General features: G+C 41.6%; 1 protein-coding gene and 1 long non-coding RNA gene across 5 annotated transcripts; one reads left to right on the forward strand and one right to left on the reverse strand.

Annotated features, from left to right (window-relative positions):
• Nucleotides 1-14,057: 14,057 nt before the first annotated feature.
• On the forward strand, nt 14,058-85,049 carry Hycc1 (hyccin PI4KA lipid kinase complex subunit 1). Of its 4 annotated transcripts, none has more exons than XM_021662133.2 (11): nt 14,058-14,250; nt 42,709-42,787; nt 51,037-51,138; nt 56,518-56,697; nt 57,743-57,823; nt 58,379-58,494; nt 58,817-58,912; nt 62,047-62,163; nt 67,183-67,270; nt 67,746-67,905; nt 84,171-85,049. In XM_021662133.2, exons 2-11 carry the CDS (start codon nt 42,737-42,739, stop codon nt 84,743-84,745), a joined length of 1,566 nt encoding a protein of 521 aa, XP_021517808.1. In that variant the 5' UTR covers nt 14,058-14,250; nt 42,709-42,736; the 3' UTR covers nt 84,746-85,049. The 4 variants fall into 4 exon arrangements, with proteins under 4 accessions (XP_021517808.1, XP_060229853.1, XP_060229854.1 ...); XM_060373871.1 differs by lacking the exons at nt 14,058-14,250; nt 84,171-85,049 and adding exons at nt 14,668-15,020; nt 83,129-83,424; XM_060373872.1 differs by lacking the exons at nt 14,058-14,250; nt 84,171-85,049 and adding exons at nt 14,668-15,020; nt 68,210-70,887.
• A 32,883-nt stretch (nt 85,050-117,932) lies between these two features.
• LOC132649690 (uncharacterized) lies at nt 117,933-120,993 on the reverse strand. Its single transcript, XR_009588173.1, has 3 exons — nt 120,474-120,993; nt 119,734-119,812; nt 117,933-118,066 (listed from the first exon to the last, which is right to left on the reverse strand). It is a non-coding gene; the product is annotated as an uncharacterized LOC132649690 (long non-coding RNA).
• Nucleotides 120,994-123,299: the final 2,306 nt, after the last annotated feature.

Genomic DNA, 123,299 nt, shown 5'->3' on the forward strand with positions numbered 1-123,299 from the left:
TAAGAAACGTCAAGTTGTGTGTACACACACACACTGGGTGGCTATGGGGCGCTGCAGTTCATAGCTTTCCTTTTCAAGGGGAGCTTTTTGTGTCACTCAGAGTCCTGGTAGGAGACATAGTTCCCCACCTGATTGCATCAGTTGTAGGCTCAGAGGGTTAATGTGGCACGTGCACAATGTGCAATAACTAAATCAAGGGAATTAGCATAGCTATCATTAACATTATCATTTCATTCTAAACATTCGAAATCTAATTATCTTTAAATAAGCATATAAGCATATATTAAATAATCATATATATATATGTGTATCATTGAACATCAGAGCTTATTCCTCCCTGTATCCTGACTGTAACATTGTACCCCTGCAGTCCCCCACCCCCAGCATTTTCACATTTCTCTTATTGCTGTCTAGTAACCAATAACCAGCTCCAGTGCTCTCGAGGTCTGTGATATTAATTCATCACATTACACATATAAAGGAAATCAGGTGGCATTTGCCTTTCTGTGTTGTATTTATTTCGTGTACTATTATCCCAAGTTCATTTGTGTTATTGTAAGTGACAGGATGTTGTAACTTATAAAGGCTGAATGGCGCCTTGTGTGTGTGCATGCACTCTCTCTATTCTCTCTTGGACACAGTTTTAACCCATTCACTGGTGGATAGACATTTCATTAGATTCCACTGCTTTCCAACTTGTAGAGGTTAGGGCATAGTTCGGGGAGGGAGCTAGGATGTTAAGATGGCCAAGGGCAAGCAGTAGTTGGGGCTCTTCTGGTAGGCCAAGGTATCACGGGGAGGAAAGATGCTACCAGGGACGGCCTCATGGGAGCTGCCCTTGGAGATGCAGGACTCCGATGCAGGAAGGAGGCAGAGGACAAATACCATGATTCATTGTTCTCCTGTAATAAAACAGCACAGTCTGTAATTTTCAATGGACAGAAATTTACTGGCTCATATTAGTTGAGGCTGGGAAGTTCAATGTCAAGGCCGGACAGATTGGAGATTTGGGTCCCAAGGTAATGCCTAGAATGTGTTTTCACACAGCAGGAGTTGGAAGGGCAGCAAAGGCAAAAGAGTCTCACGACCTAATGACCTCCAAGGCCAACCTACCTCATTCCCGCCTCATTAGGAATTAGTTTTGAACAAATGAATTTTAAAAAGGACACAACATTTGCATCAAAGTACCTGCTCTTACTCCCTCTTCTGCAGGCCTCAGTTCTCTGCAAAGTTCTGTCGCTGGCCAAAGCCAGATGGAAATGAGAGCAAAGGAACCCAAGAGCCTTGCAGGAGCAGAGTGAGCATCTCTGAGAGGTCAAGGAGCTTCCCTAACGTTTTGCCACACTTCTAACCTCTCCAAGAAATTCTGAGCCAAACCCCTGACTGTCAACCGAGGAGCTGAGTCCAGTCCCCTCATTGTATAGATGAGAAAGCTTGGATGTTCACAGCATGAGAGATGTGTTCAAGGCCTCACTTGTGATGTCTTGACAGTTTATTCTGCTCCCTGACTTCGCCTTCAATCCTTCTAGGTCTCCTTATGTCCGTATTTGTCCTCAAAGTCCACTCTCCCGGATTCCCTGTTTCCCAGAGAAGAAAAAAACAGAGATAAAGATTTTTCCTCTTCAAGCAGACACATGCTCCTATCACTGGGTGATTTGTGTGAATCAAGGCCGCTTCCCCAGTTCCTGCCAACATGACAGCACACAAATCCCACAGAGATCACTTGGATATGATCTGGTTGTCTTCCTCCAAAAGTTTATGTGTTAATGTCTTTGTCCCCAAGTTAGTCCTTTTAAGGGGGACCAGGGTCATTATGGTGTTTGGCTTAGTAAGAGGAGCTTAGGTCATCATGCATGTGAGGCAATTCTGGCAGTTGTCATGAGACAGTTGTAAAAGGAACACAGCTGCATCATCCCTCCCATTGTCTTTGCTCCTGGTTTGACGCAAGTACTTGCTCCCACCTGCCCTTGTCATTGCTAGCTGTGCCAAGAGGCAGTGTTGCCAGGGGTCAGGTGCAGCATGAAAACTGGCGCAGTGCCATTTGTACTTCAAACTTCCAAATCTGTGAGCAAACGAACCCCAACTTCTGAAGTAGCCTGAGTCACGTATTCAATTTGGTGCTACAAATCTGACCAACACAAGCCTATCTATTACTTCTTGGTACAGCTGGCGACATTGGAAAAACTGGCTCACCATGAGCGATCAATATGATTCATCTAAGTGTTCCCAGATGTGCCGTATGGCAATTTGAATGGGTGCCTAAGGAAGCCAAAATGTTGGTTTTAGTAGGGCTGGTCCCAGCTCAGGCTGCCCAAGGGAAAAAAAGGATCTCTAGGTTGCAAGGCTGGCTGTAGGGGAAAGTGGGAAATGGATGACTTCTGTGGGGACTTCTTGCTCACCTCCTTCCAAGTTCCCTTTCTCCCTTTTTAGAACATCCCTTCCCCAGCCTGGAGCCATTATCCTGCCTCCTCACACATGATTCCATACTTCAGGCTGCCCTTGGCTTCCTGCTCAGTCAAGGTCTGCCTGTCCTCGTGATTCTCCTTTCAGTGAGATTTCAGCAGGGAACTCTACACAGAGGTGAGGTTAACTGTGGGCCTTTGCTTAGTGTGCAGGGACATACGGTCTCTTCCATTCTCGTTCCTAGCTGGTCTCATTTCCACACTGGCCTCATCTCAGACTGGTCGGTTGGTCTTAGATGGACTATTTATACACTATGCTCAGCCTTGTAATAGAAGCGGCATAGAGCGGCCCTGCTGTTATCACCTCTCTGTTGAGATGCCCTGGAATTCATGACAAGCCTCCCCTCGGTGTCTCCCCATCACCTCTACACAAAACTACTAGGTGGGATTCAAGGCCAAAGTAAACTGTGTTTACTGGGGGTAAGCCCTGTGTTACCGGGGGTTACCAGGGTTACCAGGGTTACCGGGGTCTGCTCTCACTGTCAAACAGCTTGTTCTGGCTGAATCATTGACAGCAAGGTCTTCCCGGGTCACTCTTATTCACAGTACCACCCAACACTTCAACTTTCTCTTGCCTATGAGACCCAACGTTATTGGTGACACCATTAATTGACATCCTGTTTTCGTGACTGACACCTCAGGTTTTGCTAACTGCTGTCATCTACGCTTTCAGAGCTGTAAGGTTTGAAAATCCATCTGTTTTTCACTCTCCGTACTCCACTCCATCCCTCCCCTGCTGCCTTCACCCTTGCTAGGGCATTCTTCTCTTGGAATCGCTTTCTACACAATGTCCATGATAACATACCATGGAGCTTAACCAGTGCTGACCAGGAGCGGCCACCCAGCTCAGAAAAAAAGTGCTCAGAGGCACTGAGTGTGGCAGGCATCAAACCCATGTGGGCTGTGACTCACCATTGGGACTTAGTAAATGATTGCTGCTTCTGAATCTAAATGTTGCCGGGCAGTGGTTGCCAATAAAACCGGCAGGCAGAGAGTACTTTAAAACAGCATAGCATGGAAAGGTAGAAATTAGTCATCAAGGAAATGCAAATTAAACCCGCAATGAGATGGTGCTACACACCCACCCAGATAGCTAGCATTTAAAAGACTGATACTTCAAATATTGGCAAGAATGTGGAACAACTGGAATTCTCATATTTCACTGTGGGTGTGTAAAAGGTATAGGTATAGCAATTTGGCAAAATCATGTAAAGGAGAGATTGTGCTGATCCTACACCCAGCGTTTCCACTCCTGGCTGTGAACTATGGGAGTGCATGTACTGTGTACCAGAGGCATGTACAGGAACGCTCCCAACAATGTTCTCTGTCATAGTCCCTTCCTCCACAACCAGAAACCACTCCAGTGTTCCTCAAGTGGCCCAACAAGCCAAAGCATATCATATAGGAAAACATCATGCAGCAATGAAAATGCATAAACTAGAACTACAAAAAACATAGGGAGTCTGTAAACACAATATTGAGAGATGAAGCCAGAGCCGAAAGTCTAAATTCCATATGATTCCACTTCATGGAATTTAACAGGCATAGTAAAGTGATCTGTGGAGGAGGGAGGGCGGGAATAGTGCTTGGGACTAGTGCAGAGTGTCCCTTCTGATAATATTGAGCTAATATATTTTTGGCCTTTTATTTTTATTTTTTAGATTTATTTTATGTATTTGAATGCTCTATCTGCATGTACACCTTAGTGTCAGAAGAGGGCAGCAGATCACATTGTAGGTGGTTCTGAGCCACCATGTGGGTGCTGGGAATTGAACTCAGGACCTCTGGAAGAGCAGCAGGTGCTCTTAGCCACTGAGCCATCTCTTCAGCCTAGTTTTTCAATTTTTTAATGTAGTCCCACTGCTTTCCCCAGGGCTTTGTTTTTTAACTTTTCAGCTGCCTGTAGTCTGTGGTAGCCTGAAAATAGTAAATGGGGGATTCTAGAAATAAGAAACTATAAGTTTTACCTTGGGGACCATTTTGAACAGCACAATCAAATCTCATGCTGATCTACTTGTTGCCACCCACAACAGAAAGCATGTTTGCCCAGCACCTGCCCATTTGTTCTAGTAGCTTTCTTCCTTAGACTCTGGACTGTTTCAGTATCGTAAGATTGTGTTCAAGCAACCTTCATTTCATTCAGTAACCCTCATTGTGCAAATGTAATGGCAATTTTATTACAGCATATTGCTATAATTATTCTTTCATTAGATTATTGTTGTTCATCTTTTCATTTGACTAATTTATAAGTTAGACTTTATCATAAGCATACAGGTACTGAGAGAGAAAAAAACCCATAGTATGTATAGGGTTTCATACAATGCCTATATATATCCAGGCATGGGGGAGGTATACATCCTCTATCAGGAAGCAGGGGATTACTGTATTTTAATTTTTAAGATGTTTTTGTTGTTTTTATGTGCGTGGGTGCTTTAATTGCTTGTTTGTCTGTGTAGCACATGCATGCAGTATCCCCAGAGGACAGAGGAGGGAGTCAGATCTCCCGGAACTTGAGTTACAGAAGGTTGTGAGCAGCCATGTGGGTGCTGGGAATCGAACCTGGGTCCTCTGAAAGAGCAGGCAGTGCTCTTGACCTCTACGCCATCTCTCTAGACCTTGCATTCCAGTTTTAAAAGGTCACAACGGCAGCACTAGTGGGGCTGTCCCAGCTCCACACAGCCTGCCTCACCTTGATGGTTTGCTTCAATAGTCTTGGCTTTTCTCAGCCTCAGGTCATCTCTTCCCGTCCATAGTCTCCAGAGCTCTTTAGCACCATCCTAATTGCAGATCTCTGTACTCCTCTTTGCCCTCCCCATTTTCTTTCCAATATTCATTCGTAAGGATAACCAGCGAATCTTTGTTAAGCTTTTGACAGCTGATAAATCTAATATACTGCAAAAACAAAATCCTTGAGTGACTTTAAGGCTTAGAGCTATGGTCTAGCCTACAGGGGCCGAGGTTTTGAGGATGGCACAGAGGAGCTAGCCAGATCATGTCTGTACTGGGGTAAGAAGAGAAAGTAAAAGATTATGTGCTTCGGCTATGCCAGCATAGAGGGCTGAAAGAGACTATGTGGTGCTCCCTAGGTCACTTCTACAGATGGAAAAAGAAATGGAAGCCAGCTTGTTGTAACTGAACACGTGGCGATGTTCTGCTCTGTTGTGGACACTTACTTGGCATAAATATTAGGGTGTGGTGGTGATGACCAAGCAGATGAGAGGGAAATTAAATCGCAGAAGTATTATTCACTCGGTGGACTCCCTTGACCTTTAGAAACCAGAAGCAGCGGGCTGCCGGAGCTGCAGGAGGGTGCTCCTCATCTTGCTCTCCCGTTCATTCCTCTCCGTGCAGCTGGACTTGTGGTCTCAGAGTCACCCACCCTGCTTGTGCTTGTCCGGTTGCTTTGGGAATAGCATAGAACTCATCAAGGCAACCAAAGACGTGTGTTCCCTGCTGGCTCTGCTCTCTAATGGAGGGCTCAACCCATGGGGAATGCTTTTTTGGAGATCTTCACAGTAACACACAACGAGACAGGAAACCGAACATGCTCGCAGTGCGTTGTTCTCATGAACAGTGAGTGGCGGGAAACGGGACACCTCACGTTTCCCAACGCTTCCCCTGTGCATGTGGAGGCAAGTGTGCAAATCTGAAAAGAAACCATAAACCAAACTAAGACAGGGGAAGAAGACTGCTACCATTTCATGTGCTCCTTTAATTTACATTTCTGAACTTCCTCTGTGGGCCACACATTTTACTATTGCAGGGGACCCAAAGATGACAAACCGCAGCTCAACTTCCTCTGGGCAGTCATTGTTCATCACATTTCGCAACGTGTTTTCTGTTCTCTGGGTTTCCATGTGGCAGTGCAAACTGACATACAGGTTCACAGTTCTACACTGAACCTTCTACAGTCAGGCCCTTTGCTTGTTTGCATCAATGAGAGCTTCCCTGTAGGATTCAGGAGTATCTTGGTTGGTTGGTTGGTTGGTTGGTTGGTTGGTTGGTTGGTTGTCGGCATCCTCCTCCCTTCTCTCCCTCCTTCTCCTCCTTCTTCTCTGAGACAAGGTTTCTCTGTGTATAACCCTGGCTGTCCTGGAACTTGTTCTGTTGGCTAGGCTGAACTCTTGAACTCACAGCGATCCTCATGCCTCTTCCTCTAGAGCGCTGGGATTAAAGGTGTGCACATCACACCTGGCAGGGGTACCTTTTAGAGAAGTTTGAATGATACATTGGTGGAGAGTGAAAAGGAGGAATGCTGACGTTCATTTAGGAAGAATTAACAACCAGCATTGTAGTCTGATTTTGCCTCTTCTTAAATAATTTGTACTTCCTCTTATTTGATTGTAAAACTTAACGACGAGGGCTGGGAAGATGGCTCAGTGGTTAAGAATGCATACTGCTCTGGCACTGAGTTCTAGTTCCCACACCCATAGGCGGCCCACAGCAACCTGTAACTCCAGCTTTGGGGCACCCACTGCCCCCAGGGGCACCTCCATACACATGCACATAGCCTCCCACAGACATGCACATACATGTAGACACATAATTAAGAATAAAAAAAAGACTTAATGTATTATAGGACATGTAGGAAAATGAAAGCACACAGAGAAGAAAACAAAGGTCATGATTTCTCCATGTTTATGCAATACTGGTCTGTTTTCTTGTTAAACTGCAACCTTGTCATTTATAAAGCTTCCTATCTCTCTAAGGTGATGAAGAAAATGTCTTTAACCAGATCAGAAATATTTTCAAATATATTATTTGTGAAAGAGACATGATAATCCTCTTCGAACAATAATTCTTCCTGAAGACATTGGCTAATGTGACGTCTTGGGAGATAACATGGGTATTTTCACTTTCAGTTACCTGAGAGAAGCAGTTAGCATTGGAGTCTCTGCCTTTTCTTTATGGCTTGCCAATAAGTGTGACCCAGGTTAGCTCCATTACTAAAAGATAAGAGGAGGCACTTTTCCCCTTCAAATTCCTGTAATGACGGTTTAATTTACGAGTGCTTGCTGCCCTGAAGTTTAACCCAGCAAATGCTCTGCCATTGAACTGCATCCTAGCACAGGTCTTTTCCCTTTAAGATTTGGAGTTCGTTCCCTTTTTTCCAGGGATATTATTTCTAGAAGAGTGTAAACCAAACTTGAAGGGTAAATTCTCTTCGCAAAATGAGATCCATCCAGCTTCTTTTGCTTTATCCACCTGAGGAGAGAGGAACACCCAGTTTCCCCTCCTTCACACCATGACACAGATCATTTTCACGATCCCCAGTGTCTGGGGCTTTTCTGCACCAGCAAAAAAGCTGGTGCAGAAAAAAAAAAGCCCTGCAGCAACTACCAGCTGAGCATCTCCCAATACACTTCACTCTGACTCTTTCTATCTGGAGATAGAATTTGATCCCAGATAACAGTAAAAAGTTTAGGCCTCCAAAATTTCTGATCATCAGACTTAATTTTGGAGTTCTCATAACCTCTTCTTTAGGCTTGACTAATTTGCTTTGAAAGCCTCACTGAACTCAGGGAAACAACATTAATATGACTATGCCTTCTAGCTTCCCAAGCACACAGATAAGCAGGTAGACACAGGGGCGCATGCTCGAGGACTGGAAGTGTCTCCAGGGCAGGAGCCTCTGTCCCTATGCTATCAGGTGCACCACCCTTCTGCGTGTGTGTGAGTTTCGACATCAGCAAGCCTCTGCATGTTCAGCTGTCCAGACTTCCCCAAAGCCTACCCTTTGGGGTTTTCAAGGGAATCTGTTGCATAAGCATGACTGAAGCATGGACAGTCACGTAGAAGTGTGATTGGACAGCAAGGCATGATCTAATGCTAACAGACTGAGTGGGGGAAACCCAGCAAAGCCTGTCTGTTCGGCTTCTTCTGGCTTCTCTGCGCAGCATTCTTTTCTCCTGCGTGTAGGAGAGCAAGCTTCTGAAATGAGGGGAGGGGTCTAAGGATCTGCTCTCGGTCAGGGAATGTGGCCAGCTCTAAGACTGAAAAGAGGGGAAGATTAAAGATCTCTTCTAGTTTGTATGGCCCACCTTTGGGAGAAAAGGGAGCAGGTGAAATGAAAGCCAGAAGAGGGTCAGAAGGATTTTGCTGAAGGCCGTGGCAGAGTCCTAGAGTACCCCAACAGTACAACAAGAGATTTTCCTTCTCCCTTATCCCTCTCACGTCATCTCAAAGCTGCTTTAGAAACCAAAGTCAAAAAGAGAAAAACCAGGGTTATGACAGTTATGAACCAGGAATGAGAACAAACCCCCAACTGTGTCTCATATCACAGCCCACAATTCTGGAAATCTTACTGGTTTCTACAGAAGCAAAAGACAGGATGAGTTGTGTTGAACGCTGTAGGTGATGGAGATGGGAATCTTACGGGAACAGCTGTAGCTGGCCCTCCCAGATGTGGATTGCAAACACGTGGGCGTGTGTGTAGAGTGATTCGATGCAGCTGTAGGAAAAAAGACTGTCTCGTTGTCCCGGGATAAAGGTTTTAGGTGCCCCCATCTTTGTGATGGTGACTTGCGTGGTCTCTGTCATCTACGCTCTCTGCTGCATCACTGTGTTTGTTAGCTTGTCCCTCTCCTGGCTTCCGAAGCCTTTACTCCCTGATGTTTTAGCTCTAGCCTCCACTGTGTGATTGATTTTTTTTTTTTTTCTTCTTCCAATTGTCAATCCAAGTTCTCAAAAGGTATAGCAGGTACATTGCTGCTGCTGTGCGGTGTTCCTATAGGGCCACCTCACAAGCTTTGCTGCCCTGGGCTATGTGTTCTATGAAGTGGGTCATATGGGACTCTGGTCCAGCATCGGAAACTGCAAAGCTCCTGAAAGACCGTTTAGGCACATTGGGATCTTAGATTGTAATATTGTAAAACTGTTGAAACAGAGCTTAGACATAATTTTTACCGTTTGTTTTTTTTTTTTGTTTTTGTTTGTTTGTTTGTTTGTTTTTTTGTTTGTTTGTTTGGTGATTTTAGACAGTCCTTCACGTTGTAGCCCCTGCTGACCTGGTACTCGCTGTGTAGGTTTTGAGTTGTGGCAGTTCTGCTTTAGCCCTGCCTCCCCCACCCCGTGCTAGGGTATAGCTAGCTGTGCACCACCGTGCTTAACTTTCCCACATTTTTCCAAATAAAATTCTTTCTTTTCATTAAAAAGTCAGGTTATTGTCTTGCTTGGTAGCAACTTTAATAGAAATACATTTTAGATAACTCTTAGAGTTGCTGGGATTTAGTATATCACAGGGAAGGTGTTCCACTGGCCTTCTCATAGACTTATTTCCAGTATGGTAAAGCCACCTTAACAGCTGATGTGGACTTGACCTCACAGACACAGAGACTTGCAAAGACGGGCAGGAAGGGCTTGGAATATGATGACTTTTCTAAAGCAGTTTAAAAGCATTTCCCCTTTAAGACAGAATGTTCTCCTAGGCTTTTCCCCCTCTGCTGTTTTGCTACTAAAATATAAATGGCTCTGTGTAGCAGCTGACTTATTATTAGACTCTTATTATTAGGAGTTAATGTGTACAAGTTGTGATAGAAAGTAGAGGGCAGACAGGAACGTGTTTCTTGGTTTGATTCTGACTTAGAGGAAGACTTATGCTGACTTTATATTAGTTTAGGACTGTAGAACAGGAAGCGAAGGCCGGCAGCAAAACATTTCCTGTCTTCCTGAAGGAAGAAAACAAATTTATTTAAAGTATACTTAGACTTCAGTGTCTCTCCAGTCAATCCATCCACACAGCCTGGATTTAGCCTTAGAAAAATGTTCCAATGTCATAGCTTTGGCCCCATCCCTGCTCCCCAGTTTTCTGATTGGGTGGTTGAACATTAGTGTTTTGGGGAAGCATCCTGAGTGGTTCCAGTGAGTAGGCAGAGAGAAGACAAAGAATAATGTCTTCCTGAACACTTGTGCTTGTACTCGGGGTACTCTGTCCACAGCCACAAGGCCAGGCTGCAGCCAGCCTTACTGCATCCAATGCCCTCCGAACGTTGCTTGTGCTGGCCACTTCCGTTATTTTTCCAGGCATGCCAAGAGTTTCCTTCCCAGACCTTTTTTCCTGATTCAGATTCCTACCATTTTTTTTTTCTTTCAAGTCCCAGTTCAGCTGATACCTCCTCCACGAAGCCTTCCCTCAACATCTTCGGCTAGAGGGCTCGCTCCTCTGCCGGAACAATGAATGAATTGTGTACTGCCTTGTGCCATCTCATTGACTGTTGCATCAAAAGGTTAACCATTAACTCAGCACATTTGTTACCCAGCTATCTGTGCTACCACAGGTTTCTAACAGTCAGTTGTGTGTGTGGCGAATCAAGTGGCTGTACAGTCTAGGAAGCTAACATTTCCTCCCCGATTCCATAGGTGGCGCTCAGGTCTTTGGCTATTGGAATCTTGCCTTGGTCCTGTCTTTCCTGCCACCCGGTGCTCTGGCTTTTGAAATCAGGCCAACACATCAGTGACCAACACGGCCAATGGCCAGGGAAACTGATTGTGTGAGCATCTTGTGCATATCTTGTTTATCTATTTTATGACTCAGTTGAGTCTTTGGAGTTCCTCCTCTCTCTGGACCTTCACTCCCCTCCCTATTCCCTAGGACATGAAAGCAGAATTTAACTTTACAGGCTTTGACTGTGTGTTCTCTACGAGGTCAGTGTGTAATACATTCTCAGGATCTTCCTGTCCCTGTGCCTTGGGGCTACACACTCCCCCTCAGCACATTCTATCCCAGGGTAACAGAAAAGATCACGCCATTCTCTGCCAGAAACTGGGCGGATCCGGTAAGATTCCCAGCAAAGGGAATAGACTCACGCTACTGTTTTTGAATTCTTTAGGGGAGAGGGTATAGGATGTCTCTGTGTAGCCCAGGTTCTACTGGAACTCACTGTGTAGACCGGGCTGGCCTTGATCTCAGAGATCTGCCTACCTCTAGCTCCTGAGCGCTGGGATTAAAGGCGTGTACCACCCTGCTTGGCTTGTGTTCCTACCCTCTATGTGAAGCGGCATTGTGTCAGCCATGTTATTTATTTTAAAGTGCTGTTGAGCTGGACATGGGAGTGGGCTTCTGGAGCAGAGGCAGGAGGCAAGATCAAGGCTACACGGAGACTATGTTTCATAAAAACCCCAAACAAATACGTCTACCCCACACTTATGATGGTTTTTCATTGCCCATAGAGTAAAATATAAACTCGAGTGGTCCAACCCAGGCTTTATTAAATTTTTATTAAAACTGGAGTTCCTGGTATGGCATAGTGGCTTACTGGTTAAAGGCACACAAGCTTGACCACCTGACTTTGATCTCTGCAGCTCACATAAAGATGGAAAGGGAGAAGCAGCTACATAAAAACAAAAGAACAAAAAACAACCATCTCCTCAGACATGCTACAGCACATGTACACCTATACTCTTCTCTCTCTCTCTCTTTCTCTCTCTCTCACCAATAAATGCCCAGTTCCCTAATCATGCCATTTCCCAAGTGCTCAACAGCCACATTTACTGAGTTGTTGCCATTTTGGATGATACAACAGAGACCACTTCCAACGCTGTAGATGTCACCGTGAATGGTGCTGGTGTAAATATGTTATAGCAGTCATATAGGCTTTTCATCGTTCTATCGCAGTGTTTGCTGTAGGCTAGTTTCTGACTTCTCATCTTTCGCCTGCCTCGCTCATTCCTGCATTCCCTGACCACTCTGCCCTTCCACAACTCTGACTTTGGACATGCTGCTCCCTTTCTGAAATGACCCTTGACTTAAAACTTTTTTTGGGATGGGATCCTGAACGTGGGGCCTAGCACATACTAGCAGATGCTCAATGGCTGAATTTTACCCTCTGCCCTTTAAAAAAAATTACATTGCTGGGCTCTTACTGAGTTGTCCAGGCTGGCCTCAAACTTGTGATCCTTCTGCCTCTCCTTCTCCAGTAGCTGAGAGCAGAGGCATGTGCCTTCATCTCAGATCGGCTCATCTTTTCAGATGCAGTGGAGACATCTCTGGAGTTTCTTCATTTTTCTTGCCTAGTATTCTTTCCTCCCATTGAACATGGTTCTGTTGGCTTTAACACCGTCTTTTATTGTTATTTCTTATATATCCAACTATGCCTTTAGAGGAATAATCCTGTTTTAGCAACGTGCTTAATAAAACCGAAAATGGTTTATTGATGCCTCTTTGATAATAAGTAACACATTATTTATGTGCTTGTAATCTCTTTGGCATGTTTTAAGAAGTTGCTTAGAGCCAAGTGATGGTGGTACATGTCTTTAATCCCAGCACTCAGGAGGCAGAAGCAAGTGGATCCCTGAGTTTGAGGCCAGCCTGGTCTACAGAGTGAGTTCTAGGACAGCCAGGACTACATAGAGAAACCCTGTCTCAAAAAAACAAAACAACAAAAAAAAGTTGCTTAGTGTTTTGGGAGAATGTTTTTCATATCTAGCCTTAAGTTAGAATGGCTTCCTGTCTTCCATGTTGTAGGTTTGCTCCCTGCCCCTCACCCCACACACACTTCTTCCAATTCAATCAGATTAGAGTCGAGAGAGGGGAGTTTGAGTTTGGAACATATGCAGTAGCTGGCTCACAGGGGTCAGTTTCCAGTCCTAATATATAATATGTAGGAGAAAAGTAGGTATGGAATATGAAAAATAACTTAAGGGAAAATGGGGAATATATTTGAAATTCTTTCTCAAGAAAAAGATGAATTTATTTAATGAGTATATATGTATACCTGAGTGTATGTATGTAGGGTCCGGTAAGTGAGCCAAGCTGCCCTGGAACTGGAGTGACAGGCAGCCGTGAGCCCTGATGTGGGTGTTGGGAACTGAACCCCATCATCTGGAAAATCAGTGAGTGCTTTTAAGCCCTGAGCCAATTCTCCATTCCCCTTTAGACCAGTAAGTATTTTTAAATTTGTGTGTATTTGTGTGTCTGTGTGTGTTATGTGCACATGTGTACGGATGACTGCAGAGGCCAGAAGATGGCATCTGGCCCACTGACACTCGAGTTAGAGATGGTTGTGAGTACCACCATCAACTTCCACGTGGGTGCAAGAGCAGTATTTTTAACCCCTAAGCCATCTCAAATCCCACGTTTGAAAATTTCAAAACTAAGGCCAAAAGCAATGATCATAACAAAAGGGAAGAAATTTCACTGCTCTTTCCCCAAAACGTACATCAGATCCTCCCTCTCAGAAGATCTGATCAAATTTTTGGTGTACTCTTGTGAAATGATTTAATTGAGTAATTAAATATCAGCCTTTTTTTTTCTGATTACGTTTTACAGCATCTGGTAATATTTCAATTCTTCTGAGAAGGCCATAAGCTCTAAAGGGCTTAGGGAGAGCCTGAGACCGTCACTGATCATCACCGCTTAGCGGCCACCACAAACCCCTACGGTCCCTCAGCTCGGCTGGGCGTTCCCGGATCACCGCCCTTCCCTCAGGCCACGCCCACCCAGGCCTCCCTCCCGCCTAAGTCCCGACAGCTGCGGATTCTCATTGGTGGAGAAGTTGTTCTGGTCCCACCCCCAGGGCCCAGCGATAGGCTGGCCCGGCGTGGGGCGGTGGTGGTTGGCTGCCTGGAGACGGGTCCCTGGCGGTGCCTGTCAGAGAGGCTGGCGGCGGCGGCGGCAGTCGGGGCTGGCTTGTCCGTCAGAGAGAGGAGGGAAGATGGCTCGCCCGGACCCGTGCTGCTAGGAGGCGAGGGGCGGGCGGCGCGGCTGCCGGCGGAGCGCGGGCGCCCGGTGGCCGTGGTGGCCGCGGTCGCGAGGCGAGGCGAGGCCGCGGTGGGTCCCGGAGCTGCTCTGGTGAGTCCCCCGCGAGCCGCGAGCCGGCCCCAGGGGCGCCGGGAGACCGAGAACTTTCTTCGGTCTGGGAGGAGCGGGGCCGGGGCAGCGGCGGGCGGAGGGGGGAGGACTTCGTCCTGGGGCGGCGGCCGGGGGCGGGTAACGGCTCCCGCGCGAGGCGGGGCGGCCCGGGGACCCCACGATGCCCCCGGGGGACGGGGCTCGGCTCTCGGGCGGGGCGGTGAGCTGGGGGCGCCCCGGGGTCGGCCCAGCGCGGAGACCACCGTGGCCTACGGACGCCGCTCCCTCGTCCCCACCGCCCAGCGTCCGGCCCCCGCGGCCCACGCGGGATCCGCAGACCTGGTCGGTGCTCTTCAGAGCCGTGCTCGCCCGGGTCTCGAGTCCCGCGGGGCTGGGGGTTCCGAGTACCGGCTGGGTCTGCCCGTCACCCGAGGAGCACCGCTTCTGCCCGCGCCGCCATGGACCCCGGACCCTGGAGTTGTGCCTCTTCTGAGGCTGCCGCGACCACGCTAGAGAATCGTCGGGGTTTCCGCTAAACGGTTTTTTTGGTTTTTTTTTTCCCCTTGTCTTGTCTTTTCAACGAAAACACCCCAAGTTTGCATGCTTCGGCAAAACTGGATGTCCGCTTTGCCGCGTGCACGTGGTGCTTTGTACCTTTGGAGTTTAGACGTTCCTGAAGGATTTAAATTTGGCCCTAGTGGTTTTGCACTGCACGGCAACGGTTCTGGGAGAAAACGTTCTAGCACGCGGGCCGCGGCTGCGCTGCGCAGGTAGGGGGAGCGCTGCTACCTCTTAGAGACCGCTATGGGCTGCATGCGGGGTGATAGCGGCCTTTTGTAAAGTGGGTGTCCTTCGGTTTTGGAGGAGATGTGCCAAACCTGCGGTTCATGCAACACGTTGCAGTTTGAGATTTTCAGTTTTTAAACTTTTATCTACGCAAACCGTTAAGATTAGCGTAACCTTGAAGCAATGCGATAGTTTTGGGAGGTGTGTTTTCCTAAGACCGACCTGCTGCCAACAGCACCAGCCCTTCCTCTGTCATTTGCGAGCACTTTTGCCCTTTAGGTGAGTACATTTTAGGTTCACAGGATGAATTTTTGTACTACGTCTTGAAGCACAGGGATGGATAAGAAAGAAAAAAGGCTGCTTTGTCAGGAATAGCATCAAAGGCAAATATTCAGATAATCGCATCACTTTAAGGGGTGAGGGGGAAGCCCTGTGTGTATTAAAAAAACAGATTCTACAATTGTCTCATTTTACGGTCATTTAATTTAACATTATTTCCAGAAACAGATTAGAAATCCTGTTAGTAATCAGTACCAGCAGTCTCTATATGAACGCCAGTGGGGAATGAATTGGGTCAGTGCACACTTCCTGTTGTCTTTGCTTTTGAAAATTAAAAAAAAAAAAAAAAGTGTGTTGTGCGTTTGGTATATACATGAGTGCATGTAATTGCAATGGCCCCAAGATCAGTCAGTTGTCCCCTTCCACATTGTGGGTACCTGTCCTATCTGGTCATCAGGCTTGGTGAAAGTGCCTTTACCATTTGAACCATATTAAAGACTCTGTTCTTCCTTTTTCTAGTTTTTTGTTTGTTTTTGATTTTATAAAATCTCCTTTGGTTGCATTTTTAAAGAATGGTGTGATTTTGACAATAAGTTTAAATATATCTTGTAGTTCATTTTTATTCAGCATCCCATTGCCTACTATTTATTTTATAATCAAGCCTAAGAAATCATCACAGGTGACTTAAGGCTATGGCTTAGAAACCAGTTAGCAGATTCCTAGTGGCAATAAAGTAGAGATGTGTGAGTGAGGCTTTTCAAGAAAACTGAAGTAAAAAGGGAAAGTGCTGGCTATGGAATAGCACTTCTCTATCTTGGACACACATACATAATCTTTTGCAGAACTTAAAATTTTTTTACTCTCAGAAGGAACCCTGCAACACACACATCCTTTTGTCAGTGAGGGCAGTATAGGCTCTACAGATCAGCATTTATTTAAACAAGAACTTTCTGAAGTATAATTGGCATGTAGTAAACCACACATATTTCAGTTGTGCCATTTGATGCTTACTGTGTTTATATTTGTAAAGTCATTACCACAATTAAAGTAATAAACATTACCTCCTAAAATTTGTTTGTATCCTTTGTAATCTTTTCTTCCAATTTCCAGGGAACACTTACTGTCTGTTGGTCGAGGATGCTTACCTGTAAAAGTTTAAAACTTTAAAAATACTGGTTTCCTAGATAATTCTATCATGTTGAAAAGCTGTTTCAGGGGCTGGAGAAATGGCTCAGTGATTTAGAGTGCTTGTTCATGCGGAGGACTCAGTTTGTTCCCATCACCTGCAAGGTTGTTCATAGTCGTCCATGACTCCAGTTCCAGGAGATCTGACCTTCAAAGGCACCAGGCACGCATGTCGTTCACACATACATATGTAAGCAAAACACTCAAACGCACAAAATAAATCTTTTCTAAAATGCCCACTGCAGTAGAACATAGATTGCAACAATTTAATGTTTGTTTGCATAGGTGATGAAGAAAGAAGACTCCAGGTAAAACATTTGTGGGTTTAAGGGGTTGTTGGCAGGGGGAGGGGTGAGGTAATTATTCAAACTTAGTCCTTGGGAAGCTGGAGAAAAGGTTGACCAGTAAGAAGGACCTTTCTGGAAACAATATCTCTAACAAGGAACAAGATAATAAAGACAGTGTATTTCTTTGCTATAATTGTTGGTGTTGTCAATAGTACCAAGACTGGTTTCCTGACGTGCTTTTTAAAGATCCTCAAAAAAGCTAAAAGAGCATCCAAATATTGTGAGAGCAGATAGATGTTCTTCAGAAAAACACCTTCTGTGGAGCCTGAGAGCCCTAGCATCGCTATGGAATGCATTGTTGGTTTTATTTGGGGTGGGGTGGGGTGGGAATTAGCAGTTTGTTGCTTATTTTTGAAAGCCAAGTGCTGCCAGGCAGTCTTTTTAGTCCTCCAGAGTTAGGCTGCCTATCTGAATGGAGAAAAGAGAACATTTCGCAGTTGAAAATCCTGTTAAAACTGTCTATGGGTGCCTCGCCCTAATTAATGCATCTCAACACGACCTCCTCCTATGAATTAGAGCACATCATGGAAGAGAGGTAGAAAGATTGGTAAGAGTCATAGGACAGCTAGAATGTATGCTGTGAGACAGTATCTTCTGTATGTGACAGAAATGTATGGACCAGGAAGTCACAACAGTATGGCTTCCTAAGCCAGAGCAAAGGATGATTGTACCAATTGACTTGTCATTGTGGATGGGGGAATTCCCTTGAGGCTTCTTTCAGGAAAGGAGAGCTGCAGGTGATTAATCGATGCTTGAGAGAGGGGGAATCAGTTTTCCCCAGGGATGAGCCCTGTGATAGGCTAGCCAATCTCAAGAAACCAGCCCTCAATGCACAAGAATAAGAATGCCTTTGTGGTTTCACAGTCAGATAATCAAAATTTTCATTTCTGATCTGTTAAAACAATGATCTTTTGTCCTTTTTTTGAGTTGAGATATTAAATCTGATCACGTGCCCTCAGAATGTGTGTTGAGATGACCGTGTGTTTTGTTTTAACCTGTTGATTGGTGGCTGTGTTAGACTTCTTAGTAAATTTTGGTGCTCTTCTGGTGGTGGGGGAGGGAGGGTAAAGGCATCTTGATAGTGTCTTGTTTCTGAAGTATATGAGAAAGACCTCATACTTTGTAATGCATTGTTTTCTGCATACAAAGAAAGCACCCAGGCAGAAGACATGAAGGGATTTTCTTTCTCTCACTCTGGCCATCTCTCCCCTGGGGGGTTTGAAACAGTTTGTTGTAAAAATGTGTAGGTCTTCCTTGCAGTTTGTAGGGATCTCAAATGGATTTAAGTACTCTAAATAATTTAATTGTACAGTAATACTTTAATTGCATGAAATAAGGGTTACCATTCCTATTTTACAGTTAAAGTCTGAGACTCAGATCTTAAGTCTCAGTTAAAGTATAGAGAGTTGAAACCCAATTCTTGTCTAAAATCACAGCTCCTATTGTCTGTGTGGTATATGCTCCTGTAGGCTAGATGTCAACATTGGTTGACTTCTTTAGTCATGCTCTGTCATTCTTTGAGTCAGGGTCTCTTGCTGACCCTGCAGTTAGTCAATTAGGCTAGACTAGCTGGCCAGCAAAGCCCTAGTGATCCTCCTGGCTCCACTTCTCCAGCACTGAGAGAGCAGGCATGCCAGCCTTTACTTGGGTATGCTGGGCACACACCAGGTCTTCATGCTTGTACAGTAAACACTTGACCAAGTGAGCCATCTCCCAGGTCCCTGTAATTTACATCAGCTCCCTAGCATTTTCCTGATTTGACACTTTTTGCTTTTATTATTACTAAAAACAAATATAATCACTTATTTGAAATTTTATTCTTTTTCCTCTTCATATAATTACATTTTTGATACCCCTATTGTGATTATTACTGGTCTCTTCTGTGCTGATGTTGTCTCTTCTGTAACTTTAATAAGTATTGCCTAATACGGTGATAGTAGTAGATGACTCTTAAGTAGGGTGAGGTGAGATGGGGAACTTAAAACTGATATTTATAAAGCGTACACAATATACTTAACAATTTAAAATTTGTTCCCAGGCTTAAATTAAAACTTAGGAGCCAGACTTGTTGGGTCCCAGGATTAATTTGCACTCCCAAGTCCTGTTTATGTGTTGTAAAGAATGTTATGGTAAAAGTACTGTATGTAAGAGATCTACAAGTATGGAAAACATAGTATTTTTCCACTGTAGTCCAAATGTCTGTTCTCTTTGAGCTTTGTGTCAGGGTAGCATTCAGTAGTAAATGTTAAGTTTGTTTGGTGTTTTCCTGAACAATGAGTCTTTTGAGCATTTGATGAACATTAGTTGTTTCTCTTCTAACGCTAAGAATTCAGTCATTTGTATTTGACTTAGTAAACAGTGTTCCTAAACAGAATTCTTAAATTTATACTATGAAAATCATGTTAAAGTTTCAGCTAATGGAGGATCTATATTTATTTTTGTTTATCTGTGTACAGGCCAGGCACTATCGAAAATGTCTGTAGTTAGCTCTCTGGAGCTGAGGTGGGAGATAGTACATGGGCCTATGAGACTGGCCTGGGCATCATACTGAGACCCTGTCTTGAATCAAAAAGAATAGAGTAATGTAATGTGTGTGGTAGGAAATTGAAGAGAAGAATGTAAGCTTTAAATGCACTTAAATTGGGCAAACAATTTTGAACTCATCTGCTGAAATAGAAATGAGGAGTTTCTTGATTCTGATCAACACCCACATACTGTCCATCCCTTGGGCTATAGAAAGTTGCCACTCTGAGATCTCTGAACTTGCTAGATGTACTACTTATTCTTTTACTCCACATTCTGAGGTTCATAGTTACTTGTTAGTTGGTAGGTGATACAGGTAGAGTAGCAGGCAGAGAGACAGCATAGTCCTCCAAGCAGCACACAGTCATCAGAAGAGCAGAGACCATTCTGGGAAAGTCTGAAGCATGAAGTTGTTCTTGCTAAGGGAATGGAGAGGAAGGTGGCAGTGGCTTAGAAATGAGTGGAGCAATGAGCAGCACCTAAAACATACAAGTGGAACAGACTTAAATATATGTAGGAAACACAGAACAGTCACATGGATTATAAAAACTGGAGTGTCTGTGAGGTCAAGAGAAGTTCAGCGTGGAAGAAAGACACTTGATGCGAACCTAAAGGATGAACTGGGAGGAGGAGCTGGGTGGTCATCTGTCTATAGGGCTGGGGAGAGTTCATGATGAGGACCAAAGTTAGCTGGTTCCGGGTCAGTTAAGGGAGCAACTGATGGCAAGCAGCTGAAGGCAGTAACTGAGGCTGCTACATCACAAAGTCGGTTCAGAATGAATGAGGATGGGAGTAGCATTGGAATTGGAAGAGCTGGTCTTCCGACACTGTAAAATGCTAAAACGCATTTCAGTTGTTCAAATGGGAAGTTTCTTGTTATCTCACATCTGTTCTTGAGTATCTACCAGTGTGTCAGTTTATTAGTACTGAGGTTATTAATTTTAAGTACCCGTGTTTGTGGTGTACATGTATATGTATGCTCCCATGACAATGCTAAATTGAGAATATTTTAAAAAGGACCATCCAACAAAGACTAAGAGAAATAAGAGTAAAACTTGTTATTTTCACCATGAGTGCTACAAAAGTGTTCTATAATATTATATCACTCCGTATAAAGGCCAGCATCATTATGGGAATAAAGCTGAATTGGCCGTAAGACAGCAATCAGGGCAGACATTCTCCATGTCACCATCCTATAAAGTTTCTAAGAGCTAATTGTAATATAATGTGATTTATTGAATTGGAATTTCACCAGTCACTGAATTAATTATTGGTAAAAGATCCAAGTAGGGTTTTTTTTTTTTTGTAATTTTTATAAAACACTTCCTTCAGAAACAACACATAGTTGAAAAAGAAATGCTTAAAATACTTTCGAGATTAACAGTCCTTATAGGACTTTCAAGTACTTTGGGTGGAGCCAAGATAAACACTTTTGCTGTGCCAATTTTAGCTTCCTAATCAGTCATAAAACAACATCTAGGGTACATTTTGTTATATTAGTATGACTTAATATCATTGGAGACTATTTTAAAAATTATTTTATAGTTCTTCTTCTTCAGCGTCTACTAAACTAAATTGACTGCTCTGTCAGCCAATGTAGCCACAGTGCTTTGATTACCATAACTTTAAAGAAAAATAAACATCTGTATTAATGAGTCCCACCACAAGTTTCTGACTGGAATGATCTCTTGTCTCCTGTCTTCTACTGGCGTGGTAGAGACTGAATCCAGGGTGAGGCCTCCTATATGCTAGGCAGGTGCTGTGCATTGTCAGCCTGGATGTGTTGCATTTTAAAATGATGTCTTGTTAAGTAGGCATTACTGCCATTACCAGTATTTGCTTGCATTTTTCTCATGGTTATCTCCTCATTGCTCACCATTTTCCACTGAACATCTGGGGCTCCACTGGCCAACTTCTCTAATGGTTGAATCCCATTCCAGCTTATTAAAGGGCGGTGACTCACTCCAAGGCATCTACCCACAAGTTAATTGGAATTTGGGTCTCTTGGCATTTCTCTCTTGCTTTGTCCCTAGCAGTGACAACTGCCACTTAAAATGCAAAAAGCTTTAAGAAAGAAAAACACAACTGTGCTTTGGCGAGTGTATTTTTGTATGCTGTCATGTTTGGGAAAGAGAAAGGAAGGGCTGTGAGTGAGAGCAAAATGATTGAAACATATTTGCCTTGTGTTTTCCTTTATATTCTTGAACCTATATAAATAATTGGTTTTTATTGTTTTAGTTCATCGCTTACACCGTGATTCATCTTGATTTACTTCAAAAGGGATTAAGGAACACTTCTGCTGTTTTAGGTTTACTTCTCTCCACTAATAGAGTGTGACTCCCTTAGGTCAGCTACAATGTCATATCCTTTTTTTTGGCAAGTAGGACATAGTGGACGTTTAATAGATATGAATGAGTGGGTGTTATTTAAGCATTAGTACAAGAGAAGAGGAGCCAGGTTGGTTCGTGGCTCTGGTTTGATTATGTCTGCAGAGCTGTTGTGGGCTGACTTGTGTCGTCCCCCCACACCAAATATATGCGAAAGTCCTAACTCCTAGCTCCTTCAATAAAACTGGTGATAGAATCTTTACACAGGTAATTAAGTGAAAGTAAGGCCATTAAGGTGGTTACTAATCCAATATGACCAGAGTCCTTGAAAGAACTAGAACTTGGGACATGACAGTTAAAGATCCACAGAATGTGGAGGCAGCAGCCACCTACATTCGGAAGGAGGCAGAGCCCTTTCTCCTGGCTCTCAGCAGGAACCCTCCTTGAGCTCAGACTCCAGCCTGGAGCACCTTGAGAATGTAAATGCCTGTGTTTAATTTATCCAGTCTGGGCTACTTTGTTACTACAGCCTAGGAAATAATGTAGACGGCTTCTATGCTTGTATGCAGCAACATCTCAAAGCCTTCATTTGCTTATTCCAAAGAAACAGATTTCCCAGCTTAATGTCTAAACCTCCCCACATTTTATGTTTCCTCTAGGCAAGATGTGGGAGAGAAATGGGATAGCTGTTTTTGCCTCCTCTGCCAGTTCCCCGATACAGTACCACAGTGGCAAGCTGCTAAATTCTTAGTTTGATCAAGTTTGTTTGGTTGGACCAAGAGAAAGAGTTTATGGGCTTTTGTGTTCTTAAGGATGCAAGAGCCGCTACCGACAGACCTGGTTGGGTTTTCAAGGTAGACAATTTAAGACCGAATGCAGTGCTTTCTGGGATGAAGTTAATTCGAGCTAATTGCATTACAGCTGCAGCTCGATATTATCTGCTTTATAATGCCCTTGTTACAGCCAGCAGACGTGGCACAGTGTGTCTTTTGGCTCCTGCTCATCTCTTTGATGCTTGTGATACCCTCTGGTCTCCAACCACACTGAGTTGCCACAGCCATGTCAGCATTTTTTTTTATTGCATGCTTTAGCTATGTGCTATGTAAATCTGTAATTTTTTTACTACCTTTTTTTTTGTTTTAAAATTAAGTCATATTCAAATGGAGCTGTATTTAGTCAGATTTTACAGATTCTTTGCTGAAAACCTAGTTTTGAATATGTACAAAGGAGTTCTTTTCATCATGTGGAGGCAGTTTACCAGAGTTCTGAAAGTGAATTTCATTAACTGCAGAATGGAATAAAAGTCTTGGTCCCCGAGTGGAGCAAACTTGTGTATGTCATTTTGCAAAGGAAAAACAGCAACTCTGACTTGTGAGAACGTAAGACTTCTCTCTTGATTTGGCATAAACTTGGTCGTAACTTGTGCATCTTTGGCGCACCCTCACCACAGCTATGTGAACAGCCTGGTAAATACTACTGATGTATTTTATTATTATTTGATGCTAAGAATTGAACCTAAAGCTGCTCACTTTGTAAGCTCGTGCAAGCACACATGCCACCAGTGAGCTCTATTCTAAGTAATGATGCAGTTTCTTTAGGCTGTTTCCTTTCTTTTGTTTCCAACTGAGGAAAATACTAAAACCAAGACTTTCTCCCAAATCATATCCGGATAAGTGGCAGATCTGAGTCTTATTTGAAGACCTCCCCTCCAGTTCTCTGCCATGTCCTTTCTGCAGTCCTCTTGTTCTCAGTTTAATTGCCATGAGCAGATCTCTCCACCCGCCCTCTCTTTTTCCTTCCTCCCCTCCTTAATGAAACAAAATAACCACGTCATTTAGTACACTTGTAATCCTAGCACTTGGGAAGCTGAGTCAGAAGAAATGGGAATTCTAGTTTTAGCCTGGCCTATGTAGGGGCTCTGACTAAAGGATAACTAAAATAAGGCTGGATGTAGTTGTTTACGCCTGTAAATCTCAGCGCTCAGGAGGCTGAGGCAAGAGATTTGGTGTGTTTAAGGCCAGCCTGAACCTGATAGAGAACTAAAGGCCGGCTGGACCTCACAGCAATCAGAAGTGTTTATGAGGTTATTCTGTTAAGCCAAAACAGTAAAGAAGTTTGCAAAATTATGAAACAACGCCACTCATCTCAATATCATTGTTTTATATTGACATGGAGTGGGCTCAACATTTTATTTTTAAGTGTATACTTAAATACGCTTTTAAAACTATAAATATCAGAATATATAAGTAGAAATTTCAGTAAACCTTTTTTTTTTTTCTGAGACCGGGTTTCTCTGTGCAGCCCTGGCTATCCTAGACTTGTTTTGTAGACCAGACTGGCCTTGAACTCACAATAATCTGCCTGCCTCTGCCTCCCTGAGTGCTGGGCCATCGTGCCTGGTTTCAACAAACTTTTTAAAAAGGGCAACATTTTTTGTGTTTTAGATAGGGTTCTCCTGACAAGTTCTAGGATTACATGCGTGTACTAACATGCCAGGAAAACACTCAAACACACACACATGAGCGCACACATACAGGCACACACGGAGATCATAATCTAATCATGCTGCTAAGCACTTAGAATTATCCTGCCACAAAATGGCGGTATCCCTTCGACTGATTTTCTCCTCACTTACCTCTCCCTCTCCCACCCTCATCGTCTCCTTCAGGACAGAGAGCAGAGCTTACTGTCTTTTTGCCAATAGTGCGAAAGAATAGAAAAGCCTTGCATTATACTCAGTACACAAGTGCCGGCTTGTTGAATTATTAATGTTGCAATTTAAATAGATAGTAATATTGAATTTTGCAAATATAAAAATATGACATGTATTAATCCTTAACATGATCTCCCTGTCTGTTTGTTTTTGCCTGTTCGTAGCCTCTTTCTTTGTTCCCACACCGGGGCTGCCAGCCTATAGTCTGCATAAGCTGCGTGAGCTTGACGGGGGTTGAATGCCTGAACTGTCAACCTGAGGCTCTGGTCTAGTGAATAATGAAAAGCATTCCTAATCACTGGGCTGCTTACTATGCATTTACATGACAATCATGTCAGTGAGCACTCTGCAGAGAATTTTTGTAGTTCAATTTCTTTTTACAGCAGCCTCTTAAAATCTGTCAGCAGCCTTTAAGATTTTTGTGTCTTAGTCATTGGCGCTAAGTGAAGTTTGCATGACTGAGATAACACTTGAATTACCTAACATACACTACAATTATATTTTGTGAAAGATGATACAAATATTTTGGAAAAAAATGTTAGTTCACCAAATAATTTCTCTTGCATAGTTCTACCTAATGATATATTTTAAAATGCCATTTTATGGTGTTCTTATATTTAATGAAGTATGTAATTTTTATTTCTAAGAACAGATTGTCTAAGTGGTTACATATATTAATCAGTCTCTATTGCCATTGGGCGAGGCTTTGTGGCTCACAGATTCAGTGCTAAGGTTCTCCCCAAACATTTTCCCTTGAGAACACACACGCCTCATCAGCGTGAGCCTGGAGTTCTTTCTGGATAGACTGTAAGAAGCTGACAAGCAAAAGGAGACAGCAGAGAGGAATGGTCAGTCACACGGAGGCTGGAGGGGCTTAGTGTGCTTGAGGCAGGACGGAGTTAGTTGAAATCAGTAAATTATGGCCTTTCTGTGGGGTGGCTTTGATATGGAGGACCTGGATATGACGGTTGCATATATTTAGAGAGAGCAGGGTGTTTCAGGAAGATCAAAATGGCAGCAGTGTGCATGGTGCTCTGCAGAAGGGAGGGGTCCAGGAGCAGGAAGGCCGCGTGAGCAACTGTGCAGAGACAATAAAGCGCAGGCTCTCGGAGTTGCTGTGGAGATGGAGAGCAGATGGCAAATTTGACAAGCATTGTGATGGGCGAAATTTACTCCTTTATTCAGCAGATATTTATTAGATACTGTATGCATTTATGCTAATAATATCTGAGTCTAATTTTGCCTATAATTACTGTCACAATTTCAAGCTTTAAAGTTGTTAAAGAATGTCATATATTTTTATTTAAAATTTTATTTTATTGTGGTGCTAGAGACAGAACCCAGGGCCTGTGCATGCCAAGCAAGCAGTTTCCTAGCTGAGCTATATCTCAAACCCAAATTAGTTGGGTTTTGGGGTCTTACTTGGGATATAGAGGCAGGTGGATCTCTGTGAGTTTAATACTAGCCTGGCCTACCATAGTAAGTTCCAAGCCAGCTAAGACTACATAGTGAGACCCTGTCTCAACCACCCAAGCAAGCAACAACAACCAGAAATAAAATATTACTAAAATAATAAAATTATGAACTAGGTGTGGTGATGTTACCTGTAGCCCTGTAATACCAACCCTTGAAAGGCTGAAGCAACAGAATCACTATGAACTCCAGACCAGTCTGGGCTACATGAGACCCTGTCTTAAAGCTGAAAATAAAACATAATAAAGTAAAATGACAAGTGATTCACCCTGGTAGTAAAGTTCTCAATATTTTTTTTCTTGAGTTTTGTGCTGTTAGATAAATGCTATAGGTCCTTTTCATTTTTGAAAAGCAAGGACTGGAGAGATAGAACAGCAGTTGAGAACACTTGCTGCTCTTCCAGAGACCTTAGTCTGGTTGCCAGCACTCACATTGGGCTGCTCACAGCCACCTTTAACTCCAACTCAAGGGAATCTGATGCCCTCTTCTCACCCTGAAAGCCCCCCACAACATATACAGAAAAAAAATTTAAAGGAAAGCACAACATTTTTTTTCTAAATATTTTATAGTTTATTTGATTAGTAAATGGGAAAGTGCTACTTAATCTCACAGATAAGTCTTCTGGCAAGAACAAAAAAAAAAAAGAAAAAAGGAAGGAAGTTTCTAACTGGAGAGTAGTACTTAAAGTACTTAAGCAGTACTTAAAGCAAGCTGTTGGATAGTTTAAAAGAAACTGAAAGGTCCTTTTAAATTTAAAGTCATTTTCTCTGCTTAGAGCCAATAACATAAAAAAAAGTATGAATCCACTTAATGGCGTTAGCCATTCTTACAAAATAATGTTTTCCTTAATTAAATGTTGATTAACATATAGTCATTGTATGCTGGGTAATAGAGATAAGGACTGAATAAGGCTTAGGAGTTACAAATCCTTATGTTAAGAATCATTTATATGTTAGTTTGTTGATGAAAAAGTTAAACATGAACATTTTATAATAAATGTCTTTGTTTATAGTAAGCAAAAAGTAGGACATTCTTCTTACTTTCTATGTTGCTTTGAATGAGAATGGCCCCCATATAGGTGCATATGTTTGAATACTTGGTGAATACTTCCCTGTTGGTGGAACAGTTTGGGAAGGATTAGGAGGTGTGGTTTTCTTGGAGGAGGTGTGTCACTGGGAATTGGCCTTTGGGTTTCAAAAGACTGGAACAGTTCCCAGTGTGTCATCAAGATGTGAGTGCTCAGTTATTGCTCCAGTGCCATGCCTGCCTACCTGCTACACTGTTCCTTGCCATGATAGTGATGGACTCCTGTCTCTCTGGAACTGTAAGACCCAAATAAACCCGTCCATAAGTTGCCTTGGTCATGGTGTTTTATTACAGCAATAGAAAAGTAGCTAATAAACCTTCATGACTGTAAATGTATTGCCGACATATTTGTTTAAAGGTTTCCCTTCATCAGTGAAAATCTGTCTTCCCTTGATTTCATCCCGTTGTCATTGTTATGTTCTTAGGCCATCAGATTTTATTTTGGTAATTAATCCTTACAGTTAATGCTTTCCTCTTTGACATTTCTCCTATTTTCTTATTCAGAGATTTCTATTTTATTGTCTCATCTGGATCTCTCATCAGCATAGAACCCTATTCCTTTCCTATATTAACTATATTAGGATATGGATTTTTAACATGAGTATTTACTTAGTTTGACACCTCCTGTACCCAGACTACACCCAGTTTGGGTAAAATCATTTGTTACTATTACACTAACAGTTATTATTGGATGACTTTACATATCTTTAGCTCTGATCCTTACTTTTTCTTTAGGATAAAATTCCTGTGTTGGTGATATGGCTCAGTAGGGTAAAAACACTTGCCATTAAGCCCTGTGACCTAAGTTAGATCTCCTGAACCCACATGGTAGAAGGAGAGAACTGACTCTGGCAAGTTGTCTTCTGACCATCACATATATGCACACACGCACACACTTTCTTCCTTTTAGGATGACTCTTAAGACATACTGTGATGTCACCTACGTGGAGATGGTTAGTTAATGACGTAAATGTACTATTAAAACTAAGAAATGGGCTGGGAATGTGGCTCATTTGGAAGAGTGATTACCGAGCATGTATGAAGCCCTGGGTTTGCTCCACAGCAAAGCAGAAGCAGATGTGGTTGCATAAGCCCATAATCCCACCGCTTGGGAGGTAGAGGCAGGAAGACCAGTTGGAGGATAGCCTAAGAACAGAATCCATGGCCCAAAGTAGCAAAATTTTATGTTTATTTAAGTATTTACCCATGAAACAAGTATTTACATACCTGTTATGTATAAGCCAATGTAACAAGGCCATCTTGTAGCTTAAATGTTAAAAGTATAAGTAAGTAAGTACAAAATAAGAGCGATCTGTTTGGCAGCTCTTTTGTTTTGCTTTTAAAAGAGCTTGAGGTTTTACTGATTCCAAGCCTAATATGAACTCTTTCTATAAAACTTGGTTGCTAAGGAAAGTTACAAAATTTTAGGTTTCCTCGACAGAAGTGTTGTATCCTGTTAGATTTCTCCAGTGTTATTATATTTACACAGATGCTAGATATGGTTACCATTTCTATCCCTTAAGAACCCTTCTTAACAAACTTACCTACCCAAGTCTTACCCTGGTCTCAACTTTTGGATCATAGTTAAACATCTGTTCTAAGGACAGCTAGTCTCTGGATGGCAAGCAGTTGTATTCAGGCCCAACATAAGGAAATTAGGGCCCAACCAGAGACTTATGTAAAGAGTTTAGAATTGGAAATAGAGACTCATGGGTTTGATGTGGAAGTGCTTGTGAGTTTGGAGAGAAAGGCAATGATGGAACAACCATTGTGGGCTCTATATAGCGCTTTAGTTAGGGAGCCAGGGAGCAAATGACATGGCACATGAAGTGACAGACAGTGATAACAGAGATCTGGGCTCTTAACTATCATGTCCAGTTTCCTCCAGAGGGTGAAACTACACCTCTGTTCACTGAATGTCTGCAAGAGTCTCTGCAGATAATCTCTCTGAGTAAGCATTCAAGCAGCCTTTCTGGAACTACCTTCAACTTCTTGACCAGTTTTCTTTGAGTAAGAGTCACACAGATGTTGAAAGGAGCACTTTTTGTTGATAGGAGAATAGCACATGCCTCAGGTTTAGCATTTGTTCTAAGAAGCCTTCTATGGCCGAGAACATAGTTTAGATGCTAGAAAATCTGCACAGCATGTAGAGTTCTGGGTATGATCCCCAGACTAAACAAAACCTGGCATGATGGTGCACATCTGTAATCTTAGCACTTGGGAGGTGGCTAAGACAGGAGGCTTATTCTTGACTACATGGGGAGTTTGAGGACAGCTGTCTCAACTTCAAAAATCCAAGCATGTGTTTCATACTATGAGGTGGATGATTTTTGGTTTCCTGGTGGCAGAAAATTGTATTTTTTTTTGTAGTTTTATTATATAATTTCCAAATATGTTGTGATTATCTCCTCTTTCTACTTTCTGGAAGGGTTGTTAAGTCTCAAAATTCAGAGTTTTAATTTAAAGGCATTATGTATAAAATTGTGCTCTGGGTTCTGTCATCAAAATAAATTGTCCCTTCAGAAAATATTAACATTCGAAAATTATCTGTGTACTCATCTTTTAAGATAGTATAGGTTGAATATGTATATTTCATGGCCTTTCACATGTATCATTTTCTGAAACATTAAGTTGTTAAAAATTGTCAGACAATGTCCATCAATGTAATGAATTTGTGTATCGCATATTTCATGCTACTCATTTTAGTGATTTACTTAAGACTATGAAGATACTAAGAATCTTGTAGTTTATGTCCTATTTTTTATGAGTTATACTTAGTCCTAGAAATGATAAATCTATCACTGTATTATTAGAGAACTTTGTGAACCTTTTTTCTAAATGACCATTTAAAATATTTATTGTTGTTGTTGTTATCATTATTATTTCTCTGTGTGCATGAGTGTGTGTGTGTTATGCCTGGATGCTCATGGAGGGCAGAAGAGGCAGGTAGCCCCTGGGAGCAGGAGTTACAGGCAGTTGTGAGTTGTCTCACATGGATGCTGGGAACTGAACTTGGCCAAGTGCTCTTAACTGCTGAGCCATCTCTAGTCCCTCGATGCCCATTTTATACTGAAGTTCCCAATAAAAATGATTGGGGTTTTTTTAAATTTATTTATTTATTCACTTTATATCCTTATTGCAGCCCCCTCCTCACAGTTTCACACACACACACACACACACACACACACACACACACACACCCCTTTCCCCATCCTCCCCTTTCCTTCAGAGAAAGGGTAGGTCCCCCATGGGTACTAACCCACCCTGGCACATTAAGTTGCTGCAGAACTAGGCGTATCTTCTCCTACTGGGGCCAGGCAAAACAGGCCAGTTAGTAGAACAGGATCCTGAGGGAGGCATCACAGTCAGAGAGGGTCTCTGCTCCAGTTGTTGGAGGATCCACATGAAGACCAAGCTGTGCACTGCTATGTATGTGCAGGGGCCTAGGGCCAGTCTATATATGCTTATTGGTTGGTGGCTTAGTCTCTGTGAGCCCCCATGGGCCCAGGTTAGTTGACTTGGTATGTCTTCTTGTGGAGTCCTTTATGCCTCCAGCTCCCTCAGTCGTCCCTCCAACTCTTCCATAGTACTCCACAAGCTCTGTCTAAAGTTTGGCTGTGGGTCTCTGCATCTGTTTCCATCACGTGCTGGGTGAAGCCTCCCAGAGGAGTTATACTAGGTTCCTGTCTGCAGTCATAGCAGAGTAACATTGATAGTGTCGGGGATTGGTTCCCTCCCACGGGATGGGTCTCAAGTAGGGCCATTCTTTGGTTGGCCATTCCCTCAATCATTGCTCCATCGTTGGCCCTGCACATTTTGTAGGTAAGATAAATTTTGGGTGAAGGTTTTGTGGGTGGGTTGGTATCTTTATTCCTCCACTGGAAGTCCTGCCTGGCTATAGGAAGTGGTCACTTCAGGATCCATATCCCTGCTACTAGGAGTTTCAGCTAGGGTGACTCCCATAGTTTTAATATGCCTTTTTCTACTTCAAAGTTTTGATGAAATGATACATAGATATTTCAGTAATAATGATTGTTACTTATTCTATCAACTCTGAATTCCTTATTGTATTGACCTTCAAAAGTCAGTTATGGGGCTCTTCAATAATACCTTGCACAGAGATGGTATGTTATAAATATTAAAGATAGTGTTTTGGCTAGGCATGGTGGCAGACACCTGTGATCTCAGCATTTGGGAGGCAGGGGCAGAAGGATTGCCAGTTTGAGACCAGCCTGAACTGCATAGCAATACTCAGAGAGAACACAGAAGAGAGAGTAAGGGTTAGGAGAGGGAGGGTGGCAGAGAGAGCCAGAAACAGATATCCCCAGAGAGGGTCGTAGTGTTCTGTGTGTGTTGCTCCCCAACAAACCACTATCAAAGTTAGTGGCTTAGCCCAGCTCTGCTTCTGTGTAGGCTTCACTTGGCAAGATTGGCTGAGTCTCATGGCTGATAGCTCTGCAGGGCCCCCAGTTCTTTTCTGCACAGCTTCCATGGTGATTTGGGCTTCATTAACTGTGCCCCTGAGTTACAGGAAGAGGGACCCCAATGCAAGGATCCTGATCTTGTGTTCGCTGTGTTGGTTTGGTCAAAGCAGCGTTAGGACTAGTTCAGATGTCAACATGGCTGTTGAAAACTACTACTTTCTAACCTCTCATTTAGAGTTCATATCAGATATCCTCTTCCTGGACAAGGTATTTTTCTGAAGTTCTGGGGGATTTGAGAAGAATGGGAGATGGAAATGAGAGGCGTGATTGCCATCTCTCCTTCTATTGTCCTACCTTTCCCAACAGGCACCCTCAGGGCTGGTTGCCATAGCACACTGACATTCCAACATGTTCGTATTTGTCTGTGGACTAGGTAAAATATGTTTTATTCAAAAAATATTTCCTTGAGTTAAAAAAATTTGCTCAAATTTCAGTAACCAGATAAGTGAGTTGTCATTATGGAAAGCAAGCTTATACAATGGACATTTAGAAAGATTTCCACACCTCTCCTACTGCTTTTCCTTAGGTGTTGAGCAGTAGTTTCATGGGCAGCCAGCAGCACCCCATCATCTGCTTTTTCATACATTTTAGTCAGACTCTTACCAGTAAAATCCAGAGATGGAATCAATTCTGTTATGTGACATAATTTGAACAGTTACCTTTACTCGATTTTCCTGAGTTTCACCTTGCAACTGTGAGAACATTCTGACAGCACTTAATTAGCTGTCACAATGGGCTCTTCACACAGGGGAGAAGTTTAAAATTTAATGATGTGGGGCTGGTGAGGAGGCTCAGTGCGTAAAGGTGCTTTCTTCCAAGCCTGATGACCTGAGTTCAGTCATTGGAACCCTCAGGTTAATTGAGAGACTCTTGCAAGTTGTGCACTCACCTTCACATGCCCCCCCCCAATAAATTAAAAAAAAATAATCATGATAGGGGTTGAAAAGATGGCTCAGTGGTTAAGAGCACTGAATGCCCTTACAGAGGACCTGGGTTCAATTCCCAGCACCCACAAGGCAGCTCATGACTGTCTCCAAGATCTCACACCCTCACACAGACATAGTTTGGGCAAAACACCAATGCACATAAAAGAAATATAAATAAATTATTGAAAAAAATGTGATATAGCACTATCCATGAAGATACTTGATTTTCAAAATAATAAGATATATATAAACATTTTGTCATACTTTATAATGAATACCTCATGATGAAGTAGGTTATAAGATATTATAATAAGAATGAAGAAAATATTAGCTTTATAGTTCAAGTTTTTTATATTCTTCACTAGGTTGATGATAAAACTGATGAACCAGGCTGCCTCTGTCTTAGACTTGAAAGGCGTTTTATAGTAAAAAGAAAGTAGGTTCATTCCTGTTCATTCATGATTAAATCTCTGCTTCTCAAGGATTGGGTTCTGCCCCACCTGTAACCTTAGCTACAAATGGTTCTGTACTACATGGTCCAGGAATTGACAACCATGTCTTTGTTTCAAAGGTTGTTATCACCATCTTGCAACCCTACCTTTGTTTCAAAAAGTTGTTATGACTACTTTGTTATGCTGCTCCTGTAACCCCACATATTTGCCTGTCAAATCCTTCATTTGGAAATCCCTTTGCCTTATTTTGCTTATGTCCAATGCTGACTTTTTGAAGGGAAGGGTAGGCAGCCTATGTACACAAATGAAAAGGCTTGCTTTAATTAATTGCTTACTTTAATTAATTTGACCATGATCTTGGTTGGTGGTCTTTGGGATTAACAAAAACAATTATAATGCTGTATATCTTTGGAGACAACACTTTTTAAATTCAATTTTTATTTTTTATATTAATTACAGTTTATTCACTTTGTATACCAGCTGTAGCCCCCTCCCTCTTTCCCTCCCAATCCCACACTCCCTCTTTCATTTCCTCCCATTCCCCTCTCCAAGTCCACTGATAGGCGAGGTCCTCCTCACCTTCCATCTGACCCTAGTATATCAGGTCTCATCAGGACTGGCTGCATTGTCCTTCTCTGTGGCCTGACAAAGCTGCTCCCCCCTCAGGAGGCAAGGGTCAAAGATCCAGCCAGAGTTCATGTCAGAGACAGTCCCTGTTCCCTTTACTAGGGTACCCACTTGGAGACTGAGCTGCCATGGGCTACATCTGTGCAGGGGTCCTAGGTTATATCCATGAATGGTCGTTGGTTGGAGTATCAGTCTCAAAAAAGACCCCTGTGTTCAGATATTTTGGTTCTGTTGCTCTCCTTGTGGGGCTCCTGACCTCTCCAGGTCCTACTATTTCCTCCTTCTTTCATAGGATTCCCTGCACTCTGCCCAAAGTTTGGTTAAGAGTCTCAGCATCTGCTTTGATGCACTGCTGGGTAGTCTTTCAGAGGCCCTCTGTGGTAGGCTCCCATCCTGTTTCCTGTTTTCTCCTTCTTCCAATGTCCAGCCTGTTTTGTCTTTCTGAGTGAGGGTTGATCATCTTACCCAGGGACCACCTCCTTGCTTAGCTTCTTTAGGAGTACAGATTTTAATATGTTTCTCCTATACTATAGGTCTAGTATCTGCTTATAAGTGAGTTTATACTGGGTGTGTCTTTCTGCTTCTGGGATACCTCACTCAGGATGATCTTTTCTAGATCCCACCATTTGCCTGCAAATTTCATGATTTCCTTGGTTTTAATTGCTGAGTAATATTCCATTGTGTAAATGTACAACAATTTCTGTATCCATTCCTCAACTGAGGGGCATCTGGGTTGTTTCCAGATTCTGGCTATTACAAATAAAGCTGCTACAAACATGGTTGAACAAATGTTCTTGTTGTGTACTTGAGCATATTTTGGATATATGCCTAGGAGTGGTATAGCTGGATCTTGAGGTAGCGCTATTCTTAATGAGACAACACTTTTAAATGATGAATTTTGGTCATTATTACGGTTAAAACAAGAATATAGTATGGGAATGGAATACAATGACAGATTTGGGAAGGTTTTATTCTGTTAGAAATATAACAGTTATTTCATAGACTACACTTGTTAAATGCCACTCAGAATCTTACTGTACTGTCTAAAATAATTTTAACTACTGTGCTCTAGAACATATTTGAGAAAAATAGGAAGTTAGTTACCTAGCAGGAAACTGTATTTTAGTTTTGTTCCTTTTACCTTTGAAAAGAATAAAGCATTTAAAAATTGTAAGAGTATATTTTGAATACTGCTTGATATATCCAGCTTTGTGGAGAGCTGACAGTTACATAATCAAGGCATTGCTGTGGTGCTAATAGGTTCCATATTCAGTAGGCAATGCAGGGGTGGAGTAGCAAATGTGGAGAGTCTCTTACTGCTTGCTGGTAGACAGAAACTCTCTAAGTCATTGTTTTATTGTGTAGTCACTTTCTATTTTGCCCTATCTAGTCTTTAGTAATGCCTTTAATTGTAACTGTGGCTCATCTTGGAGCCTGGGTCTAATGGAAAAAATTGTTTAAATCAATGACATAATATTATGAATGTGGGGTAAGGACAAAGAAAAGTTTCAGTCAGTCACAAAACTGGTGATTTTTTTTCTTCTGTTCCTTTAACTATGTATCCTTTGCTTTATAGAATTAGTCTTTCCTATAAAATACATTAATTATTTAGATCTCATTTTTAGTATTAATATGACTTTTATTATTTTAAAGTCAGAGTTTCTCTGTGTAGCCCTGTATGTTCTGGAACTCACTCTGTAGACCAGGCTGGCCTCGAACTCAGAGATCTGCTCACCTTCTGAGTGCTGGGATTAAAGGTGTGTACCACCATTAGGATGATTTTTTTTAAGGACTACCTTAATACAAATAGGAGAGGAAGAAGTAAAAAGTATCTTTATTTGCAGATTGGTTTTATACATAAAATACCCTGAAAAGAGAAATCCACCAGGAAAATTCTACAACTGATAAACACTTTCAGCAATGTAGCAGGACACAAAATTAATATACAAAAGTCACTAGCCTTCTTATATGCAAATGACAAACAGACTGAGAAAGAAATCAGGAAGACAATAGACTTTCACAATAGTCTAAAAAAATATTTTGGGATAACTCTAACCAACCAAGTGAAGACTTGTATAATAAAAACTTAAAGAAGCAGATTGAAGAAGGCACTAGGTATGGGAAGATCTCCCATGACTCATGGGTTGGTAGGATTAATATAGTGAAAATGGACATCCTGCCAAAAGCAATCTACAGATTTAATGCAATCATTGCCAAAATTCCAACACAATTCTTCACTGAAATTGAAAGGACAACTTTCAGATTCATGTGGAAATATACACATACATGCACATGCACAGGATAGGTAAAACCCTCCTGAATGATAAAAGAGCTGCTGGAGGTATCACCATTCTCAATCTGAAATTGTGCTACAGAGCTATAATAATAAAAAGAACATGGTATTAGCATAAAAACAAACACATTGATCAGTGGAATCAAATTGCAGACCCAGACATAAGACCACACACCTATGGACACCTGAATGTTGACAAAAAAAAAAAAAAAAAAAAAAAAACACACACTGGAAAAAAGAGTATTTTCCCAAGTGGGTTCCATAGTAATAGGAACAGGGACTGTCTCTGACATGAACTGATTGGCCTTCTCTTTAATTACCTCCCCCTGATGGGGGAGCAGCATTACCAGACCACAGAAGAAGGCAATGCAGCCACTCCTGATGAGATCTAATTGACTAGGATCAGAAGGAAGGAAAAGAAGACCTCCCCTATCAGTGGACTTGGGGAGGGACATACATGCAGAGGGGGGAGGAAAGGAGGGATTGGGACTGGAGGAGGGAGGGAACCACAGGGGAGGATACAAAGTGAATAAAGTGTAATTAATAAAGAATTTTAAAAAATGCAACACAATCTAAAAAAAAAAAAAAGAGTATCTTCAGTGAATGGTACTAGTCCATCTGGATGAGTGCATGTAGAAAAATGCAAATAGGTCCATGTATATCACCTTTTACAAACCTCCACTCCAAATGACTTAAGGAGTTCAACTTAAGACCTAGTGCCCTGAATCTTACAAAAAGAAAACAATTTTGAACTCATTGGCATGGGAAGTAACTTTCTGAACAGGACATCGATGACCAGTCACTAAGAACAGAATTTAAGAAATGGGACCTCATGAAGCTGAAAATAGGCATTTTGGAGAAGGGTATCATAATTTTATAGTTGGGGTCGCCACAACAGGAGGAACTGTAATAAAGAGTCACAGTATTGGGAAGGTTGAGGAACATTGTAATAGAGGCTTAGTATATAAAATATATGAATTACTAAAAAATACTGGACATCAAGAAAACAACCCAATTTTTAAAATGGGTTACAGGCCAGGCACAGTGGAATCACGGTGGCACACACCTGTAATCCCAGCACCCAAGGCGGAAGAGACAGGTGTATTTTTGTGAATTCAAGGCCAGCCTAGTCTACAAAGTGAGTCCAGGACTGTCAAGACTGCACAGAGAAAGTCCAGGACAGTCAAAACTGCACAGAGAAACCTCTGTCTTGGAAGAAGAAGAAAAAAGTTACAGAACTAAGCAGACAGTTCTTAAAAGAAGAAACACAAATGACTGAGAAACAAAAATGTTTAACATACTTAGTCATTAGGGGAATGCAAATTAAAACTATTTTCAGATTGAATGGCCAAATCAATGGCCAATATCAATAAAACAAATGACAGTTCATACTGGTGAGGATGTCAGGGAAGGGGAATACTTATTTGTTGCTGGTGGGGAATGGAATCCAGTACAGTAGTTCTTCAGCAGGGAATAGATGTACCTCAAATCCAGCTATGTCATTCTTGGGATACGCCCAAAGGACAAGACATTCAATTCGACAGATACTTGCTCAGTTATTTTCATCAATGATCTCTTTATAATAGCTAAGAAATGGAGACAACCTAAATGTCTTTCAATTGACAAATGGATAATGATAATGTGATATATGTATACTATTGAATACTGTTCAGCATTAAAGAAAAAATGAAATCATGAACTTGGTAGATAAATGGATAGAACTAGAAAAGATTATATAAAGTAACCCAGAAAGATGCATGTTCTCTTTTTGGAGGTTCCTAGCTCTAAATCTTCACACATGAGTACAGTCTGTAGTAACTACAGAAACCAGGAAAGTAAAACAGAACATTGCCAGGATAAAGAGGTTGGGGAACAACAGAGAGAGAAAAGGCAGGGTACAAGTCACTTGATCAAGGAAATAGGAAAGAGGGGCTTTTTAGGGAGAGGGAAGGGGGTACGTACAGAAGCAGGTGGGAGGGGGGGTAAAGTGGAATAGAATAGCAGGACCAAAGAGATCTGTCATGCGAAAGGGAGCCTCTTTAGGGAAAAGGATATAAAATAAATATATTAATAATATAAAATAATAGTAAGGATATCAGACAAAAACTACTTGGAATCATATTATTAACTGTTAACCTGAAAAAAAAACTATCATATATGTAATTCTGTGTATTAATATCATCTATAATTTTAATGAACTTTTCTAATGAGTTGGTGATGCTCCCTCCAAGAGTCAAAGACCACCTAACAAATACCAGGCATGAGGAACCCTCTTTTGAGTTGTTGACCAGAGCTGTCCAAGAAACTCCCAAAATATACAATTGTTGTTGCCCTTGATTGCTCCCCAGAGATAAAAGTTAAGTCCCTATTGCTGAAGACACCATGAACTTCAGAAACAGGGCCCAGAGACCCTGACCTGGAACTGACTTGGATACTTCCTTCCTGAAGACTAGCTTTCAAGGAACCAGTAGGTACCATCTAAGCTTCTAAATGAGGGAGCCAACCAATAGTCCTACCCAGCTGTAACACCTATGAGCCATAGCAACCAGCATGGCATGATAACCTAAGGTGCAGTGGTGGCACACATACCTTGGCAGTAACCAGCAGTATTCTACTTGTTTCTAAGACTCCCTCAACAAACCAGAAATCACACCTAGTACTGAAACCTTAGCTAACTACTAAGTGAAACCATGGATATTAGAGGAAAATCTACAAGTACCACTTTACTAAACCAGCATAATGACTGACAACATTCTATAAATATTTGTCCTTATACTCACAGATAAGTATGGTATTCACCCCTCATCAAGGAAACTTCTCTTTGCAACAAGATGGAGACCACAGCAGAAAACCACAAGCAATCAAAATGCAGAGTTATGGGTCCCAGTCCCAATGGATACATGCACAAGACACTCCCACACCGAAGGCTCAGGGAACATTGTAGAAGAGGTGGAAAGATTATAAGAGCTAGAAGATCAGGGAGTTTGCTGTGAGACTGTGTCTCCTAAAAATGTCAGAAGTCATAAAGACCCATAAAGTCTTACCAACATGACTGCCCAAATGTGAGCTGAACAAGGCTGACCCCAATGGACATGCCAAAGGGTCAGGGAAAAGCCCATGAGGCCTCAACCTTACAAAGGACTGTAGGCCACCAAAGAAAGCTAGAAACCGCAGAGATGGTCCTCCCAAGGGAAGAGCACATCAGTTGGTTGTCGTGCAAAATGGTGAGCTTTGAAAACATACATACAAGTAACATAAACAGACTATAGTCAGGGTACATTTAGGAGTGTATCTGTGTGCCATGTGCACATACACGTACAATAACAACTGAGGAAGGAGGCCCTGAACTTGAAGAGCAGTGGAGAGAGGAAAATGAAAGAAGAAATGCTGTGATTATAATCTCAGAAAATTTCTAAAAGTTTTTAAAAATCACCTTGAAAGGATTTAAAAAAAAAAAACTTTGGATTTGGTTTCTTCAAAGCTTTACTAGGCTGTAATTGACAAGTAAACACTATGTATGTTGCACTCAGGAGGCAGAGGCAGCAGGAGTCTGACTGTGAGGTCAGCCTCAGCCAGACTTCATCTCAAAAAAAGACATCTATGTTTATCATGTAACCATGTTTCTGATTTTTGTTTGTTCGTTCATTTGTTTGTTTTTACTTTTGATGAAAGGTCTTGCTATGTAGCCCAAGATTGCTTTGGGTTCACTATTCAACCCAGGCTAGCTTTGAATTTTCCTATCTCTGCCTCCCAAGTGCTGGTATGACAAGCTTGGCCTACATAATGCTTTGATATGTCCACATTATAAAGTGATTAAATCAAACAGATTACTCCTTCCATCACTTCACATACTTGTTTTTGTATGTATGGTGAAAACTTTATTTCCTCTCTTTTTTAAATTAAATTTTTATTTTTTTATATTAGTTACAGTTTATTTACTTTGTATCCAATCTGTAGCCCCCTTCCTCATGGTAAGAACTTTTAAGCACTATTCTCTTGGCAGTTTTCATATGTGCACATTAGAAAGCTAGAATATATTCACCTTATCTAACATCTTCTCCCCACACCCCCAACTGCTCAGTCATTGTCATTCTATTCTGATCTGCTTTTGAGGTTGGCTTATTTGCTTTTGTATACATGACTTATTTCTTAACATAGTATCCACCAGGAACTGAATTGACTTCATAATTTAAAACTATTGTGGGTTCAGAGTGTTGTGGTGCACACCTGTAATCTCAGTACTTGGAAAACTGAGGCAAGAGAGTAGCTAAGAGTTTGATGCCGGTATGGGTTGTGTAATGAATTCAAATCCAGTCTGAGCTACATAGCAAGACATAAATGAAAAAAATAAACCGCAAAAGGAAAAAAGCTTTACAGAAGATAAAAGGTTATTTGGGGCTCACCATCTTGGTGGGGAACATGGCAGCAGGCAGGCAGTCGTGGAGCTGGAGCAGCAGCTGAGAGCTCACATCTCAACCCACAAACAGGAAGCAGAGACGGTTAACTTAAAATGGCAGGAATCTTTTGAAACTTCCAAGCTTTCCTCCCTGTGATTTACTTCCTTCAGCAACGCCACGCCTCTTAGTCCTCCCCCTGGTCCTCCCCAATTACCAACTGGAGACAAGTGTTCAAATGCCAGAAATGTATGGGGGACATCTTATTCAAAGTGCCACATGTGGTATTATCTGTTTCATTCTAGTTATATTTTGTGTTTGTGTGTGTGTGTGTGTGTGTGTGTGAGAGAGAGAGAGAGAGAGAGAGAGAGAGAGAATTGAGACCACATATTCTGTAGTCTTCACATATTCTGTGATATCTGTGTATTTGTAGGTCCGTTTCTGACCTGCTCAGCTCTGGTCTGTTGGCATATTTTTCCATCCCTCTAAACATACCATGTTGATTTAGCTGTAGAGTTTGTTAATAAACTCTGCTGTCTGGAAGTCCAGGTCTTCAAGACAGCTTTGACTATTCTATGCCTTTTACACATCCTATTGATTCTTAATAGTGTAAAAAGTAGTCTTAATTTTAAATTCACTTGTTTTGAATTTTTATGAAAAAAATTTTACCACCCATTATTTATAATGGATGCATTATGGCCTATTTGCAATAACTTTTTGTCATTTTTTAAGCAGTAGAATAGAAAAAGAAAGTGCATATTTGCTTTGTTTCACAAATATATACTTAAAGGATATGTAATGTCAGTAGGTAGAGGGTAGAGGTGGGAAGAAAACAAGAATGTAAAGTAGCTGAGCCTGTGGCTTAACACGTGCCTGTAATTCCAGCCCTGCTCAAACAGGAAGAGTGTGCAGCTGGGTTATGTAATGAGACCCTGTCTAAAAAACAAGTAGCCAACCAACCAACCATCCAAGACAAAACAAAAACAAAACATCCCAGCAACAACACACAAAAAAAAATGTATACTGAAGCAACAGATAAAGTTTAACTTGTCTTTTTGGTAGACAGAGTTGGCACAAAAACTCTACTATCAACCTTATTAGAATCAAGATAATCAGTTACAATTTACAGGAATCAATATAAAAGTAACCCATCTGCTTTAAAGGAGAGTCTTCCCAATACTGAGAGCTGAAGATGCAAATTTTTTTCCTTTATTGAATTCTAAAGGCTATACCTGATGCAGCAATGCTTTGGGTAATATTTGAACATTATTTCAAAACCCCATTTATCAAGACAATTAATTCTATGAAATCAACAACACAGTAAAAAAAATTTTTTTCTGATAGCCTTGACTTGATCCAAGGATAGTGATCTTCTTTTTTTTATTAAAAAACTAAGATATCTATCACTCAAGTTACTGTGAATTAATATATTTGTTGGCAAGAACCTGTGTTTTTCATTTAGATTTGTCTGTAGACTTTGATAGATGGCAGAGCAGAGGTTCTGTGAGTTTGTGGTATTCTTTATTACTGAGTAAAAGTAATAAGTGTTTTTATTTGCATTGTAAAATTTAATCCTCAGAACAATCCCTTTGAATGGGGTGTGTGGTTATCATTTCTTCAGAAGTGAGGCAAACGTCTTGCCAAAGTCATGCAACAAGTAAGCAGTGGAACCGGAACTCAGCCTCTAACAGTCCAGCTTCACTTTCTGCTACATTTACGTTACTGATTAGAACCTACTCTAAGTCAGATGTGTGCCAGACTCAGGCAACTCAGAGTTTGAATAGACTGTTTTCCCTCAGGAAACATGTCTAAGTCTACTTTACAGATAGATGGATGAAGGAAGAAAAGGATATTGTACCTTAACGAAGGTTTTGTATGAGATTTTTTGCATTTTCTTTCACTGTATGCATTTCACTGTATGCATCGTATTTATGCTTAGGTAAAGTCAGCCTTCTGAGTAACCATTCTTGGATAGCCTTATCTTGGATATTGTCACTTGTCTGTAAAAAATTTTTTTTTCTAGATACTAAACTATCCAAAGAAGTGCCGCCCCCAAAGGGGGGATGTTCCTCCTCCAAAGCCCCTCCCATTCTCTGGAATTCCTTTTCACATTTTCTTTATATAAGAGGGAAGATTGGAAGGAGGGAGGGGAGAGAAAGAGAGACAGACAGAGTGCAAATGGCTTGCTTAGTTAGTAAAATATATGCAAAGCAATTTAATGTTTTCTGTAAAGTCACTTGTGGGTAGATCTGTTTTCATAATTTATTTTCTAGTCTTTTTCACAATTTTAAGATGCTTTTTTGAAATTATGTACTTAAAAGAGTTTTTGAATGTTTTACGACTGCATTCCTGAAAGCTGAATGAAAATTGTAGAGGCAGTTGTATTATTTTATGATATTTATATTTTTGTTAGAATCTTGCATCAAGGTTTGCTTGTGGACATTGGTTTTTTAATGAATGCACTAATGTTTGCAACTAATTTCCCAATTAAGGAGTAACTAACTATAGGAACACCTCTATAAATTAATTCAACTATTTCACACTTTTCTGTGTCCATTTTCAGGTTAAAGGTGTGGAACAAATGTGGAAAGATGTTCACCTCAGAGATAGGGGCTGTGGAGGAGTGGCTGTCAGAGTTTAAGGTAATGGCGACTCTTCTAATACAGTGATGTTTTCAAAACAGTTTGTCTGTATTTAAGTTCTAGTGGGCTTTTACATTTTATGTGACTAACATGCTAAATCATTGTGGAAAAAGAATGTTGGCCTGTATCGTAGTAGGGAGCTATTTATGCACAGTAATCTTTTGTGGGAGATTAATTCATTTTCCCCAAGTGGCTCAAAGAGCTCATTCATCTGTTTATTCTCTTCCTTCCATGTGACATTGCTGTGGTCATGAATGTTGATGTCACCCTCCAGTGATCATCAGTGAGCCATTGTCAGAAATGGGGTGGGAAATAGTGGAACCGGGCATGACTGACAGAAAGCAGAGGGCAGCAAGCTATCTACTTAGTCTTCACCAAAGGACCTCTGTCTAGATGGCTGGCCTAGGAGCTGTGCCAGGAGAGTGTAATCCTTGACTTGCTGGTGAAAAAAATAAAGCTGGTGAAGAAAATAAAGCTTAGGTTGTGTGGCCCCGTGGAGTCTTCTCTGTGGTAGCTGACACTATATTCCTTAAACCAGCTAGTTCCTTTGAGTCCTGTCCTTGACACTTCATGATCCTAAACCACAGATGTGAAGAGATTGGGCAGGAAATGTCATGTTGGTTTTTGTCTGTGCTAATGAGCCCCAGACACTGGGACAGATTTTCAATCTTATAACTCCAAGCTTCTTGGCTTGCTACAGGGAAGGAGATAGTCCAACAGTTCAACAGTGGTATCCTCAAACAAAGGAAGAGATAAAGTTTGGATAGCATCTGGAGGGAAGGCATTTTAGGCGAAATTTAAATGAAGCCGTGTTTTGATAGGCTCAGAACAAAGCAGGGCTGTGTGTAATGAGCTTTATGTCTAGTCTGGACTTGAAAGTGGACTCAGGCTCCTGCTGTCTTGAAAACTAATGTTAGTGTAGATTTGTAATATTTTCAATCTCTTGGTCTGACGCTCCAGGCAAGAGAAGCATGTATCTTTCTTCCTGACACATTTCAAGTGACAATGTTTGGATGATCTGTTTTAGACAGAGCTTCTCAGTGAGTAAGAATACAACAGTCACTCAAAGAAGGAGCTGCAGTTCTGCTCCTGTTGACCTGCTGGCTTTATCTGCTCTGTCATCTAATTCTTGTGAATGCTGGACAGGCTTTCTTACTTACAAATTGAGTAGCCCTCTTTGAATTTCCTAATTCATCATAAAGCAGTGTGGAATGCTATAAAAGTACACAATATAGCACTTTTTAAAAATTTTAATATTTGAATTAAATTTTATATGTGCTTCCCTCTTGTGTTTTGTAAATGATCAAAGTTTTTAAGCTTTTCTTCTGCTTCAAAGGTATTTATAATATATTTTGCTCTACATTGTCATGATATGGAGTGAGGGCCGTTGATGAAACTTTTCTGATTTAACAGTTGAAAACCATTTCTTGTAGGTCATTCTCATGTCAAATGTTGAAAGGCCAACATAGCCAGTTACTGATTCCTTAAGATGGAGTGTACAAAGAAGACATGTTAAATATTGGCCTTGGGGGAAGGTCAATGATTACGATAAATGGTTAAATATCATGATGTCTGTGCTGGTTAGACTTTATGTCAGTTTGACAGGAACTGTAGTCATCTGAGAGAAGGAAACCTCAATTGAAAATACCTCCAATAAATTGGGCTGTGGAGCCAGGCATGGTGGCTCACACCTTTAATCCCAGCACTCAGGAGGCAGACATAGGCAAATTGAGGCAAGCCTGGTCTTCAGAGTGAGCTCCAAGACACCCACCCATGGCTATGCAGAGAAACCCTGTCTTGAAAAACAAAAACCAAACAAAACCAAAAGAGATTGGGCTTGGGGCCAGCCTATAGAGCATTTTAATTAGTGATTGATAGGGAGGGCCCAGCCCATTGTGGGTGGTACAGTCCCTGGGCTGGTGGGCCTAGGATCTATAAGAAAGCAGGCTGAGCAAGCCATGTAGAGCAAGCCAGGAAGGACTACTCTTCCATGACCTCTGCATCAGCTCCTGCCTCTGGTTCATAAACAGCCATATGAAAGTATAAGTCAAATAAACCCTTTATGTCTTAGTTTGGGTTTTATTGATATGAAGAGACACGAAGACCAAGCGACTCTTATAAAGGAAAACATTTAATTTGGGGTTGGCTTACAGTTTCAGAGGTTTAGTCCATTACCAACATAGTGGGAAGCATGGCAGTGTCCAGGAAGACATGGTGCTGGAGAAGTTCTGAGAGTTCTCTATCTTGATCCACAGTCAGCAAGGAGGAGAGTGGATATGTTTCACTCTAGGCATAGCTTGAATTCTGAAGACCTCAAAGCCCCACCTCTGCAGTGGCATACTTTCTCTAACAAGCCCAGACTTCTTCCAATAAGGCCACACTTCCTAATAGTGCCACGAACTATGGCCACACATTCAAACACATGAGTCTAGGGGGCCATTTCTATTCAAGCCACCACACCTCCCCAACTTACTAAGGTCATGGTGTGTTTTCACAGCTATAGAAACACTAAGACAATGCCTATCTGCTAATTCTTTCCCATTCTTGCCTAGAGCCCAGATACCTAGGAGACACAGTAGAGAGGACAGAGCGGGCAGGGCAGCAGTGTTGGCAGTAGTGTGTCCCAGTGTCTGAGGGAACAGAGTCGTTATCTGGTTAGTAAGAAGGGATGTAAAGCCAGCTGGAAAGGCTGCGTTGGTAGGTTAGTGCTGTTGAGTAAATAAATACATATATTAAGGATGTAGGAATTCAATTTCTCTCTGGGAAAGGCATCACAAGCCTGGAATTGGGATTTTTGATAGGAAATCATGGAGTGGAGTTAGACCAGAGTTGGAAGACTTGAGTGTGAAGCATGGTTTCTAGAGATGTATCAGATACATACATGCATATGTACATTTCCTGGTGCTGCTCCCAGAGGACCTGTACTGGCCCCCTCTCACACAGCAGGGTGGCAAGCACCTAGGTCTTCTTTTCTAAATACAGTCTTTCACTAAAAGAAATTAAGAGTATGAAAACATAAAAGTTTCATCTAAGTAATGCTTTGTCAGTAAGGCACATTGCTATGGCATAGCAACATTTTGTGAAATGTAAAAAATTTAATGCAAAGATAAGGAAACTTTTCCATTGGGAGAAATGGGTGAAGGAATCATAGGCTACATGAAACAAAAAGTAATTTTAGTTTCTCCCTGCTCAAATTAAATTTACCAAAATTCCAATGAATTTGTTTTTGTGATGTTTAATTTGCCTTCAAATTTATATTATTACCAATTCAAGGAAAGGAATTTCCTATCTCTTGCTTATTTTGGTGGGCATTCCCCGTCTGTTAATGTGTGTTGACAAGAAAGCAAGATTATCAGCAGTGAGCCATGTAACACAAGGTAGAAGAATGCTTAGGAATAAACATGCTGAGAGCTCTTGGAATGAGACTACCATTTCAGTCTATGGTGTAAGACTTCATGTTAAGAAACCTAAGAAAGAAAATATGTTTAGATTTTTAATTTTCATGTGTGTGTTGCATGCACACACATGTATACACATGCACTTTAAAAAAAAAAAAAAGGCATCTGATGCCTTAGAAATGGTTGTGAGCCAGCAATGGATTCTGGGGATAGAACTGTGGTTCTTAAGAAGAAAAGCAAGTGTTCTTAACGGCTGAGCTATCTCCCTAGCCCCCTCCCCCTGGTTTTTGTTTATTTTTAAAAACCCTGCTTGTTTGCTTGTTTTTATTTTTTATTTTTTTAAGTAGCACAACTATGGCAGCGTTATTGTAATTGACTTGAGTGGGCTGAGAGTTAGCAACCTGTTGATTGGATCCCAGTTCTAGTAGATAGTTTTACTGAGTGGATCATTACGGCTCAATCAACAGCATCAGAAAGGTTGAAGTAGGTCATCTGTAGAGGTGACCTTAGCTCCGTGTGTCCTGGTCACAGTGTGAGCTCCTACTTTCACAGTCTGACTCAATAGCCTCTGAAACTCAGAGACAATGCAGTTTGCTTCCTGTAAAGTTTTATCTAAAAATTTACACGCAATATAAACAGATGTAAAAGTTTTTTTAGTGGCTGGAGAGATAGTTAGGGCTTGGGTGAGGGTAGGGGTAAACGTACTTGCTACCAAGTCTAATGACCTGAGTTCGATCCCTGGAACCCACAGAGAGGACCAAGTTGTTTTCTGACCTACACATATACACACACTAAAATAAGTAAATAAATATATATAAATGGGAAAGTTTTAAAAATTAAAAAAAAATCCTTTTAGAAAGGCATTTAGTCTCTGAATGAGCTAATTATTAATAGTATTTTAATAGATTAACAAGGTGATTAAACTCGTTTCATGAGTAGTTAATATTTTCAATGACTTATTTGTAAAAACAAGTTCAGATTGCTTCGTGTTTTTCTTAATGCTGTGCGTATATTGTCTAACAGATTCCAGACCCTTAATTTTTTCAATTTTCTGATATTCACTGAACCTCAATATGTGGCTCAAAATTTTATTTTAATGTGTGAAGTTGTTGAATGGGGTTTTTCTGTTTATTGATTCTTCACCCATCTGCCCATCTTCATTAATTCTCTTCCACCCAATCCATATCACCTCCTTACATTTTAAATGCCATCTGCCAAATGGAACTTTAGTATGAAGCATCTGTTTTCTTAAATTGCCAAGAATAATTTCAACATGATTTTTTATTTTTGTCTCCATTTCTTCCTTTTGTAACATGCGAAACCTTAGCTGGTGATTGAGAAAGCCAACAGTACTTGAGTTCATCTGGTCTTTAAGATCAGTTTTTCAAAGCACCATTTGTTTTGTTTTACTTTTTATATTTTCATTTTATGCATATGGATGTTTCATCTGTCTGCATGTCTGTGTACCGTGTGCAAAGACCAAAAGAGGAAGTGGGATCCCTGGGACTGGGGTTACACATAGCTGTGAACCCCGATATAGGTGCTGAGGCTAGGAATTGATCCCCGGTCCTCTGGAAGACCAGCCAGTGCTCTTAATGCTGAGCCGTCTCTCCTGTCTCCTACCCAAAGCATAAAGCACTATGAGCACAATAGTTATACCCTTCTTTTCTATAGAAAGGTGATTTTCCGTACATCACTACCGTGAGATAGTGATGGCATTTTGAGCTGAGGATGATAGCTATCTCACTGATGTTAGAGGCATTTTTTTCTCATTTTGCAGCAGCAGCCCCAGGACACTTTACAGACTTTGAGGTTTCAGAAAAGAGATGTTCTTTTGTCTCTGGCTATTTCTTTTTCTCTTTTAAAAATATTTTATTTAATATTCATATATACATATGTGTTTTGATCAAACCATTCTACCCTTTTCCTTTTAATTCCTTTCCTAACCTTCCCCCTCACTTTTCTCTCCCATTTTTTTAAAAAACATAAAAAAAAAAAAATTCCACTGGCTCAATGTATTGCCGCCTATGTGTGCATGGCTGTGTGACCATCTACTGGAGTATAGGTAACCCCTCAGGCCTGCATTCCTGAAGAAAATTGACCTCCTCACACCCCAGCAGTCATCAGTTGCTAAGAGCACCTCAGATAGAGGTGGACTTCATGAACCCTCCCCTGTCTCGGCTGGGACTTAGGCTGCTTGATCTTGTGCCAATCTTGTGCAGTCTCAATGCTGTGAGTTCATGTGTGCAACTGAGCTGTCGTGTCTGACAAATACTGTTTCATTCCAGACATCTACTCCCTCTGGCTCTTCTAGTCATTATTATAGCTTATAACATTCACAAATAACACTATTGATGACATCTCGCCCTGGTAGGATGCATAGAACCTTCCATCACTGTGAAAGCTAGTTGGTAAAGAAGAAGCTTCTAGGGTGGTACCAGCTTAATTTTTCCATGTCAGATATGTGTTATCTTTAGCCGTAGGGTTTTACCCCAAGTTCTGGAGGGTCACCAAGAACAATGGCAAAAACAAAGGAACAAACAAAAAACAACCCTAGAATTTGGAGGGAGGGTGTTTATGAGACTCTACTGAATAACAACTCAAAAAGAGGTAGCCCATACCCTGTACTGGGCTTTTTCTTTGATAGGTCTCTAGGGGTATCATTGTCTCCCGATATACGGTAACTCGTTTTTTATATGTATGTATATTTTAGGAAACCTCTGTGGTAGTCGGTTTCCGTAAGACGTGTCAAGGCATTTAGTGTTAGAATTAAATGGAGGTGAGGGTGGGAGGGCAGGGTAGAAGAGGGGGGTATGGGAAAGGGGAATGCTAGAAGCCTTTAGCTAATTTCACAGAAAATGTATACGTCCATATAGACTATCTAGTATGCTTTATACATATCTTTAGGCTTATTTTATTTAGGAGATTAGAAAGCTGAGACTTATTTGATTATCACTCCCTTTAATATAAATTTTTCCAGTGTTAGGCTTCTCTTGATTATATGATAGAAATGGAATGTTGCCTGAAGGTCTTTTGTTACTATTGAAATATTGAAGACTGCCCTAATCTCTGCCTTATGTAGCAGTGCGGTGAAACTGCTTTTGTTGTGGTGGCAATTGCTGCTATTGTTCTGGAGAATGGTGGAAGGTTCCCAAGTGGTTCACATTAACTTGCCATGCTGTAAACAAAACTCTTATTAAATTAGAAAAACCTATTTACTTACATGTCTTCAGGCAAAATATGACCTGTTTTTAAAGAATCTTCCCAAGTACAGACAATGCTAGTTTCATTTCTTAGTCTGTCACTCGGAATATGAGGCTCTGTGCTGAGTAATGGGGATGGCGAGGGGGAGAAGACAGCTCTTTCCCTCAAGGAAAAAGTAAAGTAAAAACGAATCAAATAACCCTGCTGCAAAAAAAAAAAAAAAAAAAAAAAATGACACAGCTTAATTTTCTCTGCATACTTCTACATGTATAAAGCCATGTATTCTAGCCGCAGTTGATGTTAAATCATGAAATACTTGGATATGTGAGACACAGTGCATGTCTTAGAATAACTGTTAGGAATATCTGGAGGTGTTATGTATACTGATGGAGGGAGGGTGGGAGAGAGTGAAGGGAGGAATTTGAATGGGATCAATGGCTTGGAAGACAAATACTGCTAGTGATATATGCTCTGAAAGATAAATTTTTATTATTACAATAAGTTTTCCATTTTTCTCTTGCTTTTTCATCCACAATTATATGAAAAGAGAGTCTCTCTTTTCATCCTTGTCTCTGGTCTGTAAGGTCCCTGTCTGGAAAGGTATGCTAGCAGACTGTGATTGGTTGACTGTATTTTAGGTAGAATTAGGAAAATGAATTTGTGATAGTACAGTTATGAATTCTCCAGTTCTGGGGACTGTAGGTCTTCTGCCCAAACACAGTGTAGACTTATCACTGGAACTCAGGAATATTTGGATCAGGGGACCTGTGGTGTGCAGGTTAGACCTTATCAGGTCTTCATGTAACAAGAAGCAAGATCAGTAAGCCTAAGGAGATCACTCCTGACACTTCAAAGATAGAGCTTTATCTTTACATGTGGGTCAGATTGTTTACATGTGGGTTTAGATTGTTTACAATCTAAAACTGTAATTAAAGATGAAGGTTCTTCATTTTCATGTTTTGTGTGTGTACTGCATGCACGTGTGTATGGGTGTTGGGATGTGTGGATTCTCTTCCACATGTGCGAGTGCATGTGAAGGTCCACAGTTGATGCTGAGTATGTTCTTTGCACTTAACTTCCTGGGCAGGGTTTCTCAGTTGAACAGTGCCCACAATTTGGCCAGTCTAGCAAGCTAGCTTTCCCTGGAGATGCCCCATCTCTATCTGTAGAGCCCAGGGATTGCAGGCAGCATGAGGCTGCTTGGCTTCTAAGTGGGTTCTGGGGATCCTGATTCTGGTCTTCACATTTGTGCAACAAGTGCTTTATGTGCTGAGCCATTGCCCTAGTCCCAACCGTGAAGCTCTGATGGTGATTTACCCTGTGAGTAAGAAGACAATAAAACATGTTTTTAAAAAATGTGTTGTTGTTGAGTTATAATTCACATCACATAAAATTCACTGTCTTAAGTAAGAATTCAGGATTGGTTTGATTTTATTTACTTTTGTTCTTGTTCTTTTGATATATTTATAAGGTTGCATCAAATGCCAGCATGGATTTTTAGAAACTCCATGTCACCTAAACACTCTTTCTCAGTCTCCCTCTCTCTCCTCTAGTCTGAGTTAAATGACCAATACATATTTTCTTCTTTTGAATTTTTCTGCTTTAGAATTTCGTAAAAATAAAAAAACTGTTTTTTAATTTGTTTAGACACTCCCAGAAACATCTTTGCCAAATTATGCCACAAATTTGAAAGACAAGAGTTCTTTAGTTTCATCTCTCTATAAAGTTATCCAGGAACCACAAAGTGAGGTAAGTACTTTACAGTGTGCATTAATAGTATTCACTTGATTGTTTTTATTTGATTATGAAATATAACATACTTATGTAAGGTAAGAAAATATGTATGTTTGCAGAGCACTGCAAAATAGTAAAATGAATTTTAGTACACCCTTCTCCAGAACAAAAACTAGAATCCTTCTATATCCTCAAATCCATCTTTCTTGGCATTCTCCTCTCTGTGTGTTTCTGACTCTCCATAGCCTTGAAAGGTCTAGGTTACTGCAATTAATTTTTTTATTCAGCAAATATTTATGTACCTGCTATGAGTCATTATTGTGGTTAACATTCGGGGCTCAAAAACCGGTGGTGTGAGATATTAATCCTGAGAGAGAAGTGGAAGAGACTAAGCAGCCATGGCTAACTGACTCTTGATGCTGTGGTTTGCATGTTTGTTCCTTCTAAAAATCATCTGGAAACTTCCTTCCCATTATAAAAAATATTAAGAAATGAGGCTGGGATACGGTTAAGTTTTTGCCTAGTATATACTGGGAGAGTTTTTGCCTAGTATATACTAGGTCGTGGGCTCAGTTCCCAGGGTAAAGAGTGGGAGGAAAGACTGGGACAGTTATAGGGTTGGTGCTGTTCTCAAGGTGAGTCGGCCTCCTTAGCTTTCCTGCCCTTTTGTCTTCTGTTGGAGGTGATGCAGAAAGGAGACTCTTGGTCTTAGACTGCCCAGTCTGCAGAGCAGTGAAGGAATGCATTCTTTATAAATTACCAGGTCTCATAGCAACAGCAACAATGAAAAACAGACCATGGACAAATACAGATTTTCTGTGACAAATACAACAGATACTAGCAGGAAAGTATAGGGAGACCGAGGAAATGCAAGGCATTTATTGAATGGTATAGTTTGGCCTTGCCAATGCCTTTCCTCTGGGACTAGAGAGAGACAAAGTACTGAGGTAGATGGAAAGGAGATGAGTTGCATAATTCCTTTCGTTTTTGAGCTTAGGAAAGGATATGATAGGTTTAAAATCAACCTCAGTCTCTCTCCGTGTGTGTGTGTGTGTGTGTGTGTGTGTGTGTGTGTGTGTGTGTCTGCATCTCTCAGTCTTCTGTGCCTCTGTCTTTCTCTGTCTCTCTGTATATGTCTCTTTTCTCTCTCCTCACTTTGTAGCCTTGGCTGTCCTGGAACTCATTATGTAGACTAGGCTGGCCCCAAATTCGTGGAGATCCATCTGCTTCCAGAGCATTGGTATTGCTGGCCACCATTAATATCTTTATTCAGTTCTATTTATTCTATTCATACTGCAGAGTCCCATCCTGCATGGATCCATGGGCCTTTGTGGCAAGACTGTACAAAGCAGGAGATTTTGTTATTTGAGTAATTAATTTGTGTTGGAGGAGTATAGACCAGCCCAGATCCTACTTGTTATGCTGTGGAATGCAGTGTAAATGAGATGCTAACAGGTTTAGGATTTTCCTGACAAGTCATCAGACTTCATCCGGAATAGCTTCATCAAACAGTTTTGTTTACCTTGTCTTCTCTTCACCAGCCTTCTTTCCTCTTCTTTCTTGGGGTCTCATGTTGCCGAGGCTTCCTTGACAAACAGTCCACAGCTTCCAGTGAGCTTGGGCTACAGGTGTGTGCCACCATACTTGCATAGCCCATTTTCTCGAAGGGTTTTGCTTTCAATAAATTTCCATTTCTTTTCTTTTCGAGATTATGATTACATCATTTATCTTTCTTCTTTGTCCCTACAAACCTTCCCATATATACTTCCTTGCTCTTTTTAAAACTTGTAGCCTCAAAAAAAAAAAAACTTGTAGCCTCTTTTTTATTGATTATTGTTTCTTACCTATCTGTATACGTATGTGCATATATATTTTTCTCTAAATACATAAGTACAACCTGCCCAGTCTTTATAATGTCACTTGTATGTGTGTTTTGGGGACTGAATGTTTGGTGTTGAATAACCAATTTGTGTGTTCTTTCTTGGAAAGAACTATCAGAAAACCTCAACCAATCAAAATACAGAGTTGTGGCTCACAGGCCTAGTGGCTACCCCTATAAAACACTCTGAACCTAGGGTTCAGGGAACACTGCAGAAGAGGGGCCAGAGGATCAAGAATTTGCTGCGAGGCTGTGTCTCGTAGTGATATCGAAGATACACCCATAAGGCTCACCGTCATGACTGCCAAACATGAGCAGAACAAGGACAGCGATAGGCAGGCTAAAGTGGACAGGAGAAAGGCCAGGAAGCCACAGCCCTACACAATAAGCGACAGGCAGCTAAGGGTTTGCTTTTTAGAAATTTCTGGATGCAATCTGGAAGTGGTGACCTAGGCTACTGTCTCAGCACCTGTGAGGCTGAGGTGGAGGTATTGTGAATTCAAGACCTGGGTTGCGTAGCCTCACTCTGACTTTACAAAAGAAAAAGGTGAAACATTTTTAAACATTCTCTGTTTGATTTAGAATTACTTCACCAAATAAAGCAAATGTAGCTTATGTACATTTTTAAAAAAATTAAATCTTATCATTTACTCGTTAATATTTTAAACTGCTTAAAATACGTTTCTGTCTGTCGTGTTTTGAGCAGGCTGCTGTGGGAAGCGTTCATAGGACCAATTTATTTTGCTGTTTCAGTTTAGAGCATTCCTGTTTAACTTTAAGGAATAAAGCTCTTAACAGGTCAAAAACCAAGAACTTTTCCTTTTCACAGTTGTGATTCCCTCAAGGTAATTAACAGGCTCACCTGCTCCACCTTGCACACTGTTCTCAGTGTACGTGAGGTACCATCCAACCCGACTGCAGGGTGCTCGGTGCGCCTGGTTACCATCCCCCTGGCTGCTGTGACAATGGCACATCTCTGTTTGCGTTGCTAGGCACTGGGAACAGTGTGAGGGTGCTCCGTGGCCTGTGCTCCTTGGAAGCACTGCTGCAGGGCGCTCTAAGCTGGTTTTGCTTTGATTCTTATTAATGTGGGTGAGACACTGTACGCTGTGTGCTTAAATTATAACTTAGTCTTTCAAGTATTTCTAGAAGTGTTTCTGCAACATAACCGTGTAATTGACTTCAGTGTTGTTACTTTTTGTTTGCTTTTTAGAGTAGTTTGTCTTAATTTGGAAATATTCCCAAAGAGTTGATGCTGTCTTTTAACAATTTTGAAACAGACATTGATTTTGTTGATATTGATTTTGTTGGTATTTGAAGTCTGGCAAGTTTATCATTTGGATTTACTAATGGAATTTTTCCATTATTCAGTTAATAAATATTTAGTGAATGCACATGGTATATTAGAAGCTGCTAAGGAATATGGGCAAGAAAAAGTAGACGAAACTCATGGTCTTGTAACACAGAATTCATGTTCCAGTAGATGAGATAGAAAGTAAGGAGATAACTGAATGTACAGTGGTAGCGGTAAAGCTGAGGAGGAAAGTGTGTGTTGGGACTAAGGAAGTGACAGAGGGACACACACACAAATTCATTTAACATACATATTTGTGGCACTGGCTTTTCTTAACAGTTCTTTAATAACCTAATATGTTTGACAATGTTTCTGTGAGGAAATGTATTCCAAAATATAACTGAGTCATTAGCAACCCAGCATGTTTAGTTGCATACCTAAAATGTACTAAATTATCTGTGCCTGTATCTCTCACAATTCATATTATCATTCTGTGACATTTCTAAGAGTCAGAAGATGTCTCCTTTCTGGCTCTTGTGAGTGTGTGCTGCCTATCATGGTACATTTACAGGACAAATATGCCAGATCGTTCTACTTACAGTGTGGTGGAAATCGACCATGTTTCTGTATGAATAGTCCTTTGCAAGCTGTAAAGCAGCAAACAGATGTTGGTATTTATCTTTATTGGCTTCAAATGCATAATTTTATTTAATCACTTTGCAACATGATTTTTTTCTTCTCTTTAAATCTGTCTTCATTTAATTCTGCTTTCATTAAGCAAAAATCCTTTTAATTTGGGATTTGAAACTGGTTCTAAAAAATTTGAGTGTGTTTTGATTAAAATTGATTATGTGTTCTTACAGAGTGTCTTGAATGAATTTTCTAGCAAGGTTCATAATTGCAAATGCTTCTTAAACTTACCAAGCTTCCTGAATTGATTCATTTAAAGCTTCTTGGGGGTTTGGAAATTCGAGTGTTGGGGCACACTGCAGAGTCCCTTGAGGCCTTTGTTTTGTTTGAAACAGTCTTACCTTTTGCCTTCTAACCACCATTGTGATATGGAAAATATACCTGATGGAAGAGTAGCTCTCGGAAGGTAGATGGTTTTCCTTTCTTCCTTCCTTCTTTCCTTCCTTCTTTACTTCCTTTTTTTTTGTTTTGATTTGTTTTGGTTTGGGTTTTTTGTTTGTTGGTTTTCCGAGACAGGGTTTCTCTGTGTAGCCCTGGCTATCCTGGAACTCTCTCTGAAGGACAGGCTGGCCTCAAACTCAGAGACCTTCCTGTCTCTGCCTTGAGTACTCGGATTAAAAGTGTACACCACCACCTTATAAACAGACTGCTTGTTTGGTTTTGTGCCTGTCCGTGTGTCCTTTCCCACCCCTGTATGGGAACCATGTTCCCAGCCCTGTTTTTAGGAGAGGCTAGTTGGACATTAGCCAAAAGCGTTTGACCTATTACTTAGTTTACTTATTTAGTGTACCTAGAGTTTAGACTCTTCATTGGTTTCTCTTTGCTGCAATTATTGGTCACAGAAATCTGCTTGTTATCTTGATTTAGTCTGCTGTCTGTTAATGAAATTTCTGGTTTGTTCAAGTTCTCCTGAGAAACAGTACCTGTGAATCTCCTGCTGGATTTGATCATGCTTTGGGCTTATCACAGTGTATGACTTAAAGTAACACTTGAGAGATGTTGAGAGCCTGTAACATGCTTTTCCGATTTTTAAGAGTCTTTAATAAAGATCTAGTTAGCTCTAACAATGTGATTGGGAGTATAGTGGGAGAGGGAAAGGCTGTAGATGATTCTAACTTATGCATAAAATCCAGGAGCAATAACCATGCCTTACCAGGGGTTTGGGTGTGTTAACAGCTCTCCTCCCTGGGCCAGGACTCCTGTTTCAGTTTCTTCTGCCCTGTCGACAGCCTTTTATGCTGACTTCTACTTTACTAAGAAGGCATTGAGGAAGAGACTTGCTAGAGCCTAGCTGAGAAGCAGAGCAACATGAGTTGAGTAACAGTACTCGCTGTAAAGCTGTAGAGTCTTTCTGATGTGTTATACTGTCCTGCCACTAGAATTTAGAGCTTTCTGAAAAACTGGGCAGTGACTGGTTTTGCTTCAGGAAAATTAAAGCATCTGTGTATCTCAGACTTAAGCATTCTGAGAAACCTTGTATGATTCATACAGTGATGTTGTAGTTCACATGTGCCATGTCATCTTCCTCCAGTTGCTCGAGCCCGTGTGTCACCAGCTCTTTGAGTTCTACCGCAGCGGGGAGGAGCAGCTGCTGCGGTTCACTTTGCAGTTCCTCCCGGAGCTCATGTGGTGCTACCTCGCCGTGTCGGCCAGCAGAAGCGTGCACAGCAGCGGCTGCGTCGAGGCCCTTCTTCTAGGGGTCTATAACCTGGTTTGTATTTGCAGATTAACAAAGCACTGCTTTGGAAATTTGCGTTTCAGTTTAGCAAAAGCACCATTCATTTAAAAAAAGAAAAGAAAAAATAAGCTACGGGTATTGGGGCACCCATATAGTTCTCTAAACAAGTTTTTATGGGTTGAATGAAAGTCAGAGCATTTGAGTTTTCTTATAGAGATAATAATAGTACTACCACCAGTGGCGTTTTATTTTATCTTTTTTAAGATGGTGTCTCACAGCATAGCCCTGACTGGCCTGGAGCTTGCTGTGTAGAACAGGCTGGCCTCAAACTCACAGAGACCTGCCTGTTTTTCAAATGCTGGGATTAAATGTGTGTGCTGCCATGTTTAGCTACTACTATTATATCTAAATTTTTGAACTTAATATCTTTGAGTTTATCTATAAGCTATTGTGTGTTTACCTTCACAAAAAAGTAGAAGACCTATTGTGAAATTCCCTAGTCAGCCCTTGGAAGTCCCCACTGACTCCTGGGTATGTGCCTTCCATTTAACAGTTTGTGTGACTCAGCTTGAGCATCAGTTATGAGGTGACATTCCGGATACTTATGGTCTGTGTTCTTTAAGATGGAAAGGAAAGGTGTGGTCCTTCTGTAGACACACCTCATGTTTAATTGCCTTAGAGCATGTGACTCGCTGGTGAAGACCAATCACTATGCTGTCTGTGTCGCAGCCGTCCTGAAAACAATGGAACTATAATGTAGGTGCTGTTTTCCATGCTCAACTACAGTGCTGTGCTTGGCTTTTGTTCAGAAAATGCAACAGTGCACGTTAACTTCTGATCCTTATGGGTTATTGATAATGGATTACCAATGTAAAAGATTTTTAACTGACTTTAAAATTCCTTTTATTCTGGTCTTAAAAAGTTTGTCATACATGGAAAAAAGGGAAGGGAGAGATGTTGTAATTAATATTGTAGTCTCAAAAAAATTAACCCTGGGACAATTGTCCTAATAAGTTTATTTTTTAAATGTTATATGTGAAAGGTGATTATTTTAAGATACTTTCTTTTACTCTTGTAGGAAATAGTTGACAAACAGGGACATAGTAAAGTACTGAGTTTCACAATCCCATCTTTATCCAAACCATCTGTGTACCATGAAGTAAGTAGCTTTTCATCAAAGTAAACTTATTGGGTCCTAAGCTCCAATAGCCCCCTAAGTTAGGGTGTGGTTACCTGTGCATAAAAGTGAATTATTAGTACCTCAAAAGGGACTGATTTTTGCCACACAGATTATTTACTGTTCCAAAAATTAAATAAATTCAAATCACTAAGCATTGAACTGAGATCTGATAATGAGAGCCTTATTGGAAGTTTTTGTTTTTTTTTACATCTTTGTATGATGGGTACGACTCACCTTAATTAGTGGGTCTGTGGGCAGGGGAGTGGGGAGTAGAAGATATAAAAATACCTTATTTTTTTCAGACATTTTTATTTTTGTGTATGCCCATCTCTGTTATGTGCTTTATGGTAGAATTTTAGAAATTAAACTTTTTTCTTTCCATTTGTGGTTTAGTTTTTAAATTGTATTAAATCTTGGAGTGGAAATTTGATAGGCAATCTGGATATTCCTAAGCTATCTGGTGCCCCTAGTGAACACTTTCCCTGCTTTGTGTATGTAACTGTCACTTTTAACAGAACAGCGTTCTTTCCTTAGCCTTCCAGCATTGGGTCTATGGCTCTGACGGAGAGTGCGCTGTCCCAGCATGGCTTATCCAGAGTTGTGTACAGTGGCCCCCATCCCCAAAGGGAGATGCTGACAGCACAGAACAGGTATACTGTGGAGACCCGGTTCTTCTCCTGTGACACCGAGTTGTTTAAGAATTATTTCAGTATAGTGTATGGTATAGTGGATAGTGTTAATGAGTTAAATGTAGCACATGTAGATACTGAGTCATGTTATAAAAGAATGAGACATATCCAGATTTGTCCTTGTACTTTGCTCCAGGCATTATCTGGAGCATTGAATTTTTATGATGTGTGACTACACTTGCAAAGACTTCTTTTTCCTTTGTGTTTTCCTTACTGTGTTTGTAATGTGTAATTCTCGTTCTGTTGCATAAGATCTGATAACATGCCTTTGCTTTGTCTTCAGGTTTGAAGTGTTGACATTCCTTTTGTTGTGTTATAATGCTGCCTTAACCTATATGCCCAGTGTTTCTCTTCAATCACTGTGTCAGATTTGTTCAAGGTAAATCAAAATTCCTATGTTTCTCATATTGGAGTATATGAATGTAGGATGCTAGTTTGTTGCAAACCCAAGTTATTTTTGTTTTGTGTGTTTGTTTATTTAAAACATTACATAAGTCAATATACAGTTCATCTCACCCAGCACGTAGAAGGTGACCTAAAAATAGTAGCTACCAAAAAACCATGATGATGAATATCCATCTGAGTAATGTTTGGGGAGAATAGTAAATTAGAAGGGGTTATGTTACATTTAAAATCATGACATAGTCATAACCTTTTAATTTGTGGAATGTGATGGGTATTTCCTTTTATCTGTGTTTAGTTTGTTCTAGTTTGGTGCCAAAAAATAAGAGAAACATGGCATCATTTTTCTTCCTTTAAAAAAATAGAGGGAAGGGGAGGAGGACCTCCCGCATCAGTGGACTTGGGGAGGGGCATGGGAGGAGTTGAGGGAGGAAGGGTGGGATTGGAAGGGAATGAGGGAGGGGGCTACAGCTGAGATACAAAGTGAATAAAATTTATTCAACTAGTAAAAAAAAATAAAAATAAAGTGCTCTGGTATTTTAAAAAATAGAGGTAAAGTTTGATTGCTAGCATTATAAAATAACTTTATTTTCCTTTCTGATATTCCTAGATTCTCTAGTTTTCTGTGGTTAACATTTTTTAAACCATAGACAAAACTAAGGTTTTTACTTTTTAAAGGTCAAGGAAATAAGAGACATTACGGAGTTAAAGAAGTTAGGTGGAGATTCATATTTGAGTAATTTATTCAGGCAAAAGAAGGGCAAGATGGCTAACTTTTTTTTTCTTTTTTATTATCATTTATTACAATTTATTCAGTTTGTATCCTGGCTGTGGCCCCCTCCCTCATTCCCTCGCGATCCTGCCCTCCCTCCCTCATCTCCCATGTCCCTCTCTTAGTCCACTAATAGGGGAGGAACTCCTCCCCTTCTCTCTGACCCTAGCAGGTCTCATCAGGACTAGCTGCATTGTCTTCCTCTGTGGACTGGCAAGGCTCCACCCCCCAATGGTTAACTTTTTTATTGCTGTGGCCAAATCCTGACAAAAGCAACTTAAGTAAGCAAAGAAGAGTTTATTCCAGCTCACACTTGGAAAGTCCAGTCGGTGCTGACAGACGAGAAAGGCATGTGCTGAGGGTGGCTCTGGCTGTGGGCCGCCTGCCCCACTGCCTCTGCGGTTAGGAAGCAGACCCAACCCCAGCCCATGGTACAGCGCTGCCCATATTCAGGGTGGCTCTCTCCTCCCATTGTTAAACCTCTCTGAAAGTACCTCAGAGACATGCCTCGGACCCTGTTTCCTAGGTGTTTCTGAACTCTCAGGCTCCGTGTAAAAGAGTCTTTTACTGAAAGGTCCTGTGACCCTGTACTACCACCCCACCCCCACACTCCCAAGTTCCTTGTCTCCTCTTGCCACCCCTGAAGCTGGTTCACTGAAGAGCTTCGCTCACAGATCTCCCTCACCAGCCTGTGGGCCCCTGTGCTTAGTTTCTTTCCTCAGTCCTCAGTCTCTTGTGGGCTTTGTTCAAAGAGAATGAACTGAGGATCCCTCTTTTCACAGTGTTCTCCATGGTTAGCGTATTGTGTGGTAAAGGTGAAAACTAAGGGCAGGAAGCCCCTCAGTGTCCCTTGTAAAATGAGTCTGGTGTCGCATTTTTGTTTTTACACAGAATTAAAGTTGGTTTTATTTCACATGCAGCTGTTGTTTCTGTTTCCCTGCTTACCTTTTGTTCTTGGTTCTAACAGTCTTGAGTTTCTTTCAATGTCAAATGAGCATATGTTTATGCTTTGAACTAAAGGCCTTTTAAGAAAATATTTTTGTGGCCTGGAGAGATAGCTCAGCAATTAAAGAGTGCTCATTGCTCTTGTGCCCACATAGGATGGCTCACATCTACCTGTAACTCTAGTTCCAAAGGATCCAAAACCCTTTTCTGGTCTCCTGGGGCATCCACACATACATGTCCATATGCACACAGAGACGCGCATACACAAAAATAAAAATGTCTGAAAAAAAGAAGGAATTTTTATATCTTCTTCCATGGTAGGCATGTGGAAGATGGGCGCTCAGGAGGCAGTTCTCTCTCCCCCTTGTGCGATGCTGGGATTGAACTCAAGTTGTCAGGCTTAGTGATGAGTCTCCACTAACTCAGCCCTCAACAGCTCCAGGCAGGGATTTTGAACAAGGGAAAAAGATTAATGCTGCGTCAAGTGGAGGCTGAATCAGTAACAACACAAAATGAAAAAGCAGCCATTTAAGGGCAAATGAACTAAAATTAGAAACTTCTTGTTTGTCCTCCAAGTTTATGTTGGTAATAAACATTTTAGGAGATACAGGTAAGCACAAGGAAGGAAAATAGGTGTGTAATTCTATAGAGCAACAATAACTATGACTTTATATGAGAAATACTATATAGCTATTTATTATAACCTCCATCATTTAGATAGACACTCCTCCACACACACTGGGGCTGAAACTCGGGGTTTCATATGTGCTAAGCAAGCACTCCTCCACCAAGCTATGTGTCCAGCCCAAAAGAGATTTGTGTTTGGTTGGTTTGGGTTTTTCTCAAGACAGGATCTCACTGTGTAGCTCTGGCTGTCCTGGAACTCACTATGTAGAGCAGGCTGACTTTGAACTCACAGAGATCTACCTGCCTCTGCCTCCCAGGTGCTAGGATTAAAGGTGTGCATTCCTACATCTGTCAGGAGCATTAACATTTTTTTATCTGTCAGAAATTTATTATAGATATTTCATGAAACTTGAGTCTGAGTTATAGTGATTTTTCTGACCCTGCAGTTTATACAAAGAATATAATCAGAAATTAAAGATTAAAGATCTGTTGATGATAAATTCCATGTAATGTCCCCAGAATTATTGATAATTGAATTGATCAAAATTAGTAAATCAACCAGTGAGTGTGTGATTCACCAGCTGCACACACGGCCTGCCTTTGGCTTTACAATCTTTTCCCAGTATAACATATTCAGGAAGTGTTACAGGCAAATGTTCTGTTTGGGATATTGTTATATAGGTACTAGGTTGTTATTTTTATCGTTGCTCATAAATATTAGAAAAGTGTCTGCACTGAACAAACATGTTTCTTTTGGTTATTTCCAGAGTCTGTGTCTGTGGATACCCCCGACAACATGTAAGGAAATACAAAGGCCTAAGCAGCAGGATACCGATTTCGTCTGGCTTCATGGTGCAGATGCTCACAGGAGTCTACTTTGCCCTGTAAGTGTGTCTCACATACAGAGCACACTGGTCCTTCTTTGGAACGTTAGAGCTTGTCAGTCTCTATAACAGTATAATCTCAATATATAAACAATCATCATATTTTTATGGAAGAATAGGAATCAAGTTCTTAATAGTTTGATCATTTAAAAAATGTATAAGTTGTGCAGAATTTCAAACTGACTAAAATACTTCATCATTTTTTAATTCACGGTCGGAATGAAAATGGATAAAATGTGAATATGCAGTTCTTCTGCATATGGCTTTTTTTGCTGTGATTTTCAAATTAGATTTTTTTAATTCCAATGAATTTTTTGTTTCTTGAAATCTTAACTCTTAAAAAGTATTTTGGAGTATCTTCAAGCAGAAATTTTTTAATTTATTAATTACCAATATCGGTGTTTAGTCTTATGTAGTAACTTAGGTAACAGTATATATTTGAATTCTGTCTTGTAATTCTCATGTGATGCAGATGATGAGGCACTTTGTATTATATTCACTTGATACTTTAATATACTCTGGTAGAGCAGAAGCTTCTTGACTGAGGAAAGAAGGGTTTAGGGGCCAAATCTGGGCTGAACCTTGTAAAGTTTTACGGAGGCACAGTTGTGTTCACGCGTTTGCACACCAGCTGTGGCTGCCTTCCTGTTTCAGTGGAAGCAAGCATTGAGAAGTTCTGATAGAGAAGCATGTCCCATGGTTTAATAAAACATTGGATTTGGGGGGGGGGGATTGGTAGTGGTTGATATTAGAGACAGCATGGCCTTGAATTCCTGATACTATCAGCTTCTCCTCAGAGTCTTTATAGACGTGTGTCAGCATGCCTAGCTCTGAAAGACTTGTTTATCCCCCTTAAAAAGAGCTCTGCTATGCTTTGTCTTAGATTGTCAGTATTGCCCCACAGGGCTTGGAGGCTCCAGGTTTTTCTTCTTGTTTCATTTTGAATGTCTTCTGTTGGTCTGCCTCCACATCTGACTTACCTTTCCCTTGACTTAGAATTGATCCTCCAAGGTTGTTGGAGGTTTTTCATTTTTTTACAGTGTTTGCTTCTATTCTTTTTGTTCTGTTCTTTCTTATAGAGCATATGCCTTCTGAAATCTGAATTTATTTATGTATGTTACCAGTTTTTTCCAAGAGTGCATTTAAAATACTGATCGTAGTAATTTAAGTTACCCTGATACCCTCAATATTTGGGTCACCTCTAGATTTAGTTCTTTTATTTGTTTATTTATTTATTTATTTATTTAGTTAGTTAGTTAGTTAGTTAGTTGGTTAGTTGGTTATTTTCTATGATACAGAGATTGAACCCGGTATCTCATGCAAGTGCTCTTCACTTATCTGTATCTCTGGCCCTGAATTTGGTTCAGTTAATTACTTCATTTATTGATGGGGTTCCTTCTTCTTGCTGATAGTAAGCCTTGTAATTTTTTATTTCACTCAGTAGTAAGGTAGTAGAAACTTATGTAAATATGATTTATGCCTGAAATGAGAATGGTTCTTTATCTAGGATACTAATGAAATTTTGTACAAAGTTGTTAGAGTCCCTGCAGCCTTAACAAGAAAAAAAAAAAAAAAAAACTGAAAAAGGAGTTCTACTCAATGTAGCCATAATGAGAGAGGAGCAGATTATAGACGACAAAAGGAATACACAGCTACAACCCACCCATCATGGGTCCATCATTGTCTCTGCTCCAGTCTCTCTTGCCAGGTGTGGTGACAGGTTGTCAGACTGTTGACTTGTATTTCTGAAAGACAATCTCCCTCTCTGGCAGGCTTTATAGCCCCAGTCCTTATCTTCTTCTAGCGTGAGACTCTTAAGAAAATCACAGTTTCTTGGGGTCTGCAGCTTCAATGAGGTGATAGCCAGAGGGAGGGACACAATAGGTAAAAGTAACTTTTATTCACCTGGCTTGTTGTCTCTGAGGCTTACTGCCTCGGCTACTAGGCCTAGACCTGGACTCTTCTAGTCTCCATAAACTCTAATCTAGGCCTAGAATTTTAGCCTCTGAGGCTTACTGCTGAATATACTCACCCTTTCTAGTTCTTTCTGAACTCTTGTTGGCTGGTTCAACTCAGCTGTTCTGGCTCAAACTCCTCTCCTAGTTGACTGATTCAATCTGGCTTCTCTCTTGGCCTCTGACTGAATTGCTCTGCTTGGCCTCATACCAACTTTGGCAATCTATGCTAATCTTCTGACTCCTTCTTACGCTCTGGCTGGTTCTGTCTTCCCCTGTGTCTAGCTTTACAACTCTCCTGGTAAATCTGCCTCTGAATTCCATGAACTGAACTGCCATGAACTTAACATCATTACACTGCCTCTCAACTCACTCACTCAACCAGAATACCTGAGTAGCACTGACGAGAACTCAAGAGATCTATTTGCCTCTGTCTCCTGGATTAAAGGTGTGTCTGTATTCCAGCTGGATCACACAGACCTAGAAAGTCTTTGGATGTGATCTCTTGCCAAAGCAGCCATGTTCTGAATTAAAATTCCTCTATACAAGTGTCTCTCTTTGCTCTTGCCAGGATGGTTTCAGCAGGGTTGTGTTACTGTTGCCATAGTAACAGTGAGGTTAACCACTACAAATCCCCCTGTTCTTACCTAGTATTCTGGGAGGGAGCTGGGCTTCTGATGAGTTTCTCTTCTTCAGTTTTCTCTGTATGCTTATCCCTCAGAGAGGGTTTCTTCCCCCATTTCCTAGGACCCCCATCAGCAATAGAATGTTGTTCCCAGTTGGCCCTACCCCTCAGCTACTGCAGCACTCGGGAGAGCAGGCCCTGCACCTTGCCTAGGAAGCACAGTAGAGCTGGCCCTGGTGGGGAGGGGGGTGTGGGTGAGCATGGGAGAGCTGGCCTCACCCCATGCTGGCGCAGCATTGGGTGAGCTAGCCAGCACAGTGCTGGAGAGCTGGCCCAGGTGGCTTGGGCACAGAAAACTGGCAGGCTGACCAACTCAGCTACCTCCCAGGCCCAGATCTCCAGGACTATTAGCTGGCCCACCCCAACATCTACCATCTGTGGACTGCTGGAGCTCATGAAGGGGCTTGTCCTGAAGATCCAAAGCTGCAGGATCTCCGTGACAAAGGGCAACACAGGATATCTGAGAGGAGTCTCGATGAGGAGCCAGTACTGACAGTGTAGCAGAAGCCAGAGGCCTTGAACCAGACCAGTGACTCATTGCAATGAACATTTGCAAGTAAAGATGTGTGGACAGAAGGTTATACTTCTATGTGACACACTGCAGCTTCCATGATGAGATGGGGGTTTTTGTTCATTTGGTTTTGGTTTTCTGGGGTTGGTTTGTTTGGTTTTTGGCTTTTTTTTTTTTCTTTTGGAGGGACGATTACAAAGACAGGGGCCAGATACAGAGGGGAAGGGAGATGAGTGGAATTGGGGTGCATGTTATAAAATTCACAAAGAAACAATAAAAAGTTTAAAAAGGTGTTTCTAATTTCTCAGTGTATTCTACCTTGATGGCGATGAGGGTGGAATGTCAGCCAGTGTTCTCTGTTGTCCTGATAGCCTGTCAATGGTAGGCAGATTCCTTGTCCTTAAATGCTAGGGCTGGGATGTCCTCAGTGACCTTGCCTCTCTTTCAAAAGTAGAAAACCCCTAGTTATCTCAGCATAGAATGAGGTTTATATTCCCCTTTTCCCTTCAGAGCCGCAGTGCCTGAAGCTATAGACTGGGGGTAACAGAGTAATAGGATTGGCTATTCTCTCCCCAAAAGCTGTAGAACTTTTGTTCATATGAAACAAGTGTCTGAGCCAGATGTGGTGGCACACGCCTTTAATCCTGGCACTCAGGAGGCAGAGGCAGGTGGCTCTCTGTGAGTTCATGACCAGCCTGGTTTACAAAGTGAGTCCAGGACAGCCAAGGCTACACAAAGAAAACCCTGTCTCAAAAAGATAGATAGATAGATAGATAGATAGATAGATAGATAGATAGATAGATAGATAGATAAAATAAAAAAATGTGTCTGGCAAGCCTGTGCTTTTCTCATGGCAGTGGCCACTCTTCTTCAAGACTGTACCACCAAGGGCCACCTTTTCTGTCCCCCAGTCTTGCTTCCCATGTTTCTTGTGTATACTTACAGAAGGCATGAGGGAAGCCATGGGGTGGTAGGAACTGCCCAGGTGTATGCTCCAGAGCCAGCTGCATACTGGGCTAGAGCATATTAGAAAGCTTGGTTGAATTCTCACCATTAGATGCCCTATGGCCCTCTTCTTTGGAGGGGTTCAGACTGTTTGGTTGCTGTCCCTTAGGACAGCCAAGGCTATACAGAGAAACCCTGTCTCGGGGGCCGGGAGCATCGATTTTGAAGATAACCTGGGCTTATCTTGGCCTTAGCATGGGAGTAATGCCTTTCCCTATGAGCATCACTTGTGCTCTTCATGTAATTCACATTTCTTTATTTTGTTGAGAGATGACCAAACCATTATATTTTTGTTGACTTGTATCACTCAGTTCGTTTTTAGGAAGGGTTTGATATATCATTGAAAGTTAAACATACAAAATATGCCCAAGCTGAATTTGTTCTCTCATGTTTGCAGCAGGCTTTTTGTTCTTTTCTAAGTGGCTATCAGAATGCCCAGGAGCAGCCACTTAGGAGAATGGGTGGGGTTGGGTTCTCAGTAAAGCCATGGGAACTACAGAGTAATTTGACCATAAATTGTTTGGAAAATTACTCTACAGTGTACAATTTATTATGTTCTGAGTTACTGTGACAAGATGCTTTGAATTTCCTTAGCTCTTTGATTTCTAGTCTATAAATAGTCATGTTCCTTAGAGAAGAAATGTACATGTATAAAATTTTCTTTGCTATTAATATTCTTTCAGATAATAGGAACTTGATGATTTAAAAATACATTTTTAAGGAGAATTGAATGTTAAGCAATGTGCTAATATGGTCTGTTGCTTTCTTTAGTAGAGATAAATAGTTCCCCATTATGTTTTGTTCCGTTACATAGGATAAACTAAAAATAATACTTTCTTTGTTTAACTCTCATCATTTTGTAGATATAATGGAGAATGGGATCTAGCTCAGAAAGCATTGGATGATATTATCTACAGAGCCCAGCTAGAATTATATCCAGAACCACTGCTGGTAGGTTCTTCACTTAATTATGTAAATCTTAACTTAATAATTTTTCAGCTTCGGCTATCCATTGAGAAGTAATTCATGCCATATGAAAATGGTATCAGTCCTTAGAGGTTTGTACTGAGAAGTATCACATGTAAAAGCACTGGTAGGAAATGTGGAGGTTTAATTAGTCTGACTTGAGGTATTAACTGAGAGTACCCTCTTCTGTTTATAAGAATTTCAACGTATGAGATTCATTTGTCAACCAGCATTTGAAATTGAGAAGGAGACCTGATTTAGTATTTAATAGTCTCATGCTTCATCCCATTTATATTGTTTGAAGTGTAAGCGTACCTCTTACCTCTTACCTCTTACTCCTTATTTGGGAGCGTTTGTGGATCATTGCATTAAAACACCTTGGAGAAAACACTCTTTTTATAAATCTAAAAGTAAATAATACATCTGTTTACTGATCTTAAACTTTTACTTTTCCCTTTAGGTTGCTAATGCAATAAAGGCTTCATTGTCTCATGGTGCCATGAAATCTAGTAAGGAAGGCACAAGGTGTATTCAAGTTGAAGTCACACCAACTTCCTCTAGAATATCAAGAAATGCAGTTACCAGCATGTCAATAAGAGGTCACAGGTGGAAAAGACATGGTAAGGACTGTTCAGGTTCAAGCACTGGTGGCTCCCTCACATGTCTCCTTGCAGTTGTGGTGTTCAGATTTGTAACTTTAGGAAATAGCACCATCACAGCCTGGAAAAAGGAAAACTCTAGTTCATCATGTTTAACTCCTAGGTTCTCATCCAGGGACAATGAATGAAGCTTAAGTTAGATATGTGAATGAAGACTTATTTAAAGTTATATGTATTGTAGGAAAGTAAGAAAATGCATTTTAATTACTCATTGCTGGTCTCAAGTATGTATGTAGTCCTTAATGGATGTTCTTACTCCTGTCAGGCACTTAGCATGCAAGTTTTTCGTGTTGGAGTAGAACTAACCACCAGGACCTTGCATTCTGCCTGGACCCCCTGGGAAAGAATGCCATGCTGCCACCACAGCACTACGCATTTCTGTCTTCCAAATGCGTCTTCATTCAAGATCGTATTAGTACTCCTTCCTGTCTGCTTTATTTTATTATTTTAAAATGTTGCTGGAAGTTAATTTCACTTGCCATGCCATCCTCATGCTTTCCCATTTCCCTCGCTTCTCTTTTAATCTACTTCTTGTTTCATTCCTTCTTCCTTTTATAACTTCTCTCCTATCTAGCAGTTATGGTAGCAAGAAAGAGGATTAATACCACTGTTCTCAAAAGTGACCTTTGCATGGGAGGCAGAAAGCCACTACTTTGCCCCAAGTGAGCAGGGAGCATGTGTGCTCTGCTTTCTTCCTTCTCTGCACTGTAATGAAAATGGCAGCTCAACTTGGTAGACTGTGACTCCTGTCTGTGCTCCCTGTGGTCCACAGAGAAAACAAGAAAGAAAAGGATGAATCACAGATCGTAATGCAGAAAGCTAATCCTGACTGAGAAGGCTTGCCATTTTCTCTCAGACATGCAAAGAGAGAATGTGCCAAAAAAGAATAAGGGTGATGTTATACAGTTTAACCAATGATCATTGTTGATCCTAAGTTACTGTAACAAGTCCTGAAGTCCAACAGGGAGGCATAAAAAAGATGGTAATGTTTGCTATTAGGCAAATGCAAACTCCATTTACACATGCCAACCCCAAACATACTTCAGTTCCTTCAGTGAAGTTATGCTGTTAAATGAGAATATACTACAGAAAAAAAAAGATAATTTAATAGATGTCCAGCATCACTGTGTGAAAGCAGGTTGCAGATGTGACAAACCAGGCCGTAATGGCCACTGTGGACGCAATCACTTCCAAACTACCACTTCAGAGAAATGCCAGGGCGAGTTCTGATTGCTTTCCTACCTTCCCTTCTTGCTGTTCAGATTAGAAATCAAGGGAGGGCAAGTTGTGGAATATACAAGTCAAACATGAGAAATTTTGACGTTCCCTAGTGTGTGTGGGTTTCTGAGAAAAAGATACATATCCTGAAACAAGAAGGAAGTTAATTTTTCAGAAACATTTTGTCACAAAAAATGACAACAACAACAACAAAAAAAAGACTACTTATGTATATTGTATCTGTGACGCCTTCATGGATCTAGATTCCATTGTGATTGCTGCTTGCAGGGTTTGTACTCTAGCTCAGGCCACGACTTCATTGAAATAGCTTTTTTATTACCTCTTCCCTTATGTTTATGCAGCCATCAGAGCACTTGAGCACCTCTTGTTTATGACAGCAAAAATGTGGTAAATGAGGATATACAAGAGAATGAACGAAATGAATAAATAAATAAACACCCAGCATGCTCCCCCTGGCACACATAGAATATGGGTTAGCCTTAGTTGTCACTTCCTGGAGTGTGAGTTTCTCCTATCCACTGGACTATAATAAAATGACACTTGCTTAGTCATACTTGTCTCTATAGGGAGGCCACAGTATCCTTTTTGAGAGTAGTTGGTCTTAGTTTGTTTCTATTGCTCTAACAAAATGCCCTAAACACCTCCCACTAGACCCCACCTCTCACACTGTCACACTAGGAGACTCGAAACCTCACCTTCCCAGAGAAGCATCGTTCATGAGCTTACCATGTTCAACACTTCTCTATATCCTTTTGTTAATTACAGATGTATGTTTTGTTTTGTTTTGTTTTTTTGGGGGGGCCTAGATATATTATTGTTCTGGCTTTCTAACCAGCACTGGTTTCTTGTGGAGAAGATGGTTATCATTGTATACTTCCTAAATATATAAACAGTTCTTCAATTTAAAATAGATTTAAAATTGTCTTTATATGTAAAATTTTATGTATTCTATTTATGTAACAAAGTATAAGTAAAACTTTTTTTTAGAAATAGTGTGAAAGGACTTATAGATTCCAGGGTGACCCACAGTGGCCCTTCTGTATGCTCATGTTTCTGAAGCATGGTGCTATGGAGGTCACTGCAGGTTATGACTCTGCAGACACTAAGAGTCCCTGTGTGTGATGGAATCCTAAATAAGCTTTCCTTTCAGCTCATCTCCCAAGCCTGACACAGCCAGTCCCATGGGAGGGCATGTTCTTCTCTATACTCTTCACCATGTGACGCAGTCAGACTAGGAGTTTGTAGCCCTGTGCTCGTGGTGATGGAGCCTGGGAAAGAAGGCAGGAAAAGCAACATCGATTTTAAGGAATGTTCTATTTTTCCTTCTTGACTCCTTTTTTTTTCCACTTGTGACAAAGACAAAGCAATTCTTTCCTGTTGAGCTTTGTCTTCTTTCTTTATTTATTTATTTGCTATGAAGAGGCACCATGATGAAAGCAACTTATAGAAGAGAGAGTTTATGGGAGCTTGCAGTATCAAGGGGCTAGAGTCCATGGTCATGGGGCGTGTGGCAGCAGGTGTGCAGCCACGGCCCTGGGGCAGGAGCTGAGCGCTCATCTACCATCCACAAGCCGGAGAAACAAAGAGAGAGCTAACTGGGAATGGCATGGGTCTCTGAAGCCACAAAGCCCTTTCCAGTGACTCATTATAAGGCCACACTCATAATCCCAAACAGTTCCACCAAATATATGAACCTATTGCATCCATCCTTTTTTCTTCTTAATTTTTTATTGATTCTTTGTGAATTTCACATCAGGCACCCCAGTCCCACCCATATCCCTGTTCCTTCATATCTGCCCTCTGTCCTGTCTACCTACCCCCCCAAAGAAAACAAAACACACTAACTAAATAAATAATTCAAATAAACAAACAAAAAACACATTCACCAATTGAAAACTCGGCAGTTGCTGTGGCAAAATGCCCTGCAAAAAGAAAGTTAAGGAAAAAGGGAGTTATTTTGGCTCACAGTTGGAGGGTACATTCACCGTGATGGGTAGTCAAGGCAGCAGGTGTGCAAGGCAGCTGCTCACATTGTGTTCCCCAATTAGAAAGAAGAGGGTGAAGAGCACACTTACCTTCTCCACTTTATACAGTCTACAATCTCAGTGCAGGGATGCTACTACCCAGAGTTGGTGGATTTCCCCACCTCTGCCAACCTACTGAAGATAATGCCCCATGAGCATCCGTCAGATGGCAATGTCCCAGGTGATTCTAGAGCTCATCAAGTTGACAGTTGTGACTAAACCATGTGCCGTTTTCCCTTTTTTCTCTTGTACTTATTTATTCTTACTGCTTTTTTGTCCTCCCTCCCCCTTTCCTTTATATCTGATAGAAGATTGGGTGAGCATCCCCCAGTGAGGCAGGCAGGCAGAACTTCCTTTGTAACTTTTCTTTATCTTTCAAGGATATAGAAAAGTAAGCCATGTAGGTGCAGTGGTTTGTGTGTATATCTGTGTCATCAAAGATTATAACACAGCAAACAAATACATTCAGTTTTAGCAGTTCATCACGTTGATTCTTCTACTATTAGTATAAATTATTCTCCTAGTCTAAACCCATGTTCTGTTTTTTATCGTTAATTTTGGACAATTTTAATTACTTGTAACAAAGTACTTTTGAACTGTTCTAGAATGTATGTCAGGATTCTCTGAAACATCATGAGTGTGGCATTCCTTTCTTTTTAAAATTTTTTTATTATTATCATTTATTACAATTTATTCAATTTGTATCCCAACTGTGTCCCCCTCCCGAGGCTCCTCCCAATCCCACTTTCCCTCCCTCTTCTTCCCTAATGCCCCTCCCCTAGTCCACTGATAGGGGAGGTCTTCCTCCACTTCTCTTTGACCCTAGCCTATCAGGTCTCATCAGGAGTGGTTGCACTGTCTTCCTCTGTGGCCTGGCAAGGCTGCACCCTCCGGGGGGGGGGGGGGGTGATCAGAAGACTATCACTGAGTTCATGCCAGAAGTTAAACACCAACAAACCAAGTAACCCAATTAAAAAATGCGGTACAGAGCTAAACAGAGAATTCTCAGTAGAGGAATATCAAATGACAGAGAAACACTTAAAGAAATGTTCAGTGTCGTTAGTCATCAGGGAAATGCAAATCAAAATGACCCTGAGATTTCACCTTACACCCATCAGAATGACTAAGATCAAAAGCTCAAGTGACAACACATGCTGGAGAGGATGTGGAGAAAGGGAACCCTCCTCCATTGCTGGTGGGAATGTAAACTTGTACAACCACTTGGAAATCAATCTGGTGCTTTCTCAGAAAATTGGGAATAGTGCTACCTCAAGATCCAGCTATACCACTCCTAGGCATATATCCAAAATATGCTCAACTATACAACAAGGACATTTGCTTAACCATGTTCATAGCAGCTTTATTTGTAATAGCCAGAATCTGGAAACAACCTAGATGTCCCTCAATGGAGGAATGGATACAGAAATTGTGGTACATTTACACAATGGAATACTACTCAGCTGTTAAAAAATCATGTTAAGGAAATCATGAAATTTGAAGGCAAATGGTGAGAACTAGAAAAGATATCTTGCGTGAGGTAACCCAGAAGCAGAAAGACACACATGGTATATACTCACTCATAAGTGGATATTAGCCATATGATATAGGATAAACATATTAAAATCTATACTCCTAAAGAAACTAAACAACAAGGAAGACTCTAGGGAAGATACTCAATCCTCATTCAGAAGAACAAATATGATAGACATTGGAAGCAGAAGGCAGAAGCCTACCACAGAGAGCCTCTGAAAGACTCTACTGTTTGAGGTATCGAGGCAGAGGCTGAGACTCATAGCCAAACCTTGGGCAGCATACAGGGAATTTTATGAAAGAAGGGGGAAATAAAAAGTCTCCTGGAAGGGACAGGAGCTCCAAAAGGAGACCAACAGAGCCAAAAAAAACAAAAAAAAAACAAAAACCCTGGGGCCCTGAAGAGACTGGATTACCCAACCAAGGACAATGCATGGAGAGGACCTAAAACCCTGGCTCAGATGACTCAGTCTCCAAGTGGGGTCCCTAGTAAAGGGAACAGGGGCTGTCTCTGGCATTCCTTTCTTAAAGAATTACCCACAGCTCATATTCCAATGGAAAGCGTCCTAATGAAGGTGAAAGCTACTTTAGTCTTAACATTTGCTCACATTCCAGAACCCAGATCTCTTCCTCTGTCTTATTTTTTAATTAACAGACTAGTTTTTTAGGGCAATTTTAGTTTCACAGTAAAACTGAGTGGAAAGTATGTGACTTTTCATGTCTGCTGTTGGCCACTGTCATCTTGCCCTACTGCCAACCCAGCAGCACCAGGGTGTGGCCTAAAGGCCCTGGATTCACACTGGGATCACAACCATCCTTATTTCAGCTCTGTGGAGTAGTGGCAGGGGGCTAACTTCCACAGATAGGTAACATTTTAATTGCGCATTGACCTATCTCCACATTTCTGTGTTGTGTCTTTCAAATTCTCCAAGTCTTTGAGAAAGGTTTAATGACATAATCTATGTCTGTGCTTAAATTTAGAAATGGGAGCTATAGTGCACAGTTCCTGCTTTGAGTTTTTTTATTATTAATTACAGTTTATTCACTTTGTATCCCAGCTGTACCTCCCTCCCTCATTCCCTCCTAATCCCACCCTCCCTCCCTCTTATTCTTCTCCCATGCCCCTCCCCCAGTCCACTGATAGGGGAGGTCCTCCTCCCCTTCCCTCTGACCCTAGCCTATCAGGTCTCATCAGGACTGGCTGCATTGTCTTCCTCTGTGGCCTGGTAAGACTGTTCCCCCTCAGGGGGAGGTGATCAAAGAGCAGGCCACTGAGTTCATGCTGCTTTGACTTTTTATAACCTCATGATTAACATCCTTATTTATATGGTGATAATTTAATTTTCCAACCCTGTTGAGTTTTCTTTATTCTGTAGAGGTTAATAATTCAAGGCAAAGGTGTATTTTTTCAAACATAGGCTTTTAAAGCACTTACATTTGAGGGCTATCCAGAAAATAAAAGGCAAGTAGAAGAAGAAAAATAAGATTACATTTAAAGGGGCTGGAGAGATGGCTCAGTGGTTAAGAGCATTGTGTCTGCTCTTCCAAAGGATCCAGTTTTTATTCCTAGGATCCACATGGCAGTTCACAACTGTCTGTACCTCCAGTTCCAGGATCTGGTACCTTCATACCAACCAATGCACATAAAGTAAAATTAAATTATAAAAAAATTACACTTAAAGAAAAAATATGCTAAATTCAGAATAAAATGTTGTAATGATAAAGAGTGTCAAAAATGAAAATTCTAGTAAGAAAAATAAGCTAAAATTTTTATAAGAGCAATAGCATTATTTTTAAAATCAATAAAGGCAATTTTACTTAAATATTTTCTATAAAATAAAGATAGGAAGAAAAGGAAAACAAAGCATTTCTTTATGCTTTATTCTGCAGTCTTGAGGGTGTCTATAAAGCTAGTGGCAGCTTCTGCCTCTGTAGCTGTGAGACCCAATTTATTGACTCCCAGAGTTCTAGGCATGGTGATTCATTCACACGACCTGAACTTCACCAACCCAGACTCCCTCTTCTTACCTGTCTTCCAGAGCAAATGTGACTGCTGTTTTTTGTTTTTGTTTACCACAATTAACACCATTGTAACTCATTCTTCCTCCACTTTTTAAAAAAATTTTCTACATAGGAACAGGATAAGCTATTATCCATTCTTTCAGAATGGTTACTGAAATAACACTGATCTCCTAATTAAGTTAGGGGACTGACATATGGTTACAAATAATGAGCATGGACAACTTTGCCAGCTAGTATCTAAAAGTCCACGGAGCCTAGGTCTTCATCTCTGTATCTTTTCCTCTGGGCAGGTGGCCAGTGATGGGAGCAGTAAGCCAGAAGTCACATAAAGGCTAGTTTTTAATCAGCCAAAGACTGACTGGTTCTTTAAGAATTGTTTTGTTAGTTATCCAGTAATGGTGTTTCGATAAGCTTATTTAACTGATTTGCCATTCAAATGATAGTCCCCTCCTAAAACTTAAATTTTGAATTTTCTTAATTTGAAGTAAGTGTCTTACTTTGAGAGCATGAATGCATGCTCAAGTTCTATGGCACCAGCAGGGCATCTAATGTTTTGCTGTTGCTCCTGTGGAAGTGCCCTCTAGTACCTGACATGTCATTTTTAGAACCAGTCTTTTTTAAATGTTGTTTAATACTGAGGATTTCACTTAATCTTGTTAATGTCACAACAGGAAATAGATCTCCTGTTTGCAACAGGAAAGTATAAATAATTTAAAAAAAAAAAAAACAATGAAGATAATGTTTCTAAACTAGATCCTTTGACCTACACCCTACTATTGGTCCTAGCGTATTCTAAATGCTTAATTCTAAAAAAGGTTTCCAGGTTTTCTTTTAGAGGTGGTAGGGATTGAATCCATGCTCCCTTGCACTACATCCCTTTGTGTTTTCAAGGTAGGGTCTCTATAAGTGGCCTAGGTTGACCTTAAACTCAGAAGCTTCCTTCTTCAGCCTCTCAGGTACCAACATGTGTGGATACTTTTAATTAGTGCTACTTCTTAATTATTTTGACTTAGAATGTCCAAGATTACAAACTTTTAAGGTAGCAAAAAGGAGTTAGAAATAAGCAGATCATCTAGGCGTGATGGCACACATCTTAAATCCCAGGCAGAAGCAGGTGGATCTTTATGAGTTCCAGGCCATCGTGATCTACAAAGTGAGTCCCAGACAGCCAGGATTATTATTACAAGGAAAAACCCTGTTTCAATAAACAAACAAACAAAAAAGATTGAAACAGCCAAACATTGGGGGGAGCACAAGAAGTCTTGTGGAAGGAAGGATAGGAGGAAGGGTAGAAGGGAGGGGACAGGAACATCACAAGCCAACCAACAGAGCCAACTAACCAGGGCTCAGGGGAGCTTATGGAGACTGAAATACCAACCAATGACCATGCATGGACTGGATCAAGGCTCCCTACACAGATGTAGCCGATGGGCAGCTCCTGCTTTTTATGTAGGTTCCCTAGTAAGGGGATAAGGGGATGGGGTGAGAGGGTGGGGGCTAACTCTGACATGGACTCTGTTGCCTACTTTTTAATCACTCCCCCCTGGGGGAGCTGCCTGGCCAGACCACAGGGAAAGATGATGCATTCAGTCCTGATGCGACTTGTGCCCTGGTTTGTAAGGTAGCTCACCTTTTCTGAGGAGTGGGAGTGTAGGGAGAAGAAGGAGGGAGGGGCTATGATCAGGATATAAAGATAGATAGATAGATAGATAGATAGATAGATAGATAGATAGATAGATAGATAGATGTAATTTTAAAAAGAAGTAATACAGGGGCCAGAGAGATGGCTCAGTGTTTAAGATCACTGTCTGCTCTTCCAAAGGACCCGGCAATTCCCAGCACCCACATGGCAGCTCACCACTGTCTATAACTCCTGTTCCAGGGGACCCAACCTCCTTACACATGCAGACAAAACACCAATGTACATATTTTTTTTTAATTTAAAAGAAAAAGAAGTGATACATATTTTTTAAGTTTTCTAACACAGTGACCAAAAGCAAGTACCTTGAGAATTTTAGAATGTTTTACTGTGTGGAAAAATAAGATTAATACAACTTAAATATATTGAACCCATAGAAAGTGCAGTTAAGAGTTATTACAACAAGCAGTTTGATTACAATTTAGGTTTATAAAATTGTTTCTATTTAATGGATACCATGATACTTAAAGTTAAGTGAAATAACCTAGTTCAAAGAGACTTATAATAGTGTTACAAAATAAAAGAAAAAGTGGTCTGCGTTGTAATTTGCTCAGTGATTAAGTACTATCTTATTAGATGAGTAAAAAGGAATGGTAAAAAGATTCAGAGGTGGGCTGCACAGATGAAGACACAATTGAGAGATATAAGTAACTGAACTCTGGCCTCCATACACATGTGCATACACATGAACTACACACACACATGCAAAAGAGACAATTTATGAATAAAATGATGTATTGTAGCCAAATGTGGTGGTACACACCTTTAATCCCAGCACTGGGAGGCAGAGAAATTCGAAAGTTGGTGGCTCCTGACTTGCAGGTCTTAAGTTTCTGCTTCTTGTTTGTCTTCACCCTTGTTCTTGCTCAGGGTGCAGCCTTTAGCTCCAGGCCTTGTTTGACTGAGCCTTGAGCCATACTTTGAGGGCAGCGTTTCGTGTTAAACAGCAGGACTTCTATTGATTAGAGAAGGCTAGTAAAGTATGCAGATGGTTGATCCATGGACTTGTCTGTGGCTGCCTTTGTGGTCTGTGAAATGCAGGCTCCCTGCTGCTGTATGTCAGCTACTGCTGAGACCTCTCTTTGAGGGCATTTCCACTCTGACTCACTAGAGTCTTTCCTTCTAACCCTTGACCTTCAGTCATTTCTGCCTGAGGACCTTTGGCTAGTTCTACTGGGATGTTTGGCTGAAATTTGAATAGCAGGAAGGCACCAATTTGCACTCTTCCTTCTTCCAAATTGTTATGTAGCCAGCACACACCATCATACAAATCTCAGATAATCCCTCCAAAAAGCAACCTCTCAAACCACCCATCTGAAATAGCCTTGTTGCCCCTTACTAGTTCCATTATTTTTATTCACATTTTTCTGCTATTCAAATTTGCTTTCCTTAGTTCCTACATAACAGGAAGGGTTGATATTTATTATGTTTGCCATAGACCTCTTAGTGCCAAAACCATGACTTACACATCACAGGTGCTCAGCACACTGCAGTTACATTCATGGATGAATGAACAGATGATCTGAAAAGTTTTAGGATGAGAAATTTGTCTCTTCTAATTGTTATTGAAACATGAAAGCTGATGAGTAGGGCGATGTGTGAGCATCTATAATTCTAGTCAAAGCTTTCATTTTATTCTTTCATGTGTATATATAGTTTTCATAATTATACCTTATTTAAAATGTCTGATGCTTTGGTTTGTTTAGTTAACATTTCAAATATTTTTCCAAGTTCTCCTGGTAATTCTACTGTCGTTATTTTAATGGCTCCATAATATATATATATTATATGCCACATTGAGTTGAAAGCTTGTCATTTACCTACCTGCGCCCTTCTATTGAGTAATCGGCTTTTAATTGTTCCTGTTATAAATAATACTTTAAGGTACAACCTTGTAAATACATACAGCATGTTCTCCATTGAATAGAATAAATTATAATCGTTAAAAGATGGTGTTAAGGAGTAGAATTGCTCAGGCACCTTCTACCGTATATATGTGTGTATCTTCATTCTAGAGAAGCCTTCTGTAGCCTCATTAGTGGTAAAGAATGTGTTTATGACCATCTTTGGAGTTTAAAGTACTTGTCACAGTTACTGTCAAAGCTTTGTGGCTCAGCAGGTACTGTAAACTGCAGCTATGTCACAAAAAAGTTCCAGGAGCCTCATATCATACCGTACTTTAACTCATAGGGTTCTTCGGATACAAAGATGTCTAAGTTCTGCTAATAGTTAAATTGTTTTTATTAAAATTGTCACCTTTAATAAACAGAACAACCATAAAGCAAGTAAGAACAGAACCTAAGGTTATTTCATGGATGCAGATAGAATAGATATTTGCGCTATGAAATTATGTTTGAGAGAAATCACAATTAGTTTTTGTGATGTTTGTAATTCACTTCAGCGCTCTCTCTCTCTCTCTCTCTCTCTCTCTCTCTCTCTCTTTCCCAAAAACCACAAAAAAATGCTTAGGGCAAAATTCTTTGAGTTGCCTTTGAGAACAAAATTGGATTGTCTATTAAAAGTGCTCATGGCCAAGCATGGTCTAACTCCAGCTGCTTAAGAGGCTGGAGAATCATAAATCTGAGGCCAGCCTGGGCCATACAGCAAGATTCTCCAAAGGAAAACCTAGCTATTTTTATAAAGTTGTGTGTGCGTGTGCGTGTGCCTGTGTGTAGGGAAGGGGGTCCTTGCGTGCCGTAGCGCACGCGTGAAGGTAACAGGGCAGTCTGTAGAACTAGCTCTCTCACCTTTCCTGGGTGCTCGGTGTAAGCTCAGGTTTGAGGCTTGTCTGGCAAGTGCCTTTGCCCACTGCATCTTGCTAACCCTAAGAAAGTGCTCCTTAACTCTCTGCATTTCCATATGTGAAGAGTGCTTATGTACATAAAAGTTATAAAATAAAACAGTCACAAAGAATTTTTTTGATATTTTAATTTTTTAAAATTATTTGCAGTCAAATGTAAATATTTCTTTTTATGGGTATATATTAATCATGACTTCTTTTGCATATATTTTTAAGTTCCAAGGAAAAGCAACTCTTTTGTTATATAATTCATATTCCCGTAAAATATCATCTATATAATTTTCTTATGAAAAGGATTAATTATCTCTTTAATTATGTATGTCATTTTTTATAATAAAACTAAACCAGCTTGTAAAAGATTTTTTGGTGTTAAACATTATAATAAGCCTACATTTAGAAATGCCTACTTTGCTCTTCTCAAACAAAGAACTTTTGCTCTTTTCTACCACCTAAAAATATTTTTAAGCTGTGTATTACTTGACTGAATAAAACAAAAAATATTATTTTCCAAGCTTACCTTTTTTATATCTTCAGCAATTTTCACTTTTATTTATTTCAATAATAATTTTATCTTGTCATAGAGATCCACTCAGTTCATTAAAAGATACATTTATTGGGGCTCAGGAAATGGCTCAGTGGTTGGGATCACTGGCTGCTTATCCAAAGGACCCAGGTTCAATTCCCAGCACCCACAAGGAAGCTCACAACCACTTCTAATTACACTTTCAGGGGATTGGAAGCCCTCTTCTGGCCCATACTACACTAGGCACAAAAGTAGGGTACATACATAAATGCAGGCAAAATAGTCATACAATTAGAATAAACATTTTTAAAAATTAAAGAAAAAATAAGCAGACATCTTTGCTGTCTACTCTACTTCTCCAGGATTGGGTATGTAACAGTGGCCTGACAAAACTTAGTGTCTGTATGGAATATACAGCTAGGTAGACAAGGGAATTGTAGCTTGTCATAAGTGGTTTTTGTTTTTTGTTTTTGTTTTTAAGAGGAGTGGGCATGTGAAACAGAGGGGTGTTTGAGACTTTTGATAGGACAACAGGGAAGTCTTTAATGAAAAGGCTCTGAAGAAGTAAACTGTGCGTTTCAGCTGCAGGGACCCCTGGGAGGCCAGTCCCAGAATTACACAGTGGAAGAGGCCAAGGAGACATTAAGAAAGGACCGTGTAGTGAAAGCCTGGGCTATATAATCATCTTTCTTTACTGTCTAATTTTCCTAAGAATAACCTTTTCTTTTGTGCTCTGTCCAGAATAACATGCTCTTCTTTTTGTGAATTTAATGAGTAGTTAAGCCATTCCAGTTACCTTTAGGGCAACCACATGTATCATTTTACCAGAGTTTGTTGTTCCATTTAATTCATGATCTACTTAGCCTATGACTGCTGTCCTATACTGACTACTGCTTCAGTTGCCAGTTCTGCTTTATAAGTACTCTTCTTGCCATTTCTCAGTTTCCCTGCAGATTTCCACTGATGAATCACCATTTCTAAACATTAACTTCCATCAGCATATTTTCACAAATAAAATCAATTAAAAATAAAAGTAAACTGGCCGTGGGTATTCTTCTAAAGTGTACTTGCTGTGACTTTTTGTTCAGCCAAAGTAAATTATCTGCTTTCTTTGAAATGACCCAAGAATCTAAACAAATAAATTAAACATTGTTTGGAGATGGCAGAAAATATTTAAGTCAAGTTAATTCTAACAAATTGACTTAGAATTCATTGTATGTGTGAAAGGATGTTTGAAACCAGACGTCTCCTTTAAACAGTCATAAATTTCTGAACTTCAGTTTCCTCTTATGCAAATGGGGATTAAATAGCCTGCTTCAGAGTCTCACTATCGTATTGTTTTGAGAATATTTTATAATAGTAATATCTGAGAATGTGCTAAAAAAAAAAAAGTGTCACTGAATGTCCCTTATTCTGTTAGAATGCCTATGTGTTTCTTTTAAATTTTTATGAAACTAGCTTTTTTATGCCTGGGTAACTGCCAGCATTTTTGATTTGCCTTTTGGACTGGAGGTTCCTATAATGTTTCTTTTTGAAGTGGCTTCTACAGTGTAAATGAACAAGTCCTGGCTGCCACTCAGCAGTGCTGTGGTGACTTTACTCTGTGTTGCCATGACCTCTGACATGTACCTCAATAAGAATTGATTTGCCCTTACTTTTGAAAATAGCTGTTAGCAACTGGAAATAGGTTTAGTTGGAAAGCGTACACACAGGAACAGCAGGACTCTATGGTCTCACCATCCTTCAGCCTGCCTGGGAACGAGGAACTCAGTGTGGAGAGCCTGTGGCCACACTGTGTGTGAGGCACCAGCTAAGACATAATTGTATCAGGTCACGATAGTGACGCAGGGCGACAGGAGCACTGAGGAGATGTGAAGTGTTCTCTGTGGCTGGGTGCGGCAGCCTGGGCCCCTGTGGGAATCGCACTCTGGAAAGGTGAAAGATTGAGAACACAGCATTGGCTCCAAACCCCACTGCACACTAGTCACCTGGGCGCTCAAGACCTGTAGTGCCTGTCCTACCTCAGACCTCCTGTGAGCCGAGCTGCTTCGGGTAAAAGCGGGCACCTGGAATGCTCAGGGATGCCCGGGACATGCAGCAAAGCTCGCCCCCCCCCCCCCCGGGCACGTGCAGCCACAGCCTCTGCTCTTTTACTGCACAGGCTGTTGCCCAGACTTCAGTGCAGTTCATGAGGGTTTGATAATTCTAGCTCTGAAAACAAAAAGTCGTTTTTTCAACAGATTTGAGGGCTACATTTTTCAGAATACGCACCGTTTCTGTTTTTGGTTTTGGTTGTGTTGTCTTATGTTGTTATGGAGTCTAAATTTCACCACTGGCCCTTTTCTTTCTTTTTTTTTTTTTTTAACGTATTTATGTTGTTTTTACTACTTATTACAGATATTTACTTGAGAACTTTAAATTCTTGTATTTCAGGTGTAGATGTCATTCACTATGTGTTTTGTTCATTTGTTTGAATTACAGAGGCTATTTTCAGAATAAACTGCTGAGAGCAAGTTTGCTTTTCCAAATATATTTTCATTTTTCTCCGCTTTAGTAGTGTAGTGTTACAAGCAGATCAAATTTCTGGTTCAGTATGAATGTGAAGAAATAGATTGCTTAATTCTACCATAAGGACATTAATGCTTACTGCTGTTTAAGCTACTGAGTGTACAAAACGGCAAAGATCACTAAGCATGATGTCGTGAGTAAATTAGCATTTCTCTAAATATCGTGGTTGCTTAAGTCAGGCTCAATGTAGTCTAATAAAAAATAAGATTTGAAGAGTACAAAGGGCATTTTCTAAGTGCTTTGGTTATCATTGCTGACAAAAGCCAGAGTCTTTGCCTGTATATTTTGGGGCATTTACCTAAAGTTTGCATAAGTTTAGTTGGTCACAATATTTTTAAAAGGAATTCTGTTTTTGTTTATAAAAAATGTTTCATATTCCATGTGAAATGTGTGTGAAAAACACAGAACATTGAACTGATGCTCTGTGGACTTCTTAAAAGTGTGATCCTGTTGTCTCCTGTGCTGCCACAGGATTGTAAATTATGGAAATTAGCCGGGCACTGTGGTGCACGCCTGTAATCCCAGCACTTGGAAGGCAGAGGCAGGCAGATTTCTGTGAGTTCAAGGCGAGCCTGGTCTACAAAGAAAGTCCAGGACATCTAAGGCTACTCAAAGAAACCCTGTGTTGGGAAAAAAAAAAAAATGCAAATCACTGTGTCAGTGTTTGGCCTAAGTCATAACATACAGTCATCCAGTTTTGTTCTCTTTGTTTTTTTTGTTTTGCATTTTCTTTTGTTTTGTCTTCAGCCATCATTTTGTCTTATCATCTTCAATTCTAGAGCAACCTGACAGCAATAATGATGCTACTGAAGTGGGCATCCTTGTCATTCCTGATATTAGTGTCACAAATGTGTCCGGAGAGAGACCCGGGAATGGGGAAAAAGGCAGAACACTAGGAGACATTGATGCCCAGCATATGCAGGGCATGCAGGAAACAGCCACAGACCCTAGAAGTGAGAGCAAAGGCTTGCCCGAGCTCAGGAGGCAAAAATCTGTAAGAAAAATGATGGAGGATGGAATGGCCACAGCTGGCAGAGTGCAGTTTTAGCAGGGCGCTTTATAGCTGCACCCCAAGGTATCTTGAGGCAAGGGCACTGGTGCATGCCAAGCAACAGTTGCACAATCACAGACAATTTGCATGACATCTAATAAAGTGCATGAATTATGCGTCATAATTTCTCAGTGACTTTTAATGCTCTTCAGGACAATCACCCCTATGTGGTCTCAGGCATTTGTTAGAGACCGAGGCAGAAAATTGCTTCTGAAGTAATTTTCTGCTTAAGTTTTGAAACTAATGATTTTTTTCTTGTATGTGAAGTGTAATGTATATAGAATTTTAACAGGTTTTGAACTTGTGATATTTAAAGTGTATAAATGTACTTTTTTTAATTCTTAGAGTATCTGGAATGGAGAATACAAACTTCTAAAAATCCTTTTTACATAGTCTTCTATTTTAACTTAAGTTCATTGGTAGGAGCTAAGATAGAGAGGTCATCCCCAGTTTTTAATGTTTGATGATTTTTCTAATTGCTTCTGCTCTTTGCATGCATAATAAGAGAACTCTTCCTAAAAACATAGTGGGGGATAGTTTACAGCATGCTTTTGGTCTAATATACTCTAAATCACTGTCATTTAATTACAATGAATTGTTTTTGGCATTTATAAAGTGTTTTAATTTAGCCTTTGATTTTTGTTCTGTAATCCATTGCTTTAAGAAATTCTGCGTAGGTATTGATTGAAATGTGATTGATTTGGTATTACTCTTTTAAAAGTTGCTTAAGATACTTAATGTTAATTAATCTTTGTCATTTCTTTGTTTAGGAGATACAGAATTAACAGGTCAAGAAGAACTGATGGAGATAACTGAAGTTGACGAGGGATTTTATTCCAGGGCTGCGTCTAGCACCAGCCAGTCTGGTCTATCAAACAGTAGTCACAATCGTAGTAACAAGACAAGTGTAGGAAAGAACCAGAGACGGTCGGGAGGAAGCAAAGCTGGAGCAAAAGAGAGAGAAACTGGAGGGGAATCTTGCAGAGATCACTTTGCTCGAAAACAAACCCAGAGAGCCCAGAGCGAGAACCTTGAGCTTCTCTCTCTGAAGAGACTGACCTTAACCTCCAGCCAGTCCCTGCCCAAGCCCAGCAGCCAAGGCTTGGCTAAGACTGCAGCCACTGTGTTTAGTAAATCCTTTGAACAGGTCAGCGGTGCCCCAGTCCCACGCAGCCCCTCGCCTGCCGTGGGCTATGTTGCTGGGGCAGATGCCCATAGATTTTCTGCTTGTAGTCTCCAAGAAGAAAAGCTTATTTACGTGTCAGAGAGGACTGAACTTCCAGTGAAGTATCAAGCAGGTCAGCAGGGACCTCCTAGTATTAGCATCACTTTGTCTGCAGATTAACGTGTAACTTATTTTTCTCCTGTAACTGTGAAGCTGGAAAGATGACTTTGCTCTCTTATGAAAGTACCAAGTCCTTCATGCCTGGTCCTGGCAGGAACCTGGCATCTTGAGTTCTGAAGGCTCCTTTGGCTATGAAGGGAATAATGTCTAGTTTGTAGTAAGCTGAGCTATGGTCTTGTTATTTCTTGGGTACCCTTGTCCCCTTGGTTTAAGTTCTTTATTCTTTTATTCCTCTTTTCCTGTTAACTTGTTATTGTTGCTCTAAGATTGTCAGTGTGATAATAAATTTTTGCCAGTTATCCGAGTTGCTTACATTCTCAGTGAGGTTGTTTTTAGTGCCTGTATTTTAGTGGTTGTGTGTTTTCCCTGGGAAGTCAAAGAGAGTATGTGTGAAAGGACTGGGCTGTGGAGCCCGGATACAGGAGCAAGTCCATGGAGGCACGCCAATTAAACAGGCTTGTGAGAAAACAGAAGCCGTGAGAGCAATGAGGATGCAAAGTGCCTGGTGACAGCGCTGTGACCACATCATCCTTAAGATGGGGACAGTTTGCTCACACATTGCAAGTTGCCTGGCAAGACAGTTGCAAGGGGGAGTTGGGAGAATTCCTATTGCAGTTCTTAGAACATTAAACAACAAAACTGAGATTGTTGGTCGATGACGTTTTGAAGTGTTTGATCTGCATTCTATGGGTGAAAGTCCCTTTGGGTTTCTAAAGTGCAGCCAGCAATAGAGGTGATGCACTGTGCTGGTCAGCTTTGGAAATCCCAGTTAGTTTGTATTTTAGCCCTCAGAGCACACATCACAGAAGATTTCCTGGAAACCACTGTGTATTTTACAACACAGCTCCCAAGACACCAGCATCAAGTGTTTAATAGTGAATTGTCTGTGAATGAAGGAAACTAGATTTGTTTTTCATCTACAAAATGTGATAAAAGGAAATAAAAGATAGTGAATGTGGACAAAGGACTTTTGTGCATTAACTTAGGGTTGCTTGTGTTCATTCTTAAATTTAACTTAAGAAAAAAGAGTGTACTTCTTGTTTGTGAGCTTTAAGAGTTCTTGTTATGATGTAGAAAGAATAGTTCAGCTATATACCCACTCCTGCCAATCAAACACTTAAACTAAGGCATAAGGCAGAAGCTAAACTCTGTGGTGTCTAGATGGACTCACAGGCTCGGGGCCCGTGGTCTGCTTGGTCACTGAAGCCCCTGTGAAAGCAGTGTGCTCAGCTGGTGATTGGGAGTGAGAGAAAGCAGGTCAGTGGGAGGCCTGGAAGGCTGTCCACTTTTGGGTTCAGTGACCCTTAGCACACGAAGGCCTCCTTATTCATGGCCTCTCGCTGTGCTCACGAGAACATGCCTGTGTTCCCCTCTTGAACCTGCATGGGCCCAGCTCATATAGATGACAAAACTCCATGTGCTGTAGAGTACAAAGCATTTACACTTGAGATACAGTTTTAAATGTTTACCCACTAGTGTAAGCCTATTTTTTCCAAGGTCTGTGCTTTTAGCATAAATTTGAGTTTCAGTAACAAAATGAACTGCTGGCTTCAATTGTCCTCAAATTTTAAGATAACTAGACAATAAAATTGACATTGGAATAATTGAATAGTAACCTAGTGTACAGTTGAAAATGTTTGTAAAATGTCACTGTGAATTTCTTGTTCTTTCTGTAATTCTTTAAGAACTTTTCTTAAACATAGTTACTAGCAGTATTGATATTAAGAAAAAATTTAAAAGATTGTCATTAGGCAAGTTGGCTTGCTTAAGCATGGAGTAAGTTTAAAGAAATATTAGCTGCAGTAAATGAGAGATCAGGATAATGTTCAGCTACTATATTGAAACCTCATTTTGATAGTGTTATAGACATTTGCTACTCATGTGATCCAAAGACCATTGGCGTCACCTGGTATCTTAATAAAACTTTAGAATTTCAGGGGCAGACCTAGCAAATCAAAACTGGGATTTTAGCAAGGTCCCCAGTGATGCTTGTATGCATTCATCTTTGTGAAGACTGTTTCAGAGTGCTAATTACTTGTCTAATGTGTAGGATTCTCAATGGTCTCAACAGCCCTCAAACACAGATACTAGATGGTCATAATCACTGTAGTTTTTGACAGCTATTTAACTTTTTAATGACATTGACTTCTTATACTCTCAGCTTAAATGTCTAGTTCTCACTTATTTCTATAATAAAAATGTAGCATCGTCTCCTCTTGTTGGTCATAAACGAAACCAGAGCTGCAGATGCTGCAGGTTTTGAATACAAAAGGCCCTCCCCTTTGTTCTTGAACTGATATACAACACATTTGCATGGGTCATTCTCTTTTACAAAATCTGTAAAAGACTCACTCACTCAGTGGACTGAATCTGAAGTTTTGCTCCAAATGACTTATACCAATTGATTTTCTGGAGTATGGAGTTATGGTAACAATAAAATTCTTTTATACTACTTTTGATACTATTTCAAATAAGGATTGTGCACATTGAAGTCTTTTTATAATAGTTGTAGAAGTTGGATGATTTTTAACTGTGGCAACAATTGTTATACTCACTACTTTTCCCTGCTCAAAATCTTTCAAGTGTGAGAAGTGTGGCTTTGTGGGTCACTTTCCTATAAAGATGTTGCCAGGAGAATTCCCACAAAACCAGGGTCTGTCACCCCCATACTTCAGAAGATCTAGATGGGGGTTCATGAATTAACTCAGCCCTTTCTTAAAGCCCTGCTCCCTTGCACCCCTGTGAAGCTGTGCGGAGCACAAGCCTTTGAAATCCAAGTCAAGAGAGAAGCAGAGTAGACTTCTCAAGGGTCCTGCTGTCCTTCCTCTTCTGGGAGCCTCAGGAAAGAACTTCGGAGTTGCAGGGACACTGCCTGAACTCTTGAATTCCATCCCTGTAGCACTGAGGAGCAGGAGTTCCTGAAAGACTCCATTTTGAAAACGCAGCATCTCGTTGCCCTTTCCACTGTAAAGCAATGACTCTGCAGCTATTACTCAGTTGTAAAAAGTTGAATTAAAGGGAAATATGTCTTTAAATCAAAATAGATGAAAAGAATCCCAATTTAAAGGGATTTTTGCCTATTTTGAGAAGTCATAACTAAAATGTTGAATGGTAAATTATGGAGGGAAATACTTACTCTGAAACATGATTTTAAGCTAAGAGTTAAAGTAAAATAAGGCAGCTTAATGTTTAAGTCTATAGGCACATTAAACCTCCATAAAGGAAAGGACATTAAGGGAGCATATGGTAACTGAAAATATTTTTAAAAAGCAAAATGTTAGATACTACGGCATTGTAGATAGAAATTAATGTACAATAGTGTCTTCCCGGTGTCTGGGTGAAAGGCTAAAACTCTGCACAAGCTTACACTTGCAGGTTTGCTGCCGAGCGCTGCCATAGAGGGTAAAGATGTGTGTTTCACACTGCCCAAGTCTTCACCGGAGCACACCAGTGTGCCTCCTCTGTACTTTGTATCGTGCACATATCCAAAAGGACTAAGAGTGAACAATTTGAAGATGTTGCTGTGTTTTCCTTGGAATGCTAGTGGCATGGTTCTCAGTTGTGATTTTCCTGTCCCTTTCTCTTGCTGGAGCTAACTGTGTGCCTCTGACCGTTCCTTCTGATCATGTGGGACTGCTAACCTCTTCTCACTGACATACTTGTTTCTTGTTGTATTCTTAAAGTTTACATTCCTAAGAATAAACTTTGGACATTTTTATGTGCTCTTTATGTGTTTGAGGTATGAAATAAACTGGAGTTGAGTTTTTGGAAGTTTTGTACATTTGTATAAACGTTCTCCATATGCAGTACTTTATACATCAAGTGTTTCCTCTTGTTTTGTTGAAATAAAAACTAAATAAAAAAACTTTTTCCAGATCATTTTATTCATTAGAAATTGCTATAAATACCTGTGAGCTGCATGGTGAGGCAGAAGAGAGTAAGCAGAGTGAGCAGAGCCACTGGGGCCTGCTGGGGTTAGCCCACTGTTTTGACTCTCACCCCTCGCTTTACGGATGAGTTCCAGGGGCCTTGCAGTAGTGGCCAAGTTGTTAGACCGGAAGCATGGGCAGAGTGGATAATGCTGCCTTTAACTTTAAATATGAATTTATCTCTGAGTGCAGACGCTCACCTCTAGACCTGAGCACAGGCCTTGGGCTGCAGTGGACATGTAGATAGTGGATGAATTGGGTTGCTGCTAGCTTCCAATACAGTAGGCTACATCACTCTTTCATTTCTTGGCTACAAGAGATCACAGTGGCATTCCTCATCTGTGTTGTACATACCGAAACCAGCCCCATAAGAAAGAAGTGTTGTAGTGACCAGTTGATTACATATGTGAATAATTGCAGCTGCCCTAAGGAAGAGTTGAAATACTTTGAGTTACTCTGAAAAGTCTACTTGTAAAAACCAGCACCTGAGGATTTAAGGACAGTGACTGCAGAGTGTCTGACCTATAGCTGGCTCCCCAAGCAGAGTCTAACTGTTACTATCTACATGCGTATTTTAGAATCAGTAAGAGTATAAGTAACTAGTCATTTCATAATTTCTCTTGGATTATTACTGTGGTAGGAATAGCTGATTCATCACTTAAATTAAGTACTCAAAACAACCTTTAAAAGGGAACAGCACCCCATTTTACAAAAGAGGAAACTGAAGTACTTGGGGAGCAGGTGCCTAAGTGCCAGGGGTCATCCCTGACCTTAAGTACTGTCAAACAAACTTGTATTTTAATTTCTTATTCCATCTTAAAAGGTTACAGTATAAACATAAAGTAAAATTTTCATGAAACTAAATGATGCTATATTTTGTAGCCTATGAGGTAATTGCGTTTCATTTGTAATCAGAGTGCTAGTTATTGGTATATTAAAATGCTGATAATTCAAATTAAATGATTCTTTAGCTTTTCAGATTGATAAGGATTGGAAATGGTTTTTGCATTTAGACAATTGGTGGGAATGTAAATTGCTACAAATGATTTAGTGAGCAATTCAGCAGAATCTTTCCTTGTGTACTTTTACTAGTAATTCTACCCTATATCTGTTCTACTCTACTTTGCACTAAATTGGACCCAAATGTATAAACACTAAAATGCAAGGTATTCATTGTAGCATTGTTTGTAATAGGAAAAAAGAAAAACCAGGAATTTAAATGTCTCAGTTGGAATATAATGAACTATAACATAGCAAATGCAAATATGTGTGTGTTGTATATAGCATGAGCCTATTTAATTATGTTGAATAATTAATGTATGTGCATATGTGTTTGCTGAAACCAAGGAAGAACGTTATTTCTCAAAATGTGGTTACAGACAAGCTTGGGGCCCAAGAAATGGCTGAGCAGTGAGACTGCTGGCTGCCCTTCCAGAGGCCCTAAGTTCAATGCCCAGCACCTATATCTGGTGGCCCAACCAACTCCAGCTCCAGTTCCAGTTCTTCTGGCTTCTGTGGACACCCAAACACATACGGCATATACTCAGACAGACAGACACACACACATACACAACCCACCACACAAAATAAGCCTGTCTTATTATAAATAACTAAGTCTTAGCAACCGCCTACATTGTGGAAAACTAATGCTTTTTAAAACGGACATGTAGGGGCTTGTGCTAATTCCCAAAAATCATAATCATTGTGTGTGAAACTTGGAAACCTTATTTCTAGTAAGTTCCTTAATATTAAGTCTGGCCAGCAGTGGATTAGGTATTTAGTCATGGATTGTTCTTAGAAAAGACTTCTCAAAGAGATCTGGCTTTCTCGATTGGGGCTTCCCAAAGATTCGTTGTCCCTGAGTTTACTGACAGAGACCAGTAGTGAAAGACAAACTGTCCTGACACTGGAAAAAAAAAAGACTACTTCCTGTCTGAGAGGACATACCCATTACCAGTCTCTTTTAAAGCATCTTTACTCCTATTTAACTGGAGGTGATTTGTCACCGCAGCAAAACTAAACAGAACTTACTGCACTCTGGGTCACCTTGGTATCCCTCGCTGCATCTGCACCATGCAGTAAGGTACTTGCAGAACCTGGGATCCGTGTGCAAATGATCATCTCTGTCATGAGGGGGAAGGGTTGGAAAAGCTAATAATTAGGATTCGATGGGGCCAATGGCTCAGAGGTTAAGAGCACTGTCTGTTCTTCCAAAGGTCCTGAGGTCAATTCCTAGCAACCACATGGGGGCTCATACCATCTATAGTAAGATCTGGTGTCCTCTTCTGGTGCGCAGGCACACATGCAGACAGAATGCTGGATGGATAGATAGATAGATAGATAGATAGATAGGTAGATAGATAGGTAGATAGAGAGACAGATAGATTGGAAAAAAAATAGGATTCAAGGTAGGTGGTAGCAGTCAGGGGTCATAAAGAGCCTTGCTAACTCAAGCATTGAGCAGCCGCTGCTAGAATTCATATTGTTTCTAGCCTGTTTAGTGCATGGAGAGAGAAATGGAGATGCTTCCTTCTTTTCCCTCCTCTCTTAACTGTCTATTCTTTCCAGGCCCCAGATTTCCTGGCGTCAGTAACTAAGCCAGGATGCCATGGGCAGGCCCATCCTCTGTGAGCTGTTCTGACACTACCCACATAGCTGAAGTTCATGAGCTTGACTTACTGCTCTTTTTCGGGCTGGTAAGGCAGTGTGTAGGCAGAGTGTATCCATGTGTCTCTCATGACATCTCAGGGTCGGCCTGAAGATCCCCACACTTTCTTCTGAAGCATGTGGACCCTAACAGCCTTTGGTCCTAACTGGTTGCTCCACTACAGTCGTTACATTGTGCTGTGTTGATTTTTTTTTCCCTAGTGAGGCTTTAGAGCCTACAGCACGATAGAGATTAAAGATGTGCTTTATTGAATGGCAAGGCAGCAGAAACCCAATGGCTGGCTTCTCTTGCCTTCAAGGGAGGTCGGAAAAGCATTCCCTCACATTCGCCTGCTGGGAGCAGATGGCTGTAAAACGTGATTGCTTTGACATGTAGCTACCTACCTTAAGTCTTTTGTAAATCATGACCTCGTGTTTCTTTTTCCTCGGAGCTATAATGGGATGGAATGATTTTTCCATGCTCGTGTTTGGCATGAACTCTTTTGTTTGTTCTCTACCGTATCGTTCTCTCCTGTGTATCTAGCGTACTCAAGTGGTAATGAGACTCAAAAGAGGCATCAAAGTAGGCCACCCCTGTCTTCTGCATTACACATTCTTCTTGTGTCAACTGCGGTGGCTGTAGCTGGGCCCACTGTGGAATGTCCTGAGCCATCCGTGGGCTGAGCTGCAGCCTCCTGCTTTATTCTTTTAACCAGCAACTTTTTTTCCTTCTGACCCTCCCACAGTGCCACATAATTGTCCATTGCAGTTTCTTCTCTTTTGTCATCTAAAAATAAACCCCTTTACCATAATATGCCACCATTTTCTCTGCTGTTGTAATTCCACACTAGTTCAGAAATCTGTTTCAAGAAATTACTTCTTTCCTTAAGCCTTTTAATTCATTTACATGAGTCAAGTTGAACTCTGTAAGATCTTTGGAAGGAGAAAAACAGCCAGAAAGCAAGCCATGAGCTGTGCCTGCAGTGAGAAAGAACATGCTTTGAGTTCACTGAAGAGGAGAAATCATACAAGCCTTACTTCACAGTGTGCTGGAACGGGCTGGAAGACGCTGAGGTGTAAAGCCCCTTCCAAGGTAATGCTAGAGGACAGTGGGACAGGGGGAGGAGTCTAAGCAGTGCTCCCGTCTGCTCAGGGAGCCATCCTGAGGGGCAGGTACGCACCCTTCACACCCACGCACGTTCTTGGGGACATGAAAGTAACAGCTCTGGAGGGTGAATGGTGGAATTTCAGAGCTAGAAGTATGATTGTACTTCTAAAAATGGGCTCATATTACAAGAATAATTGCTTGCCACATAAATGCTCGGCACAGGCATTCACCGCTGTGAAGGAGGCTCTTGAGCATGTAATCTGTATGAGGGTGGGTGGGTGTGTCACTGATGCTCTGTAGTCTCCCTATTCAGTCAACGGACAAGTATAAGGGAAGACCACTGGTTACACTGGATCACGGCTGTGCGTAGACATGACAAGATAGGCCTCCTTCCATCAATAGCACATTCTCAAGGGGAGGCAGCTGCCTGTCCTCCCAGAACACATCATCATCTCTCTCTTATCCGGTCTGACACCCCAGCCAAAGGCCTGGCGCCTCCCGCATGCAGAGTGGGCCCTCCCTCATCAGTTATCTCTACAGAAGCACCCTCAGACACACTCAGAAGTCTGTCTCCCTGGTGCCTCTTAATCCCATCAAGCTAACAATAGAAACTAGCCGCCATAGTAACTAACATCAAATCTTCCATAAACAAAAACTTAGGAAAAGACTTTCTCCATTTCTTTATTCACTGTTCGTGTGACACATGCACACCCACGTGTATGTCACACTTTTTGTTTTTTTGTTTTGGGTTTTTTGTTGTTTGTTTTTTCAAGACAAGGTTTCTCTGTATAGCCTGTCTATCTTGGAACTCACTCGGTTGACCAGGCTGACCTCAAACTCACAGATTTGTCTGCCTCTGCCTCTGTCTCCCAAGTTCTGGGATTAAAGGTGTGTGTCACCACCACCCAGCCATGTCACACACCTTTGTGAAGGTCTGAGGACAATGCTCAGGAGTTGATTACCTTCTCCCATGTGAGTCCTGAGGTCACAGCCAAGTCCAACTTGGCAGCAGATGTCTCTGCCTAGTCACATCTCACTGGCCCAACAAAAACTTTCGAAACCAGCTTCTTGCCTGAGGATGCTGGCTAATGCCAGAAGAAATGCGTAAGACTCTTACTTTCTGCTCTTCTTACTGATCCGGGAACCTAAAGACTAGATGAGAGTGACAGCCAAGTCCTGAGAGAGAGCTAAGAAAATGCTCGTACCTTAGGTTTAGGTCAGCAGCTCTGACCCGGTGAGTCACATATCGGATATCTTACATATCATATATTCACATTATTAGTCATAACAGCAGAATTACAGCTATGAAATAGCAACAAAAGAATGTATGGTTGGTGGTCACCGCAGCATGAAGAGCTGTATGAAACGGTGGCAGCATTACGAAGGTCAAGAACCGCTGGGTGAGGGCCTTAAAAATCTCTACCATAGAGTCAAAGCACAACTCTCCCACAGACACATGACCGGAGAACTCAGGGAGCCTTCAATCACCGCAGTCCCGAGGGAGCACTTGAGAAGTTGAGGCAGGAGGATGGTGAGTTCACAGTCAGCAATGTCTGCGTGCATAGCAGGACTGCCTCGACTCTCAATTCCTGAAACCCTGTTCAAGTATTCCTCCAGCTGCCTGGTAATACAGAGCTACTTCACAGGAGCTAACAGCTCTATGATTTCTCAAAAACAATGCTTAGCAGGAAGGAAAAACAACCCGAGGTTTTATAGCAGTACAACACACTCAGGAAAATAAGCAACGCTGGATAAAATTACTTGAAACCCAAGTTTGAGGCTATTGAAAAACTTTAAGCTGGGCTTTGTTTCTGGTCTGGGAACTGAGCTTTCTAAAACGCTCCTGCCCTCCCTACTCTGTGCAAGCTGCTTATACTCAGCCACACAGTTTATACTGAATGCCTTCTTTGGGGAGGATGGAATTACAATATGTGCAGCAGCCATAACACAGGCTTTGGGCAGTGTCTCATGAGCATCCCTACTTGGGCACAATTCACTGCTCGCTGAAGGAGCACACGGGTGTGGAAAGCAAGCTGGGCCTTCTTTCCTCCAGGTCTCACCCTGTGCATTCTTGTTCCCTTTGTTGGCTTTGCTCTCTGTTGTTTTGCTGTAATAAATTGTAGCCATGAACACAACTGTAAGCTGAGTCCTTGGAATCCTTTGGTGTCCACTGACCCCGGAGCAGAGGTGAGATGTGGGGCCTCACAGTACAGAGGATAATCCGAGGAAGGAGCAGACATTCCACAGCTATTTCTTTCACTTGGAATTTGCCAGTTTTGTCACAAATCAGGACAAAAGGCTGCTGGAAAGAGTTACTGCTAAGTATCAGAGAAGCAAGCACACTGTGGAAATGACACACAGAACTAAAAACAAATGAAAGGCCACCAAACCAGCCGGCGCTCGAGAGAACCAAGATCCCAGTAAAGGGAATCTGGCCCTTATAGCTGTCCTTTTGAGGGACTGTCCCTTGGACTGGCTGTCCCTCTGAGTGGATATGTTGCTGTGTTCATCAACTGCTCAGAGCAGAAAGACTGATGAGCTAGGAGAGAGAAAAGCAGAGAGGTACAGATACCGAATGGTTGAAAACCAGCACCAAGTTTTTGGTTTTGATAGTTTCATTGCCCAGGCTATTGAACAGACAAAAAGAAAAAAAGATATATATGTATGTAATTATCTGTGTATGTATTTTAGAACCCCTCAAGAGGAAATCAGGACTATACATCTCAGAAGCTCACTCATGAGTGCTATTTATGGGAAAAAGCACAGTGGTATGGCACAAATCCAGCATGTGTAAAGCCCTGGGTTTGATGCCCAGTACCAAAGGACAACAGTATCATGAAACAACAGAAAACCCCACAGAAGAGCAAAGAGCCTCCCTCTGGTGGGCCAGAGTAAGCCTTATAAAGTTGCAACCTGGATCAAGTCAACTGAATTATTAATTGGATTAATGTGATCTACACAGCCCTACTCTCTCCCGCTAGGAAATACCATGAGCCCTCTCTGTAAAAATGTGCCATGCACAATTCTACAATTCTGTGAGAATTACAAATTCTGGGAATCACTGAGGGGAAATTATTAATATATTTATTGTATAATTCAAATGCTGATTTATGTAATCCCCCATATCTGGTTGCAATTCTTGTTTTGAGAATCTCCTGTCTCAGTGTTGTGTAAACACTGCTCCCCAATTGTTCCCTGATATGTCACTAAAGCATAATGATAATAATTATTATTATTATCTTTGTGAAACAGATTCACAAAGCTAGGCGTGGTGGTGCACACCTGTGATCCCAGCATTTGGGAAGTTGAGGCAGGAGAATAGAGTTCCAGGGCAAGCACCATACCACACTGGGCTTTAAATCTAGACCCTGGCTCAAAACAAAACCAAAAAGCAGCCATTCCACAGATGACCCAGCTATCTATGCTATAAGATTAGAATGATGTCACATGGAGAATTTCAAGAGAATATGATTTCTTGTTTTGTTTTCTAAATGTGTTTTTAAAAAACATTTTGGGGCTATAGAGACAGCACAGTGGTTCTGAGAATATGTCACTCTTGCAGAGGACTGGAGTCCAGTGCCCAGCACCTACATTAAGAGACTCACAAACCACCAATAACTCCTGCTCCTGGGGGTCCAATGCACTCTTCTGGCTATCTATGGCTACCTACAGATATATGTGCTCACACACACTTCGGATACACACACACCTTAAAAATATAATAACTCCCAGAAGCCCCAAAGCATGGAAGAGTGTGGAAAAGGAGAAAGCCCAATGCTTTAGGGAAAGTGGAAGTGGTAGCAGAGTTGTATACAGTTCCAGGAGATAAAGGAAGGATTGTCTAGCCATGATCACATTCTTCTTTGTCAGCTCTTATTGGACTATGCATGAGTAAAACTTCAGTGGTGCCCTTCCAAGACAAACTGGAAATCTCCATTTCTGGAGGAAATCACTAGACAGAAGACGTCAACCAATGAGTAAATGACAAAGAGTGAGTGGCAAATTCAATGGAGGACCCTAACCTAGAAGGAAATGTTGACTGGCCTGTCCTTGAGCCTGACTGATACCTGTTTTAAGAGCCAATGACCTATAATTGTTTGATGTATTTTTTTAAATCCTTTGTGTTTTGTTTGTTTGGGTATTTGTTTGTTTGTTATTTTGGTTTTTTTTCTTTTGAGACAGGGTTTCAAAATATATAATAACTCATTTGGAGCCAGGCATGTTGGTGCACAGTTGTAATCCCAGCATTCAGGAGGATATAGAGTTGGGGCTGGCCTGGGCTACATAGTGAGTTCGGTGTTAGCCTGGATTTTTTATTAAGACCCTGTCACAAAAAAACAAAAAAAACAAAACAAAAAACAAAAAAAACAAAAAAACATACAGCCATGATGGAAATCAGTGTGATGGTTCCTCACAAAGCTGAAACAGCCATGTGAGCTGTTTCCAGCTCCTGGGCACATTTCCCAAGGACTCCGTACACTACCTCAGACATATCTGCATACACATGTTTATTGCGGCTCAGTTCACAATCCAGGAAATGGGACAAGCCTAGTTGTCCATCAACCCATTAAATTTATTCAATAAACAAGAATAAAATTATGAAATTTAAAAATAATAGATAGGGCTGCAAAACATACTGAGTGTGTAACCCAGAAGACAAGTGCTTCATGCTCTCTGTTAAAATTATCTTCATAAACTTGTGTTTGTTTCTCAGTCTCTCCCTTAACCCGACTACCACAAAATTGAGACTCTATCATATTTTTTGTTTATGAGCTTTACAACTTAATAACTGAGCAGTAATTACTCTATTCTTAACCCTCTGAACTAGTCTGGCTTCCTCTTTGCTAAAATCCCTGAGATACTTTCACTTTGTGGCTTTACCCACACCAGCTCAATCTTCCTCCTCATTCCTATACCTCTACCTTTGCTTAATCCCCTATTTCCTCCTCCCCTGGCTGGCAGGAAGTCCAGCCCTATTCTCTCCCAGCTCAGAAATTGGCTGTAAGGTGCTTTAGCGGCATATCAGGGAACAACTGGGGAGCACAACACTGAGACAGGAGATTCTCAAAACAAGAATTGCAACCAGATATGGGGGATTACATAAATCAGCATTTGAATTATGCAATAGCCTTATGCCTACATCTCCTTTTAGTCTAATAAAAGACTCTTATATAACAAACTATATGTAATAATAATAATGAAAATGATTAAAATTTTACATTTGCATATTTGGCACCCTTGGATAAAGTATCAATTTTTATCATCCTAAACAATTTAAGTTTAACTGTGAGACTATAGATACTTTCAACCTTATCAGAGACTTAAGGAATAAATATTATCTGTAGGAAGTGCAGGCAAACACTTCCAAAACTACTGAAATGGCAGGCTGCTGGCCCCCTGTCCAGTCCCCCAAAATTTCTCCATAACATTGAAGCATCATCTTCAGCATTCTGACTCAGAATATTGGACAGATGTTTCTGTGAAGCAGGAGTTATAAAGAACTTGCCTACCTTGTCCTTGCAAAGCTCTGCAGTCAACTTTCCTGAATCCAGTTTGTCTAGCTGGGACAGTAGTAGTATGTCTGTAATTGAAGCAAGGGCATTTTCTCACCCAGTAGCTAGCTTTCCACATAAGAAGCCTTTTATTTTCTTTGAGGTAGCACAGGGATGCTGCCTGGATCAGACCTGTCTCATTGTCCAAAAAGCCTTAAATTACTAAAATCTGCAAATGCCATATTCTGTAGATCTCTGGCCATCCATCTTATCTGAATTGTTTGTTTCTAGCTATTTTTATCTGTAAACCTAGGACGTTTTTTGTAATTAATTAAATTAGTATTTAACATGACCATGAATTTGGTTGTCTGACTGATAATATGCATTTCTTAATTATTTTAAATAGTTGGTAATAGCAGCTTTCAAACAGACTAGAATTTAACATTGCAGTTTTAAGAATTACATAGGTACAATACCTTAGCATGTTGTAAGCAAATATAATCTTAAATCTGTATTTAGATTTATACCAACCTAACATTTTTGGCTTATTAATGTTCTTTAGCCTAAGAGTAGATTCAATAATCTACCCTTTTACTTATCATTCCTATAACCAACCCATATAAAATAACAACAAACATCTATCACCCATAGAATGACCAAAAGTCGTCTTCTTCTCTTGGGAAGGGGGCATAGTTTTCTCATATTGCTTCTTGCTGATTTGGGATGTGGTTTTCCTTTCAGGGGGTGGGGGCAAAAAGAAAAATGGGAGGTTGTCCAGTCTGAAGAAAGTTACTGTAACTTTTGCTTTCTAGTCTCAGCATACTGAGATTTCAGAGCTTAACTAGGTCCTGGGTGGAGCAGCCTGTGGTGCTGGCCAATCGACACAGCCATTTTGAAATTGTCCTGGATGCAGATTTTTTTAGGCCAGTTTTTAAGGCCATCTATCTGTGAGGTTGGATCCCCTGAACTACTTATCTTGTCTTTTTTGGTGTCTGGTCCTCTTGCTCTGCAAAATACTAACTTTCCAAGTTTTTATACATTTTTTTGTATTAATATATGTATGTGCATTTGTCTTCCTATATAAGTTAGTTTGGATTGTGTAACCAAACTTTAAAATAAATTTTTATCTAGGCCACTTAAAAGAATGGCATGGTAAGTCCTGGGGATTTTGTAGGCAAAGATTTATTGGCCATGCATAGCTGGAGACAGTCGGTCTCAGAGCGGTGAGCTATTCCCATGTGGAAGGCCCAGCAAATTATGTTAACTGCCTCGTTTGATCTTGATTTCTTTCTTTTTATCTGCAGCCAAGATCTTCAGGAGGTCTCCCCATGTCAAATCTGATTTCCAATAGTATGGATGGAATGCACAGCTTTTTCCTCCTGTTGAGGCAAGAGCATATTCTCCTCCCCAATGCAAAACATTTCCTGTTTTCCATTTTGGAATTAGGTCCTTTATATACTGATCTGATTCATCAATCCTTTCTAAAAATATGGTGTATCTTAGCAGGCATGCTACTTGTCTCATTTAAAAAAAATTAAATCAATAGATCATTATTTAACCTATTTTAAGGTGATATTTTACTCCCCTTCTGTTTTATGGCCACCCTTTTAAAATTATTGGTACATCTTTTCATAATTGTTTGACCTATGGGGTTATATGTTATATCTGCAACAGGTTTCATGTCATAATGTCTAAAAAATTGTACTTTTCCAGTGGATATGCATGCTGACACACGGCTGGCCTCAATTACAAAAGGCATCTCCAAGACAGTCACCATCCCTAGCAAATGTGTAACTTTAGAATCATACTCTCCAGAATTCAAAGCAAAAGCCCACTGGAATTCTGAATATGAACTTATGGCATGGTACATATATTTCAGTTCTCCAAACTCTGCACAGTGAAGCACACAAGCCACTGTATGACCTTGTTCCAAAGCAACACCAAACAGGATCTGCATTTCTACTTTAGCATACAGACCTTTATCCAGTAACTGAACCTTGACAGTACACATGAAATATCAAATCTGACCATGCTGGCCTATAGGCAAAACGTTTTTATCCAGTATCTCAATGGGCTGCATTCTGCAATTTCTTCAAGCCTTTGTGGATTTTCTTTATCTGGAACTGACTCTTTTGACGTTACTGTAAATTCCAGATTGGATTTTTCTGAAGGTTTCCTATTTTGATTCAAATATTCCTCCAACTTCTCTTCTATGCCCTTTAATTTAGCATCTAGCTTCTCAGTCTCTTTTTTTTTTCTCCAAGCCTGTCTTATTCTAATCTTTTTCAAAGAGGATATACAAAATTGTAATCACAACTGAAAAAAATTATTTCTATCTTAAGAGAAACAAACTCAAATGGAATCCAGAATCATTGTGTCACTGTGTCTTCCTCCATTTTCAACAAAGAAAATAATCTCCTTCTTTAATCTTAAAACCTCTCCTTAGGGACTTTACTTTTTTAGAGACAGCTTCCCTTACCAGTTCAGATGCTTGTGGCTTCTCTATCTCCTGCTTCCAGAGAAAGACTTTTTCTGACTCCTTCAAAGGATCCTGACTCCTCCCCAAGTCTGAGAAGTAATTGAGTCAGCAAGAGTTTGCTCCTCTGGCCTGCAACATCCCCTTCTCTTGTATTTTTGGTTGTGAGCCCAGCGTTTAAAAGCCGAGCCATCGCCAGCCCTTTCTGCCTTGGCTAAGAAAGTCTAGCACTGAGAAGCTTGCTAGTGTTAAGAGCCATCTCTCTGTGTGTGTGTGATGGTATTTTTTTTGTCTTTTTATGATTATTTATTTTACATCCTAATCATAACCCCTTCCCTTGTCTTCCCCTGCCTCCTCTCCCTCCTATTCCATTCCCCTAGTCCTCAGAAAGGAGGAGCCCTCCTCCCTTACCAGCTGACCCCAGACTATCAAATCTCTTCAGGACTGCCTGCATCCTCTTCCTCTGTGGCCTAGCAAGGCCACCTTACCTGGGGGAAGTGATCAAAGAGCTGGCAAAAGAGTTCATGTCAGAGACAGCCCCTGGTTCCCTTACTAGGTGACCTACATGGAGACTGAGAGGGAGTCTTATGGAAGAGTAGGGGGATAGAAAGACCCGGAGGGGACAGGAGCACAAAAACAAGAAGACCAACACAGCCAACAAATCTGGGCCCATGGGTGATGTAGAGACTGATGCATCAACCAAGGACCATGCCTGGAGAGGACTCAGGTCTCTACTCAGAAATAGCAAGGAAGTTCTTTAAGAACTTCCTCTGCAATGCCTCTCTGGCATTTGTTACAGTTTTTGTTATTGTTTTTGTTTTCTTCTGTAGCCAGTGGGAGAAGCCTTGCGAGAGAGCGAAGCAAGGTATCAGGGGAGCTGTGAGCTCCTCCCTGAGAAACTGTTTTTCTCTTTCACAAAACAGCACTAAGAAACTTCTTTCTGTTTAAGTTTAGAGTCTATGTAAGTTTTAGCTAGATTAGAGTAAATTCAGCCCTACTTGATACACCAAAATGTTATGGTTATCTTTATAAACGTGTGTGTTTCTCAGTTTCTTAACCCAGCTACCACACAAATAATCGAAACTCTTACTATTTTTTATAAGTGTTATAACACAGTAACTAAACAGTTACTACTCTATTCTTAACAAGGCTCTAAACTAATCTGGCTCTCTCTTTGCCAAAATCCCTGAGATACTTGCACTTTGTGCCTTGCTCTGCTCCAGCTCCTCTCTGTTGACGTCTTCCTGGACCTCTGCCCCTGGCTTAAGGCCCTACTTCCTCCTCTAACTCCTTTCCCTGGCTGGCTTGGAGTCCAACCCCATTCTCTGCCCTGCTCAGTGATTGCCTGTCAGCTGCTTTATTGGCATATCTGGGGGTAACTGGGGAGCAGTGTTTGCATAACACTGAGACAGGGGAGTCTCAGAACAAGGATTGCAACCAGATATGGGGTGGGGATACAGAAAGCAGCATTTGAGTTACACAATCTCCTTATGCCAACAGACCTCCTTTGTGGGCAGACCCTAGCTACAAGTTTTTAGAGTAGCATGCTTAACACAATACTGGTAAAGGTCAGAAAGACAGAAAGAGGCCATTAGAGTGATGGCGGGGTCATAACAGACCACCTAAGACTGGATGAAGGGTAGAACACTGTAGGCAGAAGAGTCCAAACAGGGAAGGGGGTGTTGGGACCAGTAAGCAGGCACTTCTACGGCCAGCTCCAAGGATGGGTAGGAAGGAGAGAGAGGCAACTGAAACTAAGAATACATGGAAATGCTATACAGAAACCTGCTGCTTTATGTTTATTAAAAACATAATCTAAAAACAAAAAGTGAGTCCACAGCTAGGTCAATTATTGATGTTATCAGAAATGGACTTAAAACTGGGTTTGATTATTGGGGCATGGTGACACACCCCTTCAATCCCAGTACTCGGAGAGGCAGAGGCAGGCGGTCACTGTTGAGTTTGAGACCAGCCTGGTCTACAAAGAGAGTCCAGGACAGCAAAGGCTACACAGAGGAATCCTGTCTAGAAAAACAAAAATAACTAGGTTTGATTAATGAATCATGGGAACCAGAATTGTGTGTGTGTGTGTTACACATATATGCTGTAGAAGCCAGAGGTTGAACCTATGTTGTGAAGCAGAGCCTCTCACTGAACCTAGAGCTAACCAACTGGCTAGACTAACTGACAAGCAAGCTTTAAGCCCCCTTTATCCTCCTGTGGTGGTCTGAATAGGAATGGCCACATAGACTCATGTGTTTGAACACTGATCCCTGAGACGTGATAGAAGTCAAGCACCGACCCCGGCAAATTGTCCTCTCTTCTCCACACACACACAGTGGTGCATGGTGTGTGTGCGCATTCACACATATGCACACACACACACAAAATGCAAAATGAAATGTTATTGCAGATAGAGACAATTTGATAAATGATAGAGGCATAATGATTAAGGTCAAGGTCACTGTTAGGACGAAATGGCACTATAAAACATAGGCACCTCACAGCAAAGTCTCAAAACATATGAGGTAAAAACTGGCAGAGCTAGGGAGGAGCAGCCTTGCCAGGCCACAGAGGAGGACATTGCAGCCAGTCCTGATGAGACCTGATAGGCTAGGGTCAGATGGGAGAGGAGGAGGACCTCCCCTATCAGTGGACTTGGAGAGGGGCAGGGGAGGAGATAAGGGAGGGAGGGTGGAACTGGGAAGAAATGAGGGAGGGGGTTACAGCTGGGATACAAATTGAATGAAATGTAATTACTATAAAAACATTAAAATTTAATAAAAAAAGACAAACTAATTTAATAATTATGGTCCTAGATATGTAGAACAAAACTACTTCATGTCAGATATATTCAATATTCACCTGCTTCTAAATGTAGTTTAAAAGTGCAAATTGTTCATAATAAAAAAGCCTTGATTGGCATATCAGCTTGCTTCACTGGCTGAAGACAAGGCATTTATTCACCTCCTCCTAAGAGCATTCCAGAAAGGCAGAGTGGACGTCAACAATCTTGAACTTTTGTCTACTATGGCAGAAAATGCTGGCTCCTCAACTGTGCATTGCTCATATTCACGCACAGACATGATGTTACTTTCTAGGGACTCTTTTGTACGTATTTAGGGGCAGGATTGTGGTTATCCTACTGAAAAGCCCAGGCACACCCTTAAGCTTCCAATCTGGAACATGAACCCAACTGTAGCATACTATAAGAAATTCCCGTGGTCTCAACAAAGTATAATTAAACATGTGAATATCTAAACAAAACAAAACTGACAGAGCTGAAGAGAGGAAGTGGCAACGCCATGGTAATGGTAACAGGCTTCAATAAGCTCACTCTCCGTGGTGGCTACAGTAAGTTCGTAAGAGTTCCTGACTTCTGTCACAATTACCCCAGAGCTCAGAGGGTAGGTTTTAGTCCCTGGAGCTGTCGTAACAAGTCTCACAGACTCTGTATATTCTCACAGCTCGTGCAGCCTGCCATGTAAGTGTGATGAGGACCACGGTACAGGGATGTACCATGCACAAGGTTCTGAAATCTTCCTCACGTCTTCTTGAAACCTGGCGGCTCCCCTCGGGCATCGGGCATCGGCCGGTCGCTCTTCTCACAGTCAGGGATGGCTCTCTCGTGCTCCTTTCTCTTAAAAGCTGTTTGTCTGCTGTTGCTGTAGCACTGCAGTTCTCATGCTGGCTGGCTGTGTGACATTTCTTTTCCTACACTTTTGCTTTCAACTTGGTGTGTATGTGTGTGTGTGTGTGTGTGTGTGTGTGTGTGTGTGTGTGTGAATCTGAAACATGTAACACATTGAGATCATGTAGTTGGATGTTGCTAGTGTCTGCTAGTCTCTGGCTCTGGGTGAATTAATACTTTATAGTTAATGTTAGTATTGGCACAGTTGGGCTTCCCATCGCCAGTCTGAGTTTCTGCCTCCATGTCTTGGCTGACTTACCATTGCCAGTCTGAGTTTCTGCCTCCATGTCTCATGTCTTTTTGTTTTATTTGCCTCACTACTTCTATGTTCAAATGAGTGTTGTCTGGGTCTGAAGAGCTGGCTCTGTGGGAGCGTTGGCTGCTCTTCCAGAGGACCTGAGTCCGATTCCCAGTGCACATGGTATCTCACAACTATCTGTAGCTCTAGTTCTAGGGGATCCTATGCTCTCTTCTAGCCTCTGGGGGTAACACACACACACACTGCATACAGACACACACACCCATACAAACCCATAACAAGAAATCATGAATCTTAAAAAAAGAAAAGAGCGAACGTTTCCTGTCATCATCATTAAACCTATCTACTGTGGGCTTCTGTCTCTGTCTCGGGGGTTGCCCTGAAGTTCACTGTACACATTTCGACCTATCAGGATCGCCCTCAGATGCGTACGAACATAATCCCACCGAAAGGGAACACTGCCCTGACACTCTCTGCTTCTTCTCCCTGCTATTGTTGTGAACAACAAATCCAAGAAAACACCATTGTAATTGTTAGCTTATGCAATTGTGTATTAGTTACTGATAAAAATAATGTCTCTGAAGTATGTATTTATATTTAGTGCTTCTTATATTTAGCTTTGTTTATTGTTTTTTTGTGTGTGTGCTTTTGCTTGTTCTCATGAGTTTGAATTTTTATTCGTGTAATTTCGTTTTGGCCATCCTCTCTCTAACCCAAGCCGTCCCCTCTGTGCTGTTGTCGGCACGTGGTGTTGTTCTGTGTTCCAGGCTCAGAAACACTGTACCTGTATAAATATTTATATGCTTGGCTTGGTAAGTCAGCGAAAAAAGAAAAAACAAAGAAGAGTTCTACATATGCACAGGAATATAGTTTTAATTTTACCCACACTTTTGTGCTTTCAGATACATTCAAATTTAATATGAGTTTATTTCAGCCTGATGAGCTTCATTTAATATTTTCTGCTCATTCTCTCTCCCTCTCTCTCTCTCTCAAACATTTGAGAATTCCATATAACATATTTTGATCATATTCATCCTCTAATTCCTTCCTTTAACTCTTCCAAGATCCACTCTCACTACATCCCTCCCCCAATAGTGAAGGTACTTTAAAGAAAAGATATTTATATATTTTTATTCAATGGCATGTGTCTTAGCTGGGGTTTCTACTGCTGTTATAGAGACACCATGACCACAGCAAGTCTTATAAAGGAGAGCATTTAATCAGGGCTGGCTTACAGGCTCAGAGGTTTAGTTCATTACCTTCCTGGTGGGAAGCATGGTGGCATGCAGGCAGACATGGCACTGGAGAAAGAGCCAAAAGTTCTGCATTTGGTTCCCAGTCAGCAGGAAGAGAGAGTGATCCACCAGGCCTGGCTTGAGCTTCTGAAACCTCAAAAACCCATCCACAGTGACACATTTCCTCCAACAAGGCCACACTTCCCAATCCTTTCAAACATCACTCGCTATGAACCTATGTGTGCATTTTCATTGACACCACCATAACTTGTGTGCATGTGTATCTGTGTATGTGCAGCCCAGGGAGGCCAGAGGTATTGAATCTCCCTGGAGCTAGTTATAGACAATTTGTGAGCCATCTGATATAGGTTAGAGAAACCAAACTCAGGGCCTCTGCAAAAGCAGTACATCCTCTTCTCTGCTGAGCCAGTTTTCAACACTTTGCTTGGCTCTCCTTGGTGAGCCCCTGGTCCCAGTTTAGCTGCAGCTCCTAGAGGGGCTGTCTTAGGCTTGGACTCTCTCACACTCTGTTTCAAACAAAGCCAGTTACTAGGAGGGGGTGAAAGTGTGCCACTGTTCTTTCACACTGTTTGTAGAATAGCCCTCCTTTGCCGAAAGCTTCGGACAGTTCCCAGAGTGTCTAAATCAGTGGTTCTCGACCTTCCAAATGTTATGACCTTTAATTTCTTCATGTTGTGGTGACCCCGATTACAAGATTATTTGGTTGCTACTTTATTTTGTCTTTTTTTTTTTCCAGAGCTGAGGACCCAACCCCTGGTTGCTACTTTATAACTGTGATTTTGCTACTGTAATGAATCATAATGTAAATATGATATGCAGTAAATGTCTGATATGCAGGATATCTGACATGTGACCCCCAAGGGATCATGACCCACAGGTTGAGAACCAGTGACCTAAGGGTTATAATTAGTATTTTTCACTAATTGTACTTGTTTTCCGAGGGGGAAGTCCTCAGAGTTCCTCATGTTGTCACCCCAGAAAGAGAAGTGTCACCTGAGCTTAGAATAAACGCTGGGCTTGAAAATGGCCGGTGGCCTTCTCCTATGAGACCAATGATATACTTCAAACACTGACTGTCTGAACATACTTTTTGGAAAGAACAAATAAAACAATGATGGGGATGTTACTGCTTTAGTGAGATGAGGCTATGGAACCAGAAACATTCCATTAGGATAGGTGGAAGGACATAGTGTGGGGACTAGGAGTATTACGGGAACTTGGACTTGGAAAGTAGACATGAGACAGTAGTGTGTGGTTTTAATGGCGAATCATCTTGCTGTCAAAGCCATTGCTAAACTCAATGTCTGAAGCATAAAGAGTGTCTGGGATAAAAACAAAAGAAGAGTAGTCCTAGCATAACGGCTTATGACTGACAGTAAACAAATGAGCCAAAACACAAACCAATAAAACCCCACTTCCTCAGTGCTGCTTTCCATTACAAGATTTCTTGATCCCTTCTAGGGTTAAGACCCATGAGCAGCCACCAAATTGTGGGCACTCACTAAGATCCGGGCTCAGTGACTGTTTATAAAGGCTGTCACACAAACGTGTGTCATGGATGTCTGCCTCTCTGCTCTTGAGATCAACGTGCTCACAAATGGACACTTTACACACTAGCTGCTTTACTCCTGTCGTCAAGTGTTGAAAACAGAGACGCCCAGAAAGACAAGCCCCAGCTCTGTGGCTACCCCGACATAATAAGCAGGCACATTAGCATGAAATACTGAAAGTATCGTCATGTCTCTGATTTTTGTTTGTTGGCGGGCAACCAGTGCTTCAGAAAGACAAAAGTACAGTTAAGCCAAGCATGTTGGCTTATGTGTAACTTCAGCAGGAGTATTGACGCCTGTTTGAGGCCAGTCTGTGCCACGTTACAAGTTCCAGGCCAGCCTGGGCCACAGTATGAGACTCTGTCTCAAAAGAAAAAGAAAAAACCCTGTTTCTGAAGTGTTTTCTTATAGTAACTCCCAACTAGAAGTTAACTAAAATTAATTGGCTGAGAAGAAATGGGAAACTGTAAGGATTTATTTTCTTGCTAAAATGAACTGGATTGCTACAAGAAATCTGCATATGAATTTAAATATGGAAGTTTTAACTCCTTTTAGCAACACTTTTCACATGTTTTTAACATTCCTAACCTTGTAGTTAGACAGAGCCTCTTTGGTAACTAATTTTTACTGTACCTGTACCTTTCCGTCCAGATCCTGCATATGAAAAGAAAGCTTGCTTTTTCAGATGAAAGCAAGCAACAATTAATGGGGTGTTTTGTTGTTCTTTTTTTTTTAGAGACAGCATATCACTTAATCGCCACGGCTAGGCTAGAAGTTAGGCTAGCCTAGACTAGCCTTGAGTAGTGAGAACTCACAAAAGACATGGCGTAGACAGTCTCAGTGCAGAGTGAGAGAGCTTCAAGGCCAACTTGAGGCTCCGTAATGCACCAGGACTTGAGGCAGTTCATACAGTTGTGGGTTATTCCAGCACCAGGATGCACTAAAGCCAGCTGGTGGGAGGGATCCAGAGTCCAGGAGTCGTGTGTGAAGCCTCCACTCTCCTCCCTGTGACCACTCCTGCAATGGGGTGATGAAGGATCGTCAAGAAGGACAGCTCGCCCAAACTGAGCACACAGAGTTTTCATCACAGAAAGTTGCATAGCTCTGACTGCCCACATAGCTGACCCTTAGCCCCTGGCATGTCTGGAGGGTAAGCCAGGACTGCATGCTCAAGAGGTCCCACTGAAAACCACAGAACTGAGCACTTGGGGGGGGTCACTGTTTAGGAAATGAGGACAGGGGCCCAACCTTTCTTTGGGGATAATTAACTCCTCACACCCATGTCCAAAGGTTCTGGCTAGCCGGAAGCTGGGGAGGTGGTGAGGGCCAGATGAAAACACTAGGTGCTGACAAATGAGAAGTAGGGAAGCGTAGTTCAATAACACACATGGAATTAGCAGGCGGATTGGGGCAATGTGGTTTTCATAATTGTTCCCTCGGCGCAGAAGCAGGTAGAGCTAGAATAAAACCAAAATCATAAGGGGGGGGCCGAGGAGGAGGCGTTGTACAGTGTGCTGGAATGGAGGTGCTAAGTGTGTCATGTCAGTGCCAGGCCAGAAAATCTAACCAAGGGCTATGTCTTAGACTGAGGAAATAATGGAAATGGGAGTTTCAGAAAACCGTAGAGGCAAGAGTCGTGGTGCATTCCTATAATCCTAGCCCTCAGGCGGACTCTAAGTTTGAGGTCATAGGCTATGGGATGCCTAGTAAGACTGTTACAAACAAAACAAATAAACATCTGAGTGCCAATCAAATGCCTGAAATCCCCAAACTAGGAGGGAGAGGGAAGAGGATCACGAGTTCAAGGTCAGCCTCAGCTATGTGGTGAGTTCAAGGCAAGCCCGAATCATAGAAGACTCTGTTTTTCACTATGTCTGTGTATGTTCTTTACAAAAATATGTATATACACATGTATGGACCATGACGCCACATGGATTGCCTTGGTGACCCCAAAATGATGGAGATACCAGAGCTGTGGGCTGGCACTGGGGTAACACACTCAGCCCCCTGTTCCAGCACATGGTACAACTAGGCTGAATCTTCTTCCTCCTCACCCTCCTCTTACAAATATATATATATATTTATATATATATACATATATATGTTGAGAAAAAAGGAAAAAAGAATTAACTCTCAAAGGAGCCTTAAACAAGTAACATCAATTACTAAAAACTATAAACACACACACTACAAAACAAACAAATGAAAATGAAAACGAAACAAAGAAAAACCTCAAGTGTTTGGTTAAGAGTATATGTTGCTCTTACAGAGGACCTGGGTTTGATTCCCAGCACCCACAGGGTGGCTCACAACCATCTGTAGATCTGGTGCCCTAAGAGAGCCAATGCCCTCTTCTGACCTCTGTGGGCACCAGGCTTGCGTGTGGTGCACATACGTATATGCAGGTGAAACACTCATACACATAAAACAAGACAATAAATCTTAAAAGAAGGAAAGAAAAGAAAAGAAAAGAAAGAAACAAAGAAGAAAAGAAACTCTCCACGGCTGTGAATTGTAGGTCAGTGGCAGACTGCTTACACAGCATTACAAAGCCATAAATTCATCGCCAGGACCACTAAAAGCAAACAACCCCTCCATAGCTAATATATGTATGTTTATCAAGTAGACATAAACATTTTATATTTTTTATAAGAGCTCCAAAATGCTTGATGTCACATACAAATGTCTGTATCTGGGGAAAGAGGGAAGAGAAGTACACAGAACCCGGGGTCACGTTAGTCAGCATCCGAGAAGACGGGCCGAAGGGCATTTTCAATCCATTTTCAATACAGTCAGAAAAGCTGAAAGGAGTTGAAGGTCCCCAGGCCAGCCTTCCTATCCTCGGGTGCCTGCTGTGTGTCACAGAACTTGCTATTATACTTCCTGATAGTGAAAAAACTCCTGGTGTGGTTAAGTCCTCAGGGTGGGGATGTCATTTGGAGGCAGGGCACTTGCTCCATGTGTGCAAGGCCCGGCCCCCAGGAACACACACGAAGAGGACTTGTAGCTCCATATGAAGAAGCACGTGGTGGTTTCCTTGTTGAAGGAAGTGGGTCACAGGGGGTGGGCTTTGAGGTTTCAAATGCTCAAGCCAGGTCCTGCTGTCTGCTGATCTGCATGTAAACTCTCAGGTACTCTCCAGCACCACGTCTGCCTGCATGCCACCATAATAGACTAACCCTCTGAACCTGTAAGCCAGCTCCAATGAAATGCCTTCCTTTATAAGAGTGGTCATGGTGTCTCTACGCAGCATTAGAAACTCTAAGACAGAAGTTGGTACCAGGGACTGAGGTATCGCTGTAATAGGCCTGAGCATGCTTTCTCCTCCTCCTCCCCCTCCTCCTCCTCCTCCTCCTCCTCCTCCTCCTTCTTGGAGAAATGTGGACTTTGATACTTTGGATTAGAAAAGCAGTTGAATTTTTTAAGTGAGGCTAAATTTGCCATCCTAGTAGAAACATGGAAGACAGTGGTGCTGAGGGTGACTTGAGGGCCTGGATCAAGAGGTTTCAGAGGAGAAGAATATTAGTATGTGGCCTAGAGACAATCCTTGTGATATTTTGATGAATAATGTGGCTGATTTCCACCTTTGTCAAAAAAATCTGTCTGACGTGGCTGGAGAGGTGGCTCAGTGGTTAAGAGCACTGTCTGCTCTTCCAAAGGACCTGGGTTCAATTCCCAGCACCCACATGACAGCTCACAACTGTCTCCATTTCCAAGGGAACTAACACCTTCACGCTGATGCACATAAAATAAATTATTTTAAAAAATCTGTCTGAGGCTAAATTGAAGAGTTATTGGATTAACTGTTTTGGCAGAGATTTCAAAACAGCCCAGTACTGACTGTCATGTGGTTATTAGCGGCTCATCTTATACAGATCTATAATGAAAATGAGCAACCAAAGAAGAAAAAATACAAAAATGTACCATTTGAGGAGAAAAGTAGCACTGGGAAGTTGAATGGAGTCAAATCCAGTGCTCAAGGAGATGAAAAGCTTAAAGAAAAACCTGATGCTAAATGTAATGAAGTCATGGCCTCAGAGCAAGACCCCATCCAGCTAAACTTTCAACTTGTCAAATTAATTAAAGAAAACTTTGAGGCCAGGTATGGTGGCACAGTCTTTAATCCAAGAACTCTAGAGGCAGAAGTAGGCGGATCTCCAAGTTTGAGGCCGTCCTGGTATACAGAGCAAGGTCCAGGACAGCCACGCTTAGACAGTGAAGGAAACAATCAAAAACAGAAAGCTGGTGAAAATGCAATGGGGCGAGGGAGTCACGCTCCAGCCCCAGCAAGCAGCAGAACTTGAGCTTCTGCCTTTAAAGTCAAGGATGAAAGAAAGGAGTTATGGACTCTCCCTCTGTGACTAAGAAAAGCTTCTGAGGCTTGTGTCCGGGGTGTCCCTGCATGGAAGCCTAGGGAGGCCACTGTGTGAAGATGTGAAGGTGAAGCCTGGCTTGCCTTGGAGACCCCAAGATGGTGGAGATGCCAGAGCTGTGGGATACGTGCTGAGGAGACCTGCTAACATGGAGTGGAACCAGCCCAAGAGAGAGAAGTGTGATACAGTGTGGAAAGCTGAAAGGAGTTGAAGGTCCAAAGAGGACGTTGACATCAGACATGGAGATGCAGAGTTTGGAGTTTGCCCAGCTGGTTTTCAGTCTAGCTTTGGTCCTGTATTTCCTCGCTATCTTTTGGAATGGTAATGTATACCCATTGTATGTTGCCATTGTATGTTGGAAGTATGTGCTCTGCCTTTTGATTTTCGTTTCACAGGAATTACAGTTAAGAGGTTTCCATGCGTCTCCAAAGAGACTTTGAACTTTTAAATATTGTTGAGCCTTTGATAGGCTATGGGGACTTTTGAAGCTGGACGAAATGCATTTTGTCACTAGGGGTGGGCTTTGAGGTTTCAAATGCTCATGCCAGGTCACGTCCTCTCTCTCTCTTCCTGCTGCCTGCTCATCTGGATGTAAACTCTCAGGTACTCTCCAGCGCCACATCTGCCTGCATGCTACCATGCTTTCCGTCATGATGATAATAGACTAAACCTCTGAACCTGTAAGCCAGCTCCAATGAAATGCTTTCCTTTATAAGAATTGCCATGGTCATGGTGTCTCTATACAGCAATAAAAATGTAATTAAGATAGCATACACCTATGGATTTCAGCACTTCAGAACCTGAGGAAGGAAGATCTTGAGTTTGAGGCCAGGATAGGATATGTTTGAAACCCTGTCTCAAAGTATAAAACCAAGAAAAGAAAGCAAGTGAAGATAAGAACAAGGTAAAGATGGTGATGGTTAGTTAGACCAAAAAACTGCTTTTTAAGCTGAAGCCATTTCCACCCAGAACTGCAGTGAGCTCTTTCTCTTTGGTTCTCAGGAATAAGAACTTAAAGGCAAAGGGTGATATTACTACCTTAACTTTAGGGTGTGACTTTTTTTTTTCCTCAAGACAGGGTTTCTCTGTATAGCCCTGGTTGTCCTGGACTTGCTTTGTAGACCAGGCTGGCCTTGAACTCACAGAGGTCTGCCTGCCTCTGCCTCCTGAATGCTGAAATCAAAGGTGTTTGCCACCACCACCCAACTTAATTTTTATGTTTTCTTCTTGGCCTTACCATGTAGTTTCCTTTGTTTTATCAGCTTTAGTATTACAATCATGGTATCTTCATAGCTGTCTACATCTAGATAGGAATTAAAAATCTAAATTAAATTAAATCTAAATTAAATATCTAAAGAAATTATAATCCTCCAATTTTTTTTCCTTAAACAATCTATAATAAAGTAAATCCTTATAACCTAGAACCTCCACTCAGATGTAGCCTGTGGTAGCTCAGTAACCAATTGGTTTCCCAAAGTGAGGGGAACAGGGACTATTTCTAACAGGAACTCAATGACTGGCTCTTTGGTCTCCCCACCCCCGAAGGGAGGAGCAGTCCTGTTAGGCCACAGAGGAGGGCTTTGCAGCCAGTCCTGAAGATACCTGATAAAACAGGATCAGATGAATGGGGAGGAGGTCCCCCCTATCAGTGGACTTGGAAAGGGGCACGGTGGAGATGAGGGAGGGAGGGAGGGACTGGGAGGGAATGAGGGATCGGGACACGGCTGGGATACAGAGTTAATAAAATGTAACTGATTAAAAAAAAATAAAGTAAATCCTTTCAAACATGGAGGGGAGATAGTTCCCAGGGTCCACGCCCCCACTCAGTGTGACTCTGTAAGGACCTCAGGAGTGGCAGGCTCTCCAGTGCGAAGGATTGGTGTTTGTGCCTTGACGTTCTGAAAAATTCCACAGGCCATCAGCGTTCTTTGTTCCTTGATTGGCAAGTTCACCGTTGATACCTTGAGTTCACTCTGTGTGACAGAGACCAGAACATTCAGTTCGTCTAACCGCGACACAGGCAAACTGTCAGATATTCTGTTTCTTCTGCTCTATTTGGTAAATTACAGTTTTCTAGAAATTTGTTCAGCTCATCTAAGTTGTCCAGTTGTTTGTTTGTTTGTTTGTTTGTTTTTTGAGGGTTTTTTTGTGGTGAAATTTTCATAATGTCTTCTATACTCCTTTTCATTTCTGTTGTGTGTAGCTTTAGCCTGGATTTTGTTCTGTTTTGTTTTATTCTCAGTTATCAGTTATCTGTTTTCTCACTGTTTTCGTAATCACCCTACCATGAGTTTGTCAGTTTTGAGTTGTTTCTGTCTGGGAGCAGCTAAAAATGCTATGATCATTTCTGTGCGCTTTCATTTGTGCTCAACATGTGCCCAGGAGTGGAACGTCTGGGCTCCAAGGTAACTATGCTTTTCTCTCTGGGGTCTCGGGCTGCCCTCGGGGTCCATGCCACTCTGCAGGGGCCCAGTGCACTGGCGGTTTCTCCGGCGCTCGCTAACTTGCCGGCGCTGACTCTTCTGTTCTTGCTGCCCAGGCAGGCATATCAGAATTAGGATTTTGCTGTGGTTTGGATCTGCACGTCCATCACGACCACTGCACCGACCATCTTTCGATCCTTATGTGCTGGCTCTCCGTTCTTTGACTGATACGATCCGACATCTTGTTTTCCCCATTGCCTTTCCATACTTTCATCCTGTTCTCACCTAAGAAACAATTTATTCTGAGGTAACTATGTTTTCTTCTAGAAGTTTTATAATTTAAGATTTGACAGTTGTCTGTTGTATAAAATTAAACTTAATTTTACATATGATTTGGGGAATCAGTGATTACCCCCCCCCCCCACACACACACACACACACACGCCCCAGCAGCATCTGTTGAAAGGTCACTTTACTTGTTCACTTTTAAGTGGCTTGGCTTTAAAAATAAATTTAGCTGACCCTGTGTGTGGCTCTGTCTGACTGACCCTGCTCTGGGCTCTGTCTTCCAGCGGTCTGGGTAGCTATTTTTTGCCGATACTAACATGCTTTCCTTACTGACGCTTAGGGAGTCTCAGCTTTGGCATTATTTACATTTTTGTTTTGGGTAATCCTTGGTGATTGCTGCTTCCAGCCGGGTAGCTTTTCTGTCGGTGTCTTGTTCTGTCTCTCTGTTTTGCTGGCTTCTGTGTTAGTTGATTGTGTCCCCTTCCTTCTGCCTGCGTTGAGCTTACTTTTCTGGGACTTCCTAAGCTTACGATAGAGTGAATGATCACGGCCTTTGAGCTCTTCCAACAGGAGCCTTTTCAGTGCTCTGCGCAGGCTAGTTTTCTATCAACAAGCTAATCACGTGAGAGGGAGGAAGCCTCAACTGAGAAAATACCTTCCTAAGTTCGGGCTGTGGAGCATTTCCTTAATTAGTGATTGATGAGGGAGGCCCAGCCTATTGTGGGTGGGGCCATGCCTGGGCGGGTGGCCCTGGGTTCTACAAGAAAGCAAGCTGAGCAAGCCACGAGGAGCAAGCCAGTAAGCAGCACCCTCTGCATCAGCTCCTGCTCCAGGTCCCTGCCCTTTGATGATGGACTGTTCTACAGAACTGTGAGTAAAAGGAACACTTTCCTGCCCGAGTTGCTTTTGTCACGGTGCTTCCTCACAGCAAGAGTGACCCCGACTAGGGCAGTCTCTGCCGTGGTCTGCATCACACATGCTCTTAGGTGTAGTGTGTTCACCGTTCTGTGCGAAACAATTTTTCAGTTCCCTTCTGATTTTTCTTTAAATTTCTAAATATTTAAGATTTCCTCGCCATCTCTTTAGAAATCGGTTTCTTATTTAATTCTTTCTTTTCCGTGCTAGAAATCAAACCCAAGACCTTGAACATTTTAGGCAAGCTGAAGCTGCCGCTTTGCTCCAGGTCCAGACCGTAGCTCTGTTGTGATCAGATGAAGAACTCTGCTGACAATGCCTTCAAAGTTCTTGGGATTTGTCTTATGGTTTGAGAAACTTTCTGTGTCAGTGTATGTATGTACACCTGAAGAGAATTTCTATGCAGTTACTAGATGTGATGCTAAACATTGATTATCTTATTGTAGTTTTTACTTTTATTCAAATCTGTCTTTTCTGACATTTTTCTGCCTTGCAGGCCCCTCCCCATCTGTGCTTCAGGGCTGACTGTGTGTGCAATGGCTTTGCCGAATTTTCAACCTCAGCATGTTTTAACATGTCTTCATTTCACTTTAATTATCTATTTTATTTACTAAGGGGAGGAATACTATCTTCCTCAGATAACTAAAGTCAATGTTTTAGTGTGTTTTGCTCAGATGCTCCCAATTTTTACATTTTCTTTATTATTTGTGGTAGAGTATCTTTCTAAATTTTTAAGATTTATTTGTGAATGTGTGTATGTTTGCATATGTCTGTGTCTGTGAGAGGGATTTTGTGTGTGTGTGTGTGTTTGTGGGGAGAAAGATGGGGAGGGTCTCCAAGTGTGTGAAATCAGAGGTCAATTCTGGGTGTCTTCCTCGATCTTTTTCCCCCTTTTTTACTTTTCTGGAGGGGTTTTTGTTGTTGAGACAGGATCTCAATATGTAGACCAGGCAAGCCTTGAACTCTCAGAGGTCTTCCTGCCTTTGCCACCTGAGCACTGGGATTAATGTTGTGTGTCACCACACTTGGCCTCCATCTTATTTTTTGAGATAAGATTCTTACTGGACTCATTGCTCACTATTCCCAAGTAGAGGGCTATCCAGCCATCCTCAGGGACATTCCGGTCTCAGCCTCCGAAGACTGTGGTCCCTGACATGTGCTACCTTTCCCACATTTTATGTGAGAGCTGGTGATATGAGCACAGCTCTTCATGCTTGCCCAGAAAACCTTTACTGCCTAAAACATCTACCCAGACACCATTATTCTCTGTGAACAAAAATGAATTTGGGGGGGCTAGAGCACTTGCTATTCTTGCAGAAGGCCCAGGTTTGGTTCCCAGCATCCACATACCAGCCCGCAACCACCTTTAGCTCCAGTTCCAGCAGATCTGACTCCTTCCTCTGACCTCCTCAGGCACCAGGCATGCATGTGGTGTACATACATACATACACACACACACACATGCTAGCAAAACAATCATGTATATAAAATAAGCGAACATAAAAACTCTTTTCCATGATATTTTGTGAGGAATTGGTTCCGTTTTATTTTAGCAGATAAGAATTTCTTTCGATGAAATTAATTTGCTGTATAAGGAATAGTAATATTCCCAGCAAAAGCATAACAACAAAAGGTAGTAAAAGACATGAAAACCTAAAAGCCAAGTAGTATCTTGAATATCCTTGCGTTAATGCATTTTAGTATACAATGAATATGCTTTGGAAAGATATCCTTTGCCAGAAAAAAAAAAAAAAGAATTGACATTAGCAAGCTTAATTAAATATAAGCTGTTTGGTCTGTGAAATCAGCTCTATAATTTTGAAAGCATATTTCCTACTTCGTCCTCTAATAAAGGCTTGTAGCTCTTTAATTCTGCTGATTGAATTACAAATTCTCTGGGACAGAGACTGCATTTTTTATCTTGTTAACAGCTTGTGTGTGCAGAGAAGCCTGCTTAGCCTTGTGACTTAGAGTGTAATAAAAGCACACCCGGTGCACATCTTAATTTCTGTAGCTTCCTGTAGCTGGTGAGAGGGAGAGTTTCCTGTTTAGTGGGCAAAGAGGCTAAGACAAAAATAATAGCTACACTGAAGCGTCTTGGGTCCCCAGCTTTTTCATGTTGGGGTTGAGTCTGGGACTGGATGCCGTTTCCTCTGGGGCCCAGGCTTCATAGATTCCCTAGAGCTGGAACAGGAGCAACCTGCATCAGGACTGGCTGCCACCTGTGTATCTGCCAGAGGGATGACACGGCATTTGCTGTGTATCAGACCCAGAGGAAACTCCATCCCCCCCCCCCCAATTCTTAGACAGAAGGCGTCCCTCCTGACATCAACAGCTCTGTGGTAAGCATTTGGAACAAATTAGCCCAAGGTGAGCTGAGAAATAACTAAAGCGGCTAGAGTAGCCGGAACTGCCACCCACCCGTTAGAGCGTGCTTTGCTCCATGGTTTAGAGTCTTGCTTGAATTCTGCCCAGCACTGTACTTTGTCTTTTTTCCCTTCTGCACCATGATTCCCAAGGAGCCTAGCTAGCTGTGTGTTGAATGCTTGAACAGTTTTCAGAGTAAAGTTATGACTATGAAAATGGCTTATCTTTTTGGCTAGGAGGAAGCAAAGGAAGTCGCCAGAGTCGGCCCAACATCGATTCAGACACAATCTCCTGCTGGAATTTGCAAAGCCGGTTTAAATATGATCATAGCGTCCAGAAGTCTGTTTCTAAAATATAGAAAGGCAAGATGACAGCTCTGAGAATGCCAATTTTAAAGAACTTGGAATCTTTTCATTTTGCCTTAAACCTTGGGCCTCATCTAGCTGGGTTGCAGCGTGCTCAGCAGAAGGAAATGGTAATAAAAATGGCTTCCTCACCTTGCTGGTGTTTAGTGCTGTCTGTGAAGACCAGCCCTGTCTGTGAGAGATCTAAAGGGAGAGGGGCATTAAGTTATAACAAATAACCAGGCAGCAGCAAAGTAAGATATATATACAGATATATAGATAAATATACATATATATATAATATGTTAGGAAAAGCTGAAAGCCTTATAGGGTGTAAGAGAGAAGTTCAAAGACTCTCTTAGACCACCATGCTGTAAGGAAGGCTTTTGGCATTTGGGTGGCCTGACATCCTGGGTATGAGATCCGGAGGCCCACCCAAGTTTTCAGTACATACTGGTCCTTCCCCAGGACTGTGGGCCAAGCGGTCATAGTTCTGTAACCTTTGCTTCTACATCTGGAAGTATTTTTGTAGGACAGCCTTCATATATAAGCACCTGAAACTCAACTAAGTTTTAACAAAGCCTGATCCTGCTGGAATGAAAATTAGGAAGAGAGAAAACTCGCATCTTCACTTAGCCATCTTCCTGCCACTTCTAAGAACAGTGTTGGTCACTATGTAAACTTATTGTGGTTATAACAAAATACCTGACAGAGACAACTCCCTGGAGAAATGATAGGTCTCAGGCCATCGTGCTCAGGGGGAGTATGGCAGAGCCAAGCGACTCACATCGCAGTGACAAGGACGCAGACAGAGCACCTGAGCTGGCCAGTTTTTTTTTCCTTTTCACTCTACCAGACCCGTGCCTTGGGGAGGGTCATGCGCACATTTAGGGAGGGTTTTTCACACCAATGTATTCTCTTTTGAACTCACAGAAGCACCCAAAGTGGTGCTTTGCTGCTGTCCTTAGGCCCTTTTCGATCCAATCAAGCTGACAATCCAAGTCAATCATCGCACCTACCCTGTGTCAACCTGATGCACACACCACTCTACACTGTAGCATTTCACTCCTGGCGGGCAATGCAACAGTTTCAACACTGCCTGAGACCCAAGGCAAACGCTTAGCCTTGACACCCATGGGCGGGGGAGGGGCACATACTTCTAATACAAAGTAAGCAGCCCCAGTCTCGAAAGAAGGAGAAGCTGGGGCATAGGAAGGTAAAACGGGACCAAAGCAAGATGGAAGCCACGTGGGGCAGGTGTTAGAGCCTCTAGCTTCCCATCTGACAGCACTCACAGCGGCGTGATGTGCATGTAAAAAGGGTGTGGGCAGCTCTCCGGCCTGCTTCACATTTGGTCTTTCCTGGCCTCTAACATCAGCACCATGTCCTCTGCTTCTTGTGTCACTTCTTGGGGGCTACCTGAAGGGATCCTGGCCCAGCCATGCACTGTCTGGCCTCTAAGGGCTTCCTTTTGGGTAGAAGCCTCCATGGCTATACCACAGGCAGCACTTGGATGCCAGATTGTGCCATCAGCACGAGCACTCGTTGGGCCCCCTTGGGCAGTGTTGGCTTCTGAGTGCTTGGATGATAAATGGGGTAACAGGGGTTTGGGGTGTATATACTTCCACAAGGTGCCCAAGTCCCATCAAGGTCCCCCGGCACTCTCTCCTCAACATAAGTGAGTCAAATATTTTACACCCTTGAGCCCGAGCATGTTGGCACACACCTCTAATCTCGGCCCTCTGTGGCATGAATTGCCAGGAATTTGAAGCCAGCTTATATAGTGAGTTCTGGGCCAGCCTGGACTACATAGGGAAACCTTGTCTCAATCCCCTCTACAAAGACAAAACAAGCCTAACCACAGCACAAACCTTTCAGGACTTTGAGCCTGTGACGGATGGAGTCCAGCTAACTCAAGGCTCCTTTTCTCCCGCTGTGCAGAGATGATGACTAAAAGGAGAAAAGACATGTTTTGGCTCATGTTTCAGAGGTGTGAGCCCATCACAGCTGGGGGGTGCGGAGGAACAGAATTCATATCACAGTAGCTAGGAGGCAGAGGAGAAAGAGAAGGGTGGGGGTAGGGAGAGACTGCCCACAGAAATAGGCTTCCTCATCCCCCTTTTGTTTAATCTGGGTCCCCCAAACCTATAGGATGGTTCTGATCTTCCCCTCTTGGTTAATCCTCTCTGGAAAGTCCCTCACAGACTCACTCCGGGAGTTCTTTCCTGATTTTTTAGGCATTTCTCAGTCCATCAACATCAACCATTATCATTAGTGAAAAATAAAGTACATCCCTAAAGGAATTGCTTCATACACACATGCAGAAATGGAATTTTAATTCAATCAAATATGACATTTAATTCAATTAACATCCCTTTCCATCTAAACAAAATAAATTTAAATTATTCCACTCTTTTTTCTAACATAAAATTAATATAATGATTTATCAGAAAATAAGCATATGCATACAAGGCAATCTACATAGAACAGTTTTAAGAATTTCAACCCAACACATATTTAGAGGCTTAGAATACTTTTGCCAAAGTATACAAATATTCTAGTTTTAATTCACCGAAGAGTTTGTTTTCAGTTTATATTAAAAATAACTTACAGCCTGTAGTCTGTTCTGTCTTGATGAATCACAGGCAGATGGCAACTTTATTCCATGATTCTTTCTCTCAAATTTTAAGGTTGAAAAGAGATTAGACAAACTCATGGAACTGCTGTTGTTAGCAAGGCGATTTGGGGAGATCTGAAGGGCTTCAGGAAAAACAAACAAACAAAACCTTGTGACTTAAAATATCCCAACCCTCTTTCATCTGCTACTGCCTGAAGCATGCCATTAAAATCATCATTTCTACCAGGTATGGTACATGTCTGTAATCTCAGCACTACGGAGACAGAAACAGGAAGATCACAGATTTGAGGGTGTCTCAGGTTATACAACCAGACCCTGTCTCAAAACAAAACTATTCATATATTTAATCCCAGCACTCAGGAAACAAAGACTGTCAAATCTCTGTGAATTCAAGGTCAGCCTTATCAACATAGTAGTTTCAAGGCAGCCAAGGCTACAAAGTGAGACTATGTCTCAAAAAAACAAAAACAAAAGAAAGCAAAACACTGTTTTCTCCAAGGAAACAATGTTACTCCCTTGAGGACTGAGAGCTAAAGAACTAAGCTGGAGTGGAGGAGAACACAGTTAAAGGTTGAATACAGTTTAGTTTAGTAAAAGACTCATAGAATGTGAGGTAGGGACAAAAAGGGTTGACCTTAGCTCCCCCAAGGGCTTACCACCAAAGTATATGTGAGCTATCAGGCTCTGTTTTCCCTCCTGGTGGCCTGCAATTGTGACCATCAGATCCTAGAGGGGAATTGAGATGAAATGCCCTTGAATGGAAGAGACCTCAGGCAGCTGAGCGCTATCAGAAAGGCTCTCCCCAGACAGCTTCAATGAGACAGCTTCAGTGAGACAACTCATTTAGTGGGGGTTTGGGGGTAGGAGGGAACACACCAACAAAAGGCTACTTAAATATTTAGGGGGAAGGCAGGTGGTGTTTGCTGATGATGATGATCTGTTTTCCGGATTGGGTGGGAAGGTGTCCAGGAAACTCACAACTCTCAGAACTGGGAAGGTATCCCAGCTCCTAGGTGGGACAGTGTCCCAAGGTTGTACTGAGGCACGGGAGCCCAGGAATCACACAGCTCTGAGATGGGGCAGAGTCCCAAGGGTATCCTGAGGCATGGGAGCCCAGGAACCTCACAGCTCTGAGAAGAGGCCTCCTCAGCAGAGATGTCACAGTTCCCAGGGGAGGGTTGCCCCAACCCTTGATGAGCTGAGGAACCTAGGAGTCTGAGCTCCACTACTTCTCCAGCCTTTGCAGCTCCCAAGGGAGGGTTGTCCCAATCCCTCATTTGCTAAGGCACTTTGGAGCCTGAGCTCTGCTCCTTCTTCTGACAAGAAAGTCACAGAAAGCAGTAAATCTCTTAAATGAGATTTATTGGAGGGAAAAATCCAAGAGAGGACGCATGAATCCAGCAGTGGCCTCTGCTCCCATGAGAAGGCAACAGGGACCTGGGCCAAACACAGCCTTTATATAGGATTTCTTAGAGGATAGATCTTTCTAGGGCAGGGCTTTCCAGAGTGTGAACTGATGGGATGTCAAGTCTTGAATTTGGGAAGCTCATGGATGGGTGGGCTTTTCTGTTCAGGCATTGGTCAGTTTTCTTGCTCGGGGATTGGTGGGGTTTTGTCCAGACTTTCCCCTTCAAATTTGCATAATCTGGGCTGAGTCCTACTGAGGTGACAGTTACAGAGGTCTGGGAAGGGTGAGGAGCTGGAGCTTCCTCAGGCAGAGGTCTGGAGGCTTTTCTGCCCTGAGGAGGTATAAAGTGTACCAAGTCCAAACTTTACAGAGTCCATTGTGAAGGCAATAGGCTGAGGTAGGAAAGGTTGTTATCATCACGGATGGTTCCCATGGTGGCGACAGTAGGCATTCTGAGGCAGGAAAGGTGTCTGGTCTCTATAGCAGTTGGCTGAGGCAGGAATAGTCACCATGGACAGCTCCTGCTCCGCCATTTTGGGTCCTGCCTCCAAAGCCCTGGGGCAGGAAGGAGAGACTGACTGCCCTGAGGCAGGAAGGGCAACTGGCAGTGAGCCACTTGAAATTTCAGTGGCTGCTCAAGGGCTAGACATAGCTCTTGGGGGGGGTGCAGTGGGCTGCTACAGCAGGGGGCCAGTGGGCCACAGGGCTGGGGTGGGGAGCAGGGGACCCCCCACAGCTTGGGAGAGGCAGCTGTGCCACCATAGCTCCGGGTGGATCACTCTCACAGCCTCAGGCAGTGGCTTGAGGCACCGTCTCCACCACTGTGGGCCACCTGCCGTGGCTGCTGCTTTGATCCGGTGGTGGCTGCAGCAGGCTGAGGCTCTCCCTGGTGAGGCAGACTTGCTTGCCTCTGAGGGTTGGGCAGCGCTTTGATCTCTTGGGCATGCTGCTGGCTACCATAGCAATGAGAGGCCACAGTAGGGGCTTTCTGGGTGAGTGTACAGCATTGGCCAGGCCAGGGCACTGCGACATGAGGAGGAACTCTAGGTGCTTGCAGGACATGATCTTATGAGCACAGAGGAAGTCTAACGTGACCGCCAGGCCACAGGTGTGGGCACACCGTTCAGTGGACACAGACACACAGGTCCAGGGCAGGAGGCAGCTATCCTCCTCCTGCCAATCTCAGCATGAGATTTCTGGGGTTTAGGCACACCTCTACCCCCCTCTTGCTCTGAGCTGGCTCCCTGCCCCTGCCCCGCGTATGTTAAGACAAAGGACGCCGTGAGCTCTCCCTGTCTTCACAACATACTACAGTTTGAAGGTGGAGCTGGTTTCAACCCAAAATGTTTACTTTCTGCTCAGGTCTTGAAGGCTTTGTCCCTGGTAAGGCA

This window comes from Meriones unguiculatus, chromosome 21, assembly GCF_030254825.1.
Source record: "Meriones unguiculatus strain TT.TT164.6M chromosome 21, Bangor_MerUng_6.1, whole genome shotgun sequence".
NCBI lineage: Eukaryota > Metazoa > Chordata > Mammalia > Rodentia > Muridae > Meriones > Meriones unguiculatus.

What these genes read in the sequence shown, in the direction of transcription:
- Hycc1 (XM_021662133.2), top strand. Translation starts at nt 42,737, where the DNA reads ATGTTCACCTCAGAGATAGGGGCTGTGGAGGAGTGGCTGTCAGAGTTT. An exon ending in CTGTGTCAGATTTGTTCAAG is followed by an intron (nt 58,913 to 62,046) that starts GTAAATCAAAAT and finishes GGTTATTTCCAG; the next exon opens with AGTCTGTGTCTGTGGATACC. An exon ending in TCACAGGTGGAAAAGACATG is followed by an intron (nt 67,906 to 84,170) that starts GTAAGGACTGTT and finishes TTCTTTGTTTAG; the next exon opens with GAGATACAGAATTAACAGGT.